The 135,770-nt window shown below is 44.5% G+C and overlaps 1 protein-coding gene and 1 long non-coding RNA gene across 3 annotated transcripts; one reads left to right on the forward strand and one right to left on the reverse strand.

The window, feature by feature from the left end:
• Positions 1–36,855: 36,855 nt before the first annotated feature.
• Positions 36,856–59,580, reverse strand: YWHAZ (tyrosine 3-monooxygenase/tryptophan 5-monooxygenase activation protein zeta). 2 transcript variants are annotated; one of them, XM_035125206.3, is made up of 6 exons: positions 59,478–59,580; positions 56,257–56,560; positions 44,983–45,106; positions 38,371–38,534; positions 38,188–38,283; positions 36,856–37,901 (listed from the first exon to the last, which is right to left on the reverse strand). In XM_035125206.3, exons 2-6 carry the CDS (start codon positions 56,548–56,550, stop codon positions 37,842–37,844), a joined length of 738 nt encoding a protein of 245 aa, XP_034981097.1. In that variant the 5' UTR covers positions 56,551–56,560; positions 59,478–59,580; the 3' UTR covers positions 36,856–37,841. The 2 variants fall into 2 exon arrangements, with proteins under 2 accessions (XP_034981097.1, XP_060133666.1); XM_060277683.2 differs by lacking the exon at positions 59,478–59,580 and adding an exon at positions 58,429–58,762.
• Positions 59,581–59,961: 381 nt separating this feature from the next.
• On the forward strand, positions 59,962–66,617 carry LOC148684885 (uncharacterized). The gene is made up of 3 exons (XR_015951558.1): positions 59,962–60,519; positions 62,280–62,361; positions 64,950–66,617. It is a non-coding gene; the product is annotated as an uncharacterized LOC148684885 (long non-coding RNA).
• The last annotated feature ends 69,153 nt before the right edge of the window (positions 66,618–135,770 follow it).

Below are 135,770 nucleotides of genomic sequence, written 5' to 3' on the forward strand. Positions count from 1 at the left end.
CAGCAAGCTACTCACAGAAGGTCTCTGAGGTGTTCTAAGATCTGTCCACTAAGATAGGTGTGAATAGCCTATAGATCACCTTGAAGAGCTCTGCTGGGTGATTCCTCAAATACACGAAGGAAGCAGCAAAGCAGGCTCTTTTTGCTGCTTTCACCACCATGCAGTAGACCCAGTTATGAATACTAGGCACATGCCTTTGCAGTGGGACTGACTTTCATAGTTAATCCAGAGCTGAATTAACTATGACGCTAACTATGGTATTAGAGAAGGGCACTTACTGCACTAAGTGGGTTGTCAATACAGTGGAACCTCGGTTTATGAACACCTCGGTTTACGAATTTTCAGTTTACAAACGCCGCGGGCCCATCTGGAACGGATTAATTCACTTTCCATTACTTTCAATGGGAAAGTTTGCTTCAGTTTATGAATGCTTCAGTTTATGAACAGATTTCCGGAACCAATTACACCCATGCTTCGGGTTAAGTACACTTCAGGTTGAGTACTCCGCGGACCCGTCTGGAACAGATTAATCCACTATCCATTACTTTCAATGGGAAAGTTCGCTTCAGTTTATGAACGCTTCAGTTTATGAACAGATTTCCGGAACCAATTGTGTTCATAAACCGAGGTACCACTGTACTGAGTAGTGGCCAGTCCGGTGGGTCTGTGATCCATGGCTCACCATGGCTGCAAACCCACTACTCAGTGAAGTGATTAAGTAATCTTTAGTAAAACTTGGCAGAAACTGCAAACTCAGCTTTTGAAATATAAAGTGGAAGTATACAACATCAACATTATTTTCCATCTTGCTGTAGGTTTTGTTTCATTTAGAAAGCTAACTTTTTATTTTATGGTTTATTATTGTTTATATTTTGAATTAGATATATATGGGGGCACCCTATATATATATGGGGACTCTAAAGGCCTTCATCTAGCCCTGCTTCTGAGAGCCCAAACAGACAGACTCATGTTTGCTAAACATATGCTTGTTGATCCCATGCCTTATCTCCCCATATCTCCCCATAGCTCTGCTTATTGAAGGCTCCCTACACCCAAAACCAATTCATTTCTGGCACCAGAGCCAAGCTTGGGGGTGGGGTGGGGGTAATCAAAGCTGTGCAGCACAGGGAGGTAAGGCAGGATGGAGATGAGTTTCACTCCCCTTCCCCCATAAGTTCCATTTAGTAATAAGGGTAGCACTCCCTCACACCTAAGTTAGATCCAAAGTACAGTACACATTTAGCAAATGTGTGTGTGGTCCTGCATTGCAGAGGGTTGAACAAGATGACCCTCCAGGTCTCTTCCAACTCTACAATTTTATGATCTTAAGAGTTTGTTGCTGGGCTGCACCAAACTGAGGATAGCGAGCAGCCTATTTGAACCTAGCAAATAAATATTGAAACCTTGTTTTATTATCTACCTTCATGTCCATTTTCAATAAGGCTTTTCAAATCAAATCAAATTGTTTAGTTAATTATAATCTGTAGAGCCCCCCCCCACTGCACCCAATACTGTAATCCATTTTCTGCACTGATAAGATCTGCAAATGTTCAGTTTCATTATCCAGAAACTTGTTTGGTTGCTGTCAAAGCGTGTGGATTTCTTTTATGCTATTGAAGATTCTGCAGTATTATGCTCACATCCCCCCCGTTTTGCTAGGCTGTTCAGTTTCCTTAGCAATTGATCCAGTTTCAAATGCTGGCTGTCCCACGGAGTGTTCATTATCGCCATTAACTGCCGTTCTGAAGATGTGGGTCATGAGTTGTTTTGTCTCACCTTGAAAAGTCCAGGCTTTATCTTCGCTTTTCTATTAGACTTTTGTCGCAGATCTACAGCAGGCACATGAGGATCCCACTAGCCAGGGAGGGGGAGAAGAAAAGAAGTAATAGATCTGAACATTTTGTGCAGTTCATGCAGGCAGCATGACAGTGTCGCTTGGCTTAGTTATCTCACATTTCTGCACCTAAAATGAAGCATATTTAAAGGGTAGGAGTTTAGATTTTGTTCTCCCTCTCTCTCAAAATGTATAATTGTGTTATGTGGGTAGCAATTTAACTGAAGAACATTTCAGATCATTTTGATTCAAAATAGGTTTTTGTGTTCATAGTGCAAAGAATGCCATATTGAGACTCTGGACAAAAGCTAGGAAATTTATGCAGAGCTTATCAACCTTCTGTCCTGGGAACTCCTTCATTGGGCAGCCCTTCATTAATGTTTAGATAAGAGGTGGCAAACCTCTTTGGACCAGTGGAAAAATTTGGATTTTTGAGAAGGCATAATGGGTGGCAGCCACAAAATGGAGGTGCAGGTTGCATCCACAGCAAAGGTGGCATTTTTCCATCTCCGCCGTATCAAGCAGTTGGTCCCTTACCTCTCTCGCCCCGATCTGGCCACAGTGATCCATGCGACGATCACCTCCAGGCTTGACTATTGTAACTCATTCTACGCAGGGTTGCCCTTAAAGCTGACCCAGAAACTTCAGCGGGTGCAGAATGCCGCGGCGAGGCTCCTTACAGGGTCCCGGCCGCGGGATCACATTCATCCAGTGCTTTACCAGCTGCACTGGCTCCCGGTGGAGTACAGGATCAGGTTTAAGGTGCTGGTTTTGACCTTTAAAGCCCTATGCGACTTGGGACCCTCGTACCTACGGGACCGCCTCTCCTGGTATGCCCCACGGAGGACCTTAAGGTCCACAAATAATAATATTCTGGAGATCCCGAGTCATAAGATGGCTAGATTGGCCTCTACTAGAGCCAGGGCCTTTTCAGTACTGGCCCCAACCTGGTGGAACGCTCTTTCCCAGGAGACCAGGGCCCTGCGGGATCTGTCATCTTTCCGCAGGGCCTGCAAGACAGAGCTGTTCCGCCTGGCCTTTGGGTTAGACTCGGCCTGACCCCTGTGTTTCATCCCTCATGGCTTGGATTTATGGCCTACTTGAAATGAGGCTGCACTTTAAATTTTAATACTGTATTTTAATCTGTATTTTAATTAATTGTTTTTATGTTTTATTGTAATTCTGTTGGTGTCAGCCGCCCTGAGCCCGGTATTTGACTGGGGAGGGCGGGGTATAAATAAAAATTTATTATTATTATTATTATTATTATTATTATTATTATTATTATTATTATTAAAATGCCAGCTGCCATGAGGGAATGGCATAACACAAAATGGCTGCCATGGGGCATGAACAAAATGGCGGCCATATCTACAAGAACAGAAAAAGAGATGAGCACAAAATGCTGTTAGCATCCCCAGCCCCAATTGAAAAAGCAACTATATCAGTCACCATCATTCATAGAGAGAAGCTCTTTGCCAGGCACCCCCCAAATTGCGGCCCTCCAGATGTTTTCGCCTACAACTCCCATGATCCCTAGCTAACAGGACCAGTGGTCGGGGAAGATGGGAATTGTAGTCCAAAACATCTGGAGGGCTGGAGTTTGGGGGTGCCTGCTCTTTGCATTTCTACTCTGTTCAGAACAGGTGGAAGGGTGAGTGTCTGATCCTGGCATCCAATGAAATGTGGGCATGTTTAAGGGGACATATTCAATGTAGGAGAGACTGAGAAAGTGCAAAAGGAGCTGAACAGCAAGAATAAACAGTCTCTTGTTCACTGCAGATTTTTGAGGGGAGATTTACTGAGGCCTGTCTCAGTGACGTCTATGCTGGCATGGTCATGTCCGCAGAATGGAAGATGGCAGGATCCCCAAAGACATGCTCTATGGCAGGGGTAGGCATCCTAAGGCCCGGGGGCTGGATGCGGCCCAATCGCCTTCTCAATCCAGCCCACAGACGGTCTGGGAATCAGTGTGGTTTTTTACATGAGTAGAATGTGTGCTTTTATTTAAAATGCAACTCTGGGTTATTTGTGGGGCATAGGAATTCGTTCATTCCCCCACCCCCCAAAATATAGTCCAGCCTACCACATGGTATGAGGGACGGTGGACCCGCCCACGGCTGAAAAAGGTTGCTGGCCCCTGCTCTATGGGGAGCTAGCTTCAGGTACCTGGCCAGTTGGCAGACCAACTGTAAGCTACAAAGATGTCTGCAAACATAACGTGAAGGCTGGCAACATCAACCCTACCATCTGGGAATCCCTTGCAGACAATGGAAGGGCCTGGAGACTGGCAGTCAAGTCATGTACCCATAGGAGGGAGCAGAGGAGAAATGACCACTGGGACGAGCGCAGAGAAAAGAAACTCCACGGTGCAGCTGTGGCAGCACAACCAGATGCCTTCATCTGCCCCAGGTGCAACAAAACATGTCTCTCCCACATCGCTACCTACAGCCACAGCAGGTACTGCAATTATCCAACAGCTTGATCTCGCCTCCAAAAGCGCACTTCTCCATTGTCACTTGAGACAGATGCCAGCAACAATTTGCAGGCACCATAGAAGGTCCTGGCAGGCGCACTGCTGCCTCCAGGTCTCACACTGGCAACCCCTGGTTTAAAAGCTGTAGCTAGTGCAGAACGTGGCCCTAGAGCGGCTTAGGACCCTCGTACCTACGGGACCGCCTCTCCTGGTATGCCCCGCGGAGGACCTTAAGGTCCACAAATAGCAACATTTTGGAGATCCCGAGCTATAAAGTGGTTAGATTGGGCTCAACTAGGGCCAGGGCCTTTTCAGTACTGGCCCCGACTTGGTGGAACGCTCTCTCACAGGAGACCAGGGCCCTGCAGGATTTGACGTCTTTCCACAGGGCCTGCAAGATGGGGCTGTTCCGCCTGGCCTTTGGGCTGGACTTAGTCTGACCCCTATGTTTTCCTCCCTGTGGTTTTGATTTTAAAACGAGGCTGCATTTTTAAAATTTTAAATTGTAGCTTAACCTGTATTTTAATTAATGTTTTTTTCTTTTATGTCTTATTGTAATTTTACGGTGTCAGCCGCCCTGAGCCCGATTTTGACTGGGGAGGGCAGGGTATAAATAAATTTTTATTATTATTATTATTATTATTATTATTATTAGAGTTTGGCTGCTACAAGTGCATTGGTTTTGTGCTGTTCTGTTCTATTCTTGTTCTCTGTCTTTGTCTGATCTGTGTGCTGGTGGTATTCTATAAAGCATTAAATACCTAATATGCTAAAATGGCTAGCTTCCTCACCTGTGGCCCGGACATCTCACCTTGCCACCCGTGAGCTGCTGAAATGTTGAGGATACACAGGGACGTATTATTGGGAGCACCCCACAATTATGGAAAGCTTAGAGGCTTGCCAGAGTTGAGCATCTTGTGGAAGCATTGCCAGACTTTTTAGTTTGGGTCTGGCAGGCAATACCTGGGGTGGGCTGTATGTCCACTGAAGAGGATGGTGGTATCGTAAGTTGGTGGACAAACATGATAACTTTTTTTGAAGCATGTTGTAAACCACTTGGATTCCTGGGAATTAAATGGGTATGGTAGATAAGTTTTGTTATTTAAGAATTCCACATACAGTACTGGTATACTTTAGCAACAGCAAATTCTGGTGTTCATATGTGGCAAAATTGCCTTGTTCTTGAACTCCAGTACATCAAAATCCTTCTTGCCCTGTTTTCCCCACCCTGTTTCTAAACTATCCACAGGGCTGTGACATGTACTTAAATGTCACTGTGGAAACTAAAAAGCCTGAGATCTGTACCAGCAAGATAAGAAAGGAACGTGTAGCTTTTACAAGGGAGTGCCAATTTCTTCAGACTGATATACTGTGCTCTTGATAGCACTCCATGGCTTACTCGGTTTGGACATATAGTTCTGTGATACTCTTTGGCAGTACAAACTCCAAGTAAATTTTAAAGAAGGAATATTATGAAACAAAGGCCATCATGTGAATTCTTTCTTTCTTTTTCGGAGGTGGGAAAATCACTCTTTGCCCTTGTGATGAAATATATGGGTGTGTATTTTTTCAGTTCTTCAGCTGAGCTGGGAAAGGATGCAAGGAAGTCCTTTTGCAACAAATAAGACAATTTCCACTTTGCATAACGTCTAAACAGTCAGGTTGGAAGCAAACAAGTTGGTTTGTAATGGAGCATAAAACAAAGAAAAGGCAATAATTCCACAGGAACAAAGTGTAAGAAAGTATTGAAGTATATCTCCTGCCTGGACAAAAGGAAAGGCTAAACTAGCCATGATATTAACTGCGTGAAGACGAAACTTTTAAACTTGTGTATCTATTTGCCTCCCTGGGCTCCTCGAAGGAGTGAAGGTGAGATATAATCTCAATAAATAAATAATACTTCAGCAGGTGTACGTCACCAAATTCCTTGTTGCCCACAGCTGATAACAATAGCCTGGTCATTTGACGTGTTTGCTCATGTTCAGCAGCTCAAAGTCACAATCCTTTCTGGGGAACATTTCAGGATCTACATCCCCTTTGGAGGTGGCAGAGGCAAATGGTGGCACAGTGTTGTAAACAAAATCTGCCCTTATTCCCTTATGGGGTATACAAGAGCCCTTATAGTGTCCTTTGTAGGTTCTCCATCGGTAGGAGAAAACAACAGAGGCCAACCAGAGAATATTGAGAAGCAAAGCAGCTATTAAGCCTGATCTTTACAGCAACCAACGTTTCATTTTTTACTTTTCCTTACTCATTGTCCACTATACTTTAAAATCTGAAATGTTAGCCCTCTGCTCTGGTGCTAAGGTGGCTGTTGTCTCATCCACTACCTTGTCAGGTTAGGCGATCTCCTTTCTTCTCACATTGACCGGAGGTTAGATTAAGAGAAAGTTCACCTATCTGCAATTCCACATCAAGATCAGAAGCCGCAATAGGCTTCAATGGGGACTCGCACCAGCACCTGGCGTTTCTGGGCAGCTGCCTAGGCCCATTGCTGATGGGGGGCCCTCTTTTGCGACACTCTGAAGAGTATGGCACCATTTGCCTTTCCTACAATGCTCTGGAATCTTTTCCCCAATGTAGCGTCACTCCAGGGCATTGTGGGAAATGGAAAAGGGAGCTCCAAAATGACACAGTACTTATGGGGCTGCTACTGTGGCTGCTTGCTGGCAAGAAGGCCCACGTGGTGCGTGCATTCATGACTGCTGACTGACATAGGAGAGGACCCACCAGAGGGCACCATACCAGAGGTTTTATCTCATAGCTGCAACTGGTCCTGACCCCAGCAAACCATTTCTAGCGAAGAAACTCCTTTTGCAACAGAATGCAAACAATATTTCCATGAAGTTCTCCTGCAACGAACAAGTGTTCTGCTGGGTGCACTAGGCTGACACCACATCCCTCTAGAAGCTGCCAGCAGGCTGCAAGGACAAAAGGTTTTGATCATTCCTTTTTTGGTTCAGTTTGTACTTTCTCATTTAAAAGACATAGCTCTTTCGATTTGTGAGAGTATTTCAAAGCCAGCCTTTGTAAAGTGAGCCAGCAAGCGGCGACAATCACTGACATGTCCAGGGATCCTCTCTTTTTTTTTTTAAGAGGGCCAGCTTCCATGTTACGTTAGAACAAAGTGGGTTCCCCCCCCACTGCCTCTGTGATCACAGCAGGACATTCTATACAAGATCTCAAAGCAGCTGTTTTATTACAGAAAAAATTCAGAAACAGACTGGAAAGAGAAGTTGCTGAATTGCAACTCATTAGCAAGCTTAAAACCATGGAGCCACCTGGAATGAACAGAGACATAGGATTCTTATCTCATTATACATGATCAAGCTTTCCTTAGCACCTCAGCCCTTGCTTTCCCCCCCGCAAGACCAATTGCAGTCATTAACAGTTGTTAACAGTCATCTACAGGTTTACCACTCCTATCAGCCCATCACCCATTCCCATCACCTCCACCCCACCCTCTGAATATACATAAGGGTCTGGTTACTTCTGTTTCAGTGTATCTGATGAAGTGTGCATGCACACAAAAGCTCATACCAAAATTAAAACTTAGTTGGTCTTTAATGTGCTACTGAAGGAATTTTTTTTATTTTGTTTCGACTCAGACCCTCAGACCAACACGGCTACCTACCTGTAATTAAATTTTGTGTTTTTTTGAATATATATATTTTTGATTTTCCATCATATACACATTCCATTACATCTCAAATTGTTTTTTTTAAATCTTCTTTCTCTTTACTCCTAAGAGTTGACTTCCATTCTTATTTCCTCTGTTTCCTTCCATCATCTTTATCTTTTGCATTCTTCTATCATCTTTCATGTCAGCAAAAACAAGACCTGGAGCTGACTGTAACTCAGATCATCAGCTTCTTATAGCAAAATTCCAGCTTAAACTGAAGAAAGTAGGAAAAACCACTGGGCCAGTAAGATACAATCTAAATCAAATCCCTTATGAATACACAGTGGAAGTGAGGAACAGGTTTAAGGATTTAGATTTGGTGGACAGAATGCCTGAAGAACTATGGATGGAGGCTCGTAACATTATACAGGAGGCAGCAACGAAAACCATCCCAAGGAAAAGGAAATGCAAGAAAGCAAAATGGCTGTGCAACGAGGCCTTACAAATAGCAGAGGAGAGGAGGCAAGCAAAATGCAAGGGAGATAGGGAAAGATACAGGAAACTGAATGCAGATTTCCAAAAAATAGCAAGGAGAGACAAGAGGGTCTTCTTAAATGAGCAATGCAAAGAAATAGAGGAAAACAATAGAATGGGGAAAACCAGAGATCTGTTCAAGAAAATTGGAGATATGAAAGGAACATTTCCAACTACCGCAGAATTGCGCTCATTTCACACACTAGCAAGGTTATGCTTAAAATTCTACAAGGCAGGCTTAGGCAGTATGTGGACCGAGAACTCCCAGAAGTGCAAGCTGGATTTCAAAGGGGCAGAGGAACCAGAGACCAAATAGCAAACATGCGCTGGATTATGGAGAAAGCTAGAGAGTTCCAGAAAAACGTCTACTTCTGCTTCATTGACTATGCAAAAGCCTTTGACTGTGTCAACCACAGCAAACTATGGCAAGTTCTTAAAGAAATGGGAGTGCCTGATCACCTCATCTGTCTCCTGAGAAATCTCTATGTGGGACAAGAAGCTACAGTTAGAACTGGATATGGAACAACTGATTGGTTCAAAATTGGGAAAGGAGTACGACAAGGTTGTATATTGTCTCCCTGCTTATTTAACTTATATGCAGAATTCATCATGCGAAAGGCTGGACTAGATGAATCCCAAGCAGGAATTGCCGGAAGAAATATCAACAACCTCAGATATGCAGATGACACAACCTTGATGGCAGAAAGTGAGGAGGAATTAAAGAACCTTTTAATGAGGGTGAAAGAGGAGAGCGCAAAATATGGTCTGAAGCTCAACATCAAAAAAACCAAGATCATGGCCACTGGTCCCATCACCTCCTGGCAAATAGAAGGGGAAGAAATGGAGGCAGTGAGAGATTTTACTTTCTTGGGCTCCTTGATCACTGCAGATGGTGACAGCAGTCACGAAATTAAAAGACGCCTGCTTCTTGGGAGAAAAGCAATGACAAACCTAGACAGCATCTTAAAAAGCAGAGACATCACCTTGCCGACAAAGGTCCGTATAGTTAAAGCTATGGTTTTCCCAGTAGTGATGTATGGAAGTGAGAGCTGGACCATAAAGAAGGCTGATCGCCGAAGAATTGATGCTTTTGAATTATGGTGCTGGAGGAGACTCTTGAGAAGGGGACGACAGAGGACAAGATGGTTGGACAGTGTTCTCGAAGGTACGAACATGAGTTTGACCAAACTGCGGGAGGCAGTGCAAGACAGGAGTGCCTGGCATGCTATGGTCCATGGGATCACAAAGAGTCGGACACGACTAAACGACTAAACAACAAATCATCTTTCATCTTCCTATTTTAGTCTCACATCTTATCTATTCTACACACACACACACACACACACACACACACACACACACACACACTTTTATATACAGTTTACAACATCATGTTCAATATTTTATTTTATTTATCTCTACCTTGTATTTTTCTATCTTGCTTATATCTGTTTTTCAAACTTTAATGACCGTCTTTTAATGTTTTTCACTATTTTTTCCAATAAACTGTATCCAAGCCCATATCAATGTTGTTTCGCATATTTATGCTACCAGTATTAGGTTTTTCTCATTGTTCCCAGTATTTATCTTTTCAATAAAATTTTCCAATGTATACCATAAATTTCCCCCATTCTTTCAGAAAGGTTTCATTCCTTTGGCATCTTATTTTCCCCATCAATCTAGCTATCTCCATGTATTCCAGTGTTTTTTGTTGCCACTCTTCTACCGTCGGCATTTGTTGTTGTTTCCACATTTTGGCTAGCAGCAGTCTTGCCCCAGTTGTTGCATACAGGAATAACTTACGATCTTTTGGTTCTATGTTGTTGTTTAGTCGTTTAGTCGTGTCCGACTCTTCGTGACCCCATGGACCATAGCACGCCAGGCACTCCTGTCTTGCACTGCCTCCCGCAGTTTGGTCAAACTCATGTTCGTAGCTTCGAGAACATTGTCCAACCATCTTGTCCTCTGTCGTCCCCTTCTCCTAGTGCCCTCAATCTTTCCCAACATCAGGGTCTTTTCCAAGGATTCTTCTCTTCTCATGAGGTGGCCAAAGTATTGGAGCCTCAGCTTCACGATCTGTCCTTCCAGGGAGCACTCAGGGCTGATTTCCTTAAGAATGGATAGGTTTGATCTTCTAGCAGTCCATGGGACTCTCAAGAGTCTCCTCCAGCACCACAATTCAAAAGCATCAATTCTTCGGCGATCAGCCTTCTTTATGGTCCAGCTCTCACTTCCATACATCACTACTGGGAAAACCATAGCTTTAACTATACGGACCTTTGTCGGCAAAGTGATGTCTCTGCTTTTTAAGATGCTGTCTAGGTTTGTCATTGCTTTTCTCCCAAGAAGCAGGCGTCTTTTAATTTCGTGACTGCTGTCACCATCTGCAGTGATCAAGGAGCCCAAGAAAGTAAAATCTCTCACTGCCTCCATTTCTTCCCCTTCTATTTGCCAGGAGGTGATGGGACCAGTGGCCATGATCTTGGTTTTTTTGATGTTGAGCTTCAGACCATATTTTGCGCTCTCCTCTTTCACCCTCATTAAAAGGTTCTTTAATTCCTCCTCGCTTTCTGCCATCAAGGTTGTGTCATCTGCATATCTGAGGTTGTTGATATTTCTTCCGGCAATCTTAATTCCGGCTTGGGATTCATCTAGTCCAGCCTTTCGCATGATGAATTCTGCATATAAGTTAAATAAGCAGGGAGACAATATACAACCTTGTCGTACTCCTTTCCCAATTTTGAACCAATCAGTTGTTCCATATCCAGTTCTAACTGTAGCTTCTTGTCCCACATAGAGATTTCTCAGGAGACAGATGAGGTGATCAGGCACTCCCATTTCTTTAAGAACTTGCCATAGTTTGCTGTGGTTGACACAGTCAAAGGCTTTTGCATAGTCAATGAAGCAGAAGTAGACGTTTTTCTGGAACTCTCTAGCTTTCTCCATAATCCAGCGCATGTTTGCTATTTGGTCTCTGGTTCCTCTGCCCTTTCGAAATCCAGCTTGCACTTCTGGGAGTTCTCGGTCCACATACTGCCTAAGCCTGCCTTGTAGAATTTTAAGCATAACCTTGCTAGCGTGTGAAATGAGCGCAATTGTGCGGTAGTTAGAGCATTCTTTGGCACTGCCCTTCTTTGGAATTGGGTTCTATATATAGCATTAAATTTTGGAAGGTGAACAGTGACAGGTGTGTCATGGCAAAGATCTGAGCTAAACAAATGCCTCTGCTCCCCTGAAGGAAGTCCCTGTCTAGGGAAGAAGGATGCACTGGTGGAGGAAGGGGGGTGCAGTGGGCGGCACCCCCCCGGGACGCTCACCAAAGGCTAGCTCCGCCTCTGGAAGGATGCACACTAATCACAAGCTACAAGAGGCTAGGAGATCAGTATTCTTTTCAACTTTTTCTCCACACTTAAGACACGACTGGGGAACTGAGTCAGGCTGGCGAGGGCCCCCCCCGCCAATCTCCTGATGTCACATGACCTGGTTTTGTCTGCCAGGCTTGGAATCAGACATGATACTTTGTAAGGCCCACTGATCAAGCTGATTGCCAGTGTTTTGCTGGCACCACTGATCATAGGAGCCAACTCCTAGGACCGTGGAAGCTTTGGCTCCCACAATAACATATTTTTGGGGAGGCCCCCACTAAGTTGATGGGCACTGGATCATGTGATCGATTGTGTGCCCCCCCCCCACAATACATTATTTTATTCAATTTGGCAGCCCTGCCACCGACGGCATATATGATGTCAGGTGACACCATATTGATGTCATAAGTAGGGCAGGTAGGCGTGGCTTCACCAAAATTGTCTTGAGGGCCAAGTGGGGAGGCCTTGGGAAGCCTAATCAGGCCTGTGGGGCTGTGAGTTTCCTGCCACCACCAATTTAAGAAATGCCTTGCCCTGTAGCTGCAGCCTATTGGCTGCTTGTGTGTAGATGTGCTAATGTCTGTTGCGTCATCGGAAGAGGGAAGGATGTCAACATAAGGAAGGAAATTTCAATATGGAAGGGAGAATTCCCAGGCTTAAACATGTAGATGTCTGCCGTAGGGCTTGATGGTTTGCTGTGAAAATCTTCACGGTTATCAGCAAACAGATTTTGCTCTTTGCAAATGGCCTTGGTCCAGTATACCTGAAGGAGCGTCTCCACCCTCATCGTTCTGCCCGGACACTGAGGTCCAGCACCGAGGGCCTTCTGGCGGTTCCGTCGTTGCAAGAAGCCAAGTTGCAGGGAACCAGGCAGAGGGCCTTCTTGGTGGTGGCGCCCGCCCTGTGGAACGCCCTCCCATCAGATGTCAAAAAAAAAAACAGCTACCAGATTTTTAGAAGACATCTGAAGGCAGCCCTGTTTAGGGAGGCTTTTAATGTTTAATAGATTATTTTATTTCATTTTTCTGTTGTAAGCCACCCAGAGTGGCTGGGGAAACCCAGCCAGATGGGTGGGGTATAAATAAATTATTATTATTATTATTATTATTAAATGTATGCTTGGCATTCAGAAGGTCTCCAGTTTAGTCCATCACATCTCTAGCTAAGGAATTTCTGGGAGCTGGACTGGGAAGGACCACTGCCCAAAAAATGGACAACGGAGCCAACTGGAGCTGGCAGGACTAGGTTGGATGGACCAACAGACTGAGACAGCACTTACACAACTTCATGTTTTAGTTACAGGCGGGTAGCCGTGTTGGTCTGCCATAGTCGAAAAAAAATCAAAAAGTTCCTTCCAGTGTTCAACTTTTGTATGTTCACATTTCATGTATGCACCATGTATAGCCTTGCAATGTTGCGTCAGCACTTGAAATTTTATTACAGTGATGCAACATTGCAGAAACTACATCATTGCAGCATCATGCTGAATTGGCCTGGAATCACTCAGTTAGTGAAACCTTCTGCTTGCACAACTTTACAGCTTTTAGAGCAGGAATGGATGAGGAGTATCACTGTACACAAGGCGCTGGGGGAGAACATGGCTGGACTACTGATATGTACGGCTGCCGCTGCTCAGAGCAGCCGCCAAGCGACCCTTTAAAAGAAAAACTGCCTCAATAACCCCCCTGTACATTTCTCAGTTTTTTTTACCTTCCCCATAAAATATTTGACATTTTCCCCCTCCCTTTCGTTCCCAACATCCTTGGTTTTTTTGTGGGGCGGCTTCAAGATTAAACTTTCAGTTCAGTGTTAACCCACCTAGAGTGGATTACCGTAATGCACTCTATGAACCCTCAGGGAGTTTCAGCTGACAAAAGTGTCATGGTGAAAAAGTTAAGCAGGCAAGTGAGTCATGCACCTCTTAAGCTGCCCCCCTGCCTCCCACCGAGAACATAGTAGACAAGGGAAAAACCAGCCTAGTCCAATGCGTTGGCCAGAGAAACAGCCGCTGCAGAGAATTTCCTTCTCTAATGCACAAAGGACTTTACTCGTCAGCTGCTTATGCCATACATTTAAAGCAGAGTCTACCATGTGAACTGTAGTTTAAGCATCCTGGGAATTGTAGCTCTGTAAAGGGTAAACTACAGTTCTTAGAATGCTTTGGAGAGGGGGAATGTGCCAGTGTGGTGTACGGTAGTGGTTAAGAGCGGTAGACTCGTAATCTGGGGAACTGGATTCACGTCTCTGCTCCTCCACATGCAGCTGCTGGGTGACCTTGGGCTAGTCACACTTCTCTGAAGTCTCTCAGCCCCACCCACCTCACAGGGTGTCTGTTGTGGGGGAGGAGCGGAAAGGAGATTGTTAGCCGCTTTGAGACTCCTTCGGGTAGTGATAAAGCGGGATATCAAATCCAAACTCTTCTCTTCTTCTTCTTCTTCTTCTTCTTCTTCTTCTTCTTCTTCTTCTTCTTCTTCTTCTTCTTCTTCTTCTTCTTCTTCTTCTTCTTCTTCTTCTTCTTCTTCTTCTTCTTCTTCTTCTTCTCCACATTCAGCTGCTGGGTGACCTTGGGCTAGTCACTTCTCTGAAGTCTCTCAGACCTGCTCACCTCACAGAGTGTTTGTTGTGGCAGAGGAAGGGAAAGGAGAATGTTTACTGCTTTGAGACTCCTTAGGGTAGTGATAAAGTGGGATATCAAATCCCAAATCTTCTTCTTCTTCTTTAAATGTATGAATGCTTGCTTCCCTCCCCATTCTCTTTTCCTTTTGTGTCTGGCCTATGTCGCCTCACTCGGAGAGCAACAATTCCCAGAGTGGTATAACGATAAATCCCTCTTCCCATGGAACTCTGGGAATTGTAGCTCACTGAAAGGGAATTGAGGTCTATTAACAACTCTCATCACCCTTAGCAAACTACAGTTACCAGGATTCATTGGGGGAAGCCATGACTGGTATGTCACTGCATTAAATGTACACATAGTGAAGATAGGACCTTCCTTAAAATCCTGGCAACAGGACAGCATCCTCCATCATACCTCAGAGCAGCAGCCTAGCTTTGGAGATGTGGAGGGCCTGTGTCATTTGGCACTTCTTCCCTCACCACCTGCCCCCTAAGAGAGCTGCCTTTTGTTACCTAGTGGTAAGGCTAGCCCTAAGAGAGGGGTAGGAACATAGGAGCCAACTCCTAGGAGCTGAGGTGTTTTCGGGGGCCCTAATAAAATATTTGAGGGGGCTGCCACCCCCCAAGTTGATGGGCATTGCCATTCAAATGGTGTGTGCATGCGTGCTGTGTTTTGTGAGCGATTATGTGGGGTGAGGCCCCGTAATATTTTATTTAAGTTGGCACCCCTGGGTAGAAAGTGGGGCAGATATAGCAGGATCCTCAGAAAGGAGGAGATTAAAAGACCTGTTCGCACATGACACTGAATGAGCATTCACACTGTATGGTCCACACATTCAGGAGGCTGTAATAATTAGTTCTATTCTGGCATGTTAAATTAACATATAAGGGGCCTGTGAGGATGAAGTAAGTTCGAGCGTTTCTTCTTTATTGGGGTTGCAGACTTACCAAAAGCATGTTTAAAAATGCAGGATGCGTTTAATTCATGACAGCACTTATTGAAAACGAATGGTACCAATTAACCTATAGCACCGCAATTAGTAACATCCGGGCTGAAATAGAAATGTCAAAAAGGTGGTTTTCTTTTTAAACATAATGATAGCGATGACAGAGCCACATGTATTTCAAGTGAAAAAGAGGACAGGGGCTTCTGCACCTTTAATAGTTATGAAGAAAACAACCAAAGGTGTAGGAGCCCTAACCTATTTTGCATTTGGCTGTCCTGTTTCCACATTGGAGGGTTTGTGGAGGAACGAGGAAGCCGAAAGGAGGATTCTAGGAGCAGAAAGGGGCACCGTGCTAGGATCTGCAAAAGAAGGCATTTCATACGAGGTAACAAACCCAGTCTCTGGCTGCTTGCAGGCCTTTAGCTTTCTGTGGTGAGGCTAAGAGGAAGTTTAAAACCAAACCTCCTTCCCCAACGCACGGCCCCCCACTGTTAAGGTTGCACATCCCTCACTTGGCCACCAGAGAGCAGCCCTCTAGTTCAGAGCTGATGAACACAAAGAAGTAAAGCAGCAAAATAAAATGTTGTCATTCCTCGAATTCTCAGACTGTTCTCTTGTTGCCAGTCCCGCAGGGGGATCTGTGAGGACTACATAATTCACCGAATAATGCCTTGAACATTAAGCACTTCTGTTTAAACATTACATCTCCTGTACATTTGAGTGCAGAGACGAGCGGGACTCTAGAATCGTGCTCTGCTCTTTGTGTGACATCCCCTGTAATTTATTCCGTTAAAAAAGAATTGATTAGGAACCTTCTCCATGTTTTTTTTTTATTATTATCAACTGCTCTGCTCTGTACATATCAACAGGCAGCCCTCTTTTCTCCTGTTCATGAAACCAGACCGTTCCGCTTGCATTTTGGAAAAACCCTCTCCCTAGGCAGCCTGCTAAAATATTCTTCTTATTGGGCTATGTTTTTCTTGACTAGCTGCCAAAGTTAACTACTGCATTTCAAGCCAAAGGCTATTTAGAGCCATTAAGTCACTGGGATGGCTGTCTTTTCTGCATTGGCTTGAAGAAATACCTGTGCGGTTTTCTTCTGCAGGGCACGCCTTACAGACCAGAAAGGCCCACTGGGGCAATTCTTCAAAAACGTCTTGATAGCTATAGGGTTTCCCCCTCACCCCCTGAACTGCAGGACTCCACACTTTTACAAGTAAAAAGATGTACGTCCAATGTAGAGACAAAGCAAAATCTTCAGATCAGCATAGGGGGCCCTCTTCTTTCTTCCATCATTTTCAGAGATTTGGAGTACCTAGGAAAAATGTGTGTGACCTAGGAAAAAGCGTTCTCTGGGGGTATACCTGCCAACATTTTGTAGCCAAAATCTGGGACACTGTCTTCCAGGATGCCATCTTCCCATTTTTATTTTTTATTTTTGCAAGAGCACGACAGACCATCACAGGTGCCACATAATACCCATTCTGCATTTGAGACAAAGCAATCTTTTAGTATGGCAGCACATAAACTCTGGAACTCCCTGTCTGATGACAGAAAGCAGGTGCCTTCGCTGTACTGTTTTCAGCACCTGCTTAAAACATTTTTGTTTAGACAGTCCTCCCCAGATATGTAGAATGCTGATATGTGTTTTAATTCGTTTTTAGTTTACTGCTGATTTTTTTTAAAAAATATGTTTTAAATCGTTGCTTTTAACTGTTTTTACCGCTAATTTTATTGTTTCCTTCCCTCTGTTAGACGCTTCGAGGTTTTTTTACACTCGTGGAGTATTTTTTATGAAATAAAAGTAAATAAATAACTAGACTGTGCTTATCAGAGAAAAATAATTTGTAAAAACTTGTAAAAAAATATATCATCCAGATTTATTCAGGGCTCTGATCAAAGCAATAGCAGGGCTCTGTCATTCTAAGGGCCAAAATCCATCATAAATACATACAACAGCTTGTTTTCTTAATGCATTTATACAGGTGGCTCCCATAAAGAACACCTTAGATTTTAACCTCTTGCCTGCTGCTTATCTAACTGTGACATTCTGAAGATCGTATCTTGCTGTCCCTTTCCTTTCCAGCAGGGAACTTTAACATTTTTACAAGTGACAGTAAAAACAAGCTTTTAGTCTGGACCATGCTGTTAAATCAAGCAAGGAAGCATGTAGCAACTGGTGTGTGGAATAGCCAGAGTGCTGGATTTGGAGTAGAGAATTCTGAGTTAAAATCCCTGCTCTGCCTCGAAACACCCAAGATTTGCAGCAGACAAACACAAGGTCCTAGCCCTCATGAACTGTAGTGCCATGAAAAACCCAGGGTGCCTTGGGGACAGCTATTGTTAGCCTAACCTCACAGGATCACTTAGCCTGAATTTAGCAATAAAAGCTATGGTTTTCCCAGTAGTGATGTATGGAAGTGAGAGCTGGACCATAAAGAAGGCTGATCGCTGAAGAATTGATGCTTTTGAATTATGGTGCTGGAGGAGACTCTTGAGAGTCCCATAGACTGCAAGAAGATCAAACCTATCCATTCTGAAGGAAATCAGCCCCGAGTGCTCACTGGAAGGACAGATCGCGAAGCTGAGGCTCCAATACTTTGGCCACCTCATGAGAAGAGAAGACTCCCTGGAAAAGACCCTGATGTTGGGAAAGATTGAGGGCACTAGGAGAAGGGGACGACAGAGGACGAGATGGTTGGACAGTGTTCCCGAAGCTACGAACATGAGTTTGACCAAACTGCGGGAGACAGTGGAAGACAGGAGTGCCTGGCGTGCTATGGTCCATGGGGTCATGAATAGTCGGACACGACTAAACGACTAAACAACAACAAGCAATAAAAGTGGGGGCACTTGTTTGATGTGCTGCATCTTCCCCTGAGCTTCCATGGCTGTTGGCAAACTATTCTTTTCGTTATGCAAACTACTGATGAATGGTAGTTTGCTTTCTCAACTGGAGCTAATGGTTAGGCAATAGTCGGCAGATCTCTCTTGAGTATTTGAATGGGTGAGCTATCAAAGTTTGGAGAGTGACACACCTTTCCTCTGCTGCTAAGGAAACAGACTGCTTTATGTGTGCTGCTTTACTCAGACCTCTGCTGTTGTTTAAAGACGCTATTTTTCTCTCAGTTTTCCCCTTCCCTGCTTTACTCTGCCATGGTTTTAAACCACCACTTTCCCCTCTCATGCTTCCTCCTTCTCCATTCAATGCATTAGGCTGTTGTTTAACCTGCCTTTGCTTTTTCTCCCCTGGCTTCGTGCAAATCCAGGACTGTGATGCGGCACCACAAATCCTCCAATGGGGGCTATACGACGACATTCTGGCATTTTTATTATATACACAGAAATAAACCAAATATGACATACCTTCCAACATTTCTCCAATGAAAATAGGGGCGTTCTATTCAATAACAACAACAACAACAACAATTTTTACTTTTCTTTTTTTTACTATCTGACTGAGTTGCCACAGCCACTTAGAACAGCTTCCAACATGTATAAAAACATAATAAAACACTAAACATTAAAAAAACCCTCCCCTATACAGGGCTGCCTTCAGATGTCTTGTAAATATTTAATCGTTACTTATCTCCTTGGCTAGGGGGTCGCGTAACTCCATACCCTCTAACATTTCACAGAAGAAAATAGGCACGTCCTAAGGAAAGTGGGACAATCCAGAACTGAGTCAGAAACTAAGACGACTTCTGTGAATCCAGGACTGTCCCTCAAAAATAGGGACATTTGGGGGTCTGCTATTACAAAAAGCCAACATTTATTTATTACATTTGTATCTTTCACTGAGAGAGCTTGAGGCCACATACAAGATTCTGCCCCCCCCCCAGTACACACACATTATATTCTTACAACGACCTTGTGAGGTAGGTAAGGCTGAAAGTGACTGACCCAAGATTACCCAGTGAGCTTCATGGTTGAATAGGAATCTCTGCAGTCTTATTCCTGTCACTCCAGTGCAGAAATAGAGTCTAGGCAGGGCTACCATCTGGAATTTCCCAGATATATCTGGGATTTGTCTGTCGAAAACAGTGCCTGGGCAGAAATTCCTTTAACTGGTTAAAATGTTTAGGAAAGCCCATATCGGAAGTGGTAGCCCATATCAGAAGTGTTGATTTTTTTGGCAATTTTCCTTTAAAAAGCTCAAAAGTTTCCTTTTTTGTTGGAGATTTTGGGATAAAAAGCTCCACAACTTTGGGCAAATGAGATGACGCTTTAGGGACCAATCAATTTGACAATGATTTACCTTTTGCCTCCTTTATGTATTGTTTAGGGTACATGGGCTCTTCCTTTGTTAATCCCTTCCCTTTTCAGTTCAAAGTGCAGACAAAATGGTACAATGTACAAAGAACATTGGCAGCCCAGCCTTGGTTTCTGGCTCTTGCCTCCAGGATAGGAGAGGAGCTGCAGATAGACTGAGAGGCCTGCTGATGGTAAAAGGTCTCATTCTGCACAGGGAGCCCTTTGATTGATCTGCAGACAGATTGATCTAACCCAGAGGTGGGGGACCTGTGGCCTCTCAGACGTCTTTGGCCTTCGAATCCCATCACCCACAACAAATGTCTCTGCTGGCTGGGGCTGACGAGAGTTGGAGTTCAACGGCATCTGGAAGGCTACAGGTTTCCCACTGCTGCTCTCGCCCTTTGCAATTTATATTCCATGTCCTCATCTTCCTTATGCTTTCTTTAGAAAGCAATGCAAAAGAACAAGTATATTAGCTGATCCCCAGTCCATCGGATTGTTCGTTTTAGGTGTGATGCTCGCCAGCCTGCATGCCGTCCCGACAGGAGCAGAGAATCAATGAACTGATGGATATTTTCCATTGCTGGCTGGCTGGCTGGCTGGTGTGATCCCAGCCCTTTTTTACAGCTCCTTGAACAAGAGCCAGAGCGAAGTGGCCGGCAGCGGCACTGCCAAGTTGCAACTCCCAAGCGTTACTGCTGCTGCTATTTATAATTCTGCCTCAGCCTGTGCTATGCTGATGAGATAATAGCATTGCTGTTTGGCTATGCAAAGCTAATATCCCTCCTCCCCCTCTTCTGCTGTGGGGTAATTGTTTCCCAATTTTTAATTGGCTTTAGTGGTTTTAGTTTTTTTAATTGCTTAAATTTTGGATTGGGTTTTGTATTTTTTAACTGTCCAGAGAGACCTGAGTCATGTGGGCAGCATGCAAATGTAAAACAAATAAATCATTAACATGTATTCATTTCTTTTTTAAAAAACAAAGCCTTTAGTTATATAACAAAAGGGGGTGATGGCTAGGAAACGATTGTGAGTTAGGTTGTTAAGTGGGAAATTTTTCTAAGTGAACTAGAGAGCAACTGCAGTTGCACGTTGGGTTGTATGCAGTGCAATGCAAGAGGCATTCTGCTTAGACAACAGGAATCCCCTCCCTTTCCTCCCCTGTTCTCTGTGCCCCCCCACCTGCTCCAGAAGCCCCCCCCCTAACACTTGGGGAGAGGGAGAAAAGGGAAGCCCCACTGAGCAAGCAGAATTGCACAGTGGCAGCATTTGATACAACCCTGTTAGTCCCAATTAGTGATGGGTGAGAAATTTGATTCGGTTCACATTTAAAGGCAAATTTATCAAGTCTGTGCTTTCTGAAACAATGTGAGAACTGAAACGCAGCCATCGTTTGAACTTTGCTCTTATCTGAATTTTGCGATGCAGTTCATCAACCAACCAGTGTTTATAAAAATGCACATATTAGCGGAAAGTGTGCATAAAAATGAGTATTTTAGTGAAGATAGCATACAAAAGCACATTATAAAAAACCCAAAAAACCTTCCAGTAGCACCTTAAAGGTAAAGGTAAAGGGACCCCTGACCATTAGGTCCAGTCGTGACCGACTCTGGGGTTGCGCGCTCATCTCGCATTATTGGCCGAGGGAGCCGGCGTACAGCTTCCAGGTCAGGAGACCAACTAAGTTTGTCATAGATATGAGGCTTTCGTGTGCATGCACACTTCTTTAGATACCTGAATCTGAAGAAGTATCTGAAGAAGTGTGCATGCACACGAAAGCTCATACCTATGACAAACTTAGTTGGTCTCTAAGGTGCTACTGGAAGGAATTTTTTTTTTGACTGCGTCAGACCAACACGGCTACCTACCTGTAAAAAGCACATTATATTAGGGGAAATGTCTTGCAAAAATGTGTACTTTGGTCAAAACTGCATACAAACATGTGTTTACTTGGAGAAGTTACAGATAGGTAGCCGTGTTGGTGTTCCGTAGTCAAAACAAAATTAAAAAAAATTCCTTCCTGTAGCACCTTAGAGACCAACTAAGTTTGTCATTGGTATGAGCTTTCATGTGCATGGTATCTGAAGAAGTGTGCATGCACACAAAAGCTCATACCAATGACAAACTTAGTCTCTAAGGTGCTACTGGAAGGAATTTTTTTATTGTACTTGGAGAAATTATCAATACATTGCCAATCAATTTCATTCGGATTTTTTTAAAAAATTGCATATTGCTTCAGAAAGGTGCAGAGCTGAATTTAAGACCGGAAGAAGGAGAAACCGAGATAACCAAAACTGACAGATTATTCTATCCCTAGTCCCTATATATCGTATCATAACCAGCAATTATGTGGCTGTCACCCAACAGGCTCAGTCTTGTGCTTAGCAATTCCAATGGGCACCTTTACACTCATAGTACACTCATATGTACCATTCAGTTTCACATGAATTGACGATTCACTGCCAAATGTGTGAATTGAAATGACTCTTCTGAAAAGCAATTTTGCCTGTGGTATTTTCACATATGCAAACCTTCATTTGACGTTGTGCCCAGCAAGTGAGGGAAGAGATATGCAAAGCAGTTCAGTAGCCAGGAATGAGAAGAGTTGGTAGCCCCAACAACATCTGCAGGGCCACAGGTTCTGCATCCGTGCCTTAGACTGAAGTAGATATGTAGGAACCTTTTTGGCTTTTAAAAAATGATACATTAGCAGTAGTCCGCATCCTTAATATCCTCTTCCAACAGCTCTCATTACAACATCCTGAACCTCTTCTTGCTGTCATGGACAGTTTTCAACTCAAGGAAATGAGGATACAAAATCTTCACTCAGCTATGAAACTTCCTTGGCAATTCTCAGCACACCCCTGTAGCTCAGTCCACCCTGCCTCACAAGTTTGCTGTGAAGATAAACAAAAACCTCACCCAGGCCTCTTTGAGTCTCCTTTGGAGGAAATGCAAGAAGCGAGTGTTATAGACAGATAGACCTAGGAGAATTTAAAGCAGTTTAGGCATTCTGCGGATGTATCTGCCAAGAGGGAAAACTCTCTCACAAAAAAACTGGTAGGCAGGCAAGTTGTTGTGCTAAAGCAACTTGTGATCCATCAAGCCCAATGCAGACTGACAGTCTAGCTTGCTAGATGTTTGATGGGCCCCACTATTGCAATTCCTGGCAGGCAAAAAAACAACCAACCAACCAACCCCTAGAGGCGGACCATAGAGAGACCATGTTTGGCTTGGTGGGTCACAAGTTGTGACTGTGACCCTGGAGCAGGGTCAGACTGACATTTAATTCAGAACTAAAGAGCAGCTCCATTGGTTTTTTTTGCTGGGTTGTGTGTCTTTGTATACACCAGCCCTTTTACTTTTTATAACAGATATTTGTGTGCGCGCTTTTATCAATTCTTGCATGAATTTCGTTCCTTCTTGCTGGTTTTTATAGTGATTGTATACTGCTGGTCCATATTCTGGCTTTTAGAATGGGATCTTTTGTGCTGCTTTGATTTATACTGTTAAAAAAAAGGATTGCATTTTGCATTTTTTAAATAAGTTTGTAAGCCATCCAGCATACATATCCACACATATATATGAATGATGAAGGCAATAGATGCGCAGTGACTGAGGCTGAAGATTATTGCTGCTGGTTTTGATGCGAAAGCATGGCTATAGAGCTGACAGGATGTCACCAACCATCACATCCTTCCTGAGGTGCTGAGTGCTGGTCACTCAGCTTCAGGTGGGAGTATGCATGACTTGAGGGGAGGAAAAGAAGATGCTGATTGGATAGAGAAGCACAAGCGAGTAATGAAACGGGAGCACCAGAGAGGATCAGCTCCCTAACCCATAGGCTCATGGAAAAATATAGCTGTAAGCTGTAAGCTATAATGTAGCTATAATGTAGTACACGGCATAAAGTTGGGAGAGGGAATCTCCTGAAGGTATTGTCTGGTCTTTCTAAAAACAGAGGGCTCCGGCACTCTGGAATCAGTCGCCAACACAAATTAGACAAGCACCTCATATCTTGATATTTAGGCAGCTGCTAAATAAGTTTTTGTCTAAGGCTTTCCCTGAAGCATGACCCAGTTATTTTATGGAATGTTGACTATGTAATTGTACAAATAGTTTTACTATTCTGAGTGTCTGTATCTTTTGTGCTTTACCTTATGGCACACTGCTTCGATAGCTTTTGGCTGATCAATCTGTAAAAACAAATAAATAAATGTCACACACACACACACACACACACACACACACACACACACACACTTTTGACTACGGCCATAGCTTCATCACTCCCTTCTATGACCTCACCTCTTCTTTTAAAGATATGGCCATCAAAGAAAAATAGTACCAGTGAGAACATACAGTGAGTGCCTTTCGTCTCATCAGTGAGGAACGGAAGCTTTTGCCAACACATTTCTGGAATTAAGCTTTCCATGCAGATGTCAATGTTGGGTTGGTTATGCAGCGAGGTAACTTTAGACCAGGTGTGGAGAACCTTTGTTCCTCCAACTCCCATCAATTCTAGCCACTAGCTGCACTTGCTGGGGCTGATGGGACCCAACAGTTCAGCAGCAACTGGAGGGCCAGAGCTTCCCCCCCCACCTTCTTCAGACTCTGGAATTAATGGCGTAAGATCTCCCTGCCCCTGCTTCAGATGGTAATTGCATTATGTCCCTTCAAAATATGTTCTGCCAGCCTTGTCATGCATACCCTCCAATATTTCTCTGATGAAAATAAGGATGTCTTATTTAATAGACACTTGGAGGGTATGGGTGATTTGGGGTCCTCTTTTATTTTCCTCAGCGGAGAGCCGCCCTAATGGTGGCTGTCTCTTTTTGAAGAATATAAGTATTGTTCCCACCTCCATTGACCGCATTCTGAGAACACAGTCCTCTGCTAAGAAAAAGGGTTCTGAAAACTTTTAAAGCATGTTGACGCATGGTGGTATTCGTTCTTCACCACCACTAGAATGTGTGCTGGCACTCTGCTCCAGACGGTGGTGGTAAAATGAGTGGGTGCAATCGAGTGCAATTAAACTATCAATCACTTGGCTTGGCGAGCCAAGGTCTCAGAATCGAGTGATCGGAGAAGTTAAAAATGAAATTAAATGAAAAGGCAGTGGGGGAGCCAGATTGCTTGTTCATGTGGGGCAAACAGACACAGCAGGCTCCTAAGGCGCTTAACTGCACCACTTCAAGATTGTGGGTGGGGCTGCAAATTCAATTTCTGAGGGCTCTCTTAAAAAACCCCAACAACTTCCTGTCAGTTTAAACAACAACCAGCACCCTGAGGAGAGGGCTGGGCCAGAGACTTCCTCCTTGATGTGGCAGATTTCTGCTTGTTGAGAGAGCTTATTTATGGGGAAGCGTTCAAAAATATAACCCCACACACACCTGCAGTCTCAAGTCGTAGAGTCCATTCAAACCAGCCTTCAGTGTTGTGCAACCTCAGACTAGACCTCAGCCAAAAAGGACAGGGGGGGGCAGTCAAGGTGCAAGTAAAGGGCAAGGAAACCCTCTGTTAAAAAACAGATTCGGGGTCCTAACTTGATTGCCGTGGAAAAGGAGGAGACGAGGGCTGTACACACCATACATTTAAAGTAGCTCTCCCAAATAAAAAAATCCTGGGAGCTTTAGTTTGCTAACAGTGCTGGGAATAATAATAATAATAATAATAATAATAATAATAATAATAATAATAATAATAATAAATAAATAATTATTTTTACCCCGCCCATCTGGCCAGCCCCCCCCCACTCTGGGTGGCTTCCAACACACATTAAAACACATTAAAATATTACAGATTAAAAACTTCCCTAAACAGGGCTGCCTTTAAGTATTTAAATGTCAGGTAGTTGTGTATCTCTCTGACCTCTGATGGGAGGGCGTTCCACAGGGCGGGTGCCACTCCCGAGAAGGCCCTCTGCCTGGTTCCCTGTAGCTTTGCTTCTCGCAGTGAGGGAAACGCCAGAAGGCCCTCGGCGCTGGATCTCAGTGTCCGGGCTGAACGGTGGGGGTGGAGACACTCCTTCAGGTATACAGGACCAAGGCCGTTTAGGGCTTTAAAGGTCAGCACCAACACTTTGAATTGTGCTCGGAAATGTACTGGGAGCCAATGTAGATCTCTCAGGACCGGTGTTATGTGGTCCTGGCAGCTGCTCCTAGTCACCAGTCTGGCTGCCGCTTTCTGGATTAATTGCAGTTTCCGGGTCACCTTCAAGGGTAGCCCCACGTAGAGCGCATTGCAGTAGTCCAAGCAGGAGATAACCAGAGCATGCACTACTCTGGTGAGACAGTCTGCAGGCAGGTAGGGTCTCAGCCTGCGTACCAGATGGAGCTGGTAGACAGCCGCCCTGGACACAGAATTAACCTGCGCCTCCATGGACAGCTGCGAGTCCAAAATGACTCCCAGGCTGCGCACCTGGTCCCTCAGGGGCACACATATCCCATTCAGGACCAGGGAGTCCCCCACCACAGTTACAGTTACAGTTCCCATTATTTTTATTTTTTGGGGGGGTTTGCACGCACACTTTAAATGTGTGGTGTGTATGTGGCCTAGGGTTGGGACCAATGCTGGTCCTACTCAAGAGTAGACCCATTGAAATGAATGAACCCAAGGTCATCATGGTCATTAGTATTGGTGGGTCTGCTCTGAGAAGAACCGGCATCAACTACAACCCTCTGAGACTCATTTGGGCCCTTCATAGTAATATGTCCCTTTTCTGGTGGTCATGGCAGATGATGGGAGCATCTTAGTGGAAAGGGAATAAAGTATCTGACTCAGCAGTGAACGAGTGTCAGGGCATCTCCAACAGGAGAATTTCCTGTTATTTCCCTGTGGGCTTCTTGTAGGCAGTGAGGGGCGGAGGAGCCTGGAATTTTATTTTTCTGTCTCCTGCTGATTTTCTTTAATGGAAGCCATGCGCCCAAAGCTGTGCGGCGCTTTGAAAATTTGGGAGTGGGGAGGCTGCAGACTGCGGCATGGCACACGTCAGGGTACAGAAATGGAAATGCTAATAGTTCAGGCACAGTATGGGGGCAAAGCTGAATAACAAAGATTCCTTTCTAACAGCTGTAATTTAGCACTGGAGTTTGGGTGTGACATGCAAAGCCAATAAAAAATAAAAAATAAAGAAAGAAAAAGCAGCTTTTCCTTTTTTTGTCAGGGGGAGGGGGTACAGAAAACACGTTAAATAAATCTGGAAGGTTTCTTTTCCAAACTTTCTTAAAATTATGTGCAGGAAGCTGGAAAAAGGTGTAAAGGCTGCAGAATAAAAGAAAAGAGACAGCATTTTGCTTCCCAAATCTGAAAGCTCTCTTAGTATCAGGAACATGCTAAGCAATGGTAATCGTATTAGCTCTTGGGTGCTAGCCAGAATTTTGGGTGAAATTGTTCTAACAATTAGCTGCAACTGTCAAGGACATATTGGGTCCCTCTCCTGCTTCTTTCAAAGGAGGTAACTTACATAAGTGTTAGCAGTAGCGTGCTGGATTTAGTTCATACATGACTCATGGAGGCCTTTTCATTTAGGAAGTCTGAAAAGGGATGGGTGTAATTGCACACCAACCAGGACTTTTTTTTCCAGCCGGAACTCACCAGAACTCAGTTTTGGCACCTCTCAAGTGGATGCCATTGCTATTATGAGAGAACAAGGAAGGAATTCGGGGTGAATTCCAGCACCTTTTTCTAGAAAAGTAGCACTGATCTCCACGCTAGGAGTTGGGATAAAAAAGGGAGGAGTGACATTGTATGTGTGTGGTGGGTACTTGTGGGACACACCTACTAAATAAATACTTTGCTTGTACAGTCATACCTCGGGTTACATACACTTCAGGTTGCGTCTTTTTGGGTTGTGCACCGCGCGAACCTGGAAGTACCCTAATGGGTTACTCGAGTTTCGGCCCTCACTCATGCGCATAAGTGCCAAATTGCGATCTGTGCATGCGCAGACGTGGCACTGCAGGTTGCGAGCACTGCGAGTTGTGAACATGCCTCCTGCATGGATCACATTCGCAACCCGAGCGTCCACTGTATTTTCATCCTTACCATTCACAATCCACTTTATGCCATTGTTTTGCCTCCTGAAGTGTTCAGGGTTCTTGTGAATTCTGTTACAAAACCTCCTTTCTCACAAGAACCAGTCCAGTTTCCACTTGGCCAAGTGGATTTGAGCTACACAATCAATGACCCGTTTCCTTGAGATAAGAGACCTTTGTAATATCTGCTCACTCACACATATCCAAGTAGAGCACAGCAAAAAAACAAATATGCTATCTATGAAAGGCAGCGTAAGCCTGCCCGCTCGTAGATTTGAGGGCAAATCACTTTGGGTGTGTGGCTACATGTGGGCTACATGCAGAAAGCCGTGTGGTTGGGAGGAGGAAGAAACAATTAGAGCTTTAAGCCTGAGAGGGCTTTACAGTTAACCGGATGCTGAGAATGCTTTTGAACTAGTGTTGGCTCTGGTGGGCATTCCTTAGGCATCAGGTGGACCACTCTGGGAAACAGGATATTGGCCTAGATAGGTCTTTGGTCTGGTCCAGCAGGGCATGGTTGCCAATTCCAGGATATCTTCACACCAAGTATGTTCTGTGCGGAAGGCAAAGAGGTAGATGTACTTTTGACACAGCTTACTTTGCGCCAACCTTCCCATATGTATGCAATAATTTGTACTGAACCTTTCATGCTGCTTTGCCACTCTAGGCGGATATTGCCTGTCTTGCCTACTGAGTGATACCCAAGTCATACTCAAGGTCAATTGAAACAATTAAGTCAGACTTACTGTGTTCATTTATTTCAATGGTCCTGTGTATGACCAACCACTGTCAGGAATTTTGCTGGTGCGATGTTGTGGATGAGTAGTCTGAGCCTTTTGGCAAAAGGCTGCCAATGTTCCTTAACAGTTGTGGCAGAGTTTTGCGGAGTGGGGTCTCTCAGACCAGTAGAGTGCTGCTGGATGTGAATGCATGCACAAAGTAAATTTGGAATTTTAAATTGATGGACACAGGCAGAGAGAAAACTGTTCCTATCTGGATTGTAGGGTCAAAGCAGAAAATGTATTTAAATTGTCATTTCAAGTGGTGGGAGCCTTGATCTGGATTCAGATGGAGAATTGGTTTATTCTCATGAGATAATTGTTCATAGTTTGGGCAGAATGATGGGCTCCTAGATCACCATGAGTTGCAAGTATCAGCTGTGGTTTGCTTATTACAGTGGTGCCTCGACTTACGAATTTTATCTGTTCCGAAGGCACCTTCGTAGGTCGAAAAATTCATAAGTCGAAAAGTGCCATTGGAAACGCAATTTCCCATAGGAATGCATTGGAAATATAAAAAAATTCATAAGTCGAAGCAACTCCATCTAAAAATTCATAAGTCGAAGCAACCCTATCTAAAACCGCCGCGGTTTCCGTTCGGATGTCGAGAAATTCATAAGCGTGTGGCCATTTGCCCCATTCGTAAGTCGAAAAATTCGGTTGTCAAGTCGTTCGTAAATCGAGGTACCACTGTATTTCCCTGGCTTCCTGGAGGTAGAATAGGCCTCACCACTTTGGACTGTAGGAGGCAAGCAATTTCATTTCTTTCAGTAAAGGAGTGGACATACTGTGGAATGGGACAAAGCCTTTCCCCACCCAGTAGGTGCCCTAAATTGTTCCTAGATTATACCACTCAAGGAGGGAGTTTTATTTTGCTCACTTGAATGCTCTTCTCAACATCTCCCTATGCAGAGACAACCAGCATGTCAGAAAGAAGACCGTAGAATAATTCTTATTGCCTGACATGCAAACTTTCCATGTGCAGGTATGCCTTTAATAAGGAGGGGACATTCAATCATGTGATTCCCCCCAGCTGTCTAAAGTGGTACAGACCAGGAATAGCTTTTCCTGTGTAAGCTGCTGTTTATATAGACCAGCTCTTAGGGTGGAGGTACCCACTTCAAATTCTCTGAATCTGTTGTCAGAAAATTAACGGATGCCATGGAATTCACAATAACCTAACCATGCAAAAGTATTGTATATTTCTTTCACTCCTTCCCTCTCAAATCCAGCTTCACTTATGGCTAACAGTTTCCAATGTGCATATAAGGACTGGACAAGCCTTGTCAAATTACCTAATGAAACATTTGTGAGGCTTGATGGAAATACCAAAACATAGTATTGCTCAGAGCTATTGAGGAACAATTATGTAACTCTTAATTGCTGGAAGGAACTGAACACCAGCTACTATTTTTAGTATGAATATAGAAGTGAATATTTGCCTTTTGAACCAAACAATTATGCAGACTTTCAGTGGAGTAAAAATGCAATCCTGTACATGTCTACTCAGAAGTAAGTCTCATTTTAATTGGGGCTCACTCTCTGGTAGAATTGCAGCCTTAGTTTTCCCTAAACATTAGCTCCAAGCAGGACTTGTTGCAAAGACAGTACCATTTCTTTCAACCAAATGGTCTGTGAAAGCAGTAAGCGTAAACTGGGTTGTATGAAGCTGCATGGGGGATACAAGCTGAAGTTTTCAACCCTCCTGAGACAGCTAACAACAGATTTAAAATGCCCCTTAACATTATATTAAGAACAGGAAAATTAAACTATTATCTCAACCTCCCCATTTTCAAAGCATTATTTGTGAAGAATGCTTGGAACCACTTCAGAAATGCAAGAGTAGATGATACAGTCCTTTCTCTACAGCAGACTATAGGTTATTGCACATTTTAATAGCCCTTGCCCTCACATTAAAGTAATTCCCTGGACATTTGCAGATGGTTTGTCACATTAATGAAGTAATCTGGACTGGGGGCAGATGGAGGAGACATGCAGAGTGGTTATGTGAACTGACCTAAGAGTAGGGTTGCCTCATCTCTTTTAAAGACATGGTAGTGACTGTGGTATCCATCTGACAATGTAATGGCAAATATAAATTGCATGCATATCGAAGACAAGATATGTGCAAGAAAAATGCCACAAGCAGACTTCCATCCACCTGAATCAGGCCTGTGCCCCATCTAGTCCAGGAATTCTGCCTTCAGAGCTACACCATTGTCTTGTCCGAAATGACTTTCAGACAACAACACGGGAAATTCACATCAATCTAGATCATATGAATGATGCTGGCAGCCCAGGCTTGTCCAAAATCTGCTGCTTCTTAAAATGAGCTCCAAATTAATTGCCACAGCTGGAACCTGAAGCCTACTTCACAATCGGGCCACCCTTGGTGTCAAAACCCAGTGTGGCCAGGACAGCTGTGATTTTCTATGTTCAGTAGAGAAAACTTGGCACGTGAAGCTTCTCCCACTGTTGCATAGTGATGAAGGGAGATGCAACAGGGAAGCCAATAGCAGGTGTCAAGCCTTTTCAGATGATCCCCCTTCCTTGGACACTTGCTTTGGTGTAATTGTGCTAACCCCAGGACTGTTATCCTTGACTCCATCCTGTTTCCTTACATCTTTTATTAGCCTCTTAACAAAGCCAATTAGGTCACCATATTTTCTTCCCCCATCCCCTTACGATGATCGAATCAGAGTGCAAAACCAAGGGGAAAATTATGAGGAATTGGCTTGGAGATTACACATTTTGTTAGCATTTTATATTCCTCCCGTGTAAGAGAGTTGGAAACGTGCCTTGCTGGCGGCAAATGGCTGTTTCACTGCTGTGGGGGGATGGTATAAATAAATTACAAGGACGCTGGTACAAGGTAGCAGTCTTTTTTTTGTAAAGTTTATGAAATGTAAATGTTTATAAAACAGTATGGTGGGGCAGATTATATCACTCAGCACTTGCCAAGTCATAGGCGCCTAACTAGCAGGCCACTGCAGTGGATAGGACAGCTGGCAAGCAAATGCATTTTTGCAGTTGCGAAACTATTGCCGTTTGCCCGGAAATACTGTATTTCCCCAGGACTTGAGATGCTACCATTCATCGCAGACGGCATTTAGAGCTCTTATGAAAGAAAAATTACTGTAACTGGACAACTGCTGTGTAATAAACGGAGCTCTGAAAGGCCCTAAGAACAGGAGTCCTGTACAAAATTGCACCAGATCATCAGCGGATGGTGTTGCGGGGTGGCAGCGCTCAGATGACCTCTGGCTGGTTGCATTGCTGCTTATGGGTAGATGGGGGAGGGGACAGGTTGGCGCTAACCAAATGCACCAATGGGAATGTTGCCTTGGCTTCACAAAGGCATTTGCACTACGTTGACCTTGTTCTGCCTCATTCCCCCCCCCCTACTCTCAGTAAGCAGCAGCGCCATGACCAGCTGGAGGTTAGGGGAGCGGCACCACCCCACAATGCTGTCTGCTACTGCTAATCTGGATTTACATGCAAACCCATTCCTACTTGTATGATCATGAAACGTCACGGGGCAGTACAGAAGGGACTAAGCAAACATAGGGCCACATCAGGACACAACCTGCCTTTTATCAGCTCTTCCTGCCAAGAGCACAGAGTAAACGCCACAGAGCCAAACCTATCATGGAAACTTTTCTTGGCTGCAGAGGCTACTTAACATGCAGGACCTATCCCATTGTCTTTTATACAGCAAGACTGCAACTTATGCAGGGTTAGGTTCCAGGGATCGCGCCTAAAAGCCAAAATTGCATTTAGTTTAAAACACACTGGGTGCAACAGCAGGTGGATTGACCAAGTATTCCCCCCCCCAACAAGACGCTCATTCCCTTTCTGCTCCTTTTTAATTTTTTCTGCAAAGTACGTAAAGCTGAATGTGCACAAATTAAATGTTCGTAAATCATGGGCTTACTGTACAGAACACTTTGTTTGAAAGGTAGCTGTACTGTTCTAAATGGGTTAAAAATATATGACATCACCCTTGTTAAAATGTATACTTACCCACATCCAAGATGTGCACCCATGTGGTTTTCACTCCCTTGAGACTATTTGACCTAGATGCAGGCTGTGGTGTCTTAAGTTGGAAGTAACAGTGTTTTTTCTTTGACAGACACTTGTACATTCCTTGAGCTTGTAGGCTCTGCTACAAATGAAGCATCACTGTAAGTTTACAAAAATGTTTCTGAGATACACTCAAAGGTAAGTCTTTCCTTAAGCCAACAATATAATGCTCACCACACCATTCCCCATCTCCACCCTCTCCCAACTCCAAAAGTATACCGGATCACCAACTCCAAAAGTATACCAGATCAAAGTATACCAGATCAGTCGTTAACAGTCATCAACAGGTTTACCACTCCTATCAGCCAATCACCCATTCCCACCACCCTTCTGAGTAATACCCCTCCCCACCCTCTGACTATACTTAAGGGTCTGGTGACTTCTGTTTCAGTGTATCTGAAGAAGTGTGCATGCACACGAAAGCTCATACCTATGACAAACTTAGTTGGTCTCTAAGGTGCTACTGGAAGGATTTTTATTTTGACTACGTCAGACCAACGCGGCTACCTACCTGTAACTAGATCACCTTTTGGCCTTTGTTCAGCTGATTTTACAAGTGGCCTGCAAGTGTGTCTTGCTTACCCCTCCTTATTGAAGCACAGTTTTACTCTTTTAATGTACTGTAATTATTTCCCCTTTTAAAGTGCGTAGCAAGCCCTGTGTCTACATGTCATTTTATGTCTACAAAGGATTTGAGACACTCCAGGTTCCTTAGAGGTGGTGTCTGAGACTTTATGCCAACAGATTCCTTTGCATAAACATACTATATTTGCCAGTGAGGAAGGGATGTGAAAATTCAGATTAGATGCATACAATGTTAGCTCTACTCAAGTGCAGACCCATTTATATTAATGGTTATGACTAACTTAGGTTCATCAAAGGGTCTGAGTAGAACTTAAGTTGAACACAGCCCAAAGGCTTTTTGGAAGTATCCTTCAGGATGTTGCTCAGGGCTGATCCAAGAGCAGTGTGTTGGAACCTTTGAGACGAAGGAAGGTGACACTTATTTCTTTTAAAATAAAAAAATTCCTTCAGTAGCACCTTAAAGACCAACTAAGTTTTTATTTTGGTATGAGCTTTCGTGTGCATGCACACTTCTTCAGATACTTCTTCAGATACTTATTTCTTTTGTTCCATTGTGGGAAATGTCTGTTTCCACCAGCTGCTGTTCAATCTCCAGGTGTGCAACTGTAGCTATGATGGATCTGGATGAGTAACAGGTCAACTCTGGGAAGAAGAGGCCAGCCTTTGTTGACACAGAGCTCTGTCAAACTGGGAAGTACCATCTCTGTGGCTAGCATCAAGCCGTTACAATCACCTCAGTCTCAAAATACCTCACCTTGCACAAGACCCAGAGGAGAAAGAACATTTTTTTAACCATTGAACTGATGGAATTGGTTGGTCTCCAGTGCTTCTTTCCCTTAATAAATGTTTACTCTCAATTTTGACTCAAGAAAACCACCACTTTATAGTTCAAATCGGGGAAAATAAATACAGTAAATGGACAAAAGTACAAAGATTCACAAAATGTTTTGGGGTATGCGTGCCCCCAGGAAAAAAAACACCACTGCTGGTCTCTGGTTCTTGATGCAGGTGTTCAAAGATGCACAAGGTCAGTGACCAGACACTCCCACAATCATGAAGAGTCTGTTCATAATCATGTTGAAAAGTTCAGTGTGGAAAGCCTACTCTCCTTAATCTTAACTTTCAAGCAGCTAAGCCAGTCCACTTGACTAGTCGATGGAAAGCAGAATCTCATTTGCTCAGGCTAGAAACAGTGAATCATTGAGCCTTAAGTGTGACCTGATTCTCCCAGACCTTCAGAGCAGGCCTGGATGGCCTTACCGCAAACTAGGAAGTTGTGGATTAAACTCTTGGCTTCAGAAGTGGCAAAACAATGAGTACTACACCCTTCCTTCACTGGATCTGATCTGAGCTCATAGGAGGGATTTGTACCAAGGAGAAAACAGACAGCAACATTACTGGGCCTTACACCTGAAAGACAATAAATAGGTATCAAGGACCAAGGTGGCCGATGGGCCTTGAGGTAAAATCCTCCAACTTATCCCTTTCCCATCTACAGGTGAAACTCGGAAAATTAGAATATAGTCAAAAAGTGCATTTATTTCAGTAATGCAACTTGAAAGGTGAAACCAATATGAGAGAGATGCATGACATGCAAAGCAAGATATGTCAAGCCTTTATTTGTTGTAATTGTAATTGTAATTAGGCGGGTCAATGATAAATGGAATGTAATTAATGAAATGTAATAGCGATGTTTTGTATTATTGTAACAATTTGTTTTATTACTGTGGAATTTCCAAAAGAAGGCATTTGTAAAAATTAAAATAAAAAATAATAAATAATAAGTTGCATTACTGAAATAAATGCACTTTTTGACGATATTCTAATTTTCCGAGTTTCACCTGTAGTATCACTAGGAAAGGATGGCATGGGTGAGAAGAGGTAAAAAGCAGGGGGGGGGGAGTTTCTTCTTTTAAGGCTTGCAGGCAAAAAAGAAAAGGAGTACAATAGATCCCATTCTCTCCCCAAAAGCAGTGTCAGAACTGGCAACTCTGGAGAGTTCACCTCTAGCTACGTTATCAAATCTTTGACCCTTGAGCGGCTTCCACCCAGAATTAGCCTTTGCTGCTTGCTCTCTTACAGTATAAATGTGAACAGGCTCAAATTGCAGCTGGAAGTATTTAGGTTAGAGGTTAAGCATTCTAACAGTGGAGGTGCAGAACATATTGCCATGGGGTTATGGCATCTCCAATCACAATCAGATGTGCAAAATTCAAAAAATGTTGACAAAGGTGACACATTTAGTGCCTCTCATATTCTATAATATTCAGTGCCAGAGCCATTTCTAATTACAAAGAAAAATGACCATTTTGGGGGGGACGGACGGACGGACGACACACACTGATCACTATTGTTAATTTGCCAAATAGATAGGCTTTGCACATGCATTTTGCTCTTCTCATCTCACAGGAAACCACCCAAGGGGGAATGAGAGGTTACTATAGATTGTGATCTCTCATTTCCCATGGGGAAGCATATTGTGGGTAAGGAATGGCACACTGTGCATGCAGATCTTGGCACTGGCAAGCCCTAGTCAAACACAGTTGCTTAAGAGGCAGTGCTGAGAGTTGCCACAGCAGCATGCTACTTTCAGCCATCTACGGTAGCTGATGGCCTTACAACCAAAAAACCTAAAGAGGTACTGCTGGCTGGAGAAAAGCAGTGTATTGGTGCACTGTTTTGGATTGGATGGCAACTGCTTGGAGAACAGGGCTAGCATTTTCAGGCTAATTTGCTCAGGAAAAGGTGAACTCCCTAGTCAAAGCTGCCTTAAAGATGGAATTGATTATATTCTGTCTCCTCCTCAATATGCTTCATGCCCTTCTGGGTGGCTCAAAGGAAAAGGGGAAGCGGACAGCTGTTTCATCTATTTAATACCTATTAAATCCTATTGCATTTCAGGCCAGTACTCTATACTTCTTATGAGTTTATTGATCAAATAATTGTAGTCTCTAAAAAGGAACTATTTTAATAATTATGCTAATCACCCAATGGAAGGAATGTGCATGGGCCAGTTTGTCTGGTTGTTGCTTGCTTCTGTATGCTTGGATTCATTCTTGACTCATTTACTTCCAAGCCTCATAAATGTGGCAATCTGTGCTCCTTTTCCCAGTATAAGGCAAGTGGGTTGCTAAGGCATGCAAACAGATCTACATTTAGCATGGTGGCTAATGCATACAAAGCACAGTGCATGTGTGTAGCAATGAAAAGTTGCACATTCTACAAACACTGTACAGTGGTGCCTCGCTAGACAAATTTAATTCGTTCCACGGGTCTTTTCTTGTAACGAAAAATTCGTCTAGCGAATCCCATAGGAATGCATTGATTTTTTAAAAATGTTTTTTTTGCCCATAGGAACGCATTAATTGAATTTCAATGCATTCTTATGGGAAACCGTGATTCGCTAGACGAATTTTTCATAAAACGAATTCGTCTAGCGAGGCAACCTCCGCTCGAAAAATCCTTTCGTTAAGCGGAAATTTCGTTAAGCAGGGCATTAGTTAAGCGAGGTACCACTGTATTTAACTTTGTCTCTCTATCTCCCTTAACATGTGCAGCAGCCTCTCAGGCATGTGGGACGATAGGTTTTTTTTGGGGGGGAGGGGGGAGACATTGGATACAGACAACTTCAGAAATAATCTTACACTATGAATTCTAATACAGCAAGATATTTTGAAAAGGAGTCCAGATGTACAGGAAAGCTACAGAGAAGGTAGTTGAAAAGTCCATTCATAAAACTTTTATTCCACTTACATCAACTTAATACACATGTTCTTAACAGTTATGCTTAGATTGTTCATGAAAATTTTCAGGAGACATTAAACAAAGCTAGCCATCATCTCAAGTTATTTCCCTGTTAACTATTTTTACAGCACATGCATGTTAGGCAAAGTATCAAAAAAAAAATCACAAAAGCAAAACCCTAAAAAAGTTAAATACATGGGTTTTTGTTTTACTGCTGTGCTCGATATACAGTGTAATTATGGATATCAAGCATTTCATTTTTACTGCATCTTTACTTGTACATTTGTTCTTAGGTTGCCTAAACCATTTAAATACAAATAAATTGTGTAGCAAAAATAATGAAAGCAACAGCAGGTAACTTTACAAGTAATGGAATGTGAACCGTTTCTGCCCTTCCCTAGAGAAAGTTCATTGGGTTAGCAAACCACCTTAAGGAACACTTTTCAGATGCAATCAGAGATGTATACTTGGACTGTAGATTCCACAGATTCACATGATTGACATGTAATATCCATGGGACATTAATTTTCCTCGGCTATGTGTTCCACCTTTGAAGTACCCACATTCTCTACACCTGCGTGGTTGCAACCAATCATCCCTTTTTTACCACTGTGACAGACCAATATGCAAGCAGTTTTTTCTTTGCTCAACATAGGAAGCTGTTTAACATTGGCTTTTGTGGGAAGCCACAAAGTACCAAGAGTACTATGCCAAACATGTAAAACTTTTATAAAAATTCCACATCCCTATATTGGCCACCTTGGATGAACAAAAATTCCCCAAATGTTAACTGGCTCTATTCCCCTAATATTAAACATAAAACCACATGGGAAATATAGAAATCCAAATAGAAGTAACATAAACCTGTCATAAATCGTAAACAAAAACTATTTGTGGGACAGCATGGATGACAAATGGTCTACTGTGTAAATTTTAGAATGAGGCAGACAAAAATTGGAAGGCTGGTTAATTCTCCCCTCCTTCTCCTGCTTCAGCTTCATCTCCTTGGGTATCCGATGTCCACAACTGTTTAAGAAAAATGCAGTCATGTGTTACTGATTAAAGCATCAGTAGTGTGAATAAGAAAGCACTCATCAGGATAATCTCCAAGAAAGCTACTCCTCATCTTTAAGAAGGTACTCTTTCCAAGAGCTGCACAACTAAGCAAAGCATTCGTATTATGTATTTCATTCCATAATTAGAATTTTTTTTTAAAAAAAACTTGGCTACTTGGTGATTTAGCAGACCCACAAGACTGTTTTCTCCTTGTTTGTACATAACTTGGCTTAATAAAAGCTGTACAAGTACTTACTGTCAAATTGTCTCTCAGTAACTGCATTATTAGTGTGCTGTCTTTGTATGATTCTTCGCTTAACGTATCAAGTTCAGCAATGGCTTCATCAAAAGCCTATGTAAGAAAGGGAAAAAGTACATTTGTACATGCAACATTGGCAAAAATATAATATTTAGTGCAGTAATTAGACTATTAACTCACAGTCTTTGCAAGGGAACAGGCTTTCTCCGGAGAATTCAGGATCTCATAATAGAACACGGAGAAGTTTAGAGCCAGACCTAATCTGATAGGATGTGTTGGCTGCATCTCTTTTTTGCTGATTTCGAAAGCTTCCTGATATGCCTGTTGCGACTGCTCCACTATCCCTTTAAAACCAAAGAAGTAAACACAAAGTTAGCAATTGCACTTTGGAGTATGTTAAAACAAATATAGACTAGATGCCGTAATATATAGGACAAGAATTGTACAGTTTCAGAAAGTAGCATTTTTGAAGCTGTTAATAAAATCTATAAACAATAATTAGAAATAAGGAAGTATACGCCCTTGTGTACTGAATCCAGGTATCCAGTAGAACCTGTCCTATAAAAGCTTATACTCAATGCTAACCGTGTCTACTCAGTCCTAGCCATGAATACTCAGAAGTAAAACCCACTGAATTCAGGATTGCACTCTGTTATACAAACAAATTAAAGGCCAATTTGATGGGGTTTTGTCTTTCCATACACTCTAGATTCAATTAAGATTTCTAGCATATCACACAGTTTTCAGGTTCAAATCTTGGCCAGAAAGAGCTACGCTAGCTATCCAACTGACTGATGAGCAGCTTTCAAAGAGTAACAACAATCCTAGCCGAACTGTAGAATGCTAAAAATCCCACTCTCCCACAAATTCTGACTAGTAAAAGATCTCCTAGCAGCTGGATCTTGCCTTCACAACAGCAATGTTTTTAAGCAACATGGATAATGGTAAGCATTGCATTTAGTTTACAAAATTTAAGACAAATGTGACCTGTAACACTGAAGTGCATAAAGGTAAATTGGCCAGCAACAGTACTGCTGAAGAGGATTTGAATGACAGCCACGCTACTGCAAACAAGTGGAACACTATACTGTAATTCATCAAGAGGAAGATAGCATCCAAACCACAAGAAGTACTAATGCTTCTGTCCATTAGCTAGAGAAAGATGCCCACTGATATGAGAATGTGTTTGGGTGACCTGCAGCAAGGTTAGTAAGGAGTTTAAACACACCTTTTCAAAACAGGCATATCTAGCCTAAGTCAGAGAGAGCTGGCAATAGTAATTCAGTATTTCAGAGGATGGCATAATGGTGGGGAAACAAAGGTGAAATTTTAAAAAGTGAAGCTCTCTTTGTCTGTAGAGAAAACTAAAGCAGCAATAGCCTTCTGCCACAGGCAACAGAAGATGTATGTGGACTAGACACTAAAAACGTGCCACATTTGCTGGATATTTATCTACAATTGATCCTGGGCATGGCTGGAATGGACTACCTATATATCCAACCACCTTTCTTTAAGAGGCACTAAGAAGATGCTATTACCAATGCCAGTAATTAAAATACTAATATTGCAAACATTCAGAACAGTCACTCTGTTTGCTGCTCATAGAAGAACTTCCCTTCCTGCCTGCACTAATCCCCAAACCTGCCCATATCATTTAAAGCAAAGAAACCAAAAGCATTGGGAGAACCACTCACAACATTACAAAAACTTGCAATATTCAGAACAAAAACCAGAATGATGGGTATTTTCTTTCATTTCCTGAAAGCGCACAAACCCCAACTGAACAGCACTCAGCAAAGTTTAATTTGGGAATGACAGACCGACCTCATGAACTGGAGTAATAGTCGTTCTGCAAAAAGTTGAATGCCTTGGCTACAGAGAATTCTAAATGCATAATCTTGCATTTGTATTACAGTTTCATTCATGACTCCTTTTTGCAAAAAGGGGAAGTTTACTTTGGGGAAATACATGGAGGTGTTTCCAGAAGTGGCAGAAAGAATTGGTATGCTGCACAAAAGCACTGAGGTTAATTCAAATACTGTGCAGACTTTCCTGCCACTAATTCAAAGGACTTAGAAGTGGAACAAAGACGACCAATTAAGCTATTCCTTTCTGAAGATCTTATGAATTATGATGAAAACATGTAAAAAGCATCTCTGAAGGAGGAACATCTGTACACAGAGGCCTTAGAATGTTTTTTTTTTTAAATTCTACCCCTGAATTATGCTTAGTTGGAGCGTAAGATTGCCCTCAATCCCCTTTAGTCAGCATAACATTATAAACTGTTCAGTGAATCTATGACACTAGATTTAGCTATGAAAGTATAAGTGAGTGGACAGTGTTGGGAGATAACCATACACGCGCCCAGTTTATTTGGACCTACTATATGTCCTGGCAGCAGCAAAGTGGTCAAATGAATATTCCCTCAAAGGAATCCGTGTAGAGCCCATGACAGCTGCCCCGCCACATCTGCCACGAAAGAGAATGAGATGCCAACTTACTCTAACCAAATCAGGACAAAATAGCAGGAGTATGTAAGCCCCAGCAAGGGAACAGAGACCCCAAAGACATGTAACTACATTTCTTTGCCCTGTTTTAGAGAGCAAGGGGCACAAAATTGGCAACAAAGCACTTTTTTGTTTGTTTTTGAGTATTCCTCATGAATAAAAGGATGTCTAGACATAAAAATAAGTTAGAGAAAAGGTTAGTAGACCCTTCCCTTTTTGGACATGTTAGTTTCCTATTTGTTGGACTGAGAAATATTTCACCATGGCACAGCCTGGAAGAAGCTTCCCGCTTCAATGAGAAGTAAGACATATTATTCCAGGCAAAGCAAGAGCCACAAGATATGCACCGGAACAAATCGACTACAAATGGAGCCATATGCAGCTTTGTCTAAAGCAGGGGTCCCCAGACTTACCCGCCTTTGGGCCAGTGTCCGCCGCGGGCCGGAGGGCAGGGGAGTGCGCGCGCAGTGGGCTGGAGGGCGGGGGAGTGCGTGCCCGTGCACACACACACTTACTGGCGCGGTGGCGCGCTTCCAGGTCGGAAAAATCGCCGAAAATCGTTTGTGCGCATGCGTATGGGCCTCCCTCGACCTGGAGGTGCACTGGAAATGACCTCTTCTGGGTCGGGAGAGGCCCATACGCATGCGCAGAAACAATTTTCAGCGCTTTTTTCCAATCTGGAAGTGCGCCGCCACGCTGCAAGTGCGGGCGGTGGGGGTTGTGGCGGGCCGGCTTGGGAGGCCAATTGGGCCGCATCTGGCCTGTGGGCCGTAGTCTGGGGACCCCTAGTCTAAAGGATAGCAGTGTGCTGTCCAGAAAGCAAAGGACATTTCTACCCACTGACCTCTGCCTTAGTAGGCAGCAGAGCCCACCGAGGTCCTCTGAGGCAAAGAAAAGTAGCTAAGTAGCTGGAACTTGCTCAACCTATGATTGAGACAACTCATGCATGGACAATACCATTTGGCACAGAGACATAATCAAGTCATTTAGTCTGAAATCATTGGCATATTTTACATACTCCTCCCATACATGGCCTAAGCACACAGTCTGGAAAATAATCTCCAGCAAAACTAATTCTATTGCTCAGTAATTAAGAGGACAACACCCTGTATCTGGAGTCAGTCAACTTCAGGGGTCTGCTCAGTTCAGTTCTCTGGACAGTCCAAACAGGAGGCTTTTTGCCAACCTCACAGAGGGAAACAGCAAAGGGTAGCAAGGCAGAGGACAGAAAATGCTACTGGCATGATCCTGGCACCATAGAAACATCATTTAATTTCTGTTCTTTACACCAAACATGACTTGAATGTGATTTTTTGTAAGCTGTTTTGAGAGCTTCTTGGAGCTATAAAGTAGGGTAAGTATTCTATATAATTAAATACTAAAAAACTGTGGAGGCAATCATTGGGATTGGTGAATGGCAGTTATTAGGCACTCTGTGGGAGCCACTGGCACTGTGGCAATGCTGTTTCTTTTCTCCACTGCAATTGTGCTTTTGACCCAGGATCCCAGCTACTTATGCTCATGTAATAGGTGTAGCAATAACTATCTTAGCTGGAGCATAGGACTGAGAGTCTGTGGGACAGTCAAGGAGGAAATAAGCAGCCTCAATCGATTCTATGAGCTAGAGATTTGCAGGTTTTTAATGGGGGAACTGACTTACAAACATGCAGTGCAACCACCTAGAAGAAAAATGAATAAAGACAGCAACCATTTCACATGGTGGTTCTATTTCTGGCCCCCATGTGCGTATCGGCAGAGCTTGTATAAGTGTCCCCCCGCCCCACCCTCTCCTGGGTCCAAAAGAACCCACGCATCAGCGATCACATGTCAACTAGATGCACCTAAAATGGTTTTCGCCTGTACTACGAAGTTATCACTGCTCTATAATCCACCAGACTACCTGTTTTCTGATACAAGAGCAAGTTTAGCAGATAGCTAGATAAAAAGCCATTAGAAACTACACCAGGTTTTTACACAATAGCTAAATCTGTTTATTACTACAGAAGCCACTGCTGTAAGGAAGTTTTCTTAATGAATGACTAGCATAAGGGAGTGAACATTACAAGCATTAAATTACCAAGTTTGTCTGGGTTCAACTGACACTGCACGCTGTGGTTAATCAAAAAGGAAGTAAAAGCTTCCGAACACCTTTGCAGGGAACCTAAGATTGTACTAGACTGGTTTGCTTTGAAGTACCTACTTTTCAACTCCACACATTTTACAAAACTTGGAGATTCAGAAGCCAGCTGTAGTGAGGATACAAAGGGTAATCCTGGGTGTTTTTATTCTAAATTGAAGACAACTATCCCAAATGGAGGACAACTAGAGCGGAGGAGTGGTGATCCAGTCTTCAAATTTTTAAAAAGCTACAGGAAGATAAAGGATAGTTTGAAAGCTTTCCATACATCTATTATGGTAGCTCAGTAAACAAGCTGCCTAGAAGTTTCAGAAATGTTGAGGTTTTCAAGAGAGGATTTGATTGGCAACCTGTCAGGGAAGTTTTAGGTATAAGGTCTGTCATTGGGCAAGGGATTGACTAGTTAAAACTTCAACACATCAAGACTGGAATTAAAAGTCTCTCATTTTTACATGCTGCATGCAGAGAGTAGTGGTTTTCAAAATTCAAAATATTTGAGTAACAACATTACTTATGGAAATCTAGAAATGTCTGAACAACATTATGCCATAAAAGGTATCAGAACAAAATAGCAACAGTCCAGATTTGTATTTTAAAGGAAAATTACCTAGAGTAGTATTAGAGTACAGTGGTACCTTGGTTTACGAACTTAATCCATTCCGCAAGTCCATTCTTAAACCAAGGCATGCTTTCCCATAGCAGCGAGGGACTCAATTTACAAATGGAACACACTCAACAGGAAGTGAAACATGTTCTTATTCCAAGGCAAAGTTCACAAACCAAAACAGCTACTTCTGGGTTTGCAGCGTTCTTAATCCAAGTTGTTCATAAACTAAGCTGTTCTCAAACCAAGGTACCACTGTACACTTTTTGTCACACCATAAACAAGAATTTAAGAATGGTTTTAAAAAAGGTGTTGCATAGGCTATTCTTTACTTTCTAAGCACACACTACTGGTTGAGCCAAGAGTGGCACCTCAAACTCTCAGTGTTTCATCCCTGCAGAAATGGAGACATTGTGAAATCACCAATGGTTTATTACACCCATGACTCAGATGTATTTGTGCGCACCTGCTTAGATTCTGGCTTAAGGCAGGGAGCTCCTTTGCCTGGTACCCACGGGGGAAGAGACCTTTGCTCCCATTCAGTTAAGGGTTTTGTAAGAGGCTTTTTTTTATTTACTAACTTGGCTGAGTCTGGAATCTTCACCTGCCACCTCAATTCACTGGAATATACCTTCCATATGGGGCAGTTCCCCCTATGAACTCCAGCTTCCAACCACAGGGTCCCAAGCATGGCTTAAATATTTACCCATCATCCCCTAATTTGGCCTCCAGCCAGAAGCTTCTGAAATGCTCTTCTTTCTACTTCCAGCCATTCTCAGTTATAGCTTTCTCTCTGCACTGATGACTGTGATCTAGCTTTGTTCATTCCAGCTCTTCAACATTAGGTCTTTCCCTTCTCTGTGTTGTACCTCTCTGACTCTCTTCTGACCAGCTTGCCTCTTATCCTGTCTTCTCACCAGACCCCACCCTCCTAACACCTGGTCTTTAAAAATGAGCCACTTTGCAGCTCTATTTCCTCATCCTTGCTGGCGAGTTGTTCATCACTGCTCATTCCTAAGACTGGCTTGCAGATCCTCAATACTGAGCATTAGAGCCTGTAGCTGACCCTACTGTGTCCCTTCAGGGAGGGGACAACCACACTAAACACCAACAGTAAATAGCCTTGAAATATTAGATGCCAACTGTTGTGGCACACTTTGAGCAAACTATTAATGCTGCATTTTTTCACTACCAATTCTACCTTGCAAAATCTACTTTAACACACTTATCGGGCAGAGGACAGAGAATGTCAAAAGAGCTCTCCTGCAGTCAGCCATGAACAATAGCAAAAATGGCCAATGCATGTATTTTGAGACCCTGTTGATTAACATTAATAGTCACTTATGAAAGCTTCTAAACTGCTGATTACGTTTATTCACATGTCACTCTGAAATTCAATTCTTTAGATCAGCATCTTTAAAATATTACAATACTGCAACACTCCAAACTTGTTTCCTTTAGTGACGTGTAACATTCCAGCAGTAAATACCCGACTTGGAAAATTTCATGGGAACTTTTGACACTAAGAAGCTAACACACTGTACCTTTCTTGTCATCACCAGCAGCAACTTCAGCCAAATAACGGTAGTAGTCGCCTTTCATTTTCAAATAGAAAACTTTGCTTTCCGCTTGCGAAGCATTAGGAATCAAGAACTTTTCCAACAGAGACTGCAATTGAAAACAAAGAATAATCAGAAGGCTATACACATTGACAACTAGAAAACTGTACAAACTGGTTGGCCTGTGGCCATTGAAGTTTCCCCATTAGTGGTAATATCAGAAATCAAGCAACTGTAAATGGTCTATTACTGTATCATTGAAAATAAACCCACAAAAAGTTACTAGCCCCGTTGTCTTTTTACTATCTGGTCAACCATACGCACCAAAGTCTTAAAAAAAACGAAGTCTTATCTGTAATGCTTCCCTGCCGGATTGCCCAGAGGCAACTGGAGATAAGTAAATTAGGTTTTTACACAGGTGTTGTGCCACACACGAAGCTCTACAGACAAGCGGAAGTCTATCTTTCACAAGTTTTTGAAGTAACAGAATGGGCAGCAACTCATGCCAGTCTGATCCTATGCTGCTGCTTTAGCTGCTAGTGTCAGCCAGATGTGCATGTAAGGAGGACCTTGGCTTCATCTGATTTTAATGCCGCAGAAGATCAGGGTTTACTACATGCTTTAATAGTTTATCACTGCACTGGAGAATCTGAAAGTATCTGAAAGGAATATCATGGTATTATGCATTTTGGTTGGGCCTAAAAAGCTTTTACCCAACTGGGTTAGGGTTAGTGCACAAGAAAAACCCCACCACTCCCTTAAGTATTATGGCACATGTACATGCAATGCTTTATTCTACCCATTATCTTTAGGTGACAGCGCATGGGCTACTTCTCCAAGTCTCCTATCAGTCCTATTGTTTGGGATAAGGAAAGTTTCACCCCTCAGAAGGAAGCCACTTCGGGGCCCTTTAAGAATGCCGTTTTATTTTTCCAGGACTGGTTCCCACGTGAATGGGCCAATATTTAAGTGACCCAATCACATGGGAGCTGCTCATGGAAAAGTAGATACAGTAGCTATTTGTTCCTGAGAAGAACTTTAAATGCCCTTCTAGCCAAGGTAAAAATTCAGGAAGCACTAAAATATTCACCTAATTCACATTTAAATTTGTTCCTATAGCATCAATGACAAACTGCAATAATGATGTTTGAAGATGTTTTACCTTAACTGAACTGAGTTAAGATTTCATGGGTGGCTATCAAGAGTCAGAACTACTGTGTTTCTCATATTATAAGACACGCCTTATATTTATTTTTTCCTCAAAAAAAAACACTATGGCTTATTTTCAAGGGATGTCTTATTTTTTTTCCTCCTCCTCCTGCCGCGGCCGGCATTGCTGCTGCCCCTATCACTATGTCTTATTTTCGGGGTATGGCTTATATTTCTTGAATGCTTAAAAATCCTGCTATGGCTTATTTTATGGGCATGTCTTAAAATATGAGAAACAGGGTAGTATGCATATTGCCAGCTTTCAACATGTGACGCCAGGAGCATTTCCCCTTAAGATATGAAACTTAAAATTCACTATGAGGTCCCAGGGTGGGGTGCAATTTAAAAACGCAAAATTAAAATAAGTTACAATTAACTATAGGCTAGATCCTAAAATGTACACTTCAGGCGAAGAGGTATATATTCAGTATATAAGGAGAACTACACTATGAAGGTGACAAGAAACACCTCTGTGGGGAGGGAATTACAAAGCTTAGGGGCTGCCACAGAGAATACCCTCTCTCATACTTCTGTACTTTACTACTTTATCTAATTAAGGCAGAGTAATACAGTGGATGTAAGAGAAGGCTGTCCAATCCTAAATTATGTGATGTGTAGTTATTACTAACTGCAATCCAATGCATTTTCACTCAAACCAGAAACTTATTTCAGTAGTTACTCTGAGGAACTTCCAAACTGTTTGAGGGGCTGTAACTGGAGAAACTGCTGAAAGGGAAACTGCTGGTGGTGCAAAAGGAGCAGATAATAAAGCTGTTTCTCTATATGAAGTCTGGTCCTGGTAACACCCACTAATCCTTTTAATACGATCACCAACCTTCCATTCAAGAGACAGCCACACTTTTAAGGTGAGGCAATCTAATCCTATTCAACTTGCATTCCCTCCCAAGACAAGTAATTGCAACGTTTGTTCTTAGCCAGCTGTATTTGTAATTTGCCAGGATGACCATGGTCCCTATTATTAGATATACTTCAATATCACACAGATGAGAAGCTATAGTCTATCCTTTTGCAAAAATAGAAGATTCAGGGTTAACTGTGTATGCGACATCTTATAAAATATGTGGCCTTAAAAATAAAACTTCTTCAGCTACTTGAAGAGCAAGTGACATTAGCCTAATGAAATAGAGATATTTGAAAGCAAGCATATGAAAAAGCAGAATAGCAAACTTCACTCAATATAAATGCAACAGTGTTCAGACAACTTGTGCCAAATTCATAAGTGGGTACCAAAAGCAATCAAACAATTGTTCAGTTAAGTAAAGCTATGGATGATGCAAAACACAAAACACCACACCACTTGTAATTCACATTCATTCAGGTTTCTGATTTAAGCCAATATAATTATATATTCATCCTATTTTTGACTGCATGGATCTCTTAACACCAGAACGTAGCAGAATAAAGTCAAAGTGTTCAGTAGGGACAGATAACAAAGTTTTGTTAGTTTTGTATCAGTAACAAGCAAAAGTTAAAAGTGATGGAAAAGTTGTATGTAGAAAGGGGCAAATGGAATCTGGGCTATGTAATTGAACTGACAATGAAACCCAGCATGCATACCACTGACAAAGCACTGCACAGGTATGCTCTCTATTATTATCAGCAACAACAGTTCTACAGGCTTTTCCTTATTACCCTAGTCACAGCATCATAACTCATGAGGTTGTTATGTAGATGAGCTTCTAGATTTAAGTGGATCAGCACCAACTACTAGAGAACAGCACTCCATGCTGTTTGCTGTCACTGCAAAAAAATAAATTAAATGTCACACAAGTCTTTTTGCCTAGCCACAAGACAAGATTAAGAACTACACAGCAGGCATCAAATTCCCATCCATGTTTATTACTAATATACGAAACAGCAGCAGCATTTGTAAAGGAAGGAGCATGGCTGTGCACACATTAACCCTCCTCTTGCTTGCATGTCACTTTTATTCTACGACCCTTTTTTGAGCCAGCTTCCTTTAACATGACAGGTGAACAAACCCTGTCTGAGGCATAGCAGCTAAGGAGAGCAGTTGCAGAGGCAAGTGGTAGGATTGGGAGGGGTATTTCTCTCCCCCTCCTAGAGCTGCATGCTTGAAATTCCACTTGCCAGATATTCAGCTCTTGCCTAAGTTACATTCTTATGAGTCTACGCAAGCACACATGCACTTGCAGGGTGGATTCAGCTGATGAGCCACATTTCCATGAGCAAGCAGGATAGGCTGTTCATGATTGTTAAATAAGCCAGATTGAATCCTGTCCCTTTTATTTATGACAGCAGCTCAGTAATCTTCCAGTATTCTCCAACTTAAGTCTGAAACAAACTACGAAAGTGTATGTCTGTAACATGGGATTTCCCTTCTAGAAATACAGTGGTACCTCTGGTTACGAACGCTTCTGGTTATGAATGCTTCAGGTTATGAGCTCCACTAACCCCGAAGTAGCTGCTCCTGGTTGCGAACTTTGCCCCAGGATGTGAATAGAAATAGTGTGTTGGAGGCGTGCACACATACAGCAGGCCACCCCGCTAGCCAAAGCGCGCCTCAGGATAAGAACGATTTCAGCTTAAGAACAGACCTCCAGAACGAATTAAGTTCGTAACCAGAGGTACCACTGTAAAGGCTTTATAGCATTTTTCTCCTTACACATGTTTGTTTTAAGAACTACAGACCAGCTCACCAAGAAGTCTAAAATCATGTGAACATGACAACTACAGAAGTGACCCATTTCCCTTTCACATCTTTTAAAAGGTGGCACGTCACCTTCAGTATGATGGAGAAATGGAGTGCCTTTCTACAGGCAGCCTACCCCTGACATCCAATCTGTTGGCACACTTGGAATTTTAAAACAGCCAAGGATCTTGGTTCACAGCCCTAAGCTTTTACACCGTAGTCTCCTAGCAGGTGTGAACTCTCAGCTCCTAAACTTCATGCTAACTACACCATAAATAACTCCTCAGTCACTGCAGTCAGTGACTTCATGGTTTCCACTCAATAACTAAGTAGTCTGGATTCTGAAAAGACAGAACATAAAGGCAGAAGTGTTGTCCAATCACAATGTACTAAGTTGCATCCCTAACTTTAGATAGGTATTCAAAATTTGAGATACTGTAGCTCATCATAGGGCTACAGATCTAGAGCTCTATACACTTCAGATACTGTACTGTACAGTTGAAAACAGCCTTTTCTAACAAGCTAACTTTCTGTAAGGGGTATCCAAACTAACTGGCCTGTTAGAATGAAGGGAGCTACATGAAAATCTATTCAGCATTCAATTTCCCAAACGCAGATGCTGATAATGCATTAAGAGAAGTTACCTGGGGATTTCAGTTAATTATACTATTGGTGAATTGAAGTATTAATGTTTTATTTCCCCTCTGACAAAGTGGAACAGTTCACTTGTCCCACAAGAGATCAGATGCTCATTAACAGCAAAACAGCCAAAAATAAAAATGTATGGGTTTGTTCTTTAAAGCTTACTGCTCCTTCCAAATACATCAAAACAATAATTTGGTAAATTGGCTGAAATATTTTAATTTCTTGATATGCTGAAAAAGAGGGGGCTCCACTTGACCTGAATTATTTTTGAATGAAATAAAGTGTTTAAAAAATTTTCTACCAGGAAGTTAAGAGATGGAAAAGTATGACATCTATGGTTATCTACAGTTCCTATAAATGTGCAGTTAAGAGGTCACAAACATGTTTGAGAGCTCACCACTTTGTTTTGGCAAGAGCGACTGACCTTCTCTAGACACATCTTGCTGCCTTCTAAACCTTGGCATAAGCAGCAGCTCCTATTCATTGTGCTAAATCACAGGTGGCTTGCCTCTGCAGTTACACTGGGCTTAACAAGTGTACTGAGCACATCAAAAGCTCAGGGTAATGCCACAATCAAGACAAGGTTGCTGGCAAACTCAATTTTTTTTATGTCTAAACATGTTTCTCAGAACCATACAAAACTAATGCTTGAACCTACAGCAGTTGCCACATAGCCTGCCACAGAAGAGGATTATTATTATTATTATTATTATTATTATTATTATTATTATTATTATGCATTTTATTCCAGTTTAAGTATGTTGTTTTGAAACTGCAAGGCCATCACAAAATATCAAGTGTCAGCCAATTACTTCTCAATCAGTAACTGATACAGAATAGTTACAGGTAGGTAGCCGTGTTGGTCTGAGTCGAAGCAAAATAAAAAAATTCCTTCAGTAGCACCTTAAATACAGAATATTACTTCTATAGCCAAGGTAATGCTTTCCTACTGCCAACAAAATGAGCATGAATATACTCACATTAAAGAGATGTAGCATATCTGTGCAGCCTGGAACCCATGCATAATCACTTTATTTTACTTAAAACTAACTGCCTTTAGTAGTCAGGAAAAATATTCTCTTAGCAAAAAAACCTGCTATATTTTTCATAAAGCAATTTTTTTCTCTGGTTCACAATACAGGGTTACCATGCTAGCAATATTATTACAAGAAACGCCAGTAGTGTGAAAAAGTTCCAAGTGTATTGGGATTTGAATAACTAATTTTACAGACTATACAAGGCAGGCATCCCCAAACTTCGGCCCTCCAGATGTTTTGGCCTACAACTCCCATGATCCCTAGCTAACAGGACCAGTGGTCGCGGAAGATGGGAATTGTAGTCCAAAACATCTGGAGGGCCTAAGTTTGGGGATGCCTGATATAAGGCAACACACCTGTAGTATATCAAGAAACAAAATCTATACTTATCATACCATACTATGGTTTGGCAAAACTGCAGCTTACCAAAAGATTTTTCAAGCTGTTTCTAGTACTAATTCTCTGTGCCAACAGCCACACCAGTGTGCCTCAAATAAAAAAAGCCCTGATGCCTTGGTACATTAGTTTTAGTATATATTACACTTGGCATCTCTCCCCCCCCCAGCCAAATATGACATCATTATGACATCAGGTGACTACTTCAAAGGGGCTCCCTCTTAACGCTTATCAGCTGATTGGCACCAAGAGTCAGCTCCTTTGAAGGTGTGCCAACAGCACCAGTGAGCTGACAGATCATCAAAAGAGCTCCTCTGCTCGGTGCCAACCAGCTGATGGGTGCTGTGAGCAGCCCCTTTGAAGGTGTGCTGTCAGCACCAATCAATGGCGCTGACAGGAGCTTGCTCTCAGCTGATTGGTACTGCATCTTCAAAGGAGCTCCCCTCAGTGCTTATCAGCAGATGAACACTTCAAGTTCCAAGTGCAGAGTTCCAAGTGCAGCTGATCAGAGACACTCAGTGTGTTTGGCAGATGGGCAGAGTTTGGGGGAAATGGCCTCATGGGTCTAATTAGGTCTGAGGCTAGCAGTTCCCCACCACTGTCCTAGTACTCACTCACATGAATTCCCTTGCAAATAGTAGCCTGCAAGCAACAAAAGTATAAGCATAAGGGCAGGTGCAAGAAATTCCAAAGTGGTTCCATGCAGAGAGTCTAAACCTTATACCGGTAGACTTTCAAGGAAAGAGCCTGACCTCAACTTACGCAACCTGGCACAATGGTACTCAAAGCTAACTGGCTGGATCTCAACCCTTCCCAAGAGATGAAATCAACACAGGCAGACAATTTGTTCTCACCTAAAATAAGTATAGAATTTTTTGGATACATTTTAATTGATGAATAGAACAAACCTACCAGTGAACAGTAAAAACACTCCTTTATCCAACATACCCATTTTAAAGTTTGGGTTTAGAATCCTGACCCAAACCTATTAAAACATTACCCAGAAAAAGACCTATTAAGTTAGCCAAGTATGAAACCGAGGCAGTTTTATTTCAACAGGCTTATGTTTCACTTAACAGAAAATATAGTCTTCAATCCAATTGGGAGTTCATCTAAACCCCCAATATATATGAAGGGAGTTTCAAAGCATGTCGAAAAACCTAGGTTTAAAATTTCATTTGAATGCAAACTTGCTTGTTCTCACAATCCCAGAAAATAACTATTTTCAGAAGAATATATATTTAAAATAAACTTAAAAAGCTGTATTTCAGGCTGTCATTTAAATTTGTTTGCTTTTATGCTGCTGGTATTTTTTAAAAAAGTGAACAGTCCTGGGATTTATTTTATAAATAGCAGAATTAAAGTTACCTATAGAACCAAAATATATTTTAGTACGTAAAATATGCTGATTTAGAACAAGATCTATCTATTTAAATACCATTCAATACTCTAACACACACCAGATTTGAGCCTACTTTGCTATGTAAAAGATTAATGAATACAGAATTACAGGTACTGTATGTCTCTGCAGACCACAGATTTATCCTGGTAAATTATAACTACTTCTGATTCCTAAACCACTGAACCTGAACACATTCCATCTCATGACCAAAACACTTCTGCCCAGTAATTATCAGCCCCTGCTCCTGTGTAGGTGTGGGCACTTAGTCCACAACTGAGTTCAGACAGATATCAAAACTTTTTATTTCACTGGGCAAGATATACAAACTAAAAATGTCCTTTCAAATACACCAACCCAGCCCAACAGAAACCCAACCAGCTCCAATTCCTAAGTACCAGTATACTTACAATTTATAATCCAAAGCAATGTGGCCTACAGGGCCAAAGGTTCTCAATTATTGGCCAATATAGTAGGCATAAAGATTTATTTCAATGCAAAATGATAAGTTGCCATAACAGGTAAAACAAACAGGTAAAACACATTATTTATGCTTGCCCAGGAATCAAAATGGAAATGAGATTTCATATCAATTTAAAATGGATTAAATCACCCAGTGTGGAAAATCCATCTACCCAACTACTTTCCTCTGGAGGAATTTTAGTGAAATTTTATAGCTATGCCTTGACAGCCAGGTCAAAATTGGTGGCCACAAAGATCTTGACCCCATAAAGGCAACTCCATTTGTGCTTCATTTAAACACAAGGAGGCTTATTTCCATGCTATCAATGGAATGTAGTTACCTTGAGCACGACAGCCCTCTGCTCAGCTCCAAATTTATAGTCGAGGAAAATAGGGATTTTGCCAGCATGCAAGGCCTATACGTGCAACTGTCACAAATTTTATTTACTGGTAACTTCTAAACTACCCAGTAGATCCTAGAGAAGTTTACAGAGCAAAATTCAAATAATAAAAATGCAACTTCAAACATAGGCAAAGTACAATTTCTGCAATGACATGGCTTCTCTTCTGAACATGGGTGATGAGATCCCAAGTGCTATAAGTTATGTTCCATGCATGCACAAGGGATTTTCCGCTCTTCCCATTTCCAAAGGAAATGAACATTCACACAAGTCAGAGACTGCCCAAATATCACCTGCTTCTCTATGGGTATGCATAAGAGCTGCCTGCTTACACATGGGGTATGAATTTTTGCTACTGCAAACAGGCTGCAAACTAGGGCACAGAGGAGGAAAACCTGGCCCAGATAATAGCTTTAGAGCACACGATATGGTCCAACTGTTTAAGCCAAAAGTATGTGTTGCAGAAACAGCAGGATATTAATATAACAATTTTTTAAAAAAACATGCGGGGTAGACTTCATCCACATCACTCAATGTACTTGGCTGCACATTTTATTTTTCCCTTTAGAAGGTGATAGTAATTCATTTATGAGGAAGTAATGTGCCATACTTGGGGACAACACTGCCTGTCTGTCCCCCATTCCAATAGAAAGGGGCAGTATGTTAACACCTTATCCTGTAAACACAAAACAAAACACTGCAGCTTGACAAGACTTTTACACCTTACTCAGAGCCTAGAAATTGTGCCTGACTTGGATGAAGAGAGCGCAGAACTAGGCTTGGAAAATACTTCTGAGCAAAGGGCTTGGTGGGAAATGGGAGAGAATGCACAGCAGCTTGGAGGAAAAGGGCTAAAACTCTCTTCCCTCCTCTCAATTTTCCTAGCCCAAAGTTTGCATTATATTAAAAGGCCTGTTCCTGGCTTCTGTTTGCCATGTTAAGTCCAAAAAAGAAACCAGAAAAAACTACTTTGTCAACGAGGAAGTAAATGGGTTGCAATCATCTAGATGAGGGGTAGCCAATGTTATAACCTCCAGAAGTTGAACTCCCAACTCCTCTCCACCTCAGCCAGCATGCCCAATGGTCAGGGATGATGGGAGTTGTAGTTTAACAGCATCTGGAAGGCACTATGCGAGCCACCCATTTAAATGTAGCTTTCTAACACAGTAAGTTTTTATGTATCCCTTTTTATCTCCCCCCCAATACCAGTCAGTTTCTATCGCAACAGCCAGTGCTCACACACCTACAGAAATATAATAGAAAGGTCTGATTTGGACACACCACTCAGGTAAAGGCAAATCCTGCCTCCTTTCCATCATTAGAAAGGCACCACTAGTCCACCAGTCTCTTAAAATATAGGAGCTCCTCTGGCTGAGATTCTTTTTAGTATGCTATTAGAGAACTCGAGGGAGCAAGGAATTTTCTTGCATCTGGGTTACAAGCTACTTTTCTAGGTTTCCTAATTTTATAGAGTATTTCCCTTTTACCACAGCAACATATAAAGCTCCAAATGAGCACTGTTTCAAGTTTTACAAATAAATCTATAGATTTAATCTCCTGAAGTCTAGGCATCAACTAGTATGAACCAAGAGGGTATTTTATCCAATATATATAAGACAGAAATTGAAACAAAGTGATTTAAATCTTTAGCTTTCCAGTAACGAATGCAATGAGGCTTTTTAAAAAAACATTCAGACATGCATTGCATATGGGCTTTAAAGAAAGTATTTACTAACATTAACCAGAGTTGCTTGAAACTCTTCTGGATGGGAAAAACCTAGTTAAACACACTGCGAAGAAAATGGAGCCAACTATTTGATATTGTAAGGGGTCAATGTCAACCGAGAATGTCAGGTAAGTATCAGCTTTTTATCTGATGAAATTAATGGACTTAAACATCTGATTTATCACATGTCTCTTAAACATAATACATACATATATATATATAATTAATGAAAGATGTGACAGATAAGGTATGGGCTCCTTTCCCACACCCATGTATCAGACAGAATAATGGTGTTTGACTAGTCTGAAAGAAGGTTTATGTAGTTATCAGCAAAAACTGCATTTCATATACACCATGCATCTGATTATCCCTCTACTTTCCTCAATGCTTTTATATGGCAATAATCCAAGATAAACTAATGACCTTCAAATACGTGTATCTAAAATTTGAGCTCAACTATACATACTGGCCTTTGAACTCACCAAGGTATTTGTACAGCTGGTTTTACAAAATAGATGGAAAAACCATGGTAATTATGCTCATATGACTTGACTCAGTGCATCAAAGTATTTTTTTCTCAAGTTCTTGTTGAAATGAAATTGTCTTCATCTTTAGCAAAAACAAATACTAACAATTAGTTGAGTGGTACATCAATAAAATAGTAACGCTACTAAGAGGGGGGGAAATACACAACTGTGTTTTCTTCATTTAAAAGATCTTATGAGGTAAAAAAAAAATTATTGCCAACAGCACAAGTGTAGAGTCACCTTGCTTTGAAGTTGCTATGGCTTCGCTTAAGGTAGGCCCATAGCACTGTTGCTACCTCCTCCTCCCTCTTGCAGAGTGTTCTGCATGGGTGAGTCATAGCTAACATTACATCATCTTATTCAGGGAGGGGCCTGATTTCTATAGTGAGAATTACAACTTCTCATAGAAAGCACACACAGCACCCTCTAGGTTATAAAGAAAGCACACTTATTTTAATTAAACTAGGCTGAAAAATCCTTTACTCCTTCCAGTTTCTAACTGGTAAGTGGAGTCTATGTGACAACTTAATGGATAGTGCCAATAGGGCGGATTGTGTCACTATCATACAAGTGTTTCGCTGCAAGCATCCAGCTGCAAAGTTTTAGGAAGAAGCAAGTTAAGACCACTGTTTGGTTTTCTAAAGGTGGCAGGGAAAGATATTTAGATATTTTTATATAAACAGGTTTATACTTTGATTAAACAAAACTGAGTGTTACTAGAGGGTTATCTGCCCTTGAAGGTTTACTTGGGGTGGGGGGAGTAGTTAGAGCCTCAATGCTCACCAGCACATCATTGCAGATGTCCCTTAGTTCAGTCTCAATTTTCTCTCTGTATTCTCGGGCCATTTGCTGCTTTTTCTCAGCACCTTCCGTCTTTTGTTCAATGCTTGACACAACCCTCCAAGATGACCTACGTGCTCCTACAACATTTTTGTAAGCGACAGAGAGAAGATTCCTCTCCTCGTTTGACAATTCTGCTCCTTGCTCAGTCACAGACTTCATGCAGGCTGCCATGTCATCATATCTCTCAGCCTGCTCAGCCAGTTTGGCCTTCTGCACCAGCTCGTTTTTATCCATGCTGATTTCTCTGGAGAATGAAAAATATCAAATAATTATTTAGACATCAGGCAAAATCATTTGTAACTCAGCTATCTCTTAGCAATGTAAAGAGCACATTGCAACTGACACACATTTACTTGGATGCAAAATCCACTGATTTCAATGGCCCATTACAAAGTTCTATATAAGGCATGTCCAACACCCAAGAGACTGCGATCTACTCCCAGTATAAAAAACTGGAAGTGATCTACCCATTGTCATTGGAGGTAGGAGGAGCATTCATGGACTGGGTGGCTTGCCCAGAGTTCTTGAGCTTTTTTTGCGGATTGCCCAGTCTTTGGGCTTTTTTGGGGTAGGATTGCCCAGAGTTCTTCAGCTTTTGTTAACTTTTGGTAAACTTTATTTAATCCCACGATCGATAAGGGTCCTGCGATCTACCAGGATCAGCCGAGGATCTACCAGTAGATCGCAATCTACTGGTTGGACATGCCTGTCCTATATTATTGTTGAGATATTGGTCAAATTAATCTTCATTTTTATTAAGTTCATGAAATCTTGGGAAGGATATGGCCTCTGCAATCTTAAAAAAAAAAAAAACCTTTCAAGCATGGAATGTGAACTATTCCCCCAGATGCCTCTGCTATCTGTCCCCTAGATGCTCCTTGCCTTTTGTTTGAAGGGGCTACTATCAGCACATTGCTATTTTGAGAAACACCAAACCGTTTGGAAGGTTTGCAATCTTAAGAATTTCACCACAATGTGTTGTGAGAGCCATTCCTTCCTTTCTCAAAAGCTACTCAAGTATACCTCTGTACTCTCTTTTCTCAAACTACATTCTTGTACTGTACATGGTTTAAAAAATACTGATTGGTATCAGGGCCATTGGGCCCAAAAGCAAATGAATTTAGCTACTACACAGCTCAATCAATATTAGGGTTGGAAGCAAATAACTCTTGCATAGCTTAATCAATGAAACTTAATTCAAAGTGCATCTGTTACGGTCATGATGCAAGTCATTTATTTTAACAGAACTTAGTTTAGGATCAGGATGCCAAGCTGCAATTGTCAAGCTAGGTTTTGCACTATGTTGTCTACTTCTGTTACCTTACCCTCATAAAGACCAAGAAACATCTTGGTCAAGAACCATTTTGCTACTCAGGAACAGCAATTTAATGCAACCATGACGCTACTCAGGAATGGCAATTTAATATATGGAAATAAAGCTAGGGAACTGTTAGCTGCTTAGCGAGCCAACCTCTCCCCTTGCAAACCTGGTGGCATCTGAGAAGACTGCGGAGAAGGAACCTTGCTTTTTGACCCGAAAGGAAAGATTGTGTGATTTCCTGTACATAGTGTAGGCTAGGACTCGGGTGCCTAAAATGGTGCTGCTCGGTGCACTCCCTGGCACGCTGCAGCTGGCACGGCTTAGAAACATGGCTGGGGCGGGTACAAAAAGCGAAACCGGAGAAAGGTGCGGGGGAGAGGGATGGCGGGGCCGGCGGGCGAGGGAAGAGGAAGAGGACAAGTCTGCCGCTGCCACCGCCCCTCCCAGCGCCGCAACCGCCCGGCTCCGAGACATGAAGCGCCTTGTCTGGGCTCTTTGTCATGGCGGATCCGAGTCAGAGCCCAGCCCACTTGTGTGCGCGCTGATCTCCCTCCACCTCCGCCCCGCGCCGGGAGGGGAGATTGCTGCATCTCCTCCGCCCAGACCCAGGCCGGAGGAAAAAAAGGGGAAGCTCAGACGGCGCCTCGCCGAGGGAAGGAAGGAAGGAAGGAGAAGAAGAGGAGACACGCCCGCCCACCTGCCCCTCCGCTGCCGCCTCTTCCCTCGCCCTGCGGCGGCAGCGCCGCCGCCCCCACCCCGAGGGAGCCCCCGCGGCCGCAGCCCCCACTCACACCCTCGCCTTTTCTTTCTTCGCTTCCTCCTTCTCTGCCGCTCCCTTTGCCCGCCCGCTCCTTTTCAAGGCGGCCCCCTCCGGTGCGGCTGTGGCGGCAGATCGCACCGGCTGGATGTGCCGCTCCCGGCAGGAGGCCACACCCTAACCAGCCGCCCGACGGCCGCTCCCGAGGAGAGAGAAGGCCGCCGCGGGAAAGGAGGGAGGCGGAGATGGAAGAAGGGAAAGGAGCGAGAGCGAATGGGGAAGGGGGGGAGAGAAGGGAGCCATCCTACTCCCCAACATGGCGCCCCTCCTTCCTTCTTCCCTCGCTCACATGGCACCCCGCATTTTGAGAAGCAGCAGCAGCTCCCACCCCAACAAAGATAATATGAATATGGGTGACGGAAGGGAGGCTGGAGGTCGGCGGCGGCAACCCTTCCCCTTAATCATTTCTGCCTCACAGGTAGAGGAGCTCGCCTCCCGAGGATTGGGGGGGGAATCGGTTCCCCCCGGTCCGAATAGCCAAGGGGCACCGCCCCGGACCTTCACCTGCTGTAGCCTCGCCCGAGGCAGAGAAAGGGGCGCCGCCGCCCAGTTCTGCCCTCCTCCCCCTCCCTCCATTCTCGCCCCCTTTCGCAGGGCGAGGCGCGGGAAGCGACTGCCTGAGCAGGTGGGGCCGCCGCACCTGGGGGGGGGGCTGAAGGCGCGCAGAGATGGTGGGGGAGAGGAGGAGGAGAGACACCCGCCGCCGCCGCAGGGAGGGAATGAATGGCTTCCCCTCCACAAGGCCGCGGCAGTGGGTGTAGCCCAGCACCGCGGCAAGGAGGAGCCGCCCTTCTGTGCGGGGAAGGGGGTCGCCAATCCGCCGCTGCCGCCTCGCCCGCTCCTCTTCCCCTTTCAGCAGCCGCCGCCGCCGCCGCCGCACCCCACCCCCCCCGCCGGTCTCTTCTGCCGCCGCCCCTGAACCGCAGCGGATCCCGCCGCCGGAGCGCCTACCCGGAAAGGAAGGGGAAGATGCGGGAGTGGGGGGAGAAAAGGCGGCGAGGCGAAGCCTAGCGAGGCCGTTACCTGCGGGCTCGACGGGACGGGAGTCTCTAGGCGGGTGACCGGCGCGGACTGTGCCTATATCGCGGCTCGCTCCGCTGCAGCCTCGCTCTCGCTCTCCCAGCGCCACACACGGGGTCTCCGCCAATCACCGCGTCGCAACGCACGGGCAACACAGAGCCCGTGACGTCAAGCGGCGCCATGGCAACCGCGCGCGAGCACGCGCTTGCGCCCACACTTTCCCTCCCCCCTCCCCTCAGTCAGTCTCTCTCTCACTCAGCCTTACCAACCCGGTGGCTGCATCAACCGCCTAAAGCGCGCGCCCGGCTGCTTTTCCTGCCTCCGCGCGGCGGCGGCAGTGGACACGCCTTAGCCCCGCTGTTACACCCTCCGTCCCCCCTCCCTCTCCTTCCGACGACGGGCACGCGCGCCGCCTTGCCGCCCTCCCACTACTGCAGAGCATGTTCGCTCGCGCATGCGGGAGAGCCGCGCCTCTCTCCTTGGCGGCGCGCAGCCAGCAGCTCGGCTATTGGGAGCAGCACAGGGTGAGGCTGCGCGCCACCCCGACGCTTCCGCTCCTCTGCCCCACATCCTCATAAGGGGCTGAGGAAGAGGAGGGCGGCGCACGCGCGCGCCCGGCCGCTGCTCCTTCCCACATCTATGCAGCCTTTCTCGACCGGGGTGGGCGGGTGAGTGGGGGCAAGGGGGATGAGACACGCCAACGGGCAAGCCCACCGTTCCAACAGATCTCTTCAGACGGAGCGGGCCAAAGTAGCGCCCTCCCCCCGCTCCCACACAGACACATGTCCACAATCTGAATCGCTTTTCCGGTTCCCAGCCCTCGGCCTGTCCGTCATTCAAGGCCACACAGAGGGTAGATTTTGTTTCGGGTTCCTTTGGTCGATTTTCTCGTGCTTTTTATTTTATTTTTATTTTATTTTATTAGGGGCACACGTGGCCCCCGCCCCCACAAGCCTTACTGTCGGTTTCACGTTCAAGTTCAGCCGTGGAGCCATCTTGGAAAAAAGCACAGAGGGCACTGTAAGGTGCTGACTGCACAAAAAAGGTGTATATTCCTTTCTATCATGTCTTGTGAAGGTAAAAGTGAGGTGTTTTTTTTTTAAAAAAAATGCTTCAGCTTTGTGAAATGTATATTCTTAGCATGCAAGTTTCATGGTTTTCCGATGTGATCGGGGATGGCATAGTCCTGGAAACTGGAGGGAAAGAATGCTGTCCCTAAACTTGTTAGTAAATCAACTCTGGAGGAGAACTCTTGAGAAAGAATTTAGCATCTGGTTCGTCTTGTGTCAAGATTCAAGTAATAGTGATGGGTGCTCTTTTTCAAATCACACTAATGAGAGATCACATAATGCAGGCCATGTAACCTTTGGCAACAATCTCAGAAAATGGGAAAGTTTTAAGTGCTATCCGTAGCAAAGTCCATAATGGAAAAGAAAAGGAAACGGCAAAAGAGGAAGTTCAAACAGTTGATTTCAACAAGCCACCCTTAGTGAAATCTACACACAATAAAGAAATTGCCTATTCTGCAAACGTTCTACCTCATGATTCATTATTTAATGTTGCAATGTATGTTTAATTGAACAACAAAACAGCAAGCTAAATTCTGGTGATAGAGTAAAGTCACATACGATGTCAAGCATGGTGCAGGTAACTTTCCAAGCTAAGTTCTCGTGACAAAATAGCACTAGAAACTAAGCAACATTTTTTTGTTTGACATTACAGAAGTAAGCTTGGTAAGAAGATTAGCATTGTTCAGCTTTGTATGGTGACAGGTTTTGTTGAATTAATATATAGAATACATTTTTAAAAGAAAGGTGGGAAATACACTTAGTATTCAAAGTGGGAGGCTTACATGAGGTGTGGTGCTTCAAACATTGGACTAAAACCACAGAGACCCAGGTTCAAAACGCCATGCTGTCATGATCATTTGATGATTATGGACTAGTCCTAATCTCCCACTTTATCTACGTCACAGGGTTGTGGGGAAAAATGGGTGAGGGAGAAGAACTACATATGTAGCCTCGTTTGAGGAAGTGTGGGATAAAATGTAAAATAATAATAAAGCGTGGTTTATACAACTACTGAATTGGATATTATATATACACATTTCCAGACTGAAGGAATTGTATACTTTCCATTGATGGTGGTAACATTTTGAGGAAGGCAGTGTTTATTGGTTTATGACAAACAAGCTTTTAGAGAAGATTAGGATGAAGATGCAACAGTTTGCAAGAAAGATTAGACATGAAATAGTGGGCCTCATCAGCACTTTTAATTGGCTATTTGAGAAGAATTGTCAGATAAAATCTTTACCCCAAGTACTGCTTGCTGTGGTGAAAATGATTATGCGTTGTGTCAAAAATGATGGATTATCATACCACAGTTTATTGGGTGTTTGTGGGGGCAAACACCAGTCATAAGCCAACTGAAAGTATAGTGAGATCTGCAGGGAATCTCTGTGTACTTGGGACTTCCAATGTATGGAAAAACAGAACTAAATTATGGGGACATTACATAACCTTTGCCTGTCAATATAATCAATGTGTGTTTTGGAAATCTCATCTGTGCCAGTGTGAAAACTCAGAAGGAAGAAATTGTCGAGTGAAATACCCTGACTGCTTGTATATGACAATATTCACCATAAATTAAGCAGGACAAAGGTTTCTTCCATGTTCCATAGCCCTATCATATCCATACTATTATAAGCAACATCTGGATTTTCTGATGTTGAAAGATCAGTATTACGCTACTGATCAATCAACCACCAATGAATGAGCATGTTGATGTTTTTTTAATTTTTTGCAGTCCATCATTTACAAAAGAATCTACTTTTTCTGAATGGTCAACAAATACAGAAAGAATGCTAAGACTCACAAATTATCTCAAGGTAAAAGAGCACACAGAAATAGCTTGCCTCCAAGGTTTTCATAGTATGTGCACCAATATTAGTAGATATTTTATGAACAGATACAATGTCAATATCTTGCAGATGTTGGATTGGATCCAGAGTTCCATAAGTAGAATTTCGCTCTCAGGTTTTGACTCACCCTTTTTGCATATTCCAAAAACCTCCAGAGGGTTGTAGTGGGCCTTGAAAAGTATGGTAGGTGGTATGAGTTGGGGGGGGGGAGATAAGCAAAAACTCCTGTTTATTGGTCTCAAGCTCCTTTTGTTCATGGAAGCAGCTTTTCTGTGCATGGAGGGGCATATTTGAATCCAACTCATTGTCCCAACTGACTTTGTTTTATGCAAACTGTTCTTCAGTGACTATGGTTAGACATGCAGCGGGCTTTTTAAAACTTATATAGCACTGAACAGCAACCGTCTTTGGGGATTGGGTAGATAAATGTACTTAATGTGTTCTCTTCCAGTGAATGGGGATGATATCTTGAAAACAAAAGTAGTCACAAATTCCAGAAATTTGGGGTACATGCTGTGAATTCTGAATAAACATGCATAAGAATGCACTGCGAATGAGTTGTGGTTAGTTCCCAGTGGGTCTTGTTAAGTCCTGAGTAGTTTTTCACATTGATTTCAATGAGGCCTAAATGGATGTAACTTGCAGTGTAATCCTATACATGTCTACTTAGAAATTAGTCCCATTAAGCTCAATAGTGTTTACTCCCAGTTAAGTGAGTATCGGATGGCAGGCAACGTCTTGATCCATCCCAGTATGCCCACCATCCTATGGAAGACAAGGTTCTGTCACCTATTTAAGGGCTGGATCCAACACTGTCTATAAATAACTGCACCTTATATACTAACATATGAAGTTGTATTTCACAGGTATTTCCAAGCCTTATGAGGAACAGTTGAAGAATAGGGTATGTTTAGCCTGGTAGAGAGGAGATATAATAGCCATATTCAAATATCTTAAGGGCTGTCACATAGAGCAGTGGTCCTCAACCTTGGGCCTCCAGATGTTTTGAGACTACAGTTCCCATCATCCCTGACCACTGGTCCTGCTAGCTAGGGATCATGGGAGTTGTAGGCCAAAAACATCTGGAGGCCACAAGGTTGAGGACATAGAGGATGGAGAAAGCTTGTTTTTTTCCTGCTCTGCAGCGCAGGACCCTTACAAGAAAGGAGATTCCAACTAAACCAGGAAGTGCCACCTTATAATAAGAGCTGTTTGACAGTGGAACAAACAGATTCCCTCGGAAGGTGGTGGACTCATCTTCCTTGGAGATTTTAAAGCAGAGTTTGGATGGGCATCTTTCTTGGATGCTTTAGTTGAGATTCCTGCATTGTAGGGAGTTGAACTAGATGACCCTTGGGGTCCCTTCCAACTCTTCATTTCTATGATTCTATGAACTAAACATCCTTTTATTATTTAGAATGTAATGATCACAGATTCCTCGATTAACACTTCAATCCTAAACAAATTATTTGGAAGAAAAGCCCATTGATTCAGTGGATTTTGCTACTGACATAAGACGTGTGTGTGTGTGTGTGTGTGTGTGTGTGTGTGTGTGTGTGTGTGTGTCAGATTTGGGACCAGATCGCTAGGCTGAATTTCTCAGAACAGTTTGTTTGGCAGTAGGTAGGTAGCATCAAAATGATATTTCGCTAAAGGCTTTCCAGACTTATCTCTTGTTTGTTTGTTTTGCATGAGAAACACACAGTGGTTCTTTGTTGCAGGGAATTGAGACGTATTTGCCAGGAAAAGTGCTTCTGTTCCTGGGATCTTGTATTTTCTAGCAAAGCAAAGGAAGAGGTGGTCCATATGCTGGTGCTAGAAAACTCTAGTTTATCTGTACTGCATGTACACCATACATTTAAAGTGCATTTCCCACATACAATAATGCTGGGAAGTGTAGTTTTGTTAAGCGTGGTGCTGGGTGTTGTAGCTCTGTTGGGTTAAACTACAGTTCACAGGAGTCTTGCAGTGAAGAGGGAGATGTGCTTTAATTGTCTGAAGCATATACAGCCTTTATAAAGAGTGCCCAACCATACGCCTTCCTCAGAGACAAAGGGATTTCATGCATGTTTCTTGTTCTGGTATAGGAAAAGCACCTAAGGCAAGAATATACGTGAAATATATTGGAAATGAGGCTCATTGCCTCCAGAGAGCACCAGTGGTTGAAAAACCGTGGGCACTCTTCAAATTTACCACTTCCTTGAATCGACTTGGGGTTTCCTTAATTTTTTGAAGAAAGAATTCCTTAATTCTGCTATGCTGTGAGTTTCTTTTTGTGTGCGCACTCTTCTCCCTTTGGTGGTTTCCTGGGTCCTAGTACACATTGTTGAATTTATTGGAAATACTGATTCCCCCAAGAAATAGCACCATTCATTCACTGACTGCCATTTTGATTCTGGCTCCCACTAGAAAGGGCCAGCAATCTTTCGAGTAACCTTTGGTTGGCTGTGTGTTGCTTTGGGCTGCCTTAGGCAAGATAAAGTGACTAGCAAACTTAATAAAATAAACTATAAGTAAATCTTACCTCTTTGTCTTATCTCCACCATTTCTTCCAGCATTTTTTAAAATCCGTATTTTCTTTACTGCACAACATGCCAGCTTCCTCAAAAGAGAAATATTCTAGCAATATCTTAAATATATTTTCCTATACAGTCCTACTTATCTTTAAGGTAGTTGCTGGAGAGGGCAGAGTGAGGGATGACTCCTGCAACAACACTTCTTCAAGTCTCTGAAAATGTGGCATAGGAACTGTTCAGTTTGGAGGTGTGCCTAAGTTAGGAACATAGGAGCCTTATATGAGGTCAGGCTATTTGTCTACCCAGTCCAGTATTATGTACTCTGACTGGCTCCAACTCCAACTCCTTGAAAGATTCCATCAACGGTGTCTCCGAAAATTTTTACACATCACTTGGAAAGACAGGCGAACTAATAGTGTACTGGAAGAAGCAAAGACCACCAGTGTTGAAGCAATGATTCTTCAACATCAACTTCGTTGGACTGGTCATGTTATGCGGATGCCTGATGATCGTCTTCCAAAGCAACTACTCTATTCCGAACTTAAAAATGGAAAGCGTATTGCTGGTGGTCAACAAAAGAGGTTTAAAGACTGTCTCAATGCAAATCTTAAAAAATGTAGTATAAACACTGACAACTGGGAAACACTGGCCTGCGAGCGCTCCAGTTGGAGAACAGCCTTTACCAAAGGTGTCATGGGCTTTGAAGAAACTCGATCTCAAGACGCAAGGGAGAAATATGCTAAGAGGAAGGCACGCTTGGCAAATCCACACTGATCAACTCCCGCCTGGAAACCAATGTCCCCACTGTGGAAGGACGTGTGGATCCAGAATTGGCCTCCACAGCCACGGACCCATTGTTAAAATTGTGTTTATGGAAGACAATCTTACTTGGCCACGAGTGATCGCCAAAGAAGAAGAAGAAGACTCTGACTGGCAACAGTTCAGGCAGAATTCCCTCCCATTGCTTATTATCTGATTGTTTTAAACTGGAGAAGCAAGGGATTAGACCTAGGGCTCCCTGTGTGCAATGCCCTGTCACTGATGTGAGGTTCCTTGAACTTCCTCTCCTTACACATCCCCAGTTAAAAAGCAGTCAGTAGCTATTTGCCAACTATAGCCAGTCATCTAGTGAGTAGCATGGTCAAGGAAGTTAATTCTCCACCAAAAATAGCATCATGCCTCCTAGAGCTTCTGCATTACACTTGCAGGAAGGGATAAGAATTTTTAGATGCAATTCTATACCCACCTAGGAGTAAGTCCTAGGTACAATGTATAGGATTGTACTGTTTTTCTTTATCTCCAGGGTTGAAGACATCAAACAACCTATGGTCACCTAGTACCTGCTTGAGGCCTCTTGGGATTTCTGATGCCACTAACAAATTATTTTACTCTTGTCTCATTCAAGTCAATGGAGTGCACTTCCTCCATTGATTCTTACGAGACAAGAGAGGATGCTGAAATCTTGTCCCACACATCAGGCCAGTGTTTCTTGATCTTTTAAACCCATTTCAGCTGATGTAAAATTCCCACGTCCCCTGTCAAACCTGGCCCCTCTAAATTACTTTATTTGGATTTTCAATAGGTTTGAAATATTGTGACTTTTAATGATATTGTGACTTGCTTGAGGATAAAAATGAAGCAATGTATTTATAATTTTAAATATATATACTGTATTCAGATTTTCAAAAAATCCACATTGAATTTAAACATTCTAAGAGTCTACTTCAGTCATTTTGAATGTGAGCATTGATGTTGCATGCTTGTCACAAGATTTTGGATGTTTGGCATCACTAAAGAAATCTTAGGTCACTTTCAACCCCCAGTCTGCTGCACTGCTTTGTTTGAATAGCCAGAATAGCAGAAAAACCAGTTTCGCAAAGGGATATGGAGGACAATGGCATAACAATGTGCAGAACCTGCTCTCCTGTTCTGGAGTATACAGGGAGATATTTCAACCAAAACATTTCTGGAGTGAATTGGTTGATATCATCTTTGGCAATTTGAATCATATTTGAGCTCCAAAAATTCCTCTTGGGGAAGCTCTGGCAAGGACTGAACATCAATAAAGGGTTCCTCACAATATGCTTTGCAATCAACAGGATGGTCTTCTCAGTTCCTTCTGCCAGAGTATTTTGTATTGTCTGCAGAATCAAGTTGCCAACTAGTGAAGCTTTTCAGAGGGTTTCTAGATGGTCTGTTTCAGACTCATAGAATCATAGAATCATAGAGTTGGAAGAGACCACAAGGGCCATCCAGTCCAACCCCCTGCCAAGCAGGAAACACCATCAAAACATTCTTGACATATGCCTGTCAAGCCTCTGCTTAAAGACCTCCAAAGAAGGAGACTCCACCACACTCCACACTCAGTCCAGGCCTATGAACAGTCTGGTCACTTGGAAAAACCTGACTGGGATAGGGAGCAGTTTAGTGAGCAAATCCAAAAAGGATTAATAAATTAGTAGAAGTTCCCTAGACGGGCTTACTAACTGAAAGGCAGCATACAAATAAAACAATGTATTTATGTATATACAGAAAACACAGAAATGCAGTGCAGGACCTCTCCTTGTCATTCTCACACCTGCAAATGGATTAATAGTACTTAGGTAAGTTGTACTCCCAATATACAGTATATCCCTGCTGCATTTTCCAAAGAAATGAAAGTGACCCGCACTTAACCATTTATAAACCATTGCTTCCATAAAACCCAATGGCTTGGATCTTAAGATGAGTCTTTCCAGTAGCACCTTAGAGACCAACTAAGTTTGTCATTGGTATGTGCTTTCGTGTGCTTGCACATTTCACACAAAAGCTCATACCAATGACAAACTTAGTTGGTCTCTAAGGTGCTACTGGAAGGGTTTTTTAAATTTTGTTTCGACTACGCCAGAAGCAAAGTTTCCTATCCCCTTTTCTCCTGTTGTGCAACCTCCCTGTGTCCCCTTCCATATTGCTCAGGAGTCTGCCACGACCCTCCAGAGAAGCTTTTGAGATGCAGGTGACCTCCGAGGGGAGATAAGAATGGAAAAATTTTCCTTCTCTAATTTTGGGCAGATCCAAGCTATACATTTATAGCATATTCAATGCACATTTAAAGAGCATGACCTTCTCCTAAACCCATGGGAACTGTAGTTTGTTAAGGGTTCTAGAAATGGTAGCTATTTGAGGGGAAAACTACAGTTCCCAAAACACTTTGGCGGAAAGAAAGTGCTTCAGATGTGAATCTAATGTGCTTAAATGTGTGGATCAGTCCATATTAAGATCCATGCTGATGTTTGAAGTGGCTGTTACACCTTTGTCCTCTTACGGAGGACCAAATAATTCCTGAGTTTCGTAAAAGAAAACATTTTCTTTTTAACTCTTGCCGCAATTTTTTTTTAAAGGGGAGGATTGCACACTTGTGGACACTTAAATCCCACTGAAACAAACTGTTCTCAAGGCACCCATGTTCTGGAATTTGACCAAAAGTGGCAACGAAAGTTATCGTCCATCAAATGGTTAATGTTTCACTTGCTGGTTAAACATTTATACTTATTTTATTGTTCCGAAATCTTGATAAATCTGCCAGGATTCTAGCTATGATCATTAGCGTACAGATTGATAATTAACATATATGCACTTCTGCTGATAAGAGTAGTAGCACGCAGCAGACAATGCAACCAGAAAACATGTTATTGAATTTACCGTGAATTATCCTTCTCACGCTGTCAGGCGATAATTGAGAAGTGTCTGAAGTATGTGGAGGAGCTGTTGTGGCATAAGGCTCACACCAAAGGGTTTGCCTAATGATTCATAGCAAATAGCGTGCCACATATACAAATACAAGCAATTTTTACAGGTAACAAGGTAACAGAGCTAAGCACAGGGCAAAGACCAAGGTTCAGAGCAGATAGTTGATCCCAAGGAAGCTAGAAGGCTTAAAGAACAGTTGGCTATTTTTGCTAAAGCTAGCTTGGAGTTGCAGTGACTTATCACCACTACTTGTGCCCTCACAACCAGATCTGATATAATCAGATATAATTTAAATGCAGCCTCTACATAAAATTGCAACACAAAGTAATTCTTGGTACAGATTTTTTAAAGGCATCGTTTTCCATTCTGCCCTGTATCTGCTACAAGCAGTGCTGTTTCCATTCTACTGCAGTTCAGATTCTGCAAAAACAACTTTATTGAACTGGCTGTTCACTGTGCCCAAATCAAACAACTTAATTAACTGCATTATTGTTAAGTGATTCCACGCTATTCTTTTCTGTTGTTGGTGGGAAATCATCATCAATAACATGCCGAAAACAAACAAAACAGTGAATTGCAGACTGGAAAAAAATTAATGTGAGATAATGTGACACCTGTGAGAACTCAAAATATAGCTTGGCTATAATAAGATGCACCAGAAATTACAGTCACTTACGTTGGCCTTGATCTGCATCCAAATTTTGCCTTAGCCATGGGATATTTAATTCATATTTACCTTAGGGTTCAGAAATCTAAGGTCACATCCACACCATGCATTTAAAATACTCTTATTTCACTTTTAAAGTCATGGCTTCACCGCCCTCCAAAGAATCCTGGACATTGTTGTTGTTGTTTAGTCGTTTAGTCGTGTCCGACTCTTCGTGACCTTCGTGATCCTGGACATGGTAGTTTGTTAAGGGTGCTGAGAATTGAAGCTCCGTGGAGTAAACCACTGTCCTCAGGTGTGTTGTAGTCCAAACACATCGGAAGACCACCAGGTTGGCAAAGGCTGTCCTGGGAACAGAATAGCACTCACCAAAGAAAGGTGCTTGATGAAATATGAAACCATTGAAAGGATCATGCCTGTGAATTCTTCAGAATTAGGTGGTTGCCTTTCAATGTCATGGAGACTTCTGTGCATGGGTGTAGGGGGGGGGCATAGTCCCCCTCCCCAATCAAGTAAGCAAAAATACTTCACTAAAAGTAGAAATAATCAGAATATTTGAAATTTAAATGCTCGCTGACATCACCTGGATGATGTCGTGGTGCATTCTAATGGCACAAATGACAACTTGAGTGAGCAATAGACAGAGCCAGAGGATGAGAACAGGAGGGAGTCTCGTCCCCACCTAACATAAATCCAGGCTACTCCCATGCTTCTGAGTAGACATCTATAGGATTGCGTATACACAGGCACATGCAGCACAATTGTGTCGTGTGCCCATTTAATTTGTGTGATTTCAGCTATTTGCAGTTGAAAGCTGATGGCACTATGGTAAATGCATGCAAGGTTATCCTGGAGTGGAAAGAGCTTAGAAGAAGAAGAAGAAGAAGAGGAAGAAGAGGAAGAAGAAGAAGAAGAAGAAGAAGAAGAAGAAGAAGAAGAAGAAGAAGAAGAAGAAGAAGAAGAAGAAGAAGAAGAAGAAGAAGGGTTTATTATTTATACCCCGCCCATCTGGCTGGGTTTCCCCAGCCAATCTGGGTGGCTCCCAACAGAATATTAAAAACATGATAAAACATCAAACATTAAAAGCTTCCCTAAGCATTCTGCCTTGCTTATTTGGCAAGGCCTGCTCAGCACGCTGACTCTGCAACTGTACTACAGATGCTTGTATGGGGGCAGTTCTAAGGGGGCAGTTTGAAAATATGGGGGTTTGTGTATGCGTGAAAAACGCTTGGAACCTCCATGCAAGATGCAATTGAAGTGTAGTTTAATGCATTTCCAACACTGAAATTTGTTCAGCTACGATTGCTCCTAAGGCCACACGCTTCTTGCTATCCCTCTGCTAATGCCTCTAACACAAGTATGTGTTTAGATGGTCTCCCCTTTACTTTTTGTCAATTCCAGTAAGGAGGTTCAAGGAGGAACAGGGGAAAGAAGCGAGAAAGTCTTAGAAGAGTGCCAGTGGCAATCGAAGTCAGGTTGTGGGGGATAAAGGAAAAACAACCCGAAGGCTATCAACACTGAAATCTAGAATAAGTAAAAGGTGGAATGCCAAATAGTGCATACTTTTAAAATGTAGGGTAAGAAGCAGAACTGAGTGAGGGGGTGTTCACTGGACTCACTTGTTTTTTAAATCTCTGGTGCTTGTATATCTCGAACAGCCAAGTCTGCTAACAACATTGAAACTCATCTAACCTCAAAAAACCACACTCAGCTCCTGGGAAGGTTGAAAAATGTTATCATTTCTTCAGGAAAGTTTGGCTTCTTGCTCTTCCAGGCTCGATGGCCTTCCAAACAATGTTGAGTCTGCTGCATGTTTTGGAGCCCAAACACAAAGCCATGGGGAATGAAACCTTTCCTCTGTGCAGACCCGTTATAGAGAAATTCAGCACCAAATAATTGGCATTGCAGAACTGGGTACGGGAATAATTGACAAGAAGCATAAGATCCAAGCTGTGCAAGGGCCCCGTGGGAAATAAAGATGAGCAATCTTAAATATTGAGCTTTTTGTGTCTCATCTAATATTTCCATTTCTTGATGGAGCCTTTTGGTGAGTTGCTCACTCTCTGAATTGTGTGTAAGGTGTTTGCAGAGGGCAAGTCAGAAACCATAGAGACCCAGAAAGAGGCAAAGGTGCGCTGAGAGAACTTAGCTAATAAGTCCTTCAGGGATCACACATGGAGTGTGTGAATAATAGCAGCAAACAAGGAGTAGCACTCTTATCGGAAAATGCATTAAATGCTTCTCTGAGTGAATGGGGGGGAAAGAGCATCAAGGGGCACTGCATTTGTTTCAAGAGGCGCATGAAGGTATAGGTGTAAGATAACAGCCTTGTGGGAAAGCGTACCTTGTTGCTTCCTGGAAGGAACTCATCTCAGAGGAGCTGTAATCTCACCCCAGGGCACAGAGACGGGAAAACTAGGAGGACCTTCCTGGACCTTTGCCACTAGAATTCTCTAGGGGAGGGAGGGGAGGAGAACCTGTGGTCTGTGGCCCGAATCTGAACAGAAGAAGATTAGACCAAAAGTAGTTTCCTGGTATCACATTGGCCAACCGGATGCCTACCGAAAGCCCACAAGGAGGTCACATACCCTCCGACATTGCTCAGATGAAAATAGGGACGTTTATCACTCCTCACCAACTGACCCTCCTTGACCCCCCATTTCCCCCTCCCCCTGAACATTTCCTATCAGAAGAAGTCATCGCCGCCACCACAACAGGACACAACAACAACAACAACAGGACACACGCTGTCCACCATCCTAAGGAAACTCCTTAATCCCGATTTTATTTAATTTTGTTCTTTGGTAGATTTACAAAAAGAAAAACACATACCAGTAAATAAATTTTAGAAAGGGGCAAGGTTAGACATAGACACACAAAGCATTTTTTTTAAAAAAAATCAAGACACCTTGTGTAATCTCTCTTCCTCCTCCTCACCCTTTTCTCCAACAGCCACTACGAGCTGCCCAAGGGAGGAGGCTGGCAGTGGCAGCCATGAAGAGGCCATGGAGAAGCAACGGGGTGCTCCCTTGCGGCCACAGCAACCACCGCTACTTGAGATGAGTGCCTGCTCATCTCCCCCCCTGAGCTTGGCAGTGGCAGCACTGGTTGGGGAAAATATGTATGTTCTGGGATCAAATCAGAAGCTGGGATTACTTTTGTAATTCCGGGACCATCCCTTGAAAATAGGGACACTAGGAAGGGTATAGGACCCAGGTGGCGCTGTGGGTTAAACCACTGAGCCTAGGGCTTGCTGATCAGAAGGTCGGCGGTTCGAATCGCTGTGACGGGATGAGCTCCCGTTGCTTGGTCCCAGCTCCTGCCAACCTAGCAGTTCGAAAGCACATCAAAATGCTAGTAGATAAATAGGAACCGCTACAGCGGGAAGGTAAATAGCGTTTCCATGTGCTGCTCTGGTTCGCTAGAAGCGGCTTTGTCATGCTGGCCACATGACCTGGAAGCTATACGCCGGCTCCCTCGGCCAATAAAGCGAGATGAGCGCGCAACCCCAGAGTCGGTCACGACTGGACCTAATGGTCAGGGGTACCTTTACCTTTAGGAAGGGTATGAGATCATGAGTGCAAAATATCACCTCTGATACTCAAGGTGACTAGCAGCCAATGATGGTCTTATCCTCCGGCATTTGTCTCAACTTCTTTTAAAGCCACCCAAGCAGCCATTACTACTGGCCTGTCAGGTCTCTGAATCTATCGTATGCCAATTTGTGCCAGGGCCCTGTGCCCCCATTGTCCTCTAAACTACCTAACCGATGCTCCTGGCTCAGTGGGAATAACGTATTGCCTTAAGTGTGAAAGGATCTTTACAGGAGCAGAATCACCCTGTAGCTGCAGCGACTGTGAGGAACCCCTCCGGGCTGCGAGCATGCCAAGTGGCGGCACGTGGCTGGGCAGCTTGCGCAAAAGCCATTTCATGGCACAAGTAGTTTCTAATCAAGACAGACTGCTGCAGGTTGTTCTGGCAGGCGTGTTTGCTTGCTGGCCAGCTGATGATTCTCAATGCAGCTATTGAGAGAAGCATTTCTCACTTGCTGAGGCTTTAGAGTGGCTGGCAACTTTTCCAGCTCGATCAGGGCACTTCATCATCAAAGAAGCTCCTTGTCCCAAAGTGTACAATGCAACGTAGTGATGGTGGTGAAACACACACACACTCACACACACACATCCCAATGCTTAGGCTCAAGAAGGCTTTGCTCCTTTGAACGAGTCATGACTCGAGAGAATAAACGTATTCCGCTTGATAAGTATCCAGCACATTTCATTCCTAAAGATTTCCAAGGGCATCAGAGCCAAGAGAGGAATGGGGTTTGAAAAGGGAAACAAAGAAACTATGTGTCAGAGCTTGGAAAGTTCATTTTCAAAAGGAACTAGTTCTAGTTCGGTGTCCCCCCAAAGGATGCAATTCCAGTTCAGGTTTCTCCTTTTACAAAATGAGCTTAGTTTGGTTCACGTTCCTTTCACAGTTCATCCAAATGCTCCTTGGCATTTCCCTCCCAGCGTTCATAATGTTACGAGTTGCAGTGCGGAAGTATACCGTGTTTCTCATATTATAAGACATGTCTTATATTTATTTTTTCCTAAAAAAAACACACTATGGCTTATTTTCAAGGGATGTCTTATTTTTTTCCTCCTCCTCCTGCTGCGGCCGGCATTGCTGTTGCGCCTATCACTATGTCTTATTTTCGGGGTATGGCTTATATTCCTTGAATGCTTAAAAATCCTGCTATGACTTATTTTATGGGTATGTCTTAAAATATGAGAAACAGGTTAGAATATACTTAAGAAGATTAAGAAAGCATCTCACACACGCAGAGATGCATATTGTGTAATTTATTTTCCAACATCATTATGTTCTTGAAGCTTAAATGCCTGAAGAGTTTAAAGCATAAAAAAATGTAAGAGAATGAACTTGAAGATGAACTAGAAATAGTTCAAAGCCTTGGCATATTGGATGAACTCATGAACATCCCTGTTATGTACTGAGCTGAATCCTAGAACAATAGGATTCAGAATCAGCAGTCTGATTGGTCTGCAGGAGCTACCCAATCCAACTCCAGGTGGAAGTGAATCCGCAACCTGATTGGCCTGCAGGAGCAGCCAATCAGGCGGCTGGCAGAAGTGAATCTGCAACCTGATTGGCCTGTAGGAGCAGCCAATCAGGCTGCAGGCAGAAGTCAATCCACAACCTGATTGGCCCACAGGTGTAGCCCTGAAGTAGCCAATCACGCAAGGCCCATTGTGTAAATAATGTATATAAGCAGATGGTTTTGGGAAAAGAGCCATTCTTCTCCTTGATGACTATGAGCTGAATAAAGAGCATGAAATTCACTCTTGACTCCGAGTATATTTCAATCCCATAGTACAATCCAGCACCCTATTCCCCACCCCCAAAGCCAAACCGGGCATGCTGTTAGCATTTGCATCTTGGGCCCTGCAGTGGCTTGATCCAGAGTTGCCAGACTGTGGTGATACAGTTCAATTCTTCCCCTTCACTCACAAGATATCCCAGCCAATATGTTGATAAAAGGTAAAAGGTAAAGGACCCCTGGATGGTTAAGTCCAGTCAAATGAACAGTGGTGTCCAAACTTTTTTTCAAAGAGGGCCAGATTTGATGAAGTGAAGGGCTGTGAGAGCCAACCAAAGTCGTTAACCTTTTCTTAGGATTGAAGTGGTTGAGGCTTTTTTAGGATTTTACCCCAGGAAATAAACTGACACAGGGACCAGATTAAACCATCCGGCAGGCTGGATTAGGCCCCGGAAATGGACTTTGGACATACCTGGACTATGGGGTTGTGGAGCTCATCTCGCTTTTAGGCTGAGGGAGCCGGCATTTGTTCACAGACAGGTTTCTGGGTCACATGGCCAGCATAACTAAACCACTTCTGGCGCAACGGAAACACTGTGATGGAAACCAGAGTGCACGGAAATGCCGTTTACCCTCCTGCCACAGCAGTACCTATTTATCTACTTGCACTGGCGTGCTTTCGAACTACGTTGGCAGGAGCTGGGACAGAGCAACGGGAGCTCACTCTGTCATAGGGCTTTGAACCGCCAACCTTCCGATTGGCAAGCCCAAGAGGCTCAGTGGTTTGGACCACAGTGCCACCTTGGATACCCTACTACCACCCATGGGATCTGACTTCCCTATGATTTGCTCTGGCATGAGGGCCAGCCCACAGTTGGCAACTGTATAATACTGGTAGTATCGCAAACCTAGGACCTGCAACCAAATCCTGCACTGTGAAGTGCTCCTTTTTAGGGTGTCAGCTACCAATCGAACTATCTTCCAGAGTACTCCATTCCACCCCATTTCCCTCTTTCTTCCCAATCCCATGCAACATTTGTTGGCCAGTAAGCATGTTGAGTCATAGAATCACAGAATCATGGAACTGTAGAGTTGGAAGGGACTCTGACAATCTTCTAGTCCAACCCCCTTCAATGCAGGAATATGCAGTTGTCCCATATGGGGATCAATCCCCCTCCCTATTTTTTTGCTACTTTTGCAAACCTCCAGGGACCTCTGATCATGAATCTCAGTACAGTAGTCTCATTTTGGCTTCAATCCTGTTGGCACTCGCCAGCTAATTTCACTATTAGAAGGAGGGGTGTGGAATACAGTGGTACCTCGACTTATGAAGGTGATCCGTTCCGCGGCTCTCTTTGTAAGTCGAAACCTTCGGATGTCGATGCATCCATTTTGCACTTGCGCAAAGCGTGATTTTGCGCAGGCGCAGAATGCGCGTGGGGCGAAAATACTTCCGGGTTTGCCGACTTTGGAAGTCGAAACCTTCGGAAGTCGAGGCATTCGGATGTCGAGGTACCACTGTATTTGCTTCTTTCAGAAGCAACAGTAAGATCACAATGCATCTAAAACAGGTCATGCCCAAATATGAGGAACATGCTTTACATACCTTCTAGTGAAATTCCACATCAGCTAGTGGGAAATGTGCAATTTCACTGACTTGAAATCCTGCACAGATTTATTCTTGCAGGCTAGTCCTCTTTGCATAGTGTGACATTTAAGTCTTTCAGAACCTCTAAGCACAACAGCTGGGCAATTACCAACTCTGTTTGTTGTGTCGTTTTAAGAAACGAAACTGTAATCTTCCAGCGTTTGCCCGGATAACTGTGACTGCTTCTTCTCCCATTACTGTTCAGGAGGTTTTAGAGTGATGCCTTAACAGATTTTAGTCAAGAGAGGCAAATGAGCTTTAAACATAGTCCACCTCCAAGTATTTTTGCCATAAAATGATAACAAATGACAGGAATATCCAAAGAAAATTCCCACTATTTATTTTAGGCTTCCTGAGAATGAAAGGACATTATATACAAAAGTTAGGCCTTGTTGACACAAGATCTTTCTTCAGGCAATAACCCCCCCAAACTGCTTCGTCCTTGAATTTGTTTGCACTAAGCTTGCCAGGCCATAATCCAGAGAACAGCCTTGTGTCCTTAGCAGTTCTGCACCTGCAAAAGAGGAACACATTTCTCTCTTCTCCACACACACACCTGATCCAATTACTCATCCCCTTTCCCACTTTCTGATACACTTGTGGACAGAACAGGAAAAATCCGTTTTCAAATATCATACTACAAGTGTTGCTCAGGTTACCAATGCAGGATGTCTGTGTGTTATCAACACAAATAATTTTCTATTGCGCGATTGGTTAGTTAATGATGTAATTATCACTGTCTGTGCTTTTCTTTATCATCTTCTGCCATCATGTAGTTGCATATTGAGGTAGGAAAGGTTTGGGGCTTGGTGGGACAGATCTCTATCTTCCCCACCCTGGCGGGCCAACTTTGTCAGGAGCACAGGGCCACCCGCCTGTCAATCATCCGAGGTCATAACAGCAGATACGCAGGGAGTTCAAGCCTGCTTTCTGTGGGATGTAATCCATTGGAACAGTCAAATACAACATTCCTTGTTTGCCTCGAGTGGGCACAGGCAGGGAGATGTTACTCCAGTCAGTATAACTTCCTGTTCCACTGGTCTGGAGTGTCCTCCCCCTGCATGTGTACAGGGAGATGGGCGCGACCCTGGCTGACTCTATAAAAGAGCTGAGTCACACAGCCACCTCTCTCTTCATGCCATGCTGCGCTCCTGCAGTTATTTTGCTCTCTTGATCCTGTTCCCTTAATGTATTTTGCTGTCTGCTGGCTCTCAGCTAGCAACACATGGGCTCAAACCCCAGAAGGGATGAACTCACACTATGTTCTGTAACTACAAGCTAACATCTGCCTTCAGGGATAATACTGTGAACTGAATGTGAGTAAACTTCTTGTTACCTTTAAGGAAAGGCTATTGTGTCTCTATTCTTTTAAGAGGGATCAAAGGGGGCACCAGGAATAATCCCGTCTGATCAAGCCAGACTGGATTGCTTAACTAAAGAGATTCAAACAAATCTGCAAACTAGCTTCTTGCTGTATTGAGGGGAATCTGCTCTGCTACATGACTCACTAGCGTGAGTGAAGGAAGGATAATATTTAATCAATATATCCTCTCCTACAATCCTTAACATTCCCACTCTTTCCAATTTCAGCGGCACCCTGTGTGACACAAAAATTTGGCACCCCTGCCTCTCGCCTTCCGTTCTAAGTCATTGTTGCAGCACCCTCTCGGCTCGAAGCCCAGTGCAGGGGAACCGGTCACACTCCCCTCAATCCGCCTCTGCTTTCTGCTGCTGTGTAGGCTACCTACCCCAGCAAACATCAGGTGTGGACCTGGTGGGTGTGGATTCAGAAAAGCAGCCTGGTTGGCCAAATGGAAAAGCCTGGTGGGTCAGGTTTGGCCTGAAGGCTGTAGGTTCTCCACTCTTGATGTCTGTACTTACTACTGTCTGTACTTTTTTTGCATTTCCTTCTGACCTCATTGTTTACAAGCCGCTTTCCCCAGTGGTGTAGCGTAGGTTTCCAATGCCCGGGGCCTCACAGAGGGGTGGGTGGGTGGAGGAAATGGATGGACTACACATGTGACTTCAGCTGCCTAATGCTGTCCGCATCACCCAGAAAATGGCACCCACAGAGATAAGAAAAGAAGAGTCATTCTGGAGAGGCCAGTTCCTGGTTCACATGGAGAAGCCATTTCAGCGGAGCCCAGCAACGAAAGCACACAGCTGTACTGAGGCAGCACCAGGTGTTGAAATTTTGCATCTCTAACCATTTTGCACTGGGGCAACTGCCCCCTGTGCCCCCCATGCTACACCACTGTCTTCCCCCCAACACACACACACACACACAGACAAACAAACACGTACATAAGTGTTGCACTCAGGATAATGCTTCCTGCATCTGATGAAGTGAACTGTAGTCCAGGAAACCTCATGACCTCATAAATTCATTAGAGTTTAAGGTGCCAGAAGACACCCTGCTGTTGTTGGTACAAAGAGGGCTCCTGGTTTGTACTCCAGCGGGTGAAAAGAAGTTGTGAGCAATAGGATAGCAGAAGGATCAGAGCAGGAGAAGCTGCTTCTTTTAATACAGAATAGGAATAATGCTTTTTACCGGTGAAGGAGGAGAGAGAGCAAATATGCCCATTGAAAATAGATATCAAGCAAGAAGTGATTCTGAAGACTTGTATGGGAGGTTGGAGCTGCTTCAAGTGCTATTTTTATCCATAGACATTAAGTTCTTATGGGAAACAAAACTTTAAAGGACAGTTATAATTAGGTTACATACTGAGAAACTTATTACACTTTTGCTAAACTTTATCCCATGAGAACATAACCGAAGTGATTTTCGTATCCTGATTCAAGCCACAGTCTTCACTGTTCCACACAGAATTATTTTTTTTACATGTAACCTAAAGTAGGATAAAGATTATGTTGGAACTGCTAAGCGCTTTAGTTGCAAAGTTTTCCTAGAAGGTTTGGGAGGTTGTGGACTCCCCTTCCTTGGAGGTTTTTAAACAGAGGTTGGATGGCCACCTGTCATGGATGCTTTAGATGAGATTACTGCATTGCAGGGGGTTGGACTAGATGACCCTTGGGTCCCTTCCAACTCTATGATTCTGTGAAATCTGTCTTGTGCCAAGCCAGACTATTGGTCCATCCAGCTCAGTATTGTCAACACTGACTGGCAGCAGATCTCCAGTGTTTCAGGTGAGTTTCCTCTCAGCCAAACCTGGAGAGGATTGAACCTGGAACCCTCTGAAACGAAGAAAGAGGCTCTGATCTGTGATATCCCTCATGAAAGGCAGGAGGCATGGTCCTTTAAAATGAAAGTATTTACATCCAGACAGGGACACAGCATTCTCCTTTATACTATATCAGATTATTCATTCCTCTAGCCTCGTACTCTCTGCTTTGACTGGCAGCAGCTCTCTGCAATTTAACTGGAGATAGCAAGGATTTTACCTGGAGCAGGTGCTCCATTAATAATCCTCCCTATAAATGTTTACACTGAAATCACTCCTAATATGTTCGGCGGGGCTCGCTTCCAAGTAAGCACCATAGCTGCCAAGTTTTCCCTTTTCTCGCGAGGAAGCCTATTCAGCATAATGGAATTTCCCTTAAAAAAAGGGAGAACTTGGCAGCTATGGTAAGCACGCACGGGACTGCAGCCTTAAATTTTGTTTTGTGCAAAATGATCCAGTGTTATATGAGCATCTACTCTCAGTGTTGCTCACCAGAAAATACTCGGCACTTTATGGAATATGCAGAAATGGCAAAACTTTCTGGAAGAATAAGAAATCAAGACAACAAACTTTTATTATTATTATAAAAGAATAGAAATGGTTTATTGAATACAGTATTTACAGATAAATTGTAAACAGAGAAGAACATTGGCAGGATTATTGTAATAACCTGCAGTTTTTAAAGAGTATATATCCGGTATTTAAAGCAGATGAATGAGCAAATTAAGTTAACTCGGCTTTGCAGAAGATATTAAGAATAAATATAAGGAACCGCAGAAAGAGGGGGAAGGAAGTCAAGTTTTGAAATGTTGAAATGATTGTAAAATTAGTGAAATGTATAAATCTGAAAAGCATAAATAAAATTAAAGAAGAAAGGAAAAAAGAAATTCTCAACACTGGTAAAATGCTTTAGGTTCACTATCATTCATTAATTCCTACCCTGAACGCCTGGAATGCTTAAACAAGCAGATGAACAGAGTGAAATGTTTGCATAATGATGCCCTGTATTTCCACTCACCTCCATACATGGATGCCTAATGAATGAACTGACGTATGGAGAGGAACACTCTGCCAATGAAAGATGTGAGTTTTCCAACCTGGAAGCGTGTGCAGAAGAGAGAAGACGCTGTTGCTGGGAGTGTGGCCAAACAGCTTATATAAGAAACATCATTATAGAGAGAGACTGGGCGAAGCCATTGGCCATCCCAGAGAGCACTATTCTTACAGGCAATGTTTAGAGACAAACCACAACATGAGGAGCCTGGTGGAGGAACCAACCAGGCAGAATTCAGGGAGCGCCATTGCCAGGCAAATAAAAGAATCTGAAAGCCCTCTCTAGCCCCAACCAAGGAGCTCTGAGCACTTTTATAGGCGCTAATGGGAGTCTGCAGCCAACCTACCTCGCAAGATTGATGCGAGGATAAAACAGAGAGGCGGAGAACCATATATGCCATCTTGAGCTCCTGGGAGGAAAGTTGGAATAGCAATGTAATATAATAATAATAATAATAATAATAATAATAATAATAATGATAATAATAATGACCTGGAACATTTCTACGCAAAATTTAGTGTTGAGATTTCAGCCATCAGGGTATGTGGCTGTTTTGCATGTTTTTTAAATTTTTAGACACGTTTTATTTTTATTTTTAATTGCATTGTTTTATCACTTTGGTGTTTGGTGCCCTGGGCTATTTTTTGGAGGGAAGGTAAGCTATAATTTTAATAAATAAACGAACCAGGCTTTTAAAATGGGCTCAAGTGGTACTGTACTAAGAGGAGGAGAGAGAGCTTCCTGGCTCCGTTGTCTGGAGTGGCCCTGAGAGGTCCTCCCTTTCAAACAATTACCGTGTTTCCCCCTTTTTAAGACACCGTCTTATAACTTTTTTTACTCAAAAAAACAGACGGTGTCTTATTTTCAGGGGATGCCTTGTACCTTAAGGCCTCCTCGGAAGGGCCAGGCCACTGGCTCGGGGTGCTGCTGGGCGCTCTGCGCGGCACCGAGGCGGCAGGCTGCTGGCTCGGCGCTCCGCCCAGCGCTGCTGGGCGCTCCGGGCGCTCGGCGCTGCAGACCGCTGGTTCCGGCGGCGGGGGGCAGGCCTCGGGCAGCTCTCCCCCCAAAAGAAGAGGCCAGGCGCTGCAGGGGGCTCCGAGCGCTCGGCGCTTCGGAGCGCTCCGCTCTGCAGCCGCCGGCCTCGGGCAGCCAAACAAAAAGAGAAGAGGCCAGGCGCTGCAGGGCGCTCCGAGCGCTCGGCGCTTCGGAGTGCTCCGCTCTGCAGCCGCCGGTTCCGGCGGCGGGGCGGCAGGCCTTGGGCAGCTCCTCCCCCCCCCCAAAAAAAAGAAGAGGCCAGGCGCTGCAGGGCGCTCCGAGCGCTCGGCGCTTCGGAGTGCTCCGCTCTGCAGCCGCCGGTTTCGGCGGCGGGGCGGCAGGCCTCGGGCAGCTCCTCCCCCCCAAAAAAAGAAGAGGCCAGGCGCTGCAGGGCGCTCCGAGCGCTCGGCGCTTCGGAGCGCTCTGCTCTGCAGCCGCCGGTTTCGGCGGCGGGGCGGCAGGCCTCGGGCAGCTCCTCCCCCCCAAAAAAAGAAGAGGCCAGGCGCTGCAGGGCGCTCCGAGCGCTCGGCGCTTCGGAGCGCTCTGCTCTGCAGCCGCCGGTTCCGGCGGCGGGGCGGCAGGCCTCGGGCAGCTCCCCCCCCCCGCAAAAGAAGAAGCCAGGTGCTGCAGGGCGCTCCGAGCGCTCGCTGTTTCGGAGCGCTCCGCTCTGCAGCCGCCGGTTCCGGTGGCGGGGCGGCAGGCCTCGGGCAGCCCAAAAAAAAGAAAAGAAAAAAAGAGGCCAGGTGCTGCAGGGCGCTCCATGCGTTCACTGCAGCAACAGCAGCCGGTTCCAGGCCCCTCTGGCTGGCTGGGGCGCTTGGCGGTCTCGCATGGAGGTATGTCTTATTTTCGGGGGGTGTCTTAGATTTCACTAATGATAAAAAATGCTGCCATGGCTTACTTTCTGACTACGTCTTAAAAAAGGGGAAACACGGTATTTCACAGCCTTTAGGTGGGGCCCCTGTCCTTGAGAGCTGGTTGCTGGGCTGAGCGATGCCTCCAATCCAGCTCCCTGAGGCTGAGCACACATGACAAATGAGTAAGATTATTCTCCATTTTTTACACCAATAAGGGCATCGACCCAGGGCAAAAGGAACATTGTAGCCTCTTCGTTCCCGATGTAAATTAGGTTAGCATTGAGTTGGCTTTGCAATTGCCCTTCCTACCCCCTGCAGCATTTGCATCAGGCATAATGAAGACAGTGAAGTTAATTCTGCCAGGCTCCCCAGTCTTACCGTATATTATTGCTTCTCCTAAGGGGCACACACTGCAAACACACACATCAGAGACTAATCCCCAGGCTAAGGTTGCCAGATCAAATTTCAGTAACAAGGGATGCTCGGGAGCTTCGGACTCAGAAGTAGTAAGGGACAGCTATTGTATTTGATGGAAGCACTAAAGCGTGGAACACCCAGGGAGGTCTGGTAGGAAGCGCTATAGCTCAGTGGGAAAGCAAAACAGAAGGTCCCAGGTTCAAGCCCTGACACCTCCTGTTGAGAAGGATCAGGTAGCATGTGATGGGGAAGCAGGAAGAGATGCTGCCAGTCCAAGCACACAATATGAGGTGAGGTTAGATAGGCAAATAGTCTGACCTGGCATAAGCAGATCCTCATGATCGGCAGGGCCAAGATGTCTTGAAGCAAGAGACATCCGGCAACTCTAAACTAAAGCTAGGCACAGGGTTGTAGATTGGCCGAGGAGAAAAGCATAGGGCCAGGGGTAGGCAGAGTTCAGGGAGTTAGCTTACAGGAAGAGGGCTCTGCACCCACACAATATATTTGCTGATAAAAATGGACCTACTTCCCCTTTCTGTGTCAATGGGACCCAAATCTATTGTTGCATTTAGTCTTGCCTTAAGAGTTATTACCGTAACTTTTGCATCTTGGTCCTCTTAGTCAGAGGACTGGTAGTGTGTTGCATGGCAGTTCTAGGCTGGGACTAGGGAGCCTTGGCTTTGCTACAAAGCTCACTACATCACATGGTTGTCATGAGGATAAAATGGCAGGGGGAGGAATCGTGTTCCTTGCCCTGGGCTCCTTTGAGCAGAGATGAGAGAGAGATATAAAAGTAAATAAATAAAATAGGTTAAATTGCTGAAACTGTAACTGCAGGGGATGGGAGTTGAAAACGTTTTGTCTGGTCTCTGAGCGGTATTTTGAAAGGAAGGCACACACACACACACACACACACACACACACACACAGAGAGAGATTCTTAAAATATGTTAATGGGAAGGAGAAGTTGTCTGGGTGCTTGCTGCTGTGCCTTTATAATGCCAGTACAGTGATACAGAGATGATTTACAAAGATGACCCAAATCTTCTCATGCTCCAAAGGAAACGGACCTTGGAAAGTCCAGCCTGACCTTCAGGGAAGGTGGCCATGAAGCAAGGAAAATGGTAACAGTTGCCAAATAGCAATAAATAATCCTGGGTTAAGCTGGATATCTAGCCGAAGGGAAGGATGCACATGTGATAAATAGCAGGACTCAGTTATGGAGGATACAAGTCTCCCTCAGTACAGTGGAACCTCGGTTTATGAATTTTTGGTTTACGAACGCTGCGGACCCATCTGGAATGGATTAATTCACTTTCCATTACTTTCAATGGGAAAGTTCGCTTCAGTTTATGAACGCTTCAGTTTATGAACAGACTTCCGGAACTAATTACACCCATGCTTCGGGTTAAGTATGCTTCAGGTTGAGTACTCCGCGGACCTGTCTGGAACGGATTAATCCACTTTCCATTACTTTCGATGGGAAAGTTCGCTTCAGTTTATGAACGCTTCAGTTTATGAACAGACTTCCGGAACCAATTGTGTTCATAAACCGAGGTACCACTGTATGTTAAAGAAGCAAACAAACCACTGGTCAGCCCTCAGCAAGGGTTATCCCCACACCATCCTCTGGAAGATGGCATGTAATCTGTGCCACTGGGCAAGTGTTGAGAGAGTCAAGTGTGGACCCCTGCTGCATAGACAAAACCTAGAAGGTTTTGCGCAGTTCACAAATCGATCTGCAATCTGCGAAAAGATGTGCATTTATGACCAGGGAGCTGAAAAGCTCCCTTAAGTGTGAATGCTGTGATTGCAGGAGAGATCACGGAAGAGTAATCCATTTGTCCTAATCTAGCACCCAACCTGCAGCATGCAGTCACATCGTGGCACAGAGTCAGACCTAGACAGCTGCCTAGACCAAGCATGAAACTGCACCAGGGCACCAGGGGATTCTATGTGTATTGTAGTGGGCACTGGAATGGCACCAACTCACACTTGAGACGTAGCTCATGGCATTCTTGACCAAAGATTGAGTTCCACTCTTCTAGGCAGCTTGGAGAATTCATTACAGATGGATTTAAAGCCCATTTATGATTCATGTATACGGTATATATATATTTTTAAGCCCCAAAGGTAGCTTTGTCTTCCAGCCAACTTGAAAAAGTGTCAGGTTCAGTAGTATGGGGATCACAACAATATTAACATTTACAGTCCACACATCAGTAAGCCCCACTGAGTTCCACAGGTCTTCTATGTACTTGACTGCAGGGCTGTAACGAACCTTTAATATTTGTTTTCTATTTCCTCTTCTTGATGACTGTAGAGCTGGGATGGGAAACTTGTGACCTTCCAGATGTTGTTGGAGGACTCCAACTCCCATAAGCCTCAGCAGCATTGTCAATGGTCAGGGGTGATGGGAATTGTAGTCCAGTAACATCTGGAGGGCACAGGTTTATCCCTGCTAATGTGCTCTGCCAAGTTTCCCGGACTCTTTTAAACAGGGGATCTTCTGTTACTGTTTTGTCTGTTCCACAGAATATTACAGAGCTGGAATTTCCTGCAATAAGGGAAACGTTATATCCTCCCAAATTCTCGCCTTCCTTTTTGCTAAAACCAGGCCCACAAAACAACCCGCTGATGCTTAGAGAATGTATCTCCTTTTGCTTGCCCAGAACGTCTCTCTTCCTTAAACCTGCCTGCTCTGATCTTTCCAGCTAATTAGCTCTTTGTTTCTGATATCTAGCACGTTTGCCTCCTTTTCGATTATTACAGTGATGTCAGCAGATCCAATCAATTGGTGATTGATTTGAGGCAGAAGCAGCTGAGCTTTGCCTTTGGTTCAGCAAATCTAGCGATAGCAGAAGGTTACTGGCAATCCTGATTATCTAAAGCTCTACCAGCTTGAATCTGAGGATCAGAGAGCATCATTTTCAAAGTGGAATAGGATCAGTGCCAGCACATGGGTACCAATCACATATGCTCAAGTCCTTCACATGGAGACATTCTCGTACACAACAGGGCCCTTTTCACAACAACAAACGCCACTACCACACTCCCCAAATGCCACATTGGCATTGCTAAAGGCTCTATTCTCTGCCGACTGTGTGCTAAATGGACCGGAATAGTTTACTTGTAAATCATGTTTTAATAGAATGTTTACATCTCACAAAGGACCTTGTTATTTGGAGGTATCCTTTTGGAGCTCCTTGCAACCCCCCCCCTTTTAATCGCTGGCACAACAACAGCATGACACAAATGTAGCACACAAGACAACTTTTGCCATTTATAGCACCAGACCCTCCAAGTGTCCCTATTTTCCAGGGAAGGTCCCAGATTTACAGAAGCCATCCCGGTTTCTGATTTGATCCCAGAATGTCCCGCTTTTCCTTAGGACTTTCCTATTTTCATCAGAGAAATGTTGGAGGGTATGGAGTTACGCAACCCCGTGAGTCAAGGAGATAAGATGTCTTTAGAAGACATCTGAAGATAGCCCTGTATTGGGAAGGTTTTTTTTTAAAAAAAAGTTTAATGTTATATTAGTTTTTATATGTATAGGTGAAACTAGGAAAATCAGATTATCGTCGAAAAGTGCATTTATTTCAGTAACACAACTTAAAAGGTGAAACCAATATACAGTATGAGATAGATGCATGGCATGCAAAGCAAGATATGTCAAGCCTTTATTTGTTGTAATTGTAATTACTTGTCATTAGGCGGGTCAATTATAAATGGGATGTAATTAATGAAATGTAATAGCGATGTTTATTTTTGTTTATTTTCGTATTATTGTAACTATTTGTTTGATTACTGTGGAATTTCCAAAAGAAAGCATTTGTAAAAATTAAAAGAAAAATTAAAAATAATAAGTTGCATTACTGAAACAAATGCACTTTTCAACGATATTCTAATTTCCCGAGTTTCACCTGTATATGTTGGAAACTGCTCAGAGTTGCTGCGGCAACCCAGTCAGATGGGCGAGGTATAAATAATAAAAGTATAATCATTATTATTATGGAATAGGAGAAATGTTGGAGGGTGTGTAGCTCCAGGATAACTTTATAACTCTAACACAATCTGTAATCCAGTCATATCTAGCTCTGTTTCGGGATGTGGCAGATGTGTGGAAGAATGCAGATTTTGCTGGGCAAACATGCCTTTAATGACACAGAAACTGTTCCTGAGGGCCAGGCCTAAGAATAAGAACAAGCAGGCCTTGGATGCATTTATATAGACTTTGTCAAAGTGTCACTGTCACCTACGCTAGCAAGAACTAGTCAGCTGTCAAGCTTAAGTACTGCTGTAGCCTTTTCCTCACGCTCAGCTCTTAAAGTGCACTTCAAACTAAGCTTAAATGACTATTGTAGCCTGTTAACCACAGTGTGCGAATAAAGTGTAGCATGATAATGATCACATCGCATCATCCCCCCCCCCACCGTCTTCCCTCAGACATGCATCAGCTATGAATAAAAGTGATGCTTGCTTGCTTGCTTTGCTAATATACTTGGAAGAAGCCCCTTTTGATCTCTGGACTGACATTTGCAGAGCCTAGAGACAGCACATGCTACTTAACATGGCTTGCGTGAATGTACCAGGACAGAATAATCTGCAGGAGCAACTCGATAGCATGTTAATGAAGGATCTGACAGAATAAGGAGCAGGGAGGGTTGGTTTAGATCATGATTTAAATCACCAAGAAAGAAGGCCAATTTAAATAATGCATTCAAATCAACTTTTCCTTTCTGTAACTCACGTATTTCTCAAACAAGCACACGTGCTAATTGGTTGCTATAACAATTAAAAGATATCCCTGTGCAACTTCGTGGAGCTTTTGTGCTACCCATGAGCATAATACAGAATCTCTGGTTGCGCAGCCCATGTGCCTTTCGTAGTGCAGAATTTGTAAGCTTTAAGGGGAAAGGGGTGAAAGAAAGCGCTTCTGTTTGGCCCTCTGCGGTGAATGGGTAAGGACTCTAAGGAAGATCACTTGGGGCCAAACTAAATGTGAGGATAAGGGTGATCGACCAAAATAGGTGTATTGCTGCTCCATGTTCCTCCCTTACAACATCTAGATGAGCACAAGGTGTGATGTGACGTCATCACACTGTGAGTTGTGTTGTACGACCAAAGGTTCTCCTGGTGTTGATGGACTAAATAATAATAATAATAATAATAATAATAATAATAATAATATATTTATACCCCGCCCGTCTGGCTGGCTTTCCCCAGCCACTCTGGGCGGCTGCCGACAGAATATTAAAATACAATAATCTATTAAACATTAAAAGCTTCCCTAAACAGGGCTACAATTCCCATGATGCCTGATCAATGACCATGCTGGCTGGGGCTGATGGGAGTTGGAGTCCAACAACACTGGACCCCTGAAATAGACAGTTCTGAGTCTGTTGTACCACCTTTAGGCACACTCAGCAGCAACAGCACTGAAATGAGTTGAAGGAGATTCTCTGCATTCCTGTGTTATTGATTCCGATAGCAGCTGCTACCGTCACTCAGAAGCCTCTAAAGAGGCGGTGGCTGTTTCACAGGTTGCTGGGTGAGCCAGATCTACATCTCCTTGTAGAAAACAGGGCACAGGGCAGGGATCAGACTCAGGTAGCTTAATTAAGACATGGAGCATTTTTCAAGGCTAGAAGAACAGCCTGTTACAGTTCTTCCTTCACTATATAACCAGCTTTGGGGAGCCATTGCCTACTTCTTGTCAGTGGTAACAGCAGCTTTTGCTATTGCAGTGACGTAAGTGTAGTTCTTTAGATTGTTTTGTGTTCAGTCAGCATTTTGGTGTGTGCTGCTGTTTGCCAAGTCAAAAGTTCAATAATAAATGATGCCGTGAAGCTCAAGAATCTTTTCCTGTGGCTCCTGGTCCAGCAGGCATGCCGTTTTGTTGGAAGTGGAATTTTTTTTATAAGCACAGGGCCAGGCCATTGGGCAGCCTCAGCGCACAGGCCTGTTCTCCTTTCCACAGTTACCTCTTTCATCTTGACTCTAAAGTTCTGATCTTTCTTTCTTTCTTTCTTTCTTTCCTCAAAATGGTAAATTAGCCAAGCTGTCTAAAGCCCCGGCTTTTGCGAAGACAATGCAGCAATCTGCTGTTTTTAGTTTTCTGCAGCATCAGCATGCCATTTATCATAGACAAAACACAGAGCTCCAAATTCAGATTTGGCAGGTATGGTCATCCTTCTGCTCTAGTTAAAAATACCACTTTACTCCAGTAGCTCCCAGGGCACCCTATAAAATACATCTTCTACCTTTTTTAAAAAATTAAAAAAAACCCAACAACAATGCTCTCGCTGCAGCAGAGATATGCATAACATGGTCTTGAGACTGAGCCAATTCCAGCTTCCAATTCCAGCTTTTCCATCCAAGGTAAATAGCAAGGCTGAAAGAAACATGGAATGCTTGCAGCTGCTGGTTAAGGCTGACGTAGGCTTAATTTATGTGAATATAGGCAAGGCACGTTGCATGTGTATTGGAGAGAGAGATTGTCCTCTTGTCAATTGTTTTTTGCCTCTCCATTTAGATCAGGAGTGGCTGGATCCTGACTTCCTGGACCATTTGGACAGGTAAGTGGACAAGGGCGTACCCACCATGGGGCAAGTTAGGGCAGCTGCCCTACTCTAGAAGCAGGGCTGGTGGGCAGAGGCGGAGCACAGCCCGGCGGAGCGCGAGTTTGCCATTCCCGCCGCGCCGCGCTGCACCCTCCCTCCAGCTCCCCGGCGCGCCCTCAGGCAAGGCCAAGCGTGGCGGGGAACCAGGGAGCGCGGCGCGGTGGGCGGGAACGCCGAACTCGCGCTCCGCTGGGCTGGGCTCCGCCTCCGCCCACCAGCCCTGCTTCTAGGGAGGGGCACAGCCCGGCGGAGCGCGAGTTCGCCGTTCCCGCCCGCCGTGCTGCGCCCTCCCTCCAGCTCCCCGTCGCGCCCTCTGGCAAGGCCAAGCGCAGCGGGGAACCAGAGAGCGCGGCGCGGCGGGCGGGAACGCTGAACTCGCGCTCCGCTGGGCTGGGCTCCGCCTCCGCCCACCAGCCCTGCTTCTAGGGAGGGGCACAGCCCGGCGGAGCGCGAGTTCGCCGTTCCCGCCCACTTTGTGGCCCCTCCCCTTTCGTGCCTTGGCCCCTCCCCTTGCCCCCCCCTAGTTTTGATCCTGGGTACGCCCATGTAAGTGGAGCCTCCCACTTCTCAGTCACCTGCTGGGAAACTCCATATAAAGCATGTAGACCTTCCTTGGTTCCCAGGTACATAACTGCACAGTGCACAATTCACAGGATTCATCCCTCACACTTGCCACAGGCATCTGCTCACAGGTTCACAGGGACAACAAGGGTGATTGAAGGTCAGAGTGGTCAGACAGGTACAAGGTATCTTGCTGCCTGAGGCAGGGCAACAAATGGCATCCCTCCACACACATATACATACAGGTCAAGGTGTATAGTAGGTCAAGGTCAGTCAAGTTGTGGTGGCTCCTGAGGCAGAAAACCGCACAAGGGCCTCTTCCCATCCCTGGCAGTAAACATATAGTATAAATAAATGAAACAGCTAACCATTTGTTCATCACACAAACTCAGCTGCCTGAGCCAGACGTCTCACTCTGTTAAATGATAGGGCCAGCTCCAATAAGTATGCCTAACCATTTCCCCATTGTCTTCCATGCTCTTCTGGGGTTACACTAGGAGTACATGCAAAGATAGCCTTACTCTGAATTTTTCATGGCCGGATATTCAGGTACATTGGGAGAAAAATCTGCATTCTGCTCCAGTTGGGTGACGATGAAATTTCATGATAGTATGTAGCTCAGTACACTTTTTTTAAAAAAACCAAGGATTCTGGTCTCATTGTAGCCCTGCAGTCCCCATGCTTTCTTAGTAGAAGTTTGTAGCCACAAAAAAAGTTTCCAGCTGGTTTAAATTCCTGCAGATACTTGGGATCCTAAAGGATATTGGCAAACGTATCCTGATATTGATCCTGCCCGTTGTGAATGGGAAGCTATGGAGAAATGCATGTGTGCAGATTCGTTACTGCTTTAATGTCTTGCAACACAAGTGAGAACTGAAAGAGGAAATTGGGTAATGTGACTCCAAAGTTTGCTGTGAAAGTTTATCATTGTAAGAGAAAATGCTAAAAATATGTGTGTGTTTTAGCAACCCTGTATAAATCTGTAGCATCTTTCTATGAGACCTGCTGCTCCTTTCTCCCTCTTTTTTTTAAAAAAAAACACACCTGCAAAGCGTTTCAAAAGTTTGTTTACGGGGTGGCTGTGCAGACTGAAAGGCGTGGTGCTGGGGAGACCCTCTCCCCCTGCACTTCTCACCTCACCTCTCCTCAACATAGGCTCCTTTGATGCAAATCGGTGTTATGGGTTTGTGGCCCCAATCCTTCAGTCATCTAACAATTCCCCTTGACCTGGGGAAAGGAAGTCTGAGCAGGGCCGGCTCTAGGTAGAGCCCCGGTGGTGCGGTGTGTCAGGGCGCCGGGCCGGTAGGCAGGGCGCTGCGCGACGAAGCCACGCAGAAACCATGCTGCGCCCTGCGAGGGCGGGGGCACTGGAGTGATCTCTGCCCCTCAGCGCCAGGGCGCCCGACCTGCTCGAGACTGCCCTGAGTCTGAGTTTACCATGGGTAGATGGTTGTGCCAATGACGCAACCTTTGTTGGTCAGTCCCACACAGACCGATGAGAACTGATGTCAGCTGAAGCGCCCTCCTTGTCTGGACGGTGGATCCGAAGCAATAAAATAGCACTTGTGGCAACTGAAACATAGGACTTGTCTTTTGAGCTTTCGTTCTGGCTTGTTTGCAAGGCGGCTATGAATTCATCCTGAATTCATCCTGATTTGCTTCTGTAGTAGTAGTTATACGTCTTCCCATTAGCAATTCATTCACCCCACACTTTCCAGAAAGTTTTTCATAAATGTAAGGCAATGATTGTTTTGCATGAGGGGTGGGGTGGCCTTCTTGATCCCCATGTGCATTGGTGGAACATGCATAAACCTTCCCTGCCCCTTTTTTTCCGGCTGCTTGCAGGCTGTGGCGATGTGCAGGTCATAGTCGCAGGTCAATTGGACACACATAAATTGGCCGTTACCTCTCTTGTGTGAAGTACCCCCCCCTTATTGCTCTTTGTCTGCTACCAATTTAATTAGGTGACCCTGAGAAGGGGAATTTCCCTTCCTTTCTGTTCCCTTTCTTTGGGACCTCTGGACCTCCAGATGTGGTACACTTCAATTCCCATCATCTCTGGCCATTGGCAATGGCCATGCTTGCCAGGACTGATGGGAGTTGTAGTTCAGGTGGGCTTAAGCTTCCCTGCTCCTAGTCTACCCCCATCCACTATTGTATCAGTGCCTGTCATTTCCCCGTCACGCCTTTTAATGCTAAACTTAAACATCTGAAACCCTTATACTGTAGGGTTGTGCAACTCTAGTTGTGCTGCAGACCCCAGTTTCTTTAGGGAAAAACTAGGCCTGCATATCCTATATTGCAACATCTCCTGCCCTCTAAAGTATGTGAAGATAAATCGGGTCCTCCCCAACAAGAGGACACATGTTGCGGTGTGACCCGGCAAGCAGACCCTGTGTTGTGGGTGGGAATATTGGAGCGGCCACAACACCCTATTGGTGGTCCCTCGATCTTGGGAGCAATTGGGCCAGGGGAACGCCAGTCAAAGCGATCAAGGGACCACCATTTAACCAGATGCCCGTGTCCCTGAGCTTCCTCTTTTGGGCTCAGTGTATCGGAACACCCACCCACCACTCCCTATATTTAGGGCTTGTGCTTGAACTTGCTATACCGTCGGGCACGGAAGGAATTTTCCCCACTTGGCTGATTGGCTGGCGCCACTTGGGTTCCGCCTGCCGCGTAGCAAATCGTCACAACTTGTAAGGTTGCGGATAGGCTCTGGTTCAGGTGGATAGGGGTGGCAGGTTGCCTAGCCATCACTATGCATTGGGTATTCCTATAAGAAGGAATCCACGGACTCATGGTTGGTCTTCCCTGTGAGGGGTTGAGCCTGAGTTCAGGGCTCATCTGGGTGGAGGCCTAGCAGACCCTCCCTGCTTGCCCCTGCCCCAGGTGTTCACTCATGGCTGACTTATGATTGGTGCCCAGGGTCAGCGCTGCCTGCAGGGCTGCAGGGAGCTAGTCGAACCAGAGCCTATGCAACCACTCACTTGATTGTAATCAATAAAGCTGTGCCCTAAATTCTGCCAAAAACCAAACCAAAAATTCGAGTCTTGTCTGAATTTATTTCTTGGGGGTGGTTAAAAGGTCTCCACACACAAGCAGCACCTTTTGCGCACTGGAGGAACAAAGGCTGTTCCCACACCTTCCGCCAGGAAGATGGCCGTTAAGTCAGTGAGGCAAGGGATCTAAGAAGTAGAGAACCCGTGACAATTCCCGCAGATCGTTTAGTAATTATATACTTACAGTTGGTGTGGGGGAGGCATAAAATCATTAACGTGGAAGAAAGTTCGTTTAGCTGCAGATTGATTTCAGACTCTGATATATACTGTGCACATAACCCTTGTTTCCTTATTCAGTGTGAACCACCTGTCCACTAGGCGGGCCTGAACTCAGAACTCTGGTTGTCTCATGGCCTGAAGCAAATAGAGAAAGGTCCGAGACTCCAATAAAATATAATGGAGCTTGATAGCGTTTACATCACCTTTCCATCCTCAAGGAATTTCCTAGCATTTATGGGAATGGAATAGGAACTGTCAGGGAACGGGCCCTAGAGGCAAAGGCAACCTGACAAGGCCTGTCATTTCCCTCCTTCATTTGGTTCTTTCCTGTGGCAGTTGCTTTGCTAACCCTGGGGCATAGCTGCCAAGTACCCCGTTTTCCCCGGGAAACCCCCGTTTTTACTTACCTGTTCCTGGTGGTCCCCCGTATCACTTCGTCCCCCGTTTTTCTCCGTTATTTTCTCCTGCCAGTGGCCATTTTTTTTCTTTCTGATTTGCCCTTCTATGGGCACAAAAAATGGCCGCCGCTGGCTTCAAAAGTCATATCTACGCATGACCGGAAGTGCGTAGACGCGACTTCCGGTGTTGGCAGCGGCAATTTTTGGTGCCCATAGATGGGCGGGCAAACACCGGAAGTTGCTTCCGGTGTCACACTGCTACCGGTCCCGGATTCTGAAGTCCGGGACTTGGAAGGTAAGCCCTGGGGTTGTCGAGGGTTGACCCTACCAGTTCCAATGGTCACCAGCCCACAATGAGATTATGAAGACCTGAGAAGACTGGGAAGAGTTCCATAAGGAGCTCTCCAAACTGGATGAACTGGCAACAAAACGGCAAATGTAATAATAATAATAATAATAATAATAATAATAATAATAATAATAATATATTTATACCCTGCCCATCTGCCCACTCTGGGCGGCTTCCAACAGAAAAATAAAACACAGTAATCTATTAAACATTAAAAGCCTCCCTGAATAGGGCTGCCTTCAGGTGTCTTCTAAAAGTCTGGTAGTTGTTTTCCTCTTTGACATCTGCTGGGAGGGCGTTCCACAGGGCGGGCGCCACCATGTAGAGCATGAGACTCTTACTCTCAGGGTCATGGATTCGAGCCTCATGTTAAGATAATATTCCTGGAGTAGATGACTCTCATGGTCCCTTTCAACTCTATAATTCGATGATTCCACACTGTATATTTGAACCACATCCAACACACATTTAAAGCATGTGACATCCCCCAGGAATCCTGGGAACTGTAATGTGTTAAGGGTGCTGTGAATTGTAGCAATGTGAGGGGGGAACTACAGTTCCCAGGATTCTTGGGGGGGAAATGATGTGCTTTAAGTGCCCTTGAGTCACGCACACCAGTGGCAAAACCTAGCAGCTTCACATACTCACTCTGAGCTAGGGATAAGCAAAAGAGAAAATCTCGGGGGTGAATAACTCAATGAAAACATTGACCCCGTGTGCAGCGGCTGTGAAAAAGCAAATTCCATGCTAGGGATCATTAGGAAAGGGACCAGATATAAAACTGCCATGCCATAATGTCTTTATATAAATCTATGGAGCAGCAACCCGGGGAGCATGGTGTATAATTCTGAACACACTATCTAAAATAAAAAGATTGCAGAGCTGGAAAACGGTTTAGAAAAGGATAGGAGCAGCCCCTTCAAGAGGGACAGCAAACATTTTTTAGGCTTTTTAGTTTAGAAAATAGATTGCGGAGTAGTGGGGATATCAAATGTCAAGGGGCTTAGAAGCCTCTTTTAGGACAGAACAAAAGGAGCCTGTCACATCAGCCCTTGTGATTGACAGGCAGTATGAAGCCTGGCGATTGGTTAGGTCTTGTGTATATATTGACTGGCCAGCCTATTGGCTCAACTTCAGGGTCAACCTCAAGTTTCAATCTCTACTACCAAGTGACCTCAGGGATCCATCTAGGTCAATATTTGGGGAGAGTCACTAATGGCCTTGATTTGACCCTTACACAGGGCCATGTATTGAAACCTGAAAGGTGGAAAAGCCATGCTACAATCATGGACGTCTCCTTTCAGTTTCTCAGAATAGTTGTGTTGAAAGTGAATTCCCACATGCAATTCATCGCTTGCTGGCTGTAATCGGAGCATGAGGCCATGTATGGTGATGCCACTGCAGATGCCATCGCCATGGGCGGAAAATGCAATTCCATTTCATACCTTCTGTGATGAGTCATTGAGTGACGAGATATTGAATGATGTCTGTGCTTGTATAAATCATCCCCGACTCATGGGCTCAGAGATAAAGAAGCAGTCCTTGCTGATTCAGCCACTCCCTGCCCTCCATCAGATACATTTTTGCCCTTGTGTACAAGTTATGAGTTAAGAAAGGGTAAAATATCTTTGTGTTTTGAGCGAATAAACTAGCTGTGCTTATTCTCGATGGGAAACCTCATGCGGCCCTCCACTTCATTCTACCTGGCCCTCAGAGCTCTCACCAGGCCACACCCACTCACCCGTCCTTTTTTCTCAGGCCACACCTCTCACTGGCTCTGCTTTGCACTATCATTGGTGCTTTTGCCTATCCTTCAGCTCTGATAACACTTCCAGCTTGCCTGAGTGGAGGGTGGCGAGATAGGTATGAGTAAATTGTCATTTGTTGCTCCACCCACTTTTGCTTATGGTGCCGCCCACCATTCGCATGTGAACCCGGGAAGGTTGCCTAGAATGCAGTTTCCTTATCCCTGCTTTAGACCCACTACTTGTTTGCCAAGAGCGGAAATGGGATTTGGAGGACCCTTGAGGAAGATGTTCCTGGTGATGCCTCCTCCAGGGCCTGGGCCCACCTCCTGCACACTGTCGTCAGCATTGCCCATTTGCCTCTGCCCTCTTCTGCTTGGTCCATTCCATGCTATGACTCAAGGGCAGAGGGGGGGCGAGATGAGCACAGACAGGCTGTTGCTTCTCCTGGCTCCTGTTACTGCTTGTGTGCTGAGAGGAGCAAGCAGATGAGATAGCAGCGATGGCATGGAGAGGACCAGGGGACTTGGGAGTTGGCAGTGGGTCCTGCTGGGCTGTAGGCCTCAGCAGTTGCCCAGCAATGCCAACCACATGATGCCATGTGACAAGAGCAGGCCAGCAGCAAATCATACCAAGAAAGCTGGAGTTAACTCTTAATTAGCAAAACAGCATCTTGCCTCCATGAAGCAGTTGCCAAGACTAGAGATCCTCGCCTACCCACAGCCACCTATGTCTCCACCTCTCCAGGGATATCCCCCCAAGCAATCTTGGACTTGATTCATAAATGGAAATAACAAAATAAATGATAAAAACCCACTCCTGTTTTCCTCACTCCCCAAGTGTTCTTTTTCAACATCGTAATTTAGTTTGGGGGTGGGTGGAAGAGAAGTTTTATAGGGTCGGAAACCCTTTCTGACCTATTGCAAATTACCCAGAAGTCTCCTGGCAGATCCTCCTCTACCATTTGCCCATCCTTGATAAAAGAACACATTTCCCTCTCCCAGGGAAGTCTTGAGCAGGTCGGGCGCCCTGGCGCTGAGGGGCGGAGATTGCTCCGGTGCTCCCGCCCTCGCAGGGCGCAGCATGGTTTCCTGCCTACCGGCCCGGCACCCTGGCACACCGCGCCACTGGGGCTCTACCTAGAGCCGGCCCTGCCCTCTCCCCTTTGCACTGGTGATAGTGCCGCTCACCTATGCTCTGCTGTTTTTCTCCTCTGTCCTGTGAACTCAGTTCTTTGAGCCTCTCTCCCAAATGTTATCAGAACCACTTTTGAGTGAGTTTATGCCTTTATCTGCATTGCCATGCTTCTCCCAGTTATTCTGTAGGCGAGTCCTGCTAGAACGGCACCGTGTCATTAAGGAACTTTCCTAAATGTTTCCAATCATGTGGCAGTTTTTGCCCCTCCGCATCAGTATTTTGTCATGGGTGTATCCTGCCACATATTCTTGATGCATGATTATTCTGCTTTAGGGTTTTTTTTCCTGTGATGCTGTCACATTATTGCAGTCTGGAGGGCCTACGGAGCAACCGAAACAGAACAAAAATACACCAGAGCATTCGCGGCATAAAAAGTTACAGGATTTCATTTGGAAGTTATAGGATTTGCAGCTGAGTGGAAGTGAAGCGGTATGGCTACCCCAGAACTTTTGAACTGCCCCAACACTATGGAAAGTGGGGTCGCATGTGACCGCCCCAATACCATAATAAGAGGAAATCACCATGAATGTGCAATAAGGACACCCAGAAGGGCCTTTAATAGCAGACTATTCAAAACATCTCAAGCCAGACATAGAACAGACTAACAAGGACGCCTCCTCATACCAGGAAGAAAAAACTTTGCAGCAAGCTAGATGTTAAATATAATAATAATAATAATATAATTTATTATTTATACCCCGCCCATCTGGCCGGGTTTCCCCAGCCACTCCTAAATGCACAGAAAACCTGCTTGCTCCTACCTTTTGGGTGAATGTAGTAGAGATTCCTGGGGGAAATCGAAGCTGAAACTCTGATGAAAGAAAATAAGCATTCGAGCCAAAATTGTACCACCAAAGGAAAATACAGTAATAGCTTTGGATTTTGGTGTTTAAGTATGAATGAATTCTCAGCCACCATAGGACAAGAGGAGAGTTCCTATCTAGCTTTGTTTGTGCATCACCAGGCTACCTTGGTTTTATGAAACAACACAGGATATACACATGTGGTAAATAACAACAACAACAACAACAATAATAATTATCAACAACAACATATTTATACCCTGCCCATCTGGCTGGGCCTCCCCGGCCACTCTGAGTGTCTTCAAAAAGAATTAAAATAACGATAAAACATCAAACATTAAAAACTTCCCTAACAGGGTTGCCTTCAGATGTCTTCTAAAAGTCAGATAGTTGTTTATTTCCTTGACATCTGATAGGTGGGCATTCCACAGGGCAGGTGCCACTCCTGAGAAGGCCCTCTGCCTGGTTCCCTGTAACTTCACTTATCGCAGTGAGGGAACCACCAGAAGGCCCTCAGCACTGGACCTCAGTGTCCGGGCAGAGCGATGGGGGTGGAGATGCTCCTTCAGGTATACTGGGCCGAAGCCATTTAGGGCTTTAAAGGTCAGCACCAACACTTTGAATTGTGCTCGGAAACTTACTGGGACCCAACAAAGATAAATAAATAAGACAAATAAATATGTAACGTTGCCTAAATTGCTGGTGGTAGATACTTATTCCCCCAGCATAGCTTCTGAGACTGGATTAAAAATTGACGCTGGAATTATAAACACACGCACACACAGTTCCATGTAGAAATCCCAGTCTCTATTTAAATGTAATTATTTCCCCCCTGGGGGATTAAATCTAGGCCAACTTTAGAGTGAAAATGGATTTTCTCTCCGGTTCGCAAACACCTACTGCCCTGGCAGCTTACATGGCGAAGGTGCCGCTAGGAAAGCGTTTCTGTGATTAACCAAGGCAGACGGGACTAGAAACAACACCACAAACATGTTGTTGTTGTTGTTGTTGTTGTTGTTAATAATAATAATAATATATTATTATTATTATTATTATTATTATTATTATTATTATTATTATTATTTATACCCCGCCCATCTGGCTGGGTTTCCCCAGCCACTCTGGGTGGCTTCCAACAGACATTAAAATGCAATAATATATTAAACATTAAAAGCTTCCCTAAACAGGGCTGCCTTCAGATGGCTCCTAAAAGTCTGGTAGTTGTTTATCTCTTTGACATCTGGTGGGAGGGCGTTCCACAGGGCGGGTGCCACTACCGAGAAGGCCCTCTGCCTGGTTCCCTGTAGCTTTGCTTCTCGCAGCGAGGGAACCGCTAGAAGGTTCTCGGTGCTGGACCTCAGTGTCCGGGCAGAACGACGGGGGTGGAGACGCTCCTTCAGGTATACTGGACCGAGGCCGTTTAGGGCTTTAAAGGTCAGCACCAACACTTTGAATTGTTGCTCCTAAGTGAAGAAGCGGATGAGCAAAACCAAATCAGAGGAGGAGCTGGTATAAGCAGTGCAGCAATGATAGACACTTCCTGCCAGGACCATACAGGAATGGCGAGGAAGGGCCATTCTCATTTACATAAGACAATCAACAGCCTTGCTGAATCAAGGTAAAAGCCCATCTAGTCTAGCATCCTGTCCTCCCAGGGACCAACTCGATACCTATGCAGGGCTGGAGCTCAACAGTTCCCCCTCGCCATTCCAAGCTTTGCAGTGGATGCAATCTGATGCATCCGTCCTACAGCTGCTTCATGCCTTGCCTTTCTCTGTTTCATTAAGCGGCAGTGATGCACAGCACGGGGAAGGCAACACAGCAGTACAGCCCCACCTGCCCTGCCCTGCCCGCCACTACTGCATCTGTAGCAAATTTCATCAGTATATGAGAGGGAATCCTTCCTTCTGCCATTCTGCAGCCTAGTACATGTCGGCATCATTCGCTGCGTTGCGTGTCCTAGCAGTGTGAGGTAGGGCAAAACTGTTCTCTCTTTCTAAAAATATTCACATCACTCAGTTTATAAATCTCCTATCCCATCACCATTAGTTGAGTTTCCTTCCCCCAATCGCTAAACAGGCAATTTTAGACTTTACCTGCAGGAAGATGTTCCACCTTTTGGCCATTTCAGCTGCCATTATTTTAATGTTTCTGGCATTGTAACACCTCACAATTGTAGTATATTAGCAGCTTCCCCCTCTAATACATTTTAAAGATGTAAAAAAGATATGTAACGTAAAAGGCCCCTTTCCTCTTTAATGCAGCTCAATGTTCTTTCAGTAATAGCTGAAAACAGCACTATATGGCATCGCCAAGTAGCGATTGCTGGTTTCCTCAGAAGGCAGGTTTGTGAAGGCTCCACCTATCTGGTGTAAAGTCTAGTGAGAGTTGATCTTTTTAGATCACAGTCCTAAACACCCCACTGAAAACAGTGGAACTTACGGTACTTCTGTGGAACTTATACAGAGGGTTGCACTGTCAACTGAACAGAACAGTTTTGCCTGTCCTATTCAAATGTGATTTGAAGAACATCTTGGCCATGTTGCAACCAGGCTGCTCTGCTTAGAGCTTGCTTAAGAAAGGCCGAAGCCTCTCAAAACCAGCCATTCCTTCACCCGTTCTGACTGTAGCTGATATTTCCTAATTTTCTTCTGGAAGGATATGCCAAGCAGGAAACCTCTCTTCTATACAGTGGTACCTCCGGTCATGAACTCAATTCATTCTGGAGGTCTGTTCTTAACCCGAAACCGTTCTTAGGGTGAGGCGTGCTTTTGCTAATGGGGCCTTCCACTGCCGCCACACGACTTCTGCTCGCATCCTGGGGCAAAGTTCACTACCAGGAGCATCTACTTCCGGGTTACTGGAGCTCGTTACCCAAAGTGTTTGTAAGGAGGACAGTACGTAACCCAAGTTTCCACTTAGGTACTTTGTTCAGCTGGCTACACCCTTTGTTATGACTTGCAGAAGAAGCCATTGTAGTGAGGTCCTGAACACTCCAGTACACAGGGCTAGCCAGGCTAGCTTTGGCATTAAGGAGTTTCTTTACACCAAACGCCACATAGGTGCCATTTTGTAAGAGTGAGTGGGATGGGGGGAGTGGGCAGCATCAAGAAAGCCAAAAAAACGAGAAGCAGGAGCCCCCAAACTGGTGCTGGATGCAGAATCTGCTAGACTGAACACAAATGCCAAAGTGTTTTGACAACTCTCTTCTTCAGAGACAATATCTTCTCCTTCTTCAATAAGGGGCTTTTTCAAGAGAGGTGTCTCTTGAGGATAAGCCATTAAACCTGACAATGAGATATTGCAATATGTGCATTAACGATCAAAAACAACAACAGCAGAAGAACAAATGCACCGCTTGGAATCTGGAGGTGTTTCCCTCCCTCCACTTCTTTGTATGCATGTCAGTGATTTTACACCTTCACGAACAAGATGGAACAAAAATAGCTTGGAGTTCATAGCGAGGGATATTTCCCTGCTGAGCCAATTGGAGGTGTGGGCATGGCTGCAGGGGACAATTTTCTCCGAGGAGACACCCAAGCTGACTTCACCTCTGTCCTGCTCCAACTAAAGTGAGCTTCCATAGGGTGCTGTGTACGGTCCAATGGGAAACAGTAACAGGGATCTGAAAGCAACGATGAGATTTTCAAGCAGCAACTCAGAGCCAGTTCCTGCAGGACCCAGGACAGCTCCCAAGGGGAAGATAAGTTGTTCCAATTAGGCTCTTCTATTTTGATGCAAATGTGATGATTGCCAGGGTCCCACTAGTATTAAGAAACTTAAGACGGGTGATATACCAGCTTGAAGCCATGTGCTGTGGCACCATTTAATGGTGTCAGGTTGTACCATCTGACTCCTCCAATGGAGGCACTTTAGAGAAGCAAAGTGCTTTTATCCATTGGTAGGTCCATCTGAATTGTCATGGTTCAGCCCTTCCAGGAGATTGGGTCTCCTTGGAGAAGGAGGAAAAGCAGGACCCCCTAAGCTGATCCAAACATCCTTAGCACTGGATGTCTCCACTCAAGTTGCCTGAGTTCTTGGCCCACTCCTCACCCTCAGGGTCATAGGAGCCAGGCAGGAACTACTTGGAAGAAGAGGGACATGCATGGAAGTACAGGTTTTTCTTTTATTATTCCATCCATTTAACAAAAATAAACCAAGAACACAGAAACTGCCCATAAGTACATGTAAGCAATAACACAAACACACCAAACGAAAAGAAAAACCAGTAGGATGGCACTGGGTGCAAATATATGTACCAGCCCTGATTGTGAAGCTGGCTGAGAGCCAGGAAGGGGTGGAACCTCCAGATCTTATCTAAGCTCTTACTCTGAGCTGCTTCGCTGCTGAAACAACAGTCCCCAAGAGCTCCAAGCTTCTGTCCAGAGCCTTCCTGAACTGGACATGGATGCCTGGTCTGTAGTTTGGAATAGTGGGTGGGTGCTGTCAGGGGGACTCCCTACAGGGAGCCTCCCCCCGTCATCCTGACCAGCACTTCGCCCAGCGACAGCACAAGCAGCAAGTCAGGAGGAAGGAATGAGGAATGGAGTGGTTTGGAGAGAGGGCTCAGTGAGGTGTCTGAGCCCTGGCAGCGCTATGGAGAACAAAGCATGCAGGAAGGGCTCAGAGATGTGTCAGAGCCCTGGCACTGCTCTGGTCGAGGGTCAGCGGATGAGGGACTCAGCAAGGCATCGGAGCCCAGGTGCCGCCCCTGCCAGCAAGAGGGGAGACCTCTCCTTCCGGCACCCGAATTGAGGCACGCGCCCACACGTAGGGCGAAGGAGCGGCGTTTTGGGGTGCCCAGGCTTTTATGCTGGCCAAAAAGCAGGCGGCAGCCATTGCCGGGTTCTGAATCGGACTAGGCGGTCATGTTTTCTGTTATCTCGGCACTGTAAATAGTATGCACAATAAAACTCTTAAAGACAGTGCGGACTGGAGCGTCTTTACTCGAGAGTAGGCGCAACAATCCCCTGACAGGTGCAGTATGGGGTGTGTGTGATATTCCATATGCATCTTGCATATGTCCTTCATTGAGGACAATGTATGCATCCTTTTAGAATACATTTTGGTCTATAGCACTTTAGTATGTGCAAATTATATGTTTCACCCACCCCACAATTGCACCATATCTTAAGGTTACTTAACTTGAGGTTACTTCTGGCAATATGGGGGAAAGACAGTAAATGTCTTTGCACTAAGATGCACTAGAACAAACAAATAAATCACAGCCAAATTCTAGAGAACACACAAAAAGTTAACTTCACAAGCATAAACTACATATAAAAGCATGCAATAAACCACCCTCGCATGACATAATAATTATTCATTACATGATTGTGGTGCAGCTAAAAGACTAACTGAGAACAGGGCTTCTTTGTGCTAGGCAGTGGGAAAATGCAGAGTGATATACAGTCCCAGGCCCCCAAATGAACAAGTCGGATTCAGGGGAAGGGAAAAACATAATGAGGGATTTCATGATTAACGGACACAATGTTCATTTAGCAATTTGTTTTCCCTTGAGGAAAACAAACATTTCCTTGAGGAAAGAGAAAACAGGCAAGGATGATGGTGGGAATGGGGATATACTTCAAATTCTTCTTTCTTACACCACCATATACCATTTTAAACATACTTACTCTGAAGCAAGTCCCATTCATTTCAGTAGTACTTACTTTCTAATGACTGGGGCTGTGTACATGTCAGCAACTTAACATGCAGCTAGCTGGTTCTTTTTCTCAGTTTGGATTGATGGGAGGGGAACGCATCAAAACACAGCATTTCATAAGACAGGACAGGACAGGCAAAGAACAGATATGGGCTGATGCTAAAGTTGCTTGTACCCTGCATGTCAATCCAGGCGTTGGAGTGCCCTCGATGCAGAATAAACAGGTGTGCGTACACAGCCTGGATTTAAGGGCAAACTATACGCAGGTGGCGCTGCGGTCTAAACCACAGAGCCTAGGGCTTGCTGATCAGAAGGTCGGCGGTTCAAATCCCTGCAACGGGGTGAGCTCCTGTTGCTCAGTCCCAGCTCCTGCCAACCTAGCAGTTCGAAAGCACATCAAAGTGCAAGTAGATAAATAGGTACTGCTCCAAGCGAGAAGGTAAACGGCGTTTCCGTGTGCTGCTCTGGTTCGCCAGAAGCGTTTAGTCATGCTGGCCAGATGACCTGGAAGCTGTACGCCGGCTCCCTCGACCAATAATGCGAGATGAGTGCCGCAACCCCAGAGTCAGTCACGACTGGACCTAATGGTCAGGGGTCCCTTTACCTTTACCTAGAATGCCATGCAGATGTGCCCTACCCTCTTTTGATATGGCAAAGCTGTTTCGGGAGGGTCAGAATCAGAAAAGCAGCAGGGGGGAGAGCAATTAACTTTCCCCCACTACAAATTGTCTCTCAGTGACTCCCCTCCTCCAAGGAGTTTCCGAACGAATGGTTGTTCACTTGGGGTGATTTGGAGGAGAGGGAGAGGGGAGGAGTTCAGCATGTGATGTCACCTCTCTTTGATGTCGACAAGCCTTCTTCTGGTCTGAGAATTGCAGTTCAGGACACATGCTGCTCCTCAATGTAGTCATCAGCTATGGCGAGGATGAATAATGTATTGACAGCGCCTTTCTCTTTCTCTCACACACATGGCAAATGAGACAGTGCAATGCACGGAGCCATTTGGGTTTGTTTCACAAATGCCCCTCAAGAGTCAGTCGCTAACTATCCCTATTTCTTCCTTGCGAACAAAAGGCCATTGTGAAATAGCAAACTGGACTGCTACTTTGTTGGCTGAAAATAAATAAATCTATCCATTTAGTCTGTTTCGTACTCAGTGCTCATATAACCTTCAATTAGCACCAGGGAAAGAATTTCATTTCTTGCAGAGTGCATAATTTATTTAAAACATATCACACACTCACACACACTCACACACACACACACACACACACACAATGTATGACAGAGGGCCTATTATATATGGCATGACTTACAACACTTACAATTAATGTTAAAGCAATGTTAAAGAATTTTGTGGCCAATGTGAACAAGATTTGCAAAATGCGGGCAGGAGCAGCTGGGAGTGACGGAAGCGACATTTGTTAAAACAGATGAAGAGACTAGGTAGGGATTCCAGGGAAGGAAGTGCGAAGGACCCATGGGAAGGGAAGATGGGGGGGGGAACCACTGAGCAATAGCAAATCTATATATATCTACTCAGGAGTAAGTCCCATTAAGTTCAGTGGGGCTCACTTCCAAGCAGGTGAGAATAGGATTTCGGCCTGAAAGATTTGTAAGAGCAAAGCCATAACAATTTATAATAACATTTGTAAACAGCCATAGGAATGTGATAGAAGGTTGGTATAGAAATACGTTCGCTGCAGATTGCATACATCACGGGTTACGAACGCGCCGAACCCGGAAATGCTGGAACGGGTTACTTCCGGGTTCGACGATTCTTGCATGCGCAGACACGATGAATGACGTCATGCGCATGCGCAGAAGCGCCGAATCGCGCAACGAGCATGTGCAGATTTGGTGCTTCAGGCTGCATACTGCTCTGGGTGCGTACGGGGCTCTGGAACAGATCCCGTTCGCATCCAGAGGTAGCACTGTATACTGTAGCTCCAGCTTCTCCTTCTATGCTGGGATAGGGGAACCTGTGGTTCTCCAGATGTTGCTGAACTACAACTCTCATCATCCCTGGTCATTGGTTGTGTTGGCTGGGGCTGATGGGAGTTGGAGTACAGCAACAACCAGATGGCCACAGGTTGCCCATTCCTGTTCTTTGGTGTGCCACACATTACTGACAAAAACTACTAACACAATATCATTAAAACATATTCAATTAAAATATACAATAAAAAACCAGTTAAAACCATAAAACCACAAAATCAGTTCAAGGAAATGCTTGCCTAAATAGGGTGTGTCTTCAGGGCTTGTCAGAATGCCAACATTGAGGAGGCCTTCTATATTTCAACAGGAAGGGCATTCCACAACATTAGTGCCACTAGTGTAAAAGTATAACTATAATGCTTAAGTCGAATTATTGCACGAAGGGGTTAATACCATAGAGTAAGCTGTCCTGCCATGCTTACATATGTCACTTCCCCTTCCCTTGGGAGGAAATAGGTAATCAAGCCTTTGTCCTTCGAACCCCTAGTCTACCTGAGTACTCAGTGTGTGTAGAGGTCTGAGCTCGTTGCTCCAGATCAGCCACATGGCTCCCACCAGTCTTTCTTCTGTTCCTATATCAATAGTTTGGGAACTTTTAGCACTCTGTAACTAAGCTGCATTCTACTGCCTGTGCATCTTTTCTGACTGATATATGGGAAAACACATGAAACTGACCTTTGGAGAGTTTGTAAGTAAACCATTTTAAACTTACCAAAGTTTATGTTCGGAAAGAGGTAAACTTTGGAAAGAACTTTTAATGGGAACTACTTTCGAATTCACTTGCAACGGCATATGTTAAATGTTTTACAACCTATATTTCCATGCTTTACTTTGCTGCATATTTCGTGGTTTTAAATCTCTGCTGGAGTTCTCTCACCAAATAGTACTTGCCCCAAACTTGGATCTTGGCATCCAAGGAAATTTCAATTTTCCCTCTTTGAACCAACAACATATTACCATGTGAGACATCAACAGGCCATGTCGGTGCTGCCACCCCGAAGAACTGATTCCTGGCAAGTGTGGAACAAATGTTATGTGGCACTTATGTGAAGTGCTGTGGTGGGAATCTTATCTTCTTCACTATACATCAAATTTCTCTTATACAGCATCAGTTTGCTTTCTTCCTGTTGGGCATGTTAAAGAAGGACTAACCTCATGAAGACAGTCAGATTTTCCTCCCAACTTACCCAAAGCAAGTTTTCAGATCTGGGCTCACTAGGACAAAACGATTGTTCCTGCTAAGGAAATATTGATCATATGGTGACAATACATTTCCAGGAATATGTAGAAAACTATTTTGGTGTGTTTAACAAATGTATCCAAAGGTTCTGCCTTTAACTATTCCCTGTTTGCTTTCCTTCCAACAAAAGATCGCTATGATCTGGCAAATTGTTCTGTTACTTTGTCAGCTTAAAATAAAAATAAAAATCTAGATCTATTGTGTTTTCCACACAGAGTGCGGTACCCTTAAAATAGAATCTGGGAAAGAATGTCATATCTTAGCAGGCTGCATAATTTAATTAGGAAAAAAAGGGGGAGCCCAGAGAAGGTATTGCAGAAAGCATAATTCTGCAAAAGAACAGTCAGGATAAAAAGAATAAGATCTTTTTTTGCGGGTTAAAACCAGTCAATTGTAGATGACTTGTACAATACTTATTATGGCTTCGGGGAAACAAGCGTTTCACTCTCACAATTTGCAGAACATTAAAAGAAATCCTTTTTTCCAAATGCATTATTAGGCATGAACTTCGACGGTAACTATCATGTATCCCCGTTTTGAAGCCAGAAAGCTATTACATTTAACCTCCTGTGGCCATATTTAATGCAGTTAAACTCCCATCTTTGGAAACATTGTTTATAGAGTGATGTAATGGCTGCATGAATAGCTCTGGCACCTTATATAACTGGAGTTTTGCTTAACCCATGTGGCCCTCGGATGAATGATGGCAACTACAACTGATTCCACGGGATGCTTTATTTGAGAGCAGGGGTCTTTCCTAACTATTCCAATTGTCAGTCACCTGGAAGGTACAACAATAAGTTTGGAAACAGCATCCACCCACAAACATTCAGGGCTTAGCCTGCAGTGTATTTTTCTCTAACCTTTTGGGGCTTGTGACCACATTTGCAAACCAGAGCAACTGTTGCAGGGAACTAAATACAGCTCAGTGAGGAGGAAAGAGCAGAGCGATGGAGGTGGAGACGCTCCTTCAGGTATACTGGACCGAGGCCATTTAGGGCTTTAAAGGTCAACACCAACACTTTGAATTGTGTTCGGAAACGTACTGGGAGCCAATGTAGATCTTTCAAGACCGGTGTAATATGGTCTCAGTGGCAGCTCCCAGTCACCAGTCTAGCTGCCGCATTCTGGATTAGTTGTAGTTTCCGTGTCACCTTCAAAGGTAGCCCCACGTAGAGCGCATTGCAGTAGTCCAAGCGGTTGTTCATTTGTGGTTGGCTGTGGTGGTCTTTGTTATTGTTTTCATGCGTGAGAGGGATGGGTGTTTTGGATCAGGTTAGCCATATTGATTCGTATGCTGTTGGTCGATTTTTGTCATTACCTTGTTGGGCTGCGTAGCCCAAAGTGTTTGTGCCTGGATGCTCCCTGCTCCCCCGAGTCATTGTGTGTATAGCATATTGTCTGCAGGTTTACTCCCTCGCTGTTTATACTGGCTACCCCTAGAGATAGAGTCTTGGGGCCAATTCATACTTCAGCATGCAGCGCTCCATGTTTCATCCCTTTGACTTATCGCTCTGTGATTTGTAGCCAAAAGCATGAGCTGCATCGATTAGAAACTACAGTGCTTGGGATGATGTGAGCCAATGGTGCTGTGGGACTGAGCAGGAGAGGGTTCTTGGAGCCAGGAGCACCGTTGCTGATTCCCTTAGTGATCTTAGGAGAGTTGCCAAATATCTTCCTTTTGCTGTGGACTTTGCTCTCAGTAGCTGACCTTCTAAATCAGGGATGGTGAACCTGTGGCCTCCTAGATGCTGCTGGACTAAAACTCTCATCAGCCCCAGTAAGCACTACTCCTGCAGAGGAGAACCAGAACACAACCCCTGGGTTGTGTTATATGGTACAGCACCACCTGCACTCCCTTTAAAGCAGTACCTCTTGAAACCGTCATGGTTTCCCCCAAAGAATTCTGGGAACTGCAGTTAAGGGATGCTGAGAGTTGTTAGGAGACGCCTCTCCTATTCCCCTCATAGAGCTACAATTCCCAGAGTTCCCTGGGAAGAAGGATTGACTGTTAAACCCACTTGAAGAATTGTAGCTCTGTGAGGGGGCATCTCCTAAGAGCATCCTTCACAGATGATAGTTCCTACTCGATTCTTTGAGGGAAGCCATGACTGTTAAAGTGCTGCTGTGCTGCTTAATAGTGCAGATAAAAGAAACATAAAGGAAAATGCAGCTTGTAGACCAGGCATAGGCAAACTCGGCCCTCCGGATGTTTTGGGACTACAACTCCCATCATCCCTAGCCCACAGGACCAGTGGTCAGGGATGATGGGAGTTGTAGTCCCAAAACATCCGGAGGGCTGAGTTTGCCTATGCCCGTTGTAGACTATCAACTGCATTGGGTCATCAGAAGATCTTAAGATCTTGAAAAGAGCTTTTGCCAATGGAAGAACATCTAGTGTCAGGTTTCTCATGCAGTAATGTACTGCTGGGTCAGAAACGGCCCTTCTGTGGGAGAAAAACTTTCCACAAATAGAAATATCCACCAATGTGGATATTGCTTTGGCCATCTTAACATCCGATTCTCAGACATCTTTCCGACTTTACGCTGGAAATTATAAGGCAAATCTTATTGCCTCCCAGATGAATGTCCTGAGTTGCTAACAGTAAACAAGATTAAATACTCCTGACAGGCTGAATTCATAGAACATTCCTATTAAAGATGAAAGAATGTTGCTGAGATCAGACAGTACGGGATTGAATCTATGATTCTATGGAGTGATGTAAAGAAAGGAAAATGGGGAGGAATTTCATAGGAGCTCCTGGTTTCCTTTTGTTCTTGTTAGTAGTCCAGTACTGGTGGCAACAATTTTGCATGGGGGTTCCGTTCCTGGCCCCTGCATACATCAGTGGAATGCATCTAAGCATGCCACATCCTGTTCCACCCTGCCCCTATTCCATCCGGCCCCCCACCCTGCCCCTCCTCCATCTCATACAGCCCCCCGTCCCACCCTTGTTTTGCCTCCAGATGTTTGGGACTACAGTTCCCATCATCCCTAGCTAACAGGACCAGTGGTCAGGGATGATGGGAATTGTGGTCCTAAACATCTGGAGGGCCGGAGTTTGCCTATGCCTGCTTTAATACATTCCACATTTTCAGTTGTAAAAATCTCCCCACCTCTTTCAGGCCACCGCCTCTTTGGTTCCATAAACTCATCCCCAGCGCCCTAACCCTAACCCACTCTACCCTATTAAAAGCATTATTCAGAGTAGCAGTTTGCACAACCCACTAAGGAAGATAAAAACACAACAAAATTCAAAACAGTAATGACTAATTGCACACTTATTCAAAACTATTTAGTGTAATTAATTCAACAAAATGGATGTGCTTGATCCGGGGATGGCAACTTTTCAAAGTTCGATAGTCATTAATGTCTCCTGGCGCCCCTCCATGTAATCCCAACGTCCCCCAGAGGGCAGTCCCACCCACTTTGAGAACCATCAATGTCAATGAACAACTGACCCTATTCTGTTTCTTCTGCGGGGGCCATGGGCAACAAAATAAGGAGTCTGGGCTGCAGTCTACCAAGTGCTATCATTGCATGGATTCCATTGCGATGGGACTTGCTTGGGCTGCCCAGGCAAGACACATTGAAATGGATCCAGGTGGTTCAGCAGAGGTGCTTGGGGGTCTGGCTCCCACCTCTTCCAGAAGCAAGAACCAAAGGGCACAAGTGAGCTTTTCTTGCAACAACAAGCTTTACATTTGGCTTCTCTCTCTTTCTCTCTTTTGCTGTGTGCAGGAATCAGCTAATTATATTACAGTACACAGATAGGGCAGCCTGACCTAATTTTTGTTGCATCTTCCAATGAAAGAGTTGTTTTGCAAGAGAGCTGTGTAGATATGCTTGGAAGGAGTGGTAGGGGAGAGAGAATGTTCACCGGGTGCCTACAGATGCCTTGCCAAAATAGAGGAGACACGCTGCCAGAAAAAAGGGGACAAAGGGTGACACAGATCTTCATAAAATGTATCAGAGATTCATAGAATCATAGGGTTGGAAGGGAAACCAAGGGTCATCTAGTCCAGCCCCCTGCAATGCAGGAATATTAGCTAAAGCATCCATGACAGATGGCCATCCAACCTCTGTTTAAAAGCCTCCAAGGAAGGAGAGTCCACTATTTGTTATCAGCACCATACTCTAGCCCTGGCACCCCCAAACATCAGCCCTCCAGATGTTTTGGACTACAATTCCCATCTTCCCTGACCATTGGTCCTGTTAGCTAGGGATCATGGGAGTTGTAGGCCAAAACATCTGGATGCCGCAGTTTGGGGATGCCTGGGCTAGAGAATGGTGCTGATAACACTAAGGTTGCAGGTTTGATCCCCATAAGGGGCAGCTGCATTGCAGGTGGTTGGACTAGATGACACTCGGAGTCCCTTCCAACTTTATGATTCTGTTTCTACTCTACTCACCTCGCAAGGGAGTCTGTTCCACTGTCAAACAGCTCTTACCATCAGAAAGTTATTCCTGATGTTTAGTCGGAATCTCCTTTCCTGTAACTTGAACCCATTGGTTCAGGTTCTAGCCTCTGGACAGGATAGAACAAGCTTGCTCCATCCTCCATGTGACAGCCCTTTAGATATTTGAAGCTGGCTATCATATCTCCTCTCCGTCTCCTTATCCAGGCTAAGCATACCCAACTCCCTCAACCGTTCCTTATAAGGCTTGGTTAGCACAAGCCTTGCCTCGCCCTCTTTTGGGAACTGGTAGCAATGCTCAGTGTTGCTCAGAAGGCAGGTGAGTAACATCGCCCCACCTGAAGTGCCCCAGCAAGTTGAAGTTGTCTTGCCTCAGCTGTTGTGAGAACCTGACTGGGCCTTTGGCAATCTCCTGTAACGGAGATTGAGGCTGCTTACACACATACATTTAAAGCACATTTCCTCTTCTCCCACCCCAATTTCCTAGGCATAGCTGCCAAGTTATCCCTTTTTTAAAGGGATTTTCCCTTATGCTGAATAGGCTTCCTCGCGAGAAAAGGGAAAACTTGGCAGCTATGTTCCTAGGAACCATAGTTTACCCCTAATAGAGCTACAATTCCAAGGATTCTTTGGGGTGGGGTGTTTTAAATGTTTAGTGCACATGCAGCCAGGGAGAATATCTTAATTTTGTGCCTTTTGTTTCTTTAGTTCTTTTTTTAATAGAACTTGCAAGCTGACTTCCCTGATTTTTTGCTTTTAACACGATTGGTTTTGACTGGATTGTATTTGGGGCTTTTTAAAGTATTGTTTTGGTTTATTTTTCTGCAGAGTTCCCCTTGGGACATGTTTGGGGTAAAAACTGGTGCATACATTTGCTTTAAGAATCAGAATAACACCACCGCAAACAAAAATTCAAAATCCATGCAATGCAGAGATCTCCAAGAAGTAAGGCCACCTTTCCATACATCCCTCTCTTCCAGACAGGTGTGGAAATGTGGCATTGGTATTGAACAGGTGCCAGGGATTGACCTTGGACCTCCCACATACAAAGTAGACACCTTACTGCTGTGCCTCTCAACAGAGTTCAGCTGAGCTGGTGCCAGACCAGGCTCTGCCAATACTGCCCCAAGCTGTGCCGCCCCATGGCTGCCTTGAGCTGGGCCACTTGGGTTTTAATTTGGTAGGTAGCACAAGCAGCTCCACTGGTTTCCTGGGCCGAGCCAGCCCAACGTGAAATTCAACACACATACTTCAGCCGCTGCCTCCTTCTCTGCTTCTGTTTCCCAGTTTAACATTTTGTGGGTGGTATCTAGCTAAGGCTACATCCATACCATGCTAGGATACCACTGTAAGTAGTCATGGCTTCCCACAAATAATTCTGGGAGTTGCAGTTTATTGCAGATATTACTATTGTGCAGCATGAAGCAAATTGGATGCATAAAAGCGGGCTCTTTCTGGAATCAAACATTGTTCCGATCTATAAGTTTGATTCAAAGCTTCACTTGTAGAACTTTCTTCAAAACAGAACAAAAAAAACAGTAAATGATACATCCAAATAGTGTACAATATCCTTTGTGTGTCCAGCACAGGCTCAGCATCTTAAAAATAACTTTACTTCTTCCAGAAATCAAAGTTGTGTCTCTCTTCCATTCCAGCCTGCATTAGCCTGCATCCTACCTAAGGCTATGGAGAGCCATTGTCACATCTTACTCCAACTCTGGCTGGGAATGAAAGACCAAAGGCAACTCCCTTCAAAATGACAACTTGCAATTCAATACCTTAATCACCTGATCTAAGGTTAAACACCACAGGTGAGCTAGCAAAGAACAATAACAGTAAATTATCAACCCATCTAGCAACTTTGAGAGCTCTTCTTCAGCTTCAACAGACTGTTAAACCCGTTCAGCAATACACACAGACATTTTCCATTTCAGTGTGAATTAAACAATTATATATAACACGGTTTGTTAAGAGTGCTAGGACCCCTGTTCTCCTCCCAAAGCTACAGTTCCTAGAGTTCCCTGTGAAGGGAACCACTCTGAGGGTTGCAGCTCTGCCGTATCAGTCATATTCTGAGAAAGCATCACCAGGCCTTTGAGTGGAAATGGTCAGTGGCCAAAGCCAAAGTAGGGGAGTTTTGCATGACCTTTGTTCTGAAGGAAAATGTGTCTGGCAGAAACAGCTTTTTCACAGAGAGAGAGAGAGAGAGAGAGAGAGAGAGAGAGAGAGAGAGAGAGAGAGAGAGACTCTCTCCTAAGTAAATTTCAGCGCAGAGCAAACTTCAAATGGCCAGAAACAAATCCCTGAAAAACAGGATTTCTAACACAATTGCAGGGAGGTGTTATTTCATTTGCTAGATATGCTCCTCACCAAAGACAATGTCATTTCAAATCTGATCTATACCACTCAGGGCCAGCCCAACCATTAGGCAAAGTGAGGCAACTGCCTCAGGCAGCAGATTTGAGGTGTCACACAAAAGCAATAAATCCTTATTTGTTTTATCATTATTGTGCTATTGCTGCTTAGGAGGGGGAGATGTGCTTGTGGGATTTTCTGCCTTGAGTACCCAAATAAAATGTTTGGTTTGGGGCATTACCATACACCTTTCCTGAGACTGGGTAGGTGGCTTTTACTCCTCTACCTCAGGCAGAAAAATGTATTGGGCTGGACTTGCGCACCGTATAAATATTAATGATTGCCATGGATAATGGCAGCACATATTACTCAGGGCAGGCTTGAAAGCCTGACGAATCCATCCCTCAAGTCAATAACAGCAGCTCTCAGAGGCAAAAGGAAAGAAGACGAAGAAGAAAAGCACTCCAGTTATTTCTTCAGACTGTCACTCAGGATGCTCTCTCCCTGCAGAGATATAAGCAAACAAGCACTTAATGTGCAGCGCATACATAATTGCATTGGGAGGGAGGAAGAGGGAGGAGGGGAATAATGTGGCATCCTCTGGCATGAAATATGCAAGAAGCAGCGATTCCACATGGCAAGCAGCACTCAATGATGCACAGGCTTCCTCTTATCTGCAAAAAGCTGCAAATGAATTCAGAGCTGGTTCAGAGGAAAAGAAGGCCTTGAGAAGACGCAGGAGCAAATCACACTCTCCTCCTTGCTCATTGGTGCCCTCTGCAAGGCATGTGTGCGTGTGAGCAAGCTGTCTAATGGGTGCGGGGGGGGGGGGAGAGAGGGAGAGAGGGAGAGAGAGAGAGAGAGAGAGAGAACCCATTTAAATTCAGAACCATATGCAAGGGCCACCTCTAATAGAAGCTCAGTTGCTGGGGAGATTCTGTGCTTCTCCACTGGAAACCTCTACCACGTGGAGCCAAAAGCATCACCGTGACAACTTTGATTAAGAATTAATGAGCTAGAAGGCCAGTTTGAACTGAGTTGGGTTTCTTTGTAATATCCCCACCAGCATTTCTGAGTTCCTGGATTGGCAAAATGAATCAACTGCAGGGTTAGGACAGGAGAAGAAAGGGATCGGTGACCTTGGCACTTACCACCAAGGGTTTCAATGATCTGACATGTGTTTGGGTTAAGAATGTCATTTGGCCTGGAAAACCTTTGAAACAAGGGGTGCACCAGGATGAGCTCTGCCATGGTCTGAAAACCCCCCAAAGGCAGAATAGCCAATGTGCCGAGTCAGCCAGTCAACAGCTGTTGGTTTTAGCTAGTAGGAAATGGTGGTGGGAACTGTCTCTTAGGTTGCATACACATCGTTCATTTAAAGCACGTGACTCCTGGGAACTGTAGTTTCCCCTACATCAGCAGTGTAGTGGCAATTTCAGAAGCACAGGTTCCCTTCATGATAGTCACAGCCATGACCCTTCACAGCCACTCTCCCTTCTAAGATTATACAACATTCTAAGATCACACAATAATCTTATAATTGTACAAGAATAATAATAATTAATGATGTACTGCAACGATCAACACAGATATCTGCCTGTTGCCTTTTAGCTAGATCTACTGCTTTCTGGCAATCTGGATGACAGGGTTTACCCAGTTAGTGGAATGGGTGCAGTCAGCCTTTCTATTTAAGACTTTTGCCATCCCATGCTGTGTACCCTATGCTGCCTTGTGTCTAGAGGGAGGCCAACAAAAGCTTGAGACAGCTGCCTGGATGAGTTTTCTTTTATGCTGGCTAAACACCTGCTTTTCAGCAGACAAAGACTCCTTACTTTGTGAAGTTTTGTCAGACTCCTTCCCTTCCCCAGGGTTACAACTGTTTTGCACAAAGATACGACAACTTGGGCTCTCAGAGGATCTCCTAGGTGCCGTGGCTTTCCCAGTCGCCAAAGCCATGTTAAAAACCAGGTTATGGGACATAGAGCATCAGGAACTGATTTTAGCTGTGAGAAAAACATGCTCCCCTCTTTATTTTCAACTCGCTTGGGCACAGGAATCTAATCCCAATTATCTACAATTTCTGTTTAACCCGCAAGATAGAAGGGCGTTCTCGCTAGCTAGGTTTAAGGCTAATCCCTCTAACTTCCTCTGGGGTAGGTTTGCAGGGATGGTAGAAGGAGATAGGATGTGATGCCCACCTGGTGGAAACTAGCACACATGGTCCTTAAATGCAAAATGTATGATGATATCTGCCAGCAATACCTGGATCAACTATATGTCCCAAAATGGAAACTGGAGATAGAGGTCATTATACACTTCCTATTACAGGGGAGAGACCAGGAGCTGACCAAGACGGTAGCCAAGTTCCTCTATCTGATCTTTTGCCGCCAAAGTACATTACAGGACCCTCCCTCGTTGGAGACTCACAGAGGTGAAATAGATTACTGGCCTCCTCTTCCTTTAGGCAAGTGACTGTACTGATGATATGGCGACGTCATTGTACTGGCCAATTCGTTTCGTTTTGAATGTTTCTGGATGATGCCAATAAAGGTTTTGATTGATTGATTTACTGCTTTCTGTGCACATTGGCAAATGTTTTGGAGTGCTCCAATATCTTCTTTCTAAGCAACTTTAGTTGTATTCTTATTGAAGCTCCATTGTACGTAACAGAACTTGCACACTGTTGTCTTGAACCTGAATCACTTTTATTCTCAGTGTTCCTGGAGGCGTAGCTTTTGCAGCCTACGGAACAACTCCTTGTGCAACGTTCATTCAACAGCACATGACTTCTCCCAAAGAACCCCGGGAACTGCAGTTTATTAGGAGTGTCCATCTCACATATCCTTGAGGTGCCCAAGCAGTATAAAAGGATGTATTTTCAGCCATTGAGAAAGAGTTTTCTCATCCTTTGTGATGATTGAGCCAATCAAAGGAGTAAAAGGTAATGAGGCAGCCAATGAGGATTGGCTCCTAGGGTCACACTGGAGAAGGCATCTGAAAAACACCAAGAATTTGTTGTTTTTTCTGCTTTTTATAGATTGGCCTCAACCTCAGCAGCAACAAATTTCTTACAAATTATTAGTTCAGCTTCAAGACCTACTTCCTAGTTTTCTGTGATCCAGAGATAGGAAGCTTGCTCACCATTTGGAATGGAACACAATAGAAGCTTAGGAACCAGCCACTATCCTTTCTTCTTCCCTAATTTGCATGGTGCCGTTTTATTGGTCCGAGAGCATCATTGCTACAATAAGGGAACAAAAGTGAGGTTGGAAGCACTCCCATGGGTGGGTGGTGTATTTCTAATTTTCACTGAAGTCAATAGAAAGTGGACAAGTGATGACTGCAGCATTCCCTGGTTTTTTTAAACTTATTTATTTAGGAATTGATTCGATGTGGATTGCAGAAATGATATTGTTACCATCAAAACTGCCAGCCAGCAGATAAATATCAGCAAGTTAAGCAGAGGGATTGCCCTTATCTGGTCAATAATAAGCAACATAGCTTTATTCCTGCTAGGTTCCTACAACATAGCTTTATTCCTACGAGGTTCAGTGGTGGGTTGCTCACCCCCAAGGGCTGAAGAATGAATGCAAATTTTGACCATTGAAATCCCACCCTCCTTTTAAAAAAAAATCTGCACGCTACACAGGCATTAGGAAAGGAAGCATTTTAAAGCTTCTCTTGGTATTATTGGCACAGTGAAAGGGAAATGTAAGAGAGAACAGCTCCACTACTTTTTTCAGAGCAGGAGTTGTTGTTTAGTCGTTTAGTAGTGTCCGACTCTTTGTGACCCCATGGACCATAGCACGCCAGGCACGCCTGTCTTCCACTGCCTCCTGCAGTTTGGTCAAGCTCATGTTCGTAGCTTCAAGAACACTGTCCAACCACCTCGTCCTCTGTCATCCCCTTCTCCTAGTGCCCTCCATTTTTCCCTACATCAGGGTCTTTTCCAGGGAGTCTTCTCTTCTCATAAGGTGGCCAAAGTATTGGAGACTCAGCTTCAGGATCTGTCCTTCCAGTGAGCACTCAGGGCTGATTTCCTTCAGAATGGATAGGTTTGATCTTCTTGCAGTCCATGGGACTCTCAAGAGTCTCCTCCAGCACCATAATTCAAAAGCATCAATTCTTCGGCGATCAACCTTCTTTATGGTCCAGCTCTCACTTCCATACATCACTACTGGGAAAACCATAGCTTTAACTATACGGACCTTTGTTGGCAAGGTGATGTCTCTGCTTTTTAAGATGCTGTCTAGGTTTGTCATTGCTTTTCTCTCAAGAAGCAGGCGTCTTTTAATTTCGTGACTGCTGTCACCATCTGCAGTGATCAAGGAGCCCCAAAAAGTAAAATCTCTCACTGCCTCCATGGACAAAGACAACAGAGCAGGAGTAATGATGTCATTTACCAGAGTCCTAGGGTAATTGATCTTTGCTCTGCAAAGTGAATGAGGTAATAATTTTACATTCATTTGTCATTTATTAGCCCAGAGGAAGTCAGAGAAGGATGAACCCAATCAAGCAAAGGCTGGATAATTCTTTCTTTTTTCTTTGATTGGATTCCTACTTCATGCTAGCTATTTAATGGCAATACTTCATTTCAAGATCGAGAGCATTCCTACTTAAAAGCTCAAAGTTGCATTTAAGCTGGCAAATCTTTCATTAAAGCTGAATGTCTTTTCCAAGTTGAACCTCTGCAGTCAGAAGTGACTCACTCAAGGCAGCTCCATATCCTCGTCCCTACATTTCGTCAACAATAACAAAAACTAGAACAAAGCAAACTTAACCTGATGCCATCTGCCACCAAAGACTCTGCAGTTGTGCTCAAGAAAGTTGCTATCTTTTAATAGGGATCTCGAGCCTACAAACAAATGTTCTTTCCATTAATTGGATAGAACCCTGCTGTTATAATATTAGAGTGACTAAAGAAATACAGAACTGAACTGTACCATGTCCTGCCAAAAGCAGAATCTGGACCTTCATACAGAAGTGGCTTGCTGAAGTGGAGAGCGGAGCAGCTGCGCTAGCTTTCTGACAGGCGGGTCACTATTGCTTACCAGGAGGGGGAGAGGAGGTTGGCATGGTGCAAACACATCAGCAGAGCCAATGTGACACATCCATTGGTGCCTTCGCACCATGCTGACCACCCTGCCTTTCTGTTTCACTTCCTGCTGGTAAGCAACAATGGCCCACTTGATGTGAAATTAGCGTAGTGGCTCTGCCCCTCTTGACAAGCTGCTTCTGCCCTCAGAGCAATCAAGTAATAATAATAATAATAATAACCAACAGGGAGCGCTGCAAAGGTCACCTGTCAGCAGGGATGGCTCTGCCAACAGGCAAAGTGAGGCAGGCACATCAAGCAATAGGATCGGATCCTCCTGGCATTCCTCCTGGGTCTCTCACCCAATGATTCCCCTCTGTCTGTGGGCCACACAACCTTCTCTACACCACCTAACAAACCTACTGCCGTCAGTAGCAGTGGAGGGCACTGTCCTATCATCAGTATTGAAGTAAGAAGAAATTGCCAATGGAATGGGAGGGGGTGTCATCCTTTCCTTTGCCTCAGGTGGCAAGATGTCCTGGGCCAGCCCTGATGTAGTCTAGCCATCATGGAGACTATGCCCTGCCTCCACAGTCAAAGACAGAATGCTTCTGATACCTGTCGCTGGAAATTGCAGGAAGGGAGAATGCGATGCTCAGGTCTGCCTTGTGGGTTTCCCACAGGCATCTGGTTAGCTATTTTGAGAACAGGATACTGGACTAGATGGGCCACTGGCCTGATCCAGCAGGCTCTTCTTATGTACTGATCTAGCTTAGATGTGGCAGGAAATGGTCCGTGAGACAAAAATTCCTTTATCTAACCCAGAGTTTCCCAAACTTGGGTCTCCAGATGTTTTTGGAATACAGTTTCCACCATCCCTGACCACTGGTCTTGCTAGCTGGGAATGATAGGAGTTGTAGTCCAAAATCAGCTGGAGATCTCACCTAAGGTAGCAACCTTTTTCTTTTTTCTACAGAGGGCCATATTTCCTCAAGAGCAATGTGTTGGGGGCCACATGCGATTGGGAGGTGGGGCTGGAGCCTAGTATGGGTCGGACTACCTACTTTTCTTTCTCTCTTTCTGCTGTTCCCCATCTTTCTGATGATTGGAGGTTGTACAGTCAGCAGGATTGCACCAGAGGGTTCAGTCCTGCTCAGTTTGACTGCGTACATGTGTTTCCCAGTTGGGAACAGAGACACACACAACAAAATTGTCATGTGGGGCTGTTTGAATGCCCTATTGCAAACAACCACATGCTGCTCTTTGTAGATGCTGCTTGCCCCTCCTTCTTCCCACCCAATGTCCTGCCCCCCTGACAATCTCAGATTGTTTCAAGCAGCTTAACCCTGAGCAATCCAGGGTTGTCTTATCTGACAGTCAACGCCTGGATCTTCCAGAACTGGCCTGTTTTGGTTTGGGATTCAGACTTTGACCAAATTCAGTGTACAGCCCTATTACTTTCCCGTCAATGTTGGTTTAAATCTGTGACTTTTAAAAGGTTCAGTCTGCCATCTTGAATCAAAATGGCACCCAGTGGTTTCCAAACATAGACCAAAACCCACTCCTTCATCTCGGGAACCATAATTCCAAATTGGGTCCCCAGTTTGGAATGTTTCACTCCACCATTTTGTTTCGAAGTGGCACCGAGTTGCTTCAAAATGTATACAAAACCTGGTTCCTTCATCCTCCAGATTGAATGATGAAATCTCAGTAATGCATGACAGACAGATGGACAGACAAAACATTTTCCACAGTAGTGGGTCACTGTGTTACCATATGTTTGGTGTTGCTCTGCGATTTTTAGACCTGTGAGTTGATAAGATAGAAAGAGTCCATGGAAGAAACTGTCTCCATCTGTCTCCTCTTCTTCTAATTCTAAATCTCATTCTGCTTAAGCTCTTTACTCATGATTTCCACATTCAAGTTCAGACAGATACACAAGGGAACAATTTCACCAAAGTATTTTCTGCCAAGTCCATTCTGACAGGCAAGACTACTGATAAAGGTCAGGGAAATATGACTGGAATATAAAGGACATCAAGCAGTCTTTCTCAGAATGTGAAACCTTCTGATTCCATTAAACACACAGACACCAAAATGTTTATCGGAAGGCTGTTTACCAGATCAGGGGAAGCCATTAAAGTCCTAAACAAAAATAATATTTTAGGATTTCAGGGTGTGTGTGCATCTTTTTAAACACCAAACACAACCTGCTTTTTCTTTAAAAAAAAGAAGCTGTTTATGACAAAATAAAGGGAAAAAACAATAATTTGTTAAACAACATTTCAGTATGTGGTGCATTATACTTTTGGATTTGACAGTGTCGGTTAAAAATAATGCCCTTAGTAACTTTTCCTTCTTCACCCCCACAGGTCACCCCATTCTTTGCCACGTGCAGAGGGGTGTGTGAGAGTAAACACAATATGCTTCTACGTCGGTTTATGAATCCCTGCCAGGACCAGTCCTACTATTAGGCAAAGAGGTGGCTGCTTCAGACACTGATTTTGGTTCCCATGAAAAGGGGAGAAAATTATTATCCTTTTAACATATTATTGTTATCATTGTTATTGCATTTCTATTACGAGGGAGAAGTGCTTGTGAGGTTTTCCATCTCAGGTGTCCAAATAACTTGGCAGCCTTGGGTACAGTAGTAGTAGTAGTAGTAGTAAAGGTAAAGGGACCCCTGACCGTTAGGTCTAGTTGTGGACGACTCTGGGGTTGCAGCGCTCATCTCGCTTTACTGGCCGAGGGAGCCGGCGTACAGCTTCTGGGTCATGTGGCCAGCATGACTAAGCCGCTTCTGGGGAACCAGAGCAGTGCACAGAAATGCTGTTTAACTTCCCGCTGGAGCAGTACCTATTTATCTACTTGCACTTTGACGTGCTTTCGAACTGCTAGGTTTGCAGGAGCTGGGACCGAGTAGCGGTAGCTCACCCTGTCGTGGGGATTCGAACCGCTGACCTTTTGATCAGCAAGCCTTAGGCTCTGTGGTTTAGACCACAGTGCCACCCGCATCCCACAGTAGTAGTAGTAGTAGTAGTAGTTAATTCAACTTATACACTGCCCTATACCCGGAGGTCTCAGGGCGGTTCACAACAAGATGATGGGTGGGTGCTGGGGACCAATGTCTTTTGGACCAGTCCTTTCCCCTGGATTAGGACCTTTTGACTCATGTGGCTTCTAGGCCCTTGAAGATCTGCATGATGGAAGGTTCCTGGATTTCCAGTGGCCAAGGACTGAAGGGGCCACTGGAAATCCAGAGAAGGGTTGCCAAATTTTGAAGAGCAAAAAAGAGGAGACATTTGCCAACTTCGACTTTTAACTATAGATTGCTATGATGACTCTACCCATGAAAAAGAGGATGTGTACCTGGAAAAAGAGGAGAAATATGGCAACTCTACGAGTGTTCACCCCTCCTCAAGGTGAGGAGAACCAGAACAAGTTATGAAAAAGGAAGTGCATGCCGTATTTCTAAAGAAAGTCTATTTTTATTATGATAAACAAAATATCTTCAGGGAGAAACCACTACAGTACTGTTTCAGTCAGATTTCACTGGACAGCATGTTAATGATCTCAAGGATGGAGTTTTGGCTTGGCCAGTGAAGACAGCTGCCCTGTTTCCTATCCCCTGATTGGTGTTTGGAGTCTTTTTCTCAGACATCCTTGTACATCTTCAAATTGTCACCCCTCTTTCTGCTTACGGCAAAGTCTTGAGGCACAAACAGCTGTGAAAAAGCACCCAGAGATACTTTCATAAGTGAATAAGAGTGGTTCATTTCGCTTATTGCAGATGTTCTGTTCTATCAAGCTGTCAGTTCCTTTTTAAAACCTCGAGAACACAACGACTTTCGCTCGTCTTCAGCTCTCTCCTATTAGAATTGCCCCAAAGTGTAAAAAATTCTCTGACACGTTTTCCAAGAATAGGGATGTTAGTGTCGGTGTCCTGACTAATTTCCAGCTGATTAAGCTTCTCACTCCAGTTAATTCATGGCAAGGGCAATTTGCCTTTTCTGCAATGCTTCTCTGAAGGTAGCACATACAGCTGCCGTTTGCCCTTCAAAGGGTTTGCTCCTTTCCCCCCCCCAAAAAAGTTGCTGCATTTTTGTGATGGCTGAAGCGACGCCTGGAGTTTGAGACTATGTTAAGGTCTGTGTGATCTCTGGGTGGAGGTTCTCCAGCCATGCTACAGTTAGAGGGCTCAGCAACAGATATGTATGAATAGAGGTGGAATCTAGAGAAAGCGAGGCAGGCCTCCACCCTGTTGGAAAGCAATGGGGCTTAAGCCTGCCACTGTATGCTTCGAAGTGTGAGCCTAGGCAGTTTTGTCAACTGCTAGCAAGGGAAGGGGACTGGAGAGAGCCAGCAGTCATCTCACAAAGTAAAAGTAAAGGTAAAGGGACCCCTGACCGTTAGGTCCAGTTGCGGACGACTCTGGGGTTGCGATGCTCATCTCGCTTTACTGGTCAAGGGAGCCAGCGTACAGCTTCCAGGTCATCTGGCCAGCATGACAAAGCCGCTTGTGAACCAGAGCAGCACACGGAAATGCCGTTTACCCTCCCTCCAGAGCGGTACCTATTTATCTACGTACACTTTGACGTGCTTTCAAACTGCTAGGTTGGCAGGAGCTGGGACCGAGCAACGGGAGCTCACCCCATCGCGGGGATTCGAATTGCTGACCTTCTGATCGGCAAGCCCTAGGCTCTGTGGTTTAGACCACAGCGCCACCTGTGTCCCACTATTAACTCTTTATCAGACGTTAACTCTTTATTAGAAAAAAATAGGATCCCCACAGGAGTGCCAGGTCTAATGAGAGCACAGAAACTCTTGCTCCTATGAAGCAGTTGCAGAGATGGAAGATCCCGGCCTTCCCACAGCTGCCTAAGTCCTCTCATCACCAGGGTTTCTCCCAAGCAATCTGAGACCAGAGTCAGCGCTATGAAGACCGCTGAATGCATGGAACTGATTGCACAACACACTGCAAATCACACAGCTCAAACTGGCCATGTGTTTTGTGCTTTGCCAATCCACAGATGCAGACACAGCATAAACAGCATCTAACGGTGTGCACAGAATTCTGGGAAAATCTGCTTTGCTTTTTTTAAAAAAGGCCAAGTTCTAGTCCTCATTGTTTAAAAAACAAACAAAACACCAAGGTATATGCACAAATATTTATTTATATCATTGCTGTTCCTGGCTAGCTGCTGTGCTAAGTATATATTTTTTTAACCAGTGGAGGACTTTGGGTGTTCTAATTTCAGTGGTACCCTGTGCAAGCCCAAAATTTGGCTCCCCCTGCTTCTTGCATTCCATTCAACGTCATAGTTGTGGAGCCCCTCGCGGAACCTCTGCGGGTCCGTGCCCCTAAATCTGCCAATCTGTTAACTGCCAAGATCTCAAACCAAATATGCAGAAATTCAAGTAATTAAAAAATCCATGTTAAAGCATAGCTAGTTAGAAACTGCTGTCTTCTTAAATCTGTAAACAGATTGAATTCCAGCAAATGTTTGCGTGATAGCAGAGGACTGCTGAAGATTCCTAGGTTAGTATTAGCTAAGCAAATCCAGCACGGGGGGTGGGGGCTGGAGAGAAAATGGGTAGAGGAACACCCCCTGAAACACTACAACAAATGCATTAGTATATATGATAGTGGTAATGAGTAAGCTCCCTTCGCCTCTACACACACATACAAAAGAACCATGTAGGTGTATGACAAATGTCTCAGCACAGGTCTGAATTATATTGTGTTGAGAAGGAGAAAAAAATTGGCAGGCAGCTCCCCTCAGGAACTCTCAGGAGGGTTGGATTACAGAGATGGAAAGCTGTAATGCTGTAGGTACACAGTGTATCTGAAAGGAATGATCCAGAGATGTCACAACCGGGGGGGGGGGAGAGGGGGGATTTGTCTCCTTTCAAACCTACTTGAAACAGCTGGAGCATCATATCCTAAGCTGCTGTGATTCAGACATTTATTTAGGACAGGGGTGGAGGACCGATTGCCCTCCAGATGTTACTGGACTGTGATTCTGAGCATCCCACAACATCGGCCCGTGTTGGCTGAGGCGGATGGGAGTTGGGAGTCCAACAACATCTAGAGGGTCACAGGTTCCCTATCCCTATTTTATTTATTTATTAAATTACCCTTCCTCTGAAGATCTCTGGGCAGTTCACAACAGAAAACTACAAAACGAGAGCCCCCCCCAAAAAAACCAGAACTAAAAAACAAACCAATATCCCTCCTCCCACAAACACTGATATCTTGTTTATTCATTTCTTCATCGTTGATTTTGGAAATGGAAGAAGCTGTACCAGTTCCCACCTGATTCTGCTCTAGCATTATCTCCTGATGGATTTAGGACACAAGAAGGCAAAGAAAACACTCCCAAGAACACTCGTCTTTGTATCCTAGCTCCAGTCGATGATTATTTGTTTGACACCAGTTCATTCTGGAGTATGGCTGAAGGGAAGTGAAAAGAGACCCAGTTGTTCCAAAGAGGCACTTACTAGCCCTCCCTGCCTTTTCTCAGGGTGCAAAGCCAGACTGTTGGTATCAGTGGGCATTCATTCAACCACTTTGTGTTGCTTTGGCTTTCTCTAGAGCAGAGGCCCCTGATGTGGTACCCATGGGCAGGAAGGCATCCTTGAGGTCCTGCCATGACACCCACAAAACCTCTGAGCCTCCTCTACTCACTGCCCTCTTTGTCACGAGGTGGAAGGAGGAAGTGGGAAGTAGGAAGTTGGAAGAGGGACACACTTTCCCATTTACTCTTTCAGTTCTATGGTGCTTTTCAAGGCTCAGCTAAATTCTATTGGATCAAATGCTCGGAAAAGCAAAGTGTGTGTGTGTTTTCTCTATTTCTGTCTTTGGGGGTGGGTGGCTGATCCAAGGGAGCGGGGAGAAAATTGGTGAGAGGTTGTGGCATCCATACCACTGTCACTTGCTCAAAAATCAAAATATGTCAATGCCAGGAGCCTGAACTGATTGGCAACCCCTGATTAAGAGCATGAAATCACAAGCTGTGTGCTGTGTGGCACAAAAGAACCATTAGTATACTGTGGGAAATAAAATTAACCAAATGATTCAGAGCTCCTGCTAGCTCAGCATGTCCTCTGTCCTGCTGACATGCACATCCCGGCGATCCCACGAAGAGTGTGTACATTTTACAAGCTCAAAATGCAGGTAGGCTGTTCTTTTTTATCAATTCAGATCGAAGCTTCTTGGGAGAAAACTGCATCAGAACGCAGTATTTCCCAGAGAATGACAGGGAAAGTAGATGCAAGCTAGATATGGATTAAGGTTAACCTGTGCTGGAGGAGACCCTTTGAGAGTCCCATGGACTGCAAGAAGATCAAACCTATCCATTCTGAAGGAAATCAGCCCTGATGCTCACTGGAAGGACAGATCCTGAAGCTGAGGCTCCAAGACTTTGGCCACCTCATGAGAAGAGAAGACTCCCTGGAAAAGACCCTGATCTTGGGAAAGATGGAGGGCACTAGGAGAAGGGGACAACAGGGTTGGACAGTGTTCTCGAAACCACCAACATGAGTCTGACCTAACTGTGGAAGGCAGTAGAAAACAGGAGTGCCTGGCGTGCTCTGGTCCATGGGGTCACGAAGAGTCGGACACGACTAAACAACAACAACAAGTGCATACATGGCTTCTCAAAGCAGTGATGAGAGAGCATTGGATGTAAATGGGAGTGTGCACACTGCCTTAGAATCATATACAGTGGGGTGGTTGTTGTTTGTAAGCAGGCAGTGTTAGAATCACATAGAGGAGAATATTTTCCATTCTGTCAGTCAGACAAAAAGGTAGCATCTTTATTGTTTCCTGTATTTCAGCCTTCCTTCCTTCCTTCCTTCCTTCCTTCCTTCCTTCCTTCCTTCCTTCCTTCCTTCCTTCCTTCCTTCCTTCCTTCCTTCTTTGCAGTGAGTTACTTATGTTTGATCACCGTTAAGTGAGAAACTGGACCGGCACAGAACTCTGGACCTCTCTAGGATTTTTCTGTAACCAAATCAGATCCCACCATGAGGCTCCTTTTCCTGAAAGACACTTTGAATGAGATCCACTTTGCACGCCTCAGAAAGCTGACACAAAGCAGATGGGTTCCTCCAGCTGATCTGTTTATTGAGCATTCATCCTGGTTTGTTTGCACCAAGTTTACATGAGGTTCAATTACGTCCAGTCTTTATTTAGCATTTATTCCGATTTGTTTGCAGAAAGGCTATATGGCAATGAGCACTCACCCTGCTGCCTTCATCGGGATTTGGTTGCAGGGTGTCTTCCTGTGAATTGCCTGTTTGTTCCAAACTTTTCTGTGCTTCTCCCCATCACTTTCCTAACTGCAAAAAGTCTGTTTTGTTTTTAAAGTGGATTTGTTGCACCAGGGTGACAGAGCCCACTAATTTAATTGCACAAACATAAGGGTTTTTTTCGGACATCAGTTTTATTGTACATTTGTGATTATTTGTGCTCATGATGGTTTCAGGGTAATTATGTGTGATCCCATTTTCAAAACTGTTTGTGCCTGGAAAAGTTTCAGGACGGACATACAGCTTCATTTCCAATCGGGGCTGAAGTCCTGTAACTTTTCATACTACAAATATTCTGGGTTGTTCTCAGGTTTTTTTATTCTGTTATAGCACAAAAGTGCCTCTCCAGACACAGCAATACTGTTGCAACATTGGGGAAACATTCAAACAACTAATAATGTGGAATCAAGTGTGAACAGTATAAACCCGCCTGCATTTAATGCATTTATACTGCATCAATGCATTTTGCAGACTGTATTGCAAAAAGAAGAAGTATGAGTCTGGAGGGACCCCCAAATTTCCAAATGGTCCCTCCCCCACAAAATACCGATCACAAAACACTGACAGTCTGGAGGTGCCCAGACAAATGCTAGAGCCAGACCAAAAGAAAGATGGAGTCAAATTAATACACAGCTTTGGGGAGTCACAGGGTGACACAGATCTTGCTGTGGGTCTGAGGTGCTCTTTTGTGTACTCCTGGGAGCAGGAAGCAAACTGGAGACATTTAAAGTTTCCTTCTCCTGGCACAGAAAGCAAATTCTAATTTCAGCTTGGCGTCTGAAAGATTGTTTAGGATCCACCACTGCTTGGGGTGGGTTTGCTTCACAACACAGTTTTGGACAACTTGGGAATGGATTCCTAGCCTCCCGATATACATGTGTGGCATTAGGTACAAAACATGCCTCTGTGTCATAGCTGTCAACTTTTCCCTTTTCTCACGAGGAACCCTATTCGGAATAAGGGAATTTCCCTTTAAGAAAGGGAAAACTTGACAGCTATGCTCTCTGTGTGTGTATCCCCCCCCCCACACGCTTCAAAACACGCATGAGCAACACATCAGCCTTTTTGCCTGTCATTCTTTCAAATCTGCATTTTGAAGAAGAGAACCGCGAGATCCGCCCTTCCTCTCTACGTGGTGCATGTGTTTTTGACGCCTAGGAATCAGCTCCCAATTCGTAGCAAAAAAAAAAAACCTATTGTGTGTGCAGCGGAATGGCTGGGACCACCATCAGACACCCTGCCTGAGCCTTTAAGTTTCCCTGCATTTCTCTCTCTCTCTCTCTCTCTCTCTCTCTCTCTCTCTCTCTCTCTCTCTCTCTCTCTCTGTGTGTGTGTGTGTGTATGCAGTGTGGATGTCATGTGGTTCTCCTGTTGCCATGGTAACAAGCCTTGCTTGGTGAGCGGCACAGCTGAGTGCAAAATCCCACATTGGGACCATCCCTGTCAGATCTTTGCACAAGCATTCTCTCTCTGCGCACGTGTGTGCATGGCCTCCTGGGGGATACATGCTGGTACATGGCCCCTCCTTGGATGGAAGACTTGGTTCCTTTTTTATGAAGCTGCTCCAGGGATGAGTTTCCTTCTCTTCTCCCCACCCCCCTCTCTCTCTTTCTGTGTGCAGATTTTAACAATATTAAAGATTCTGTACAATGTTGATTCCGGTTTGGAATTAAAATATGGAAATAAGAGAGGGGGTGGGCTTTCAATGCAGTCCAGAATGTTAGCACCACACACACACACACACACACACACACACACACACACACACACACACACACACACTTCTCTTTGATGGAAAAAGGCTGTTAAGATGGAAGGCACCTTTCTCTTGTTAATCAGACCCTGTCTCATTTCTGGAAACATTTGCCACAGGAGAACACCAATAGGAAGCTGCAACTGCCTCTAATAGACAGCTTTTGTGCCATACGAAACAAGACAGAAGAGCTTTGTGTTTCACACAGACACAGTTCTGTCGGGAGAATACAAGAGCCTGGCCATTCGGGAGCGCCAGTTGGTTCCCGCCTACACTGATAGGAAGCAGACCTATCTGGGAAGAGGTGGACATCAGGCCCAGCGGGGAAAGCACATACCTTGAATGCGGAAGGTCCCAGGCTTGATCCCCAACAAAACTCCCCATCAGAAACTTCTAGAGAGAGCTGTGGCCAGCCAGTGTAGGCTGCAGGGAGCTAGGTGGATCAATATATCACAGATTCCTGATAGAAAAAGGTTATTGGTGGCTACTAGTCATGGTGGCTACGCTCTGCTTCCACAGTCAGAGGCGGTAATTCTTCTGCAACCAGTTTCTGGAAACTACAGGGCTCTTTTGCTCTTGTTGGCCACCGAGAAAACAGGATGCTGATGCAGTAGTCTCTTCTTATGTCCCTGTGGAGGGGTTACTTGGTGAAATGCAATTAAGTGGGCACAGTATATTACAACTTAAGCTCAGGGGTGTCGCAACGGGGGGGGGCGGATCACCCCGTGCTCCACTCTGCGGGGGGCAGAGGCCGCCCAAATGCTGCTGGCTGCCATCCGCCACTCAACAGCGGCTGGCGGGGTGGGGCAGGGCGTGGCTGCGCGCATCGGCAGAGCTTGCTGGGCTGGGGAGGTGACGGGCCGCTGCCTCGCTCTCCCCAGCCTAGCAAGCTCCGTGCGCGGGCGAAGTTCGCTGGGTTGGAGAGGTGATGGGCCGCTGCCTTGCTCTTCCCTCCCTCCCTCCCTCCCTCCCTGAGTTGGGCAGAGCAGGGCGCATCTTGTGAGCCGCCCCGTGTGGAGTGCGCACACACGGCATGCTGCATCTGCACATTCTGCATGGGGCGCCATGCAGGCACCGCCCCCAGTACCAGCCATAGCTGCCATGTACCCCGTTTTCCCTGGGAAACCCCTGTTTTTTTCGTACCGTTTCCCGGCAGTCCCCCGTATCAGTTCCTCTCCCGTTATTCTCCCTTATTCCGTTCCTGCCGGTGGCCTTTCCCCATCTATGGGCCCCGAAAATGGACGGTGCCAGAAACGGAAGTCGCATCTACGCATGTCCGGAAGTGCGTAGACGCGAGTTCCGGCGGCGGCCATTTTTGGTGCCCATAGATGGGCAAAGCGACACCAGAAGTTGCGTCTACACACTTCCGGACATGCGTAGATGTGACTTCCGTTGCTGGCACCAGCCATTTTCGGTGCCCATAGATGGGCAAAGCGACACTGGAAATTGCGTCTACACACTTCCGGACATGCGTAGATGCGACTTCCGTTTCTGGCTCCGTCCATTTTCGGGGGCCATAGATGGGCAAAGCAACACCGGAAGTTGCGTCTACGCAACTTCCGGTGTCACGCAGCTGCCGATCCCGGATTTTGCACACCAGGAGTTGGCAGGTATGGTACCAGTTGGCATAGGAAAGCCACTGCTTAAGCTGTTTGTCTAGGGCTTTGCAGCAGCGGCAGAATAAGCCGATCGGGCGTCTGGGGCAGCGCGTGTGCCCTGCGCCCAGGGGCAGGGCCAGCCTCCCGCGCAGCAGGGCAAACTGGGGTAGGATGCTCCATGGGGCCTCTGAGGAGTCTGCCTGCCTTCTCCCACTCAGCCACCCTACAGCTGAGGGGGAGGTGGCGGGCGGACTGTTTGGGATAGTGCGGAGCCTGTGGGTGCCTAAGCCACCGCATCACTCCCAGGAGAGACATGTGGCTGGGGCGCACTGTAGGCCCTGTGGTGAGTGCCGCCTGACATTTTGTCACCCCTCTCAGTGGTGACACCCGGGGTGGACTGCCCCCCTCCCCCCACCCCTGCTTTGCAGGATCTGAAGGCCTCTTCGCAATGTCACACCTCTGTTCTGGGAAACCAAATTTTGTGAGGCTGCAGTTCAAATGCAGCAGCACACACAGCAGGGTGCCCAATGTAGAACTTGTGGATACTTCTATCCAGCGCTTCAAGAAAAATAGGTGCCGGAACTCACCGTGAAGTTGTTACAGTAAGTTGCTGGCCGACACAGGGCAGCCCTGAACAGATGCTGGCTTGACAACAGCCGTGTTCACTGCCTGTGGAGGTGTTAAAAACTACAGCAAGTTGTCTCCCTAGCTGGTTTAGGAGTCGCCCCTGGTTCTGGTGGAGGTCAAATAAATGTGCCCCCGCCTCCCTCGTTCTCTTAGATTTAGGTGGATGGTTACGAAAGCTCAGAGGGCTGTAGTTTTTAAGGGGTGCTGGGAATTGTAGCTCTGTGAGGGGTAAACTACAGTTCCCAGGATTCTTTGGGGGAAGCCATGCTCTTTGAATGCATAGTGCAGATATGACCTTAGCAACCTTGTGAGCAAATGATTTGTCATCTGATAGTTTCAGTCTCATTGTGCTAGGCCAGTGAGTCATCTTAACTGCCACTTAAATGAACTATTTCCTATCCCCTCTGGCTGCTACAGCTATCACTGCTGCTGCTGCTCCTCTTAAAACTTACATATTGCCTGTTTTGTCAGAGGAGTACCCAATGTGATATACAGTGGTGCCTCGCTAGACGAATTTAATTCGTTCCATGGGTCTTTTCTTATAACGAAAAATTCGTCTAGCGAATCCCATAGGAATGCATTGAATTATTTTTGAATTTCTTTTGCCCATAGGAACGCATTAATTGAATTTCAATGCATTCCTATGGGAAACCATGATTCGCTAGACGAATTTTTCGTTATAAGAAAAGACATTCGTTAAGCGAGGCACCACTCTACATTCTATAATCGAAGCCACCAAAGAGCTAAAGCATCATGAAACCAAGGGATTCCAAAGCTCTGGTATATCCAAAGATATACATAAAGATATATATTTATGCTCTTGTTTTTCATTGGTCCACGTGTTGCCGCTGTTGTCTTTAGTCTGGTGCCACCACCAAGCATGTCCTACCTGGGGGTCCTGCAGCTTCTTCCTGCCCTGCCCCCCCCCCCGGAGCAAGGCCCAGCAGATCTCGACCAATGGGGAGCATCGTCTGGGAGGAGGGGCATTCCCACCCAGGATGCCCTTATTGTGGATGCAGTATATTTAGCAAAGAAATGCTTCCACATTTCCCTTGATGTGTGCTCTAGTTTTGCTGCCTGTCAGGACAAAGATAGCTTTCTTGGTGGTACATCAATGTGCAAGCTGCAGAGAAATAAATAAAGTGGAATGCTCACCAGCTTGTGGCGAGTCGAGAGTTGGAGCTGGCCTCACTGCCTTCAGCGTTTGCCCTGTGAGGACCATCAAGAGGCAGAAACAGTCCTGCCATGCAGCAGGTTGAAGCAGCCTGATTTTGGCAGCACTTGGAAGGGAGAGATAAAGGTGGGATCTGGTGACTGAATGATGCAGCAAGGCAGTGAAATATATCAGTCCCAGCAAATTCCCCATTTTGCTGGGGGTTCATGTTGACCAATGTGATGGGCACCTGGTGTTGTTGGACTCCAACTCCCATCAGCCCCAGGCAGCATGGTTAGTGGTTAGGGATGCTGAGAGTTGTAGTTCAGCAACATCTGGAGGGCACCATGTAGGATATCCTTGCTCTAAGGTATCCATGGTTGCAGAGGAAAGCCTGAGTTCATGACTTCAATGAATTCTGAAAGACTCAAAGAACCCGGTGACTCATCAACATAAATGTGCTTTTATGTCACGATTTCAAAACGCAGTTCAGTTCGCCTGCAAGTTGGCACATTATTTTGTGTTGTTTGAGCTTGCTGCACTTCAAGCAGCCCAAAGCAGAAGTGGAAGTAACAACGTTAAGGCAAGAGATTTTATTTGTTTGCTTACAAATATTCTAGACCGTTAACCTGAGCATGGGTTTACATGTGGTTTACAGCGATAGAAAAAACAAATTATCATTAAAATAAGGGTGGGGGACCTGTGGCCTCACAGTTCACCACATTTTCACATCCGTCTGTGGATTTGTTCTTCATTTCTTAAACAAGTTCTCACAAGGATTTCTGAAGAAGTGTGCATGCACACGAAAGCTCATACCAAAATAAAAACTTAGTTGGTCTTTAAGGTGCTACTGAAGGAATTTTTTTATTTTACTTCGATCCAGACCAACACGGCTACCTACCTGTAACAAGGATTCCTCAGTAATTTTAGTGTGATTTTCTCATAATTTGAGTGTGAATTTTGAAGGAGGGCTGTGTTTTGGTTCACATAGCATTCTGGGAAGTGAAAATGAAGTAGGTTCAACCTTTAAATGTATCAATCAATCTCCTTGATTGGCATAAAAAAGTGCATCGTATACATGGGTCAGAACACAACACAGTTAATGAAACATAGTAGGAGATAGTTACAGGTAGGTAGCCGTGTTGGTCTGAGTCGAAGCAAAATAAAAAAAAATTCCTTCAGTAGCACCTTAAAGACCAACTAAGTTTATATTTTGGTATGAGCTTTCGTGTGCATGCACACTTCTGTGTATCTGAAGAAGTGTGCATGCACACGAAAGCTCATACCAAAATATAAACTTAGTTGGTCTTTAAGGTGCTACTGAAGGAATTTTTTTATAGTAGGGGATACTTTAGGATAAAACTGTCCAGATATCATGAGGTACGATGACGGCTCTTAGGACCTCATAGCGTCACTCAAAAATCTTGCCACATTTCCCACAATATTATTACTACAATTGTTCAGCAGATAAGACACCCTGGAAGAGTCAGTGCGATAAACCCCCTCCTTCAATAAGGGGGCCAAATACTCACCACATATTTTTGCATAAAATGGGCAACAAAATAAAATGTGTGTGATGGATTTGACTTGTTTTGTGCTACAAGGAGAGTGTCTTTCAGAGTATGGGATTTTCAAGAATCTACCTTGCAAAACTGCAGGCGTTAAATCTTGCGAGGGAAAGAGCTCTGCGTAGGTGGGGATCGTAAAGCTGGTGTAAATATGGAGTGTCCTGGCCAAAGGAGGGTGGAATTCCCAACCCCAAAGGTTCCCCATAGAACTGCTATGTTCTGCACTGTCCACAGCAGAAGACGGTTCTAGAAGGCTGTACATGTTACTTATAGTGTCAGATTTTCCTTTCGAGAACCGTGGCCTTCCATCAGCCAAAAATCAGGTCTCGTTAATTGCGACTTAAAACGAGAAGAACCAGCTAATCGGTTTCTTTTAAAAATAAAATGTGAAGACAGGGTGTGGACGGCTGTCTCTGCCAGGAGATGAAACAAGATCCATATGGTGCAAATTGGTACCTGCCTGGTTGTAAATAAAAGGCTGGCAGCATCTAAAAAGGTGAAGACGCAGGAGCGATGTGGGCTTAACAATTATGAAGAATACAGCACAACAACACCACACCACACACATACACACATTCCCTCTCTCATACGGGGCATCTGCCTTCAGCGTGGATCACATGGCCAATCTTTGGTTAACTTCTTGCCTGCAGAGCTTCCTGGATACATGTGATCTAAATTCTCTAAAAATAAAGAATCGGGTAGGTAAATTCCTGGCCTTATTGTACAATTGCTGCTTTGAGGCCATGTTGCATCAAATGTTGGTCGCTTCCAGGTGGCCGCTATTTTCAGGTTGGATTCAGTCACATACCAGCAAATTCAGGCTGCACAATTAAGATTGAAAACGATTGAGAACAATTGTGTATGAAACGGCCGGAGTCGTTTAACCTCCTCGCAAACTTTCTGCAGACAAGCGTTCAATAAACAGGCCAGCTGGTAGCAACCTGTAGAATATCTTTAAATGCTGGTGTGTGTGAATCACATGGCAGGACCACACCTTGGTTCAGCTCCCGTCTGAGGGTTGTATTTGACTGTGACCCAGGGAATGGCTTTGAGCTGGCTCACAACAGAGACATGACCAAAGAAGACTTTCCTATCACTAAACTTTGAGGCCTCATTTGCTGAGAGGATCAGAGTTGCGCTTGCCTGTCCAGTGTGTAATGAAGACTGCTCCACCAACCTCAGTCTGTCTTCAGCCAGCCTCACTTCCCTGTCTTCCTGGGAGGTGGCACTGCAGGAAGGAGAATGGGAGCAAAACTAGAACTAGTTGGCTCTGCCTGTCTGGCTCCACTTCCCCACCTGCCCCAATGGGCACCAGCCACCACTGCTAATATGCTTCCCAGGGGCTACTACACATGAAGGTCCAAACTGTGTGGTCTTAGGCCTGGACCATGGCATTTTGCTGTCTGGGGCAAAGCAGGACAAGATGCCTTCTTCTTCTTCATTCAATGTACAAAAGAAGGATAAGAGAATCTTAGAGTTGGAAGGGACCCCAAAGGTCATCTAATCCAACCCCCTGCAACGCAGGAATCTCAGCGAAAACATCCAAGACAGATGGCCATCCAACCTCTGCTTAAGAACCTCCAAGGAAGGGGACTTCACCACCTCTTGTGTGAGTCTGGTCCATTACTGAACAGCTCTTACTGTCAGAAAGTTCTTCCTGATGTTTAGTTGGAATCTCCTTTCTTGTAACGTGAAGCCACTGGTTGGAGTCCTATGCTCCAGAGCAGGAGAAAACAAGCTTGCTCCCTCTTCCATGTGACAACCCTTAAGATATTTGAAGATGGCTATAATATCTGCTCTCAGTCTCCTCTTTTCCAGGCTATACATACCCAGCTCCTTCAAGCGTTCCTCGTAAGGCTTAGTTTCCAGACCCTTGATCAACTTGGTTGCCCTCCTCTGCAAACCTTCCAGTTTGTCAACATCCTTCTTAAATCGTGTTACCCACAACTGGACACAGTATTCCAGGTGTGGCCTGACCAAGGTAGAATAGAGTGGTACTATTACTTCCTTTGACCTGGACACTATACAGTGGACGCTCGGGTTGCGAACGTGATCCGTGCGGGAGGCACGTTCGCAACCCACAGCGTTCGCAGCTGAAGGTTCATCCAGACTTAGGTACAGAATTGTAGAATTGGAAGGGACCCTGGGGGGTCACAAATCCAACCTCCTGCAATGCTTATACTGCCTCTTTCCTCCAGGGAAAGCTGTTCTTTAGCTCTGAATAGGAGCAAACGACAACCAGGTTTTCAGAGGAATGATGTTTGCTCTCA

Source organism: Zootoca vivipara, chromosome 8, assembly GCF_965207765.1.
Source record: "Zootoca vivipara chromosome 8, rZooViv2.hap1.1, whole genome shotgun sequence".
Classification (NCBI taxonomy): domain Eukaryota; kingdom Metazoa; phylum Chordata; class Lepidosauria; order Squamata; family Lacertidae; genus Zootoca; species Zootoca vivipara.

What these genes read in the sequence shown, in the direction of transcription:
- YWHAZ (XM_035125206.3), bottom strand. Translation starts at nt 56,550, where the DNA reads ATGGATAAAAACGAGCTGGTGCAGAAGGCCAAACTGGCTGAGCAGGCT. An exon ending in TGCTGGTGATGACAAGAAAG is followed by an intron (nt 38,535 to 44,982) that starts GTACAGTGTGTT and finishes TTGGTTTTAAAG; the next exon opens with GGATAGTGGAGCAGTCGCAA. An exon ending in TACTGAGAGACAATTTGACA is followed by an intron (nt 37,902 to 38,187) that starts GTAAGTACTTGT and finishes TTTCTTAAACAG; the next exon opens with TTGTGGACATCGGATACCCA.